We start from the raw sequence: 144,179 nt of genomic DNA on the forward strand, positions 1-144,179 counted from the left end.
AGATCGTAAGGCATTGACAAAATTTCTGCAGTCCACGTACAAAACCTGTCGTTTCTGCTTATTGAACATTTAACCCTCTTATTCCAGATGATTTTTGCACAAGCTATTATTCCTAGTACGTTCTGCGTCGGAAGTCTTACACCGGTACCAAAAAAGGGAAAGCCTCCTGGGGAATGCACATCATTTCGACCTATATCAGTATCTACCACTTTTTGCAAGATATTCGAACTTCCAATTATTGAGGAAATTAATACGAAATGCTACACACCGCCTTTTCAGTTCGGTTTCCAGCCAGGGCTTGGTTGTGGACATGCTTTAAGTGCGGTAGTTTCAGTACTATTGGATGCCGAAAATTCTGGTGAATCTGTCACTCTTGGTTTACATGATAAACGACGAGCTTTTGACTCATTAATAGATTAACAGATTGTACCTGAAATGGCAAAGCGCGGCGTCCAATATGACACACTCCTACCCCTGAGAGATATGTATGAACACCTCGATGCTGAACAAGATCAAGTATGAGAAGCAAACAGATTCTGTCAGAATCCCAGTAAAGAGGGGTGCTCGCCAAGGCGCACCTACTTCTGCTCCAGCTTTTAATAATGGCGTGATTCCTGCACAAGAAAATTATCTAAAATCTTTCATTTCTAAAAATAAAGATCTTTCCCTACTTTGCTTTGCTGATGACTTATTAAACATTGCCCGTGAACTTGGAAGAATTGAAGAAAATTTTAAAATTTTTGAAACAGAGTATGCAGCTATTGGTCTTGAATTCAACGTTTCGAAGTCGAAAGTGTGATTGTTCAACTGGCCTGAAACGCTGAAGCCTGAATCCATCACGCTCGGAAACGCTAACATAGCACCAGCTGACCATACTACATATTTAGGGTTACCCATTGGCCAGACACTAAAGCACATAAGAGTACACTCAAGCTCCTGAAACGCTGAAGCCCGAATCCATCACGCTCAGAAACACTAACATAGCACCAGCTGATTATATTACATATTTAGGGCTACCCATTGGCCAAAAACTAAAGCACACTCCTCATTAAGCATCTCGAGAAACGAACAAGCTTTGCATATAGCAAAATCGTAGCAAAGAAATTCAGCTTTAACCGAATGATCCTAGCACGGCTCTACAACGAACTGGTCCTCCCTCGCTTTTTGTACCTTAGCCCCTTCTGGCGAGCTTTCCCGCAAACTACGAGTCACAAATTACGGTCGATATTCTTTAAATACGTAAAATACCTACTAAGGTTTTCACCCTGGACATGCAACACTTACCAAATCAGAAAATACAAAATAGCTCATCCTACGCTTACAGTAGAAAAACAAATACAACAGTTTAATAGGAAAATTATTAGTCACCAGTGGCATGCGATTCTCCAGTAATAGTTCATGCAACGCACTTTCATTAGTAGAAGTTATTGCTGTTATGCAGTTGGTGCATTTACCTTTATTCAAGTGTATTTTTCTTTCTTTTGTCTTTGCTGTACTCCGTCTTTTTTATTGTCTGTATGATGGGTTATAAATAAATAATATTAATTATAATAATAATAGTAGCAATTTTGAGATAGTCATTCTATTCATAATAGACTAAATATCATATAAGAAGGATTTTGGGGTTGAAACAAATCCCAGAGATTAGGGGTAAGGGTTGTAATTTGTGCCCAGGGGGTATTTGAGGTCTCTATGGAAGAGATGGTCGTTTAACTTGAGAAGATCCTCATTTGGTCGAAAATTGAAAGTTCTAGTTGCTTTTTAAGCGTCAAAAGTGATGACACAAACCACCAGAGCCAGGGGGCTAGGATTTTAAGTTATGTCCCTGGGGTATTTAAGGTTCCTATGGAAGGGATGGTGTATAAGCTTTAGAGGTGGCTTATTTGGTTGAAATTGGAAGTTCTGGTTCCCGTTTAAGAGTCAATAGTGATGTAGGTCAAGTAGCAACCCACCCCCACCCCTGCCCAACTACCCTTCTTTTCAACAAATGCATCCGATTGAAATTGTACGATGGCAATTTTGTTTAAAATAGCCCAAAGAACATATAACAATGCTTTCAGGGTCGGCACAACCCCCAAGATCCCTGGGATAAGGGCTATAAATTATTACCTGGGGGTTTAAAGGTTTTTATGGAATGGCCGGTCATATTAAATTCAGATGGGTCTCATTTAATTTTAAATTGGAAGTTATAGTGCCCTTTTTAAGAGTCAAAGTGATGTGACAGAAACCTCCCCCCCCCCACGCCCATCATTTCCCATTGCAAATATCCAAATAAAGTTTTGAGACAGCAATTTTTTCAGCATTGTTGGAAGATACAGTAATAATTAGCCCTGACAGCGTCACCTTAACACCCTTAGCTTATGTAGTAGCAGTAGCTGTAGTAGCAGTTGTAGTAGCAGTACATCCCTTCTTTCAACATCCCCTTCAACACACGATGACATTTTTAACTCGATACCATCAACCGGTCCCCAAACATTGCAGATACGTCCTCTTGACAACATATATGGGCATAGTGTGTTTCGATTTATTTCAATACAGTTACAATATTGCCCAAAAATTTTTGCCTTAATACCCTTAGGCTTATTAGTTGTAGTAGTACCATCAGTAAATATAGTAGTAGCAGTAGCAGTGCAGTTAATATTAGCAATAGTAATAGTAGCAGTAGTTGTAGGAGTACAAACATTAGTATTATGATGCAAATATTGTCTTTTGGTTAGTTCAACATCCCCCACAACAGGCGTTGTAAGGTTTAATTTTACACACGAAACTGTTTCTAGTATATTGCTGATATGCCCTTTTCACAACCTGCATACAGATGGCAGGTTGTCATCCATACAACGGAAATATTCTCTGAAAATTTCACCTTCATACCTTCATAGGTTGTGGATTTTGAGCTAGTTAGAAGACACTGTGTGCAGTACTGCTACTACAAATTTTCAAAATCTGTGAAAAAAATGTCAAAAAACCTGTGAAATTCGTCAAAAAACCTCTGACCACTTTTAAAGCGTGTGCAGGCATTCTTACATTCTTACTAAAGTTTACATTTGTTACTCTGAAGCAGCAGCACTAGAATGCTACTAACAAAGATACTTAAACCTGGTAAAATCTGCCTCTGGTCCCAAAACACGTCATCGAATCGAGAGGCATGCTACCTAGCGGTCTGTTTCCTGGATGAGTTCTGCAGGTATTTCCAGCTTTGACATTAACGGTACATATAAATTACGTGTAGTGCTTTTCAATTTCAATAGATGACAGAAAGATATCATCATAAGAATGTCAACAGAGCGAAATTTTATATAAATACCGCTACCGATTTTAGTTTGAAAGTAAAGGACCAATCATCAGGACTCTTTTTCACTTCGATAATTGCGTTAGTTATGCGAAAAAGATACGGGTCGTTGATTTTATATACCTATTAAGGATCTTTAGGTGTGACAAGGCCCAAAGGGCTGCATTAACGAAATTTCGATTTTGACCTATTATGACCTACAAGGTCTTAAACTTGAAAATAAAATTATTCAATCTGCATGGAAAAACGTATAATCACCTCTGCACGGTTTTCCACATCGTGTAATTGCACCTTAAGTTCAGACACATAGGATTTTCCTTAAAGACCATGTGCAAACCTGACAGAAATCCCAATTCCCAGACTAAAAATCTATTCGCAATACCAGGCAGGAAGTAACAATTTTTGGGTTTGGGTATTTCTATCAAATTTTGTAAGTTTCGCCCCATAGCGCAACTTATGATGTAAGGAGATAGAATGGCAAATTACGTTACTTTGATAGAAGTTCGCAAGATAATGGAAGAAAAAATAAAAAGATGTAGTTTGTTGCAAAACAACTTTGTTAAGTTCATTCTTCATTAACAGATTCCTCCACCAGATTCCGGAATATAGAACAAAAGACGTCGATCTCATTAGCCACTCAGCCAACTGGTTGGTCATGTAGTTAAAATTGTTTAACAACTCCTTTATCTTGGCGTTTTCTGAACATTTAGAAGTAGCCCTCAGCTACTTAAGGCAATTGTAGGGCTGAATTATCTAGCGAAAAAGTTTTCACTGCATTTTTGTTTAATTTAAGTTAAAATCATGAAGTGTTCCTAAAGTTTGAGCATTTCCAAACTTGACGGACCAGAAATATACTTTAAAGAATTGTATTTAACTAACACAAAGCAAAACGTCCTGCAGAAGTAAAACAAGTTGGTAGATCATACAAAAAGAAAAGGGGTATTCACACTTTAATTTTGCCGAGGTCTAAAGCAATCACTAGACATCAAACTTGGTCACCCACATACAGCTCTATGCAACTTAGGTTATGATATTACAGTTTTCAAAAGGGCAACAGGGGAATGAATTTCACATTCTCACGAATCATATTTTCAAAACAATCCACCTGTTTTCTTAGAAACCACGCTAAATTTTGATGATCCGAGTTCAATTTCTGGCAACTTCTAATCTAAAGCAATAGGTACCGAAAATAAGCCAGCAACGTTCATCTTGCACACAAGGTTTAAACTAGACCGCTTGCTTATGATTCTCAAATAAATGCTGCGACATTTTCGAATGAAGAAAAAAACAATTATCACTACTACGGTTCTTCAGGTCTTGGCAATCAAGATTGGCGTAAAAACACAACAATTTGATTGGTTGATATAATGATATTGATTGATAAGTCACAACTAATCCGACTCATAATTGGTTGATTTGATTGGTTGATATAATGATATTGGTTGATAAGTCACAACTGATCCGAGTCATGATATTATAAATTCTACCTTTAGCTTAAACCCTGCAAAAGAGACAGATACTATCAACAGTTACCTAATGCTAGGTTCAGACGTATAAAATTTCCCTTGATGCTTGAAAGGAAATCTTTAGAGCCTGAAGGGAAATCTGTTCCAATGTAAAGAGATATTTTTCTCTAATTCCTATTACGAATCCTAAAGCAAGAATTTTGAAAAAAAACATGTCCTTAGGCAATGCTGATTCTGGACCAAAACAATTAAATCCACTTGCCTGGCTTTTCATAGTTATTTCCCTAATAATAATAATAATAACGTACTTATAACCCATGTCATACACAAAGTTGTGAGTAAGACAAGAAAAAAAAATAAAAAAATGAAGTAAAATACACTACAATGAAATTAACTAAACAGAAGGACTAAAGAATGATGAGGCGAAAAACGACAAAAAGATGAATCATCGAGAACTTCAAACTTACGAATTATTTTACCACTACTATGCCAAGGGGGGGGGGGGGAGATAAAGTAGAATTTACAATGTCTGAAATAAAAAGACCGGATATGATTAATGTCTTTCTTCTTTAAAAGGGGAAAGACCAGAAAGGTAAAGGACAGAAAAACCAATTTGAATTTCCTTTTTAACATCACGAACAGAGTACTGGCGAAGGCTAGAAATTGATTTAGTAACAGTAATACCCAACCATTGAAAACAGGAACAGTGGGTATAGAAAAACCACGACGAACTAAGGGAACATTAGAGGAAGTTGAACCATTAAAAGCTAGAAACTCACAATTCTCAACATTAAGAAAAAGACCAATTTTAGAAAATAAACGGGAAATTTTCTGAAATCCTAATAATCAGACAATTTTTTAATAACCTGTTTACAACCTTATTCTTCTTTAAGAAACATTAAGTTTTTTCTTTCGTAATATTTAGAAATCTATGAATCTTATAAGATCGAATTTAAAACATGACAACTCGAAATACTCTCGAGCTTTAAAGGAAAATCTTATTGAAATACTTTAACTCCTTAAAGTACATCTTCAAACCTCACTTCTGATCAAAATTATCGTTATTTAATCTGTTCTTGAAGCTCATTCCAACGTTTTGGCCTAGTATCTACTGTAAGATAAGTCATTGGTTTGTTTTTATCAATCAGTAGCAATTCCCTCTCATATCTTTACGATTTAATGAGAAAAGACAATTGTTCTCTTCGAAAGGAAAAAAAAGATGAATTATCGTTGGTACGAGGAAAAATTACGAGCTGAACCTTTGCATTGGAGCTGGAATGCATAGAAGCAACGAAATACTCACCCCATCAAAGTCAGTAATCTATTCAGTGTCGGAGTGTGAGGTGTCAGGTTCAGCACAACAAGAATCTTCTTTATTACAAACTGCCTCTCTCCATTTTATAGCCTTATCCAGTAGATCACTTGGAATAGTCCAGGAAGCGGCTTTACCAACTAACTGTTTGGTCATAATCAATACACTAACTGTTCCGGTGTTCAGCTTGTTACGCAGTCTAGTTTTCATATGCGACAGGAAAGAGAACTGTCGCTTTGCAGCAGTGCTTGCATGGGGAAGACAACAGAGGTGCAACATAAAGGTCGACAGATCAGCAAACTTCTTTTCGCCAATACAATTCTTTAGATACAAAATACTCTTCGAGAAACCAGATGGTTGGTCGACCAGATTTTGACCAAGATCAGCTCGGCTCAACTTGAGCTTTTGCAGCTGACGGTCAATGCTTTCTCTCTTGCGTTCTACAATCATTGCATCGCTTTCCAGAAGCGTAGAAAAGCGCACGAGAATGCAAATAATGAACACCTCTTCAGACCCAAGTGCAACGCAGGGATCCAAAATCTTAAGATTGGACAAAATTGGATCTTCCCAGCTTATTCTTTGTCTCATCTGATTGCAGAACCTTAGACAGTTGACCTTAAAGGCTTTGAGTGAGTCCTCAGCAATCCTTCATCCGCGTTCCCCCTGGTAACATTCGGTATTGGTGCCTTATTTCATGTCATCCAGTTCAAGATAGTTCGCAGGAACCAGATCTATGGAGAAAGGTGATTTCGCTACCAGTATCAGGCATTTTCTTATGAACATTTGGAGTAATATTGCGTACGTCATAATGAAGCTGCTCACCAGCCTACGGATTCTTGTGTCTCTGCTCTGAAAGTCAGTGTTTAGGGAGTTGGTAATCCCACGAACGTGGGCAAGAAAATAGAGAGAGGCCTTCGTGAAAGGATTGTTTAAAGCGTTGTATATTCTGAGTGCCTTCTCTTTGCTCGCCTTGTCTGCAGTGCCCTCGCCTAACGCGTGACCACCGTAAAACAATAACAAGGCATTCCAGGGTTCTAATAGCTGTTTGATGGGTGCTTCAAAGCTGAACCATCTCATAGAAACCACCGATAGCAACTGTATCAGTTCAATTTTAGCAAACTTCTGGTGGTCATGAAATTCTCCAATCCTCTTTGGACTATGGGTAATTTAGTGTATTGTGTCATGCACAATAGACTCTAACCAGTCTGGCAAGGTTTTAGATACTGCTGAAGCAACAGCTTAAAAGACTTATAAAAGAAGCTTAAAAGACACTTTTTACAATCTAATAACAGACAGATAATTTATGTAAATTGGTTTATACAGGAAAAAAAATCAATAATATAAAAGCCTTTTCCCTCCGACCTATCGTCTTTTTCAATTCAATTCAAAATGGTTGTTTCAAAATAGCCATGGCTGTCATTTGTGATTGATGTGATGAAGCTCTAGATTTATGATACATAGATTTCGTCTCAAAATCACTAAAAATAATTTGAAAATGTGAGCTCTACAAATTTCAACTTCTAGCAGAATATTAGGTCATATTAGTAGCCTTTAGCACAAAACCTGTGACTTTCTACCATTCAGCGACAAAAACCTGTGAACCAGTGACCATAAGAAAACCTGTGAAGTTTCACAGGAAACCTGTGACTGTGGCAACACAGACTGTATGTATTCATTTAATGCTGCTTCTACGACTACTGTAACTAACGAAACTAATGACATTAAGTTGAAACTTTTAGGGAATGTTTAGGAAGAGTTTCAATTAAACGAAAACCTATATGCATGAAAGTATTAAAAGGGCATATAAGCACTATTTGGCATGTAAGGACAAAGGCAACGACGGTCTATCATAGCTAGTAATATAATTAATATTTTAAAGGAGCTGATTTTATTGAAAATTGAAAGTTCTAGTCCCATCTTAAAAGTCAAAAGTGATTGGAGGGCAATCAGCCCTGCTCTTTTGCTCATAATTTTCCAGACACTTCCAATCAAAATTTCAAGACAGCCATTTTGTTCAGCATAGCTTAATTATCTAGTAGCTATATCTCTGGGGTTATTGGGTAGGTCAATCCCCCCACAGCTATGTAATTTGCCCATTATGCTTAAAGATTAGATGTTGCTTTAAATTAAATCGAAACACGCTTTTTGTATGCTGGTTGCCAATAAGACATCTCAGCAATATACTAAGAATGACTGCGGCTATTAAGTTTAAATTTTCGTGGCTGCTTCTATTACTGCTGTTGGTCTTGTAGTTTAACTAAATCGAAAGATTGTTATTGTATCCAACCTATTAAAAAGTATAGATATTATTTTTCGATAGTGGCATTATCTTTTATTTATCAGGTCAACTAGAGGATGTATATGACATTAAAAACTACTATTTGTGTCATGATTTTTAAAAGTGTCTATGTTGTTAAAAACTGCTGAAAAAGTTTCTCCAGCATATAAATAGCAGGGCAAGCTATAAATTCTTAAAGAAAACCGGAAAGATTCAAATTATTATTTTCTTTTTTTCTGAAAAAAACTATGTCAATACCAAACGAACAGAAATTAATTAAAAAACTTTTTCCAAAAAATAAGTTTTTCAAAAAAAGGTAAGGAACTTCATTAAACCAAGATCAATTAATCTACCAAGCATACAACTTCTACAAATCAGCATCAATCAATAAATGAAACCCAAAACGAACAAAAATTTATTTTAACGAAAAAAAATATTTTAAATGTTTTCACTTTTATAACTTTAAGAAATCAAAAATTAATTAAGGTTTTAAGGCATAAATATCAAACGTATATTAAACTGACATGTGACATTCATTTGAATTTTTTCAGTGAAGTACAAATTATATTCTGGCTTTTAGAAAGCATAGGGGTTTTGAACCCTACTCATATTAATTTTTGCTCGTTTTGATTTTGACTCTGTTATTTAGCCTTCTCTAATTTCTATTCGTTTTTGGTTTCATTTGTTAATTGATGCTGATTTGTAGAAGTTGTATGCTTGTTAGATTAATTGATTCTACTTTTGTCCATTTTTGGTTTAATGAAGTTTCTTACTTTCTTTTGAAAAACTTATTTTGTGGAAATTTTTTTTAGTTAATTTCTGTTCGCTTTATATTGACATAGTCTTAATGAGTCCAATCCAAATGAGCCCTTTTTGAAGTTTCTACGACAACTCCTTCGATACGAAGTGCCCTGGTCTAAAAAAAATAAATAATACGTTGTGCAAACATCGTTCCTTACTTAGGCAGCCCTATTGCGCTGCCTATGATTCCCAATATTTAAAATTCAGCAAATGTTAAAAAAAAGTCAAGTGATATTATTAAAAATTACACAATCAGATCCAACATATCAGAGAACCGTACTGTAGAAGTTTCAAGCTCCTATCTACAAAAACGTGGGATTTTGTTGTTTTACCAAAAGTAAGATTACGGATGCGTGTTTATTTGTTAGTTCGTTTTTTGTTTTGTTTTTACCAGAGGGTGATTATATTCGACCAATGATCCAAGAAGATCTAGAGGGGGATCTTTTGAACGAAAATTAAAAGTTCTAGTACACTTTTTAAATGACCAAAAAGATTAGAAATCAATTAGAACCCCCTCCCCTCCCAAGACTCTTTTTTCCCAAAGACATCCCATCAAAATTTTGAGAAAGCCATTAGGTTACGAAATGTTGCAACATCTGATAGCTATGCTTCTTGGATGACATGAACCCCCAGTGCCCTTAGGAAAAGGGCTGTGATTTATATAATTTGTCCATTTGTTTACAAATAATACAGTATGTGTTATTGGGAAATATACGATTTTTTGGGGGGAGGGGGATTTTCTGAGGGGAAAATTTTCTAAGGGAAGAAATTTCGGTGGGGATCAGAGTTTCCGAGGAGAATTTTCCACGGAGAGGGGCGGTGTTCCCGGCATGATTCAAAAAAAGATCAGAAATTAAAAACACATTTTTCAACTAAAAGTAAAAAACAACATTTTGAATTTAAAACGAAGAGAAATTATTCCTTATATGTGGGGGGGGGGAGAATGCTGTCCCCTCCTCAATCCCTCGTTCTTTACGCAAAATTTTTTTTTTTTTTTTTTTTTGGGGGGGGGGGGGAGTTAACGTGAGCACTCCAAAAGATGGAGGAGGACCGTTTTCAACACACCGCTCTTTGCGCTATAGTTTCATTTTTTTTGTCCAGTTCTCTAAGAAGAACTCTTGAAAAACAAGGGTTGGTTAATCAGAACAATAAGGAACTTTATAAAAGTACTAAACAAACTAGAGCGTGAAGAGTAAAGTATTGGGGAGGGAAAAATACCCCCTCATATACGAAATCATTTTTGTTTGTTTTACGTTTCAATGTTGCTCTTTACTTTCAGTTCTAAAAACTTTTTTTCTACGTCAAGAACTTTTCAATACCAATCAATAAGCCGTTAAAATTTAGTTTCTTCTTCTTTTTTTACCCTCTGTTTTTATCGAAGAAAAATAGTAATAGACCTGCGTCAATATTAAGAAACTAAATTCCCAAGAAAGCAAAGATAGTCGGTAACAGAGCTTTAAGAATATTATGTGAACATTGAGGTATAGCTTCAACAATGGCTCGTTTCGGATGCGCTCTCGTTATAGCTTGCCTTTCTGCAATTACGTCAGGTACAAAATTTTAACGTCAGGTATTTGCGTCAAAAACTCATAAATAACCTACATGCCTGTCTTACTACAGTTAAGTAGTTAAACTAGATCATTACTCAAGAGTCAAGATCTGACTATGATACATAGCAAAAGGAACAAATCAAATTAGGTCCTTATTAACGAAACCCGAATTCCGTTGATTATGTTTTAGCCATAATTAGCATACGAAATTTGATAACAGAAAAAACCACTTTTAAGGAAGGGGTTTTATCTAATTCAAAACAATGAAAACGATCAGTTCTATTGAAATAATATTTCAATTAATTAATTACCAAAAAAGCTTTTTACGTTTAATTAGTTCCAACATGTCTGTTATAGTATTGTCCAAGTTAAGAATCGGTTAAGAACCGGCAATAATGGTGAACCTTGGATAAATACGTAAGGTACATAATTGTCTGCTACAAAGTTTGCCCGTTCTAAAGGAATTGGGCTATGAAAAGGGCTTCAAAAGAATTTCACATATTTCCAAACTTGAAATGAAGCAAAACTCAAATTTTGTATTGTCGACAAACACAATCATGCTTGGAAAATGAACTTAACCCACGGCTGCCAATAAAGTAATTTTTGGGATAAGCGGAAACCTACAAAAAATTTTCAGAAGGTTTTTTTTTTACCAGAAATGGGCCATTTTTTCCTACTATTACAGAATCCTCTCTCCTGTACCCTCCTCCATTTTCAGGTAGGGTCCTTGACGCAACTTTTTTATAGATAATATAAATTTGTCTCGCTCGTTACATGTGTATAATAAAGGGGGTTTGGACACCTTCCTAACGGGGCACGACTTATTTTTTCTTTTCCATTTGGTTGATCTTTTTAGACTACGTTTTTTTCACAAGCTTAAAATATAAGGCAATTGTAATTGAACATACATTTTTAAGGAAAATAAAATTATATTTAGTAACATATTAACATATTCATGATGCTAGCAGTTTCAAATTCAAGTAAATTCTAACAAATTCTAGAATGTGTATTTTTAAGCAACTGGTTGGGAATTTTTCATTACCTGTTGTTAGGATTTTGATTTTCTGTTTGAAGTTTAAAATATTACACTGAAATAAACACAACAAATTCAGGAAAGTATTTCTTTGAGCAATTGCTGTTTAAATTACGATTTTGCTGTTTGAAGTCTAAACTTGAATTATCAAAATGCAATAAATTCAAAAAATATAAATTATTAAAGTAAGTTCTGTCTGTAACTTAGATAATTTCGGAGACCACACTGCCTTTCCATGGCAATAAAATAAAATTTCAAAATAGGGATACGAATCCTTTTTAATAGACAGTGTACAGAAATTCACAAAAAATACCAGATATTTCGGTCACATAGACAGTGACCGTCATCAGTAGTAAAACAGTAGTTTTACTACTGATGACGGCCACTGTATATGTGACCGAAATATCTGGTATTTTTGTGAATTTTCTATACACTGTCTATTAAAAAGGATTTTATCCCTATTTTGAACTTTTATTTTATTGTCTGTAACTTGATTTTCTGTTTGAAATTTAATTTTCTGTTGGAAGTTTGAAGTTAAAAAAAAAATATTTTGGAAAAGTTGCTAAATAATCTTGTTTTCTGTTAAAATTTTTAGTTTAAGGGATGAAAACAAACAAATTAAACAAAGAAAATTTCAGAGTGATTACTAGCCTACTTGAATTTTATACGGCAGGCAAGCGTCTAGGTATATAATACTACCGAATAGTTTTAGCAAAGTATTAATACTATGCTGGATCACTCTATATGTAATTTTGCGTGCTTCCTACGCACAATCTTTTTTGAAGGTTATTAAAATGTTATACTCAACTGTTTATCATAAAGCAACGCTGTCTTTGTATAATCCATGTATATTATATCGGGCATACACGCGTTTTGTATAAATTAAAAGACTAGCGGCATAACATCAATTACAAGCACTGCCAAAAATTCAGCTAAATAAATTAGCCAAAAATAAAGTTCATAATGTATTTTGATGAACGACATCAGGCCTACTGTAAACATGACACGTAAATATTTTTTTTTTTCAGTGGAAGGCCTTCAGTGTGTACTTTGTCTTTCCGAGCTGGATCCAAAATGTATCAATAATCCACCTCCTCCAATTCAATGTGAAAGAGACGCCACTCACTGCATGCTTGTCAGAGAATTTTCTCAAAATGGTGCGTGAATTAATTCTCTGAGTACATATATAATGATTAATCACTATATGATAAAGGGATATTCTGACATCCTTCTATCCTGTTATGGAGTATTTTAGTGTAGATTTTTTTTTTACAGTTGAATACTAATGCTTTGTCGATATTGTGTTGAAAGATTTACTTTTAACGATGGATGACTAAGCCTTTGTGAAATGAACCATATATTCCATGAATTAAATTTTTTCAGGGAGGAATTAGGAGTGATGGCTAGAGTATAATGTTTTCACTGTCTCCAGATATCTCTGGGATTCCCCCGAATGAAAATCGGGTTGTGGGAAGTCTCCCAGAAAATTAATATTCCTAAATATATGAAAATTTAACACAAAATTTCAATCGTCAACTTTCGTCCATGTTGATTTACCTGACATGAAAATGATAGGCTTTTTTTTAAACTAGGTTAATAAATATGTGAAAAAAGTAAATGGTTCTAAAATATTCAGTGTATGAAATTAAAAAAAGGGAAGCAAAAGAAAATAAAAAAAGAAGTAACTAATATCTTTTGGTGTTGATATTTTACAAAATCCTGGATATGTTTTTAGAGAAGTAAAGTTCCATTATGAACATCATTGCTGCTCTATGCTAAGGATGCCAAGTCATGAAAATATAGAGGGTGGGGGATTTTTTTGACTTTGTTTGTCAATGAAAAGTAATTTAGGGGGAATTTAGTTTTGCTTTTCTTTTTTCATTGAAAATACCGAAAAGGGTTATTTCCAAAACCTAGGGGGCAATGAGATATAGGTGAGTTTGGGGGAGTATTGACTGGTGCCCCTGCTGTGTAAAAACCCCTTAGAGCGGATATTTATCAAAATTTCTTTTTTGCACGCATCCGTTTCAGTTCTTTCTTTCAACTCTTATGGCTAAAAATAAAAACGGGCAATACTTCAATGTTCAACTTCAATTGACAGAACAGCTTAATCTATGGTAAAATGCTTACCAGGCAGATACCCTAAAATGCTAAACCCTAAATGTCGATAAAATCACATTTAGAAATTCAAGACAAGCATTTCCCATGCATAGTAAGCAAAATAGAAAATTAATACTGAATGTTTTGAAGAAAAAAGAGATGCATTGGGATATTCCGTCAAGAATGTCACAACAAAAGTGTTGCACACTAAAAGTTTAGTCTGCACATTAAGTGTATGGATATATTATAAATCAACCAGGCTTCATCAAAAATTTTTCAAAGGCTTTATCAAAACACTTGGTTAGTAGCCTGTACCTTTGACGTGAAATAAAACCAACCAGGGTTTTTCCAAAATGCTTTAAAAAGGCTTTATCAGAACGCTTGTTTATGGAAACGCTTGTTTAGTAGCCTACACCTTTGGCTTGAAATAAAACCAACCAGGCTTTACCAGACTGCTTTAAAATGATTTATCAAAACGCTTGTTTAGTAGCGTGTATATTTAGTGTAAAATAAAATCAACCAGGCTTTATTAAAATGCTTTCGTGGGATTTGTTATTTTATAAGCATTTGCCAATATCTGCAACGTAAACGTATGCTTCTATATTACGCAAGCTAGTAAAAATTTAGGCAAACACAGTGTTCACTAAATTGTTCCAAAATTTCTTTTTACATAGTGTCGTTTCCACTGATCTTTTGTTATTTTTACAAAAAATGGTAATATTTTTATGAAAAACTGACCCTTAAGGGATAGATATCAAATTTTTGCATCACAGGTATATTGATGACTTAAAAGAAGTGACAGTGTGCAGAAATAAGAGAGAAAAAAGATAGATCATATTAGTTTTGGACAAAAATCTATCACTTTCAATACCTGCATTATCCAATTTGTAAAAAAAAAATCAGAATACCCAAGATGTTTACTTTCACATATTTTGCCTCTCGAGGGCTGATAACCATCATACGCAAAACCTTTCCAGGAATGTCATTTCTACCCTCAAGCTATTAAGTTATAAAAAGCAGCAAATTAATTTAAATTCAAAAATTTATATTAATAATTCTCCGAGTATAAAGCGAAGTAGTACGGGGTTAGAGGTTGGTTTGGCTGAAAATATATTACTAAAAATAGTAATATTTTTATGAAAAACTGACCCTTAAGGGATAGATATCAAATTTTTGCATCACAGGTATATTGATGACTTAAAAGAAGTGACAGTGTGCAGAAATAAGAGAGAAAAAAGATAGATCATATTAGTTTTAGACAAAAATCTATCACTTTCAATACCTGCATTATCCAATTTGTAAAAAAAAATCAGAATACCCAATATGTTTACTTTCACATATTTTGCCTCTCGAGGGCTGATAGACATCATACGCAAAACCTTTCCAGGAATGTCATTTCTACCCTCAAGCTATTAAGTTATAAAAAGCAGCAAATTAATTTAAATTCAAAAATTTATATTAATAATTCTCCGAGTATAAAGCGAAGTAGTACGGGGTTAGAGGTTGGTTTGGCTGAAAATACAGGCAAGTCGAAGGTCAATGTTGTCTGGCTGGATCTTTTTGCGGCAACTCTGCTCATCGGCATAGGAATCTATTGTTCAAGTGTTCTACAAATATGGCCAAGATTGTGGATTTATGATTTATAGTCAAACGAAATTCCTAACAAAAACCGATGATTTGAAATAATCTGCGGATGGGCTAGTGTTTCCTTTTTTGGCTAAAATATATATGGCTAAAGTATATTTTATTCAATTATTGGCAAAAGTACATCACATTCCATACTATTGGTTAAAATATTTTTGGCTAATTTATATTATTGTTTCCTAAACAAAATCAAATGATTTCGCATATTTGTGGAAGAGCTGGTGATTTTGTTTGGCAAATTGTTATTTTTTTCGAATATTATCGTACCTCAAATTGAGAGGTGTAAATTATAGAGGTGTAAATTGACTAAAATGTAAATTGGCTGTAATTAGCTATATAAGAGGTGTAAATTGGATAAGTTATATTATTGTTGACTACACAAAATCAAATGATTTCACATATTTGTGGAAGAGCTGGTGATTTTGTTTGGAAAATTGTTTTGTTTAGCAATTTTTTTCTTCAAATATTATCGTACCTCAAATCGAGAGGTGTAAACTATAGAGGCGTAAATTGGCTGTAATTGGCTATATAAGAGGTGTAAACTGGCTAAATTATATTATTGTTGCCTAAATAAAATCAAATGGTTTCACATATTTGTAGAAGAGCTGGTCACTTTGTTTGGAAAATTGTTTTTTTTCGAATATTATCGTACCTTAAATCGACAGATGTATCTGCCATTCCATATTTTGGTCTAACCTTTTCCTATCCAAATAATCATCGCAAATATCAAGTAGTTTCTGAAGATTCCTTTGTGAATCGGCAACCAATACAATGTCATCTGCGAACAACATCATGCAAGTGGATACCATATCTAAACTCACCATCGGCGCCTCCTTCTTTTCCAGAAACGCCACTGCAAAATTTATAAACAGGGCAAATAATTTAGGAGAGAATGTGCAACCCTGTTTAATACCTTTATGTCCTCTAACTACCCGTGAAACTTGTCTACCAACTCTCACAACTACTCTAGTAATCCTATATATTTGAACTAAAACTAACACAAACGGGATCAGGAGACCTATCTCTAACATGCTTCCATTAATAGAATCCTACAAACATTATAAAAATTTCTTTTAATATCTGTAAAGGACGTGTATAACCAACCTTTTTTTCGCACTAGCATATTTATTAACTAAAACCTGCAGACTAAATACAAGATCGGTCGTTCCAAAGCTTTCTCTAAAACCCGCCTGAACCTTATCCAAAACATCCCTATTCTCTATTCATCTCCTTAGTCTAAAGTCTAACACCTTACAAAATAACTTCGGTAAACTATTCCCTAAATGAATTCCTCGATAATTATTATGATGAGACCTATCCCCCTTCTTAAATGATTGTATCATAACTGACTATCTCCACTCCTCAGCCCACTTACACGAACTATCACATATACCAAATATATTTTCCTAATATATTACCATCTATAAATATATTACCATCTCTGATGGTATTACACTGTTGATAACAACCAAAGTATAATCATCTACGTAACAAGTACTGACAAAACTCTCCAAAAGTGACCCCACGTACCTCAGCGCCTCTAGAGGCAAAGTGTTGTACTACTTAATCGCTCCGAGCCAATAAATTAAATTTAATACAGCTTTTACGGAACAAGTATAATCACCTACGGAACTTAGGCTATTATCCCTCAGGTTCGCATAGGTATGGAATCGTCTCCGGAGACGCGAACAAAGGGTCACTTTTTTGTGTGGAGAGGATAGGTTTTGTCAGTACTTGTTGTATGTGTTTATACTTTGGTTGTTATCAAAGGTCACTTTTTTTGTGTGGAGAGGATAGGTTTTGTCAGTACTTGTTGTATGTGTTTATACTTTGATAACAACCAAAGTATAAACACATACAAAAAGTACTGACAAAACCTATCCTCTCCAAAATAAAAAAGTGACCTTTGATAACAACCAAAGTATAAACACATACAACAAGTACTGACAAAACAAATCCTCTCCACACAAAAAAAGTGACCTTTGATAACAACCAAAGTATAAACACATACAACAAGTACTGACAAAACCTATCCTCTCCACGCAAAAAAAGTGACCTTTGATAACAACCAAATTATAAACACATACAACAATTACTGATAAACACTATCCTATCCACCCAAAAAAAGGGACCTTTGATAACAACCAAAGTATACACACATACAACAAGTACTGACAAAACCTATCCTCTCCACACAAAAAAAGTGACCTTTGATAACAACGAAAGTATAAACACATACAACAATAACTGACAAAACCTATCCTCTCCACACAAAAAAAGTGACCTTTGATAACAACCAAAGTATAAACACATACAACAAGTACTGACAAAAACTATCCTGTCCACACAAAAAAAGTGACCTTTGATAACAACCAAAGTATAAACACATACAACAAGTACTGACAAAACCTATCCTCTCCACACAAAAAAAGGGACCTTTGATAACAACCAAAGTATAAACACATACAACAAGTACTGACAAAACCTATCCTCTCCACACAAAAAAAGTGACCCTTTGATAACAACCAAAGTATAAACATATGCAACAAGTACTGACAAAACCTAGCCTCTCCACACAAAAAAGTGACCTTTGATAACAACCAAAGTATAAACACATACAACAAGTACTGACAAAACCTATCCTCTCCACACAAAAAAAGGTGACCTTTGATAACAACGAAATTATAAACACATACAACAATTACTGACAAAACCTATCCTCTCCACACAAAAAAAGTGACCTTTGATAACAACCAAAGTATAAACACATACAACAAGTACTGACAAAACCTATCCTCTCCACACAAAAAAAGTTACCTTTTATAACAACCAAAGTATACACACATACAACAAGTACTGACAAAACCTATCCTCTCCACACAAAAAAAGTGACCTTTGATAACAACCAAAGTATAAACACATGCAACAAGTACTGACAAAACCTATCCTCTCCTCACAAAAAAGTGACCCTTTGATAACAACCAAAGTATAAACACATACAACAAGTACTGACAAAACCTATCCTCTCCACACAAAAAAAAGTGACCTTTGATAACAACCAAAGTATAAACACATACAACAAGTACTGACAAAACCTATCCTCTCCACACAAAAAAGTGACCTTTGATAACAACCAAAGTATTAACACATAAAACAATTACTGAAAAAACCTATCCTCTCCACACGAAAAAGTGACCTTTGATAACAACCAAAGTATAAACACATACAACAATTACTGACAAAACCTATCCTCTCCACACAAAAAAAGTGACCTTTGATAACAACCAAAGTATATACACATAAAACAAGTACTGACAAAACCTATCCTCTTCACACAAAAAAAATTGACCTTTGATAACAAATAAATTATAAACACATACAACAAGTACTGACAAAACCCATCCTTTCCACACAAAAAAAGTGAAATTTGATAAAAACCAAAGTATAAACACATACAACAAGTACAGACAAAACCTATCATCTACACACAAAAAAAGGGACCTTTGATAACAACCAAAGTATACACACATACAACAAGTACTGACAAAACCCATCCTCTCCACACAAAAAAAGTGACCTTTGATAACAACCAAAGTATAAACACATACAGCAAGTACTGACAAAACCTATCCTCTCCACACAAAAAAAGTGACCTTTGATAACAACCAAAGTATAAACACATACAACAAGTACTGACAAAACCCATCCTCTCCACACAAAAAAAGTGACCTTTGATAACAACCAAAGTATAAACACATACAACAAGTACCGACAAAACCTATCCTCTCCACACAAAAAAAGTGACCTTTGATAACAACCAAAGTATAAACACATACAACAAGTACTGACAAAACCTATCCTCTCCACACAAAAAAATTGACATTTGATAACAACCAAAGTATAAACACATACAAAAAGTACTGACAAAACCAATCTTCTTCCACACAGAAAAAGTGACCTTTGATAACAACCAAAGTATAAACACATACAACAAGTACTGACAAAACCTATCCTCTCCACACAAAAAAATTGACCTTTGATAACAACCAAAGTATAAACACATACAACAAGTACTGACAAAACCTATCCTCTCAACAAAAAAAAGTGACCTTTGATAACAACCAAAGTATAAACACATACAACAAGTACTGACAAAACCTATCCTCTCCACACAAAAAAAGTGTCCTTTGATAACAACGAAATTATAAACACATACAACAATAACTGAAAAAACCTATCCTCTCCACACAAAAAAAGTGACCTTTGATAACAACCAAAGTATAAACACATACAACAAGTACTGACAAAACCTATCCTCTCCACACAAAAAAAGTGACCTTTGATAACTACCAAAGTATAAACCCATACAACAAGTACTTACAAAACCTATCCTCTCAACACAAAAAAAGTGACCTTTGATAACAACCAAAGTATAAACACATACAACAAGTACTGACAAAACCTATCCTCTCCACACAAAAAAAGTGACATTTGATAACAAACAAAGTATACACACATACAACAAGTACTGACAAAAACTATCCTCTCCACACAAAAAAAGTGACCTTTGATAACAACCAAAGTATAAACACATACAACAAGTACTGACAAAACCTATCCTCTCCACACAAAAAAAGGGACCTTTGATAACAACCAAAGTATAAACACATACAACAAGTACTGACAAAACCTATCCTCTCCACACAAAAAAAGTGACCCTTTGATAACAACCAAAGTATAAACATATGCAACAAGTACTGACAAAACCTAGCCTCTCCACACAAAAAAGTGACCTTTGATAACAACCAAAGTATAAACACATACAACAAGTACTGACAAAACCTATCCTCTCCACACAAAAAAAGGTGACCTTTGATAACAACGAAATTATAAACACATACAACAATTACTGACAAAACCTATCCTCTCCACACAAAAAAAGTGACCTTTGATAACAACCAAAGTATAAACACATACAACAAGTACTGACAAAACCTATCCTCTCCACACAAAAATAGTGACCTTTGATAACAACCAAAGTATACACACATACAACAAGTACTGACAAAACCTATCCTCTCCACACAAAAAAAGTGACCTTTGATAACAACCAAAGTATAAACACATGCAACAAGTACTGACAAAACCTATCCTCTCCTCACAAAAAAGTGACCCTTTGATAACAACCAAAGTATAAACACATACAACAAGTACTGACAAAACCTATCCTCTCCACACAAAAAAAAGTGACCTTTGATAACAACCAAAGTATAAACACATACAACAAGTACTGACAAAACCTATCCTCTCCACACAAAAAAGTGACCTTTGATAACAACCAAAGTATTAACACATAAAACAATTACTGATAAAACCTATCCTCTCCACACGAAAAATTGACCTTTGATAACAAACAAAGTATAAACACATACAACAAGTACTGACAAAACCTATCCTCTCCACACAAAAAAAGTGACCTTTGATAACAACCAAAGTATATACACATACAACAAGTACTGACAAAACCTATCCTCTACACACAAAAAAAAGTGACCTTTGATAACAAATAAAGTATAAACACATACAACAAGTACTGACAAAACCCATCCTCTCCACACAAAAAAAGTGACCTTTGATAACAACCAAAGTATAAACACATACAACAAGTACTGACAAAACCAATCCTCTCCACACAAAAAAAGTGACCTTTGATAACAACCAAAGTATAAACACATACAACAAGTACTGACAAAACCTATCCTCTCCACACAAAAAAAGTGACCTTTGATATCAACCAAAGTATAAACACATACATCAAGTACTGACAAAACCTATCCTCTCCACACAAAAAAAGTGACCTTTGATAACAACCAAAGTATAAACACATACAACAAGTACTGACAAAACCCATCCTCTCCACACAAAAAAAGTGACCTTTGATAACAACCAAAGTATAAACACATACAACAAGTACAGACAAAACCTATCCTCTTCACACAAAAAAAGTGAACTTTGATAACAACCAAAGTATAAACACATACAACAAGTACTGACAAAACCTATCCTCTCCACACAAAAAAAGTGACCTTTGATAACAACCAAAGTATAAACACATACAATAAGTACTGAAAAAACCCATCTTCTTCCTCACATAAAAAGTGACCTTTGATAACAACCAAAGTATAAACACATACAACAAGTACTGACAAAACCTATCCTCTCCACACAAAAAAAGTGACCTTTGATAACAAACAAAGTATAAACACATACAACAAGTACTGACAAAACCTATCCTCTCCACACAAAAAAGTGACCTTTGATAACAACCAAAGTATAAACACATACAACAATTACTGACAAAACCTATCCTCTCCACACAAAAAAAGTGACCTTTGATAACAACAAAAGTATAAACACATACAACAAGTACTGACAAAACCTATCCTCTCCACACAAAAAAAGTGACCTTCGATAACAACCAAAGTATAAACAACAAGTACTGACAAAACCTATCCTCTCCACACAAAAAAATTAACATTTATAACAACCAAATTATAAACACAAACAACAAGTACAGACAAAACCTATCCTCTCCACACAAAAAAAGTGACCTTTGATAACAACCAAAGTATAAACACATACAACAAGTACTGACAAAACCTATCCTCTCCACACAAAAAAAGTGACTTTTGATAACAACCAAAGTATAAACACATACAACAAGTACTGACAAAACCTATTCTCTCCACGCAAAAGAAGTGACCTTTGATAACAACCAAAGTATAAACACATACAACAAGTACTGACAAAACCTATCCTCTCCACACAAAAAAGTGACCTTTGATAACAACCAAAGTATAAACACATACAACAAGTACTGACAAAACCTATCCTCTCCACGCAAAAAAAGTGACCTTTGATAACAACCAAAGTATAAACACATACAACAAGTACTTACAAAACCTATCCTCTCCACACAAAAAAAGTGACCTTTGATAACAACCAAAGTATAAACACATACAACAAGTACTGACAAAACCTATCCTCTCCACACAAAAAAAGTGACCTTAGATAACAACCAAAGTATAAACAACAAGTACTGAAAAAACATATCCTCTCCACACAAAAAAGTGACCTTTGATAACAACCAAAGTATAAACACATACAACAAGTACTGACAAAAACTATCCTATCCACACAAAAAAAGTGACCTTTGATAACAACGAAAGTATAAACACATACAACAAGTACTTACAAAACCTATCCTCTCCACACAAAAAAAGTGACTTTTGATAACAACCAAAGTATAAACACATACAACAAGTACTGACAAAACCTATTCTCTCCACGCAAAAGAAGTGACCTTTGATAACAACCAAAGTATAAACACATACAACAAGTACTGACAAAACCTATCCTCTCCACACAAAAAAGTGACTTTTGATAACAACCAAAGTATAAACACATACAACAAGTACTGACAAAACCTATCCTCTCCACGCCAAAGAAGTGACCTTTGATAACAACCAAAGTATAAACACATACAACAAGTACTGACAAAACCTATCCTCTCCACACAAAAAAAGTGACCTTTGATAACAACCAAAGTATAAACACATACAACAAGTACTGACAAAACCTATCCTCTCCACGCCAAAAAAGTGACCTTTGATAACAACCAAAGTATAAACACATACAACAAGTACTGATAAAACCTATCCTCTCCACACAAAAAAAGTGACCCTTTGATAACAACCAAAGTATAAACACATACAACAAGTACTGACAAAACCTATCCTCTCCACACAAAAAAAGTGACCTTTGACAACAACCAAAGTATAAACACATACAACAAGTACTGACAAAACCCATCCTCTCCACACAAAAAAGTGACCTTCGATAACAACCAAAGTATAAACACATACAGCAAGTACTGACAACACTTATCCTCTCCGCACAAAAAAGTGACCTTTGATAACAACCAAAGTATAAACACATACAACAAGTACTGACAAAACCTATCCTCTCCACACAAAAAAAGTGACCTTTGATAACAACCAAAGAATAAACACATACAACAAGTACTGACAAAACCTATCCTCTCCACACAAAAAAAGTGACCTTTGATAACAACCAAAGTATAAACACATACAACAAGTACTGACAAAACCTATCCTCTCCACAAAAAAAAGTGACCTTTGATGACAAGCAAAGTATAAACACATACAACAAGTACTTACAAAACCTATCCTCTCCACACAAAAAAAGTGACCTTTGATAACAACCAAAGTATAAACAAATACAACAAGCACTGACAAAACCTATCCTCTCCACACAAAAAAAGTGACCTTTGATAACAACCAAAGTATAAACACATACAACAAGTACTGACAAAACCTATCCTCTCCACACAAAAAAAGTGACCATTGATAACAACCAAAGTATAAAAACATACAACAAGTACTGACAAAACCCATCCTCTCCACTCAAAAAAAGTGACCCTTTGATAACAACCAAAGTATAAACACATACAACAAGTACTGACAAAACATTTCCTTCCACACAAAAAAGTGACCTTCGATAACAACCAAAGTATAAACACATACAGCAAGTACTGACAAAACCTATCCTCTCCACACAAAAAAAGTGACCCTTTGTCCGCGTCTCCGGAGACGATTCCATACCTATGCGAACCTGGGGGATAATAGCCTAAGTTCCGTAGGTGATTATACTTGTTCCGTAAAAGCTGTATTAAATTTAATTTTTTGGCTCGGAACGATTAAGTAGTACAGCACTTTGCGTCTAGAGGTGCTGAGGTACGCGGGGTCACTTTTGGAGAGTTTTGTCAGTACTTGTTACGTAGATGATTATACTTTGATAACAACAGTGTAATACCATCAGAGATTCGACTATTTTTACTTCTCTTTCTTGAAACATGGAAAATTTAAAATCCTATTCTAAATATTAGCACATCCTGCCATGTCTCAGCTACGCTGATAACATCATATATTCGAAAGAAGTATTTTCATTCAGATCTAACGCCGTTTTCAAGGTGCTTCGGGCTGTGTTTCAAAATATCAGCTAATTTGTTTTCACAATGAATTTTTAGATTAATTGAAATATTACTTACCATTTCTGAATCAACTTCAAATTGTGGTTTTTTTTTTATCACTATACAGTTTTTTTTACCATGTTTGAAGCTTTCAATTATTACGTAAAATTAGTATTAGTCAAATTCGAGTCGGTAAAATAATGGCGCGAAGTGCTGCTATTTTACTGGTTCAATTTTATTTTTCATTAGGGTAAATAAGCTTATAGAAATACAGGACGTACAGTGAACCAAATAAGATAAGACTCAGCTGGTTAAATATGAAAAATAAAGTAATTTTAAAAGCAATATTACCGAAATCGGTGGTAAAAAAAAACAGTCGGAAAAACCACTCCCTCCTCAAACATTTTGGCTATTGACATTTCTGGTGGCAAACCATTTTTATTAATGATAGCGCTGGCTAGGTGGCGGTGCGTTGGGTTGAGAATTCTTTGTCCAGGGGGCACTGGTTAGATCCCTGGCGTGGCCAGTTATTTGGTTCGGGACGAGGGTCAGTGGTGTGGCTCTGTAAGCTCAGCCAGAGTCGACCCAGCTCTAAATGGGTACCTGGAGAAATCTGGGGAAGGTAAGCAGGAAGGGTGTGCGAGAGCACAGGATGGCTGGCCCCCAGCCGACCATTACGCTTCCTGGCTGAAGGGCCACGAAACGGAGATCAGCACCCCCGGTTTTGACCTTAAGGGTCTAGTACCGTCATACTAACTTACTTTCTTACTTTATATTAGTGATGAAGAGTATTAAAAGAAGACAAATATAAGCAAAAACTCTAACCGAAAAAAGTTATATAAATGAAAATAAAAGGGGCAAAAATAGCAAAATAGGAGCATCTAACATATACAAAGAAATTATAGAAATTCTCCTTCATTAATTGTTTGTTTCTCCAAAAATTTTCATGCCAAGGAAAAAGTATTCTTATTATGGATTACATTATCCTGAGGAAGTGAAACAAGAGTGAAAGGCTTGGTCAAGCGCTGGTTAGTTTGATCACCTGTCAAATTGCCAAGAATGACCGGAAAATAAAGGAAAAGAAGATGAAAAGAAATCGCCTTATAAATTCAGAATGTTTTCATTCTTCTTCTATTATATCAACTTCACAAATATATGTAACAAAGGCTACTTTTCGTTATAAATATTTCTGCTCTGAACCTTACTCAGGCTGGCTTTCTAAAGGAGAAAAACAAAGAGGTTTTCCCTAGCGTGTTGACTTATATTGGTAATGGTTTCTATTTTTGTTTATTGTATTAAATAAAGTAAAACATTGTAAAAATATTGTGACTCAAAACCTTTTTTCTTTTTACCGGCTTAAAATTTGACAGGTAAATAATTTGTGAATATAACGTGCAGGGCTGTATCAAGAATTTTCTTTCGGGGGGTGTTTTACACAAGGATAATTTTCGGGGAGGAGGTGATTTTACACAAAAAAACTCAAAAACTCATAAGCTATTTGTTTATATCCTTTTTTGTCACGTTTTTACGAGTCAGACAAAATTACGGGCGGAGAGGGGGGGTTCAAACCCCCTATTACTCACCCACCCCCTGTACCCCTGGATATGGCCTTCATAACGTATGTCAATATAAGCTGTAAACAGATTGTATTAAGAAAAAAAGATGGCCTGATGGAAAAATTCACAAAATAAATCGACAGAATTGAAGCACGCACTTGAGCATGGAAGCTTATCACAATCAACTCTCTTTTACCCTTTGCTTTTATCTGGTTTACAAAAATATATTTAAAAAAAAACTTGGGATAAATACATATTTTTTAATGTTTGTGTTTCTTTTTTCGCTCAGATTTGGTGATTTTACATATCCCGGCCATTAAATATCGGTGTGCATACGCTACTCCACTCCAAGTCCAAATCAAAATGGTTATTTTTACTTTAATTACTATATGCACAGATATGTAAGCACAGTTTATAGGCATAGATTTAAAATAAACACATATTATTTAGTCTTTGTGCTCTTTTTTCATTCAATTTTTGTGATTTTGCATCACCGGACAATTATGTATCAGTCTATATACGTTACTCCACCCCGAATCCAAATCAAAATTGTTACACTTGCTTTTATTACAATAAGCACAGATAGGTAAGTACATTTTATAGGCACAGATTTCAAATAAACACATATTATTTAGTCTTTGTGCTCCTTTTTGATTCAATTTTAGTGATTTTGCATCACCGGGAAATTATTTATCAGTTTGTATATGCTACTTTACCCCAAATCCAAATCAAAATTGTTTCAATTGCTTTTAATATTATAAGCACTGATAGGTAAGCACAGTTTATAGGCACAGATTTCAAATAAACACATATTATTTAGTCTTTGTGCTCCTTTTTCATTCAATTTTAGTGATTTCGCATCACCGGGCAATTATTAATCGGTTTGTATATGCTACTCCACCCCAAATCCAAATCAAAATTGTTACACTTTTTTTTATTACAATAAGCACAGATGGGTAAGTGCATTTTATAGGCACAGATTTCAAATAAACAAATATTATTTAGTCTTTGTGCTCCTTTTTGATTCAATTTTAGTGATTTTGCATCACCGGAAAATTATTTATCGGTTTGTATATGCTACTCCACCCCAAATCGAAATCAAAATTGTTGCACTTGCTTTTATTATTATAAGCACAGATAGGTAAGCACAGTTTATAGGCACAGATTTTAAATAAACACATATTATTTAGTCTTTGTACTCCTTTTTCATTCAATTTTAGTGATTTTGCATCACCGGGCAATTATTAATCGGTTTGTATATGCTACTCCACTCCAAATCCAAATTATTACACTTGCTTTTATTACTATAAGCACAGATAGGTCAGCACAGTTTATAGGCACAGATTTCAAATAAACACATATTATTTAGTCTTTGTACTCCTTTTTCATTCAATTTTAGTGATTTTGCATCACCGGGCAATTATTAATCGGTTTGTATATGCTACTCCACCCCAAATCCAAATCAAAATTGTTACACTTTCTTTTATTACAATAAGCACAGATGGGTAAGTACATTTTATAGGCACAGATTTCAAATAAACACATATTATTTAGTCTTTGTGCTCCTTTTTGATTCAATTTTAGTGATTTCGCATCACCGGGCAATTATTAATCGGTTTGTATATGCTACTCCACCCCAAATCCAAATCAAAATTGTTACACTTTCTTTTATTACAATAAGCACAGATGGGTAAGTGCATTTTATAGGCACAGATTTCAAATAAACAAATATTATTTAGTCTTTGTGCTCCTTTTTGATTCAATTTTAGTGATTTTGCATCACCGGAAAATTATTTATCGGTTTGTATATGCTACTCCACCCCAAATCGAAATCAAAATTGTTGCACTTGCTTTTATTATTATAAGCACAGATAGGTAAGCACAGTTTATAGGCACAGATTTTAAATAAACACATATTATTTAGTCTTTGTACTCCTTTTTCATTCAATTTTAGTGATTTTGCATCACCGGGCAATTATTTATCGGTTTGTATATGCTACTCCACCCCAAATCCAAATCAACATTGTTACACTTGCTTTTATTACTATAAGCAGAGATAGGTAAGCACAGTTTATAGGCACAGATTTCAAATACACACATATTATTTAGTCTTTGTGCTCCATTTTCATTCAATTTTAGTGATTTTGCATCATCGGGCAATAATTTATCGGTGTGTATATGCTACTCCACTCCAAATCCAAATTATTACACTTGCTTTTATTACTATAAGCACAGATAGGTCAGCACAGTTTATAGGCACAGATTTCAAATAAACACATATTATTTAGTCTTTGTGCTCCTTTTTCATTCAATTTTAGTGATTTTGCATCACCGGGCAATTATTTATCGGTTTGCATATGCTAATCTACCCCAAATCTAAATCAAAATTGTTACACTTGCTTTTATTACTATAACCACAGATAGGTAAGCACCTTTGATTTCCAGATAGAAACTATGTTTTTGAGGAGAACACTCCGCCACAACCCTCGGGGCAAGGGGTTTAAGTTATGCTCTGAGGGCATATAAGAACAGTGTTGGCACAATGTACTGTGTATTATTTTTTTCCTTTGGACCAAGGCACTTTATATGGAAGGGGTCGTCGTAGAAACTTCAAACGGGGCTCATTCGATTGCAAATTGAGAGTTCTAGTGTCACTTTTGATAGTCGAAAGTGATTGGAGGGCATCTAGCCCCCCCCCCCCCACACCCATCATTCTCCCAAACATATCCAATCAAAATTTTGATTGGATGTGTCTAGCCTCCTAAAAAAATTCTGGACTACCCTCCTTAAAAAATTCTGGATCCGCCACCGTGTTATTTGGCTGAAAATTAGAGAGAAGCGTGACAATATTCATCAGTAATTTCATATGTGCATCGTAATAAATAGTAAACATAGATATACTTACATTTGAGTGTGACATTTTGGCCTTTCTATATATGTTAGCTTTCTGTGAACTATAAGTTGACTGGAGAGATTTCGTTATAGATCAATAATTCAAGTTTTATAACAGAATAAAATGGATTTTTCATTAGTTGTGAAAGAATTGTCTTTCAAACATTTTTTTTATCTTTTTGTTGTTGGCGTAAAAACTCGGATCAAGGAACTAATATAAAATTCTAGGCCAATTCAAATATCGATTTTAATTAATGTACTTTAATTTACAATTTAATTCATTTAAATTTTATTTATTATTTTTTTTCTTTTTTACCAGAATGAATAAAAAACGAACATAAATTAGATAAACATGATATTAGATATGGCCGTACTAGAAAAAATCAGAAATAAATATGTTAATTATGATTTTAAAACTTACTTTTGTTTTACTAACTAAAATTCATGGCTCATTTAAATATGAGCTGATATTCGATATCAGATATCAGCATGTCCTAGGATGAAAGGATTAGAATGGCTTTTCAGTCTTTGAAAGGAAAGTTAATACAAAACACAATGCAAACAGGGGTTAATGCTAAACCCTATGCTTTCTAAAATCCAGAATATAATTATTACTTTATGATAAAAATTCTTTTAAATGTTTTCACCTTTATAACTCAAAGAAATCGAAAATTAGTTAAGATTTTAAAGAATAAATATCGTCATATCTATAGAAAATGCATCTAATAGAAATTTTGAGACAGCCATTCTATTCAAAATAGTCTAAATATCATGTAACCTGGCTTTTGGGGTTGAAACAAACCCCACAGATAAGGGGTAAGGATTGTAAGTTATGCCCAGGGGTTATTTAAGGTTTTTATTGAAGGGATAGTTATTTAAGTTTAGAAGAGTCTTTGTCTTTCTCCCTGAAAAAGACTATGTCAATATAAAACGAACAGAGATTAATTAAAAAAACTTTTTCCATAAAATAAGTTTTTCCAAAAAAAAGTAAAGAACTCTATTAAACCAAAAATGAACAAAAATAGAATCAAATTATGAACCAAGCATACAACTACCACAAATCAGAATCAATAAATAAATATAACCAAAAAAAAACAGAAATTAAAATAAGTCAAACTCAAAACGAGCAGAAATTAATCTGAGTAGTGTTCTAAACCCTATGCTTTCTAAAAGCCAGAATATAGTTTGTACTTTACTGAACGCAACTACCACAAATCAGTATCAATAAATAAATGAAACCCAAAACAAACAGAAATTAAAATACGTCAAACTCAAAACGAGCAAAAAATAATCTGAGTAGGTTTCTAAACCCTATGCTTTCTAAAAGTCAGAATATAATTTTTACTTTATTCAATTTTTTTTTTTAAGGTTTTCACTTTTATAACCTTAAGAAATCAAAAATTAATTAAGATTTTATGTAATATATATCAGCATATGTACATTAAACTGATAATGCATATTTTTTGCAGCAAATTCGTTTGAATTTTTTCAGTTCTTTACTGAAAACGTTTGACACTAAGAGCTCGAAATCCTATTCTATGGCCAAAAAATTTATTCATAATTAATTATATTTCTAAAAATAACCCTGAAAGCAGTTGCGTTGTTTAAGGCGGGCAATGATTTGGAGAAAAAATGATTCTATAGGCCATGCTCTTGACTTTTCGGATGGCAAGGGCGGACCAAGGATTTTTTAGGGGGTGGGGGCGCAAAATAGGTCGATCCTATAAAAATAATTTAGGGGGGGCGCAAAATAGGTTGATCCGATAAACTTGCGTTAAAAGCAAGTTTAATTAACGCAAAGTTGGGTTAAGTAAATTAAACTACTTTAGACTACGCTAGGGGGGCACGTGCCCCCCTAGATCCACCACTGTCGGATGGAAATCCATCTTGCCCCCACCCCTAATAAAGTGTTGTGCTACATCCCTGCTTGAGAGCTTCGATCAACTTTGTAATTCCCATTAATTTTAAAATGACCGATAATAAAGTATTTTTAACATGAGAAGAATTATTATTGTAAGTTAGTAATCTTTCGAGCTTAAATTATTACTAGACGCCCACATATGTATGTATATAAAATAAGTCAAGAAAATGTGTCAAAAACGGTATTATTATTTTTCTTTTTCATTTTAATTTTTCAATTGTGTTTTTATTCCACATTTACAGAATTTTCATTCAAAATTTTCAAGGGAAATGCTACATTTTCGTGTAAATTACTAGGGTGCAAAAAAAAATAAGCAAAGCTAGTTCATTAGATTCGGTGCGTTTTTCGCCTATAAAAGCTTAGACATTAATAATTTGATGAGTCCAAAGACAATCTATCCTTCACAAATACTTTAACTGCTTAGGCTATTATCTATAGGTTTAGGTGTTTTCTCTTGGAAAATTATCCAACTCCATAGAAAATACTCCCTGAGGAAAATTACCCCCTCTCCGAGTCATAGTTGAAAATATTTTTTTTAAAATTTAATTTTGATTTTTTTTTAATTCATGCCAAGGCTTAACCAAGACATAATGTAACCAAGACTTAATCTGAATAGAGTTCTAAACCCTATGCTTTCTAAAAGCCCGAATATAATTTGTAATTTACTGAAAAAAAATTCAAATGAATTTACTGAAAAAAATCTGCATTTTCAGTTTAATATACATATGCTGATATTTAATCCTTAAAATCTTAATTAATTTTTGATTTCTTAAAGTTATAAAAGTGAAAACATTAAAAAGAATTTTTTAAAAGAATTGCTACATAAGAATTTAAAAGATAAAGAATAATTTTTTTTTGTCATAGAATAAGATTTTGAGCTCTTAGTGTCAAACGTTTTCAGTAAAGAGCTGAAAAACATCCAAATGAATTTACTGAAAAATTTATTCATAATTAATTGTATTAATAAAAATACCCTTCAAAGCAGTGGCGTTGTTTCAGGCGGAGAATGATTTGGAGAAAAAAAGAATCTGTAGCCCATGCTCTTGACTTTTCGGATTAAGATCCTCTTGCCCCCCTCCCCCAATAAAATGTTGGAGCTACATACCTTCTTCAGAGCTCCGATTCAACTTTGTAATTCCCAGTAATTTTAACATACCTGCTAATAAGGTAATTTTTAACATGAGAAGAAATATTATTGTAAGTTATCTTTCGAGCTTAAATTATTATTACACGCCCACCAATGTATGTATTTATAATTAGTCAAGAAAATGTGTCGAAAACGGTATTAATTTTTTTCTTTTTCATTTTAATTTTTCAACTGCGTTTTTATTCCACATTCACAGAATTTTCGTTCAAATTTTCAAGGGAAAGGCTACATTTTCGTCTAAATTACTACAGTGCAAAAAAATAATCAAAGTTAGTTTGTATGATTCGGTATTTTTTTCGTCTTTAACAGCTTAGACATTAATAATTTGGTGAGTCCAAAGACAATTTATCCTTCAGAAGTAGTTTAATTGCTTAGGCTTTATCTGTAGGTTTAAATGTTTTCTCTTGGAAAATTCTCAAACCCCATTAAGTATACCCCCTGAAGAAAATTACCCCCTCCCCCAGTCATAGTTGAAAATACCTTTTTTTATTTAGTTTTGATTTTTTTTTTTTTTTTTTAATTCATGCCAAGGCTTAACAAACACATGATGTAACCAAGACTTAATCTGAATAGGGTTCTAAACACTATGCTTTCTAAAAGCTAGAATATAATTTGTACTTTACGGAAAAAAATTCAATTGAATTCACTGAAAAAAATCAATTGTCAGTTTAATATACATATGCTGATATTTATTCCTTAAAATCTTAATTAATTTTTGATTTCTTAAAGTTATAAAAGTGACAACATTAAAAGAGTTTTTTTTAAAGCATTGCTATATAAGAATTAAACAGAAAAAGAATACATTTTTTTGGCCATAGAATAGGATTTTGAGCTATTAGTGTCAAACGTTTTCAGTAAAGAACTGAAAAATTTTCAATGAATTTACTGAAAAAAATATGCATTGTCAGTTTAATGTACATATGCTGATATTTATCCCATAAAATCTTAATTAATTTTTGATTTCTTAAGGTTATAAAAGTGAAAACATTAAAAAAAAAATTGAATAAAGTATAAAATTATATTCTAGCATTTCGAATGTATGGGGTTTAGAACCCTACTCAGATTAATTTTTGCTCGTTTTGAGTTTGACGTATTTTAATTTCTGTTTGTCTTCGTCTTCATTTATTTATTGATACTGATTTGTGATTGTTGTACGCTTGGTATACTATTTGAATCTATTTTTTTCATTAAACTGACTATACACATTATTTCCACACAACTTATTTGAATTTTTGTCATTAAAATACAAATTGTATTCCAGAATTTAGAAATCATGGGGTTTTGAACCCTACTTATATTCGTATATGCTCGTTTTGTGTTTAACATCTTTTAATTTGTTTGTCTAGTGTTATATTTATTTACTGATACTGATTTGTGGTAGTTGTATGCTTGGTACATAATTTGATTCTATTTTTGTTCATTTTTGGTTTAATGGAGTTCTTTACTTTTTTTGAAAAACTTATTTTGTGGAAAAAGTTTTTTTTAATTAATTCTGAAAAAGGGTCACTTCAAAAACTAGGGACAGCATGCTTCTTCAGTTAATATAATTACAAATTATAAATTATTAATTATTAATGAGAAACGGAAAAAAACATGCTGTGCCTAATTTCTGAGTAGCACTGTTGCAAAGTCATTCTATTAGTATGCCTTTTCGGTAAATAATTGTTTAGATGACAATTAATTATAATTCTCGGGGGGATCACATATTACTGATATTAGGCACCTCCCCTTTTCATTTGATGAATAAATTCACAAAATTATATAAACGGAAGAAGCATGCTGTCCCTAGTTTTTGAAGTGACCCTTTTTTAGAATTAATTAAAAAAATTTTTTCCATAAAATAAGTTTTTCAAAAAAAGTTTTTAATGTTTTCAATTTTTTAACCTTAAGAAATCAAAAATTAATTAAGATTTTATGGAATAAATATCAGCATATGTACATTAAACTGACAATGCATTTTTTTTCAGTAAATTCATTTGAATTTTTTCAGTTCTCTACTGAAAACATTTGACGCTAATAACTCAAAATCTTGTTCTATGGCCGAAAAAAATGTATTCGTTTTCTTCTTAATTCTTATATAGTAATTCTTTAAAAAAAAATCTTTTTAATGGTGTTAATTTTATAACTTTAAGAAAAGTTTGCAAAAAAATTAATATCCCGTTGCTAATATTAAAACTATCAGTAGACTGACCAAATTCAGTCGAGGTTCAAGCATTAAAAGCCGGTAAACCCCCATTAATAATTTGATGAGTCCAAAGACAACCTATCCTTCAGAAATACTTTAATTGCTTAGGCTATTATCTATAGGTTTAGGTGTTTTCTCTTGGAAAATTTTCAAACCCCATTAAGTATACTCCCTGAAGAAAGTTACCCCCTCCCCCAGTCATAGTTGAAAATATTTTTTTTTATTTCATTTTGATTTTTTTTTTTTTTTTTTTTTTTAATTCATGCCCAGGCTTAACCAACACATGATGTAACCAAGACTTAATCTGAATAGGGTTCTAAAAACTATGATTTCTAAAAGCTATAATATAATTTATACTTTACTGAAAAAAATTCAATTGAATTTACTGAAAAAAATCTGCATTGTCAGTTTAATATACAGATGCTGATATTTATTACTTAAAATCTTAATTAATTTTTGATTTCTTAAAGTTATAAAAGTAACAACATTAAAAAGATTTTTTTTTAAAGCATTGCTATATAAGAATTAAACAGAAAAAGAATACATTTTTTTGGCCATAGAATAGGATTTTGAGCTTTTAGTGTCAAACGTTTTCAGTAAAGAACTGAAAAATTTCAAATGAATTTACTGAAAAAATATGCATTGTCAGTTTAATGTATATATGCTGATATTTATTCCACAAAATCTTAATTAATTTTTGATTTCTTATGGTTATAAAAGTAAAAACATTAAAAACTTTTTTTGAAAAACTTATTTTATGGAAAAAGTTTTTTTAATTAATTCTAAAAAAGGGTCACTTCAAAAACTAGGGACAGCATGCTTCTTCCGTTTATATAATTTTGTGAATTTATTCATCAAATGAAAAGGGGAGGTGCCTAATATCAGTAATATGTGATCCCCCCGAGAATTATAATTAATTGTCATCTAAACAATTATTTACCGAAAAGGCATACTAATAGAATGACTTTGCAACAGTGCTACTCAGAAATTAGGCACAGCATGTTTTTTCCGTTTCTCAACAACAATTCTTGTAATTATAAACACAAATTTATTTTCAGGTACAATGGTCAGTTTGACCAGAACTTGCAGTCCAATAGGACTCGGAAACACAGAAGAATGTGAAGACGGAACGACATCTGACGGTAAACCCGCTCGAGTATGCCATAAAACCTGTAAAATAGATGGCTGTAATACAAGTGATAATGCTTTCCTAGACATTTGTCTGCTAATGGCCTCAATGTTTACTTTTTATACAATTTCTTACCATTAGTGAACTCAATAAAGCACAGAATTATGGAATAGAACAAAGCTGAAATAGATTATAACGAGATAGTAATGTGGAAATACATCAATGAATATTAGAAACTGTAATAGGCATAATTTACTCGCTCGTAGAACCTTTGTATCCAATATTTTTGTAGAGTTATTTTGCAAATGTTTTCTAGAAGAGGTAAATTTAACAAGCTTGCAATTGGGTGGCTAAAATATAAGGATGACGCGACTCTTCCTCCTCTACGTAACAATGCCATAACGGGGGTGATGTGGTACTACCCTAAATACTTCAGTATTTTGAAGCAGCTCAAAGGCAATTTTAAATAGCTTGGTTAATGTATGGACGGACCTAAAACGGATCTAGAGACCAAAAGAATGTTTTCGTTTGAAGTACTTGGTAATTAAAAATATTTTTTCTCCTAGTGGTTTATTTAACTGCTTTCCAATTACTCTTAAAGTGTGAATTAAAAAGTCTGTCACTAAAGAGAAATAATTAAGCATAACGTTAGAATATACAAGAAAACACAAGAGACGCGGAGAGTAATAATACAAAATATTGATGTAATAATAATATAAAAGAAATGATGCCTACTCATTAATCAATACTGTAACCAAATTTGCCAAGCCCAAATTTGCCAAGCCCAAAACCCAAATTTCCACCCAGTAGATTGGACTTGTACTATTCAACACTAAATATGTCAACAGCCGATATTAACTACAAAAGACTACAATGAAAATAGAATAAAAATTTGAGATATTTTATTCTATTATATTTTATTATTATATTTTATTCTATGAGATATTTTATTATGTTTCTTTATGAAAAACATAGAAACAAAGAAACATGATAAGCTTTTTATGCTTAGCCAGAAATCTAACCGTTCTTAAAAGTTTATTAAATAAAAAAAACAAGTTTTTTAAACTGAAAGTAAGGAGCGACAATAAAACATAAAACGAACAGAAATTATTCCATATTTTACAGGGGCTGTCCCCTCCTCAATTCCTCGCTCTTTACACTAAAGTTTTTTATTGTTTTAAAAATAAAGTTGTGAGACAGGGTCATACTTTAGCGTAAAGAGTGGGACGTTGAGGAGGGGGCCGCCCCTTTTTTATACGGAATAATTTCTGTTCGTTTTAAGTTTTAATGTTGCTCCTTACTTTCAGTTTAAAAAACTTGTTTTTTTTATTTAATTTCTGATCGTTTTTTAGTTAATGCAGCTTTTATTTGTATAAAAATTTTACTTTTCTTTTGCTAAATGGATGTCTTTACAAATTAACTTACGTAACTAACTTCTATATTCGTATATTTTTCTTCTGGCAAAAAATACAAAGTTGCAGATTTTTGCAGATATGAGCTTGAAACCTATGTAATAGGGTTTTCTGATACGCTGAATCTGACGGTGTGATTTTCATTAAAATTGTTTCACTTGTAGGGGATGTTTCCCCCCTCTTTAAAAAATCGAGTAATTTTCTCAGGCTTGTAGCCTTTGATGAGGAATACTAAACTTAATAAAATTTATATATTTAGGATCAGCATTATAAACACATTCTTTTGATACATTTATTGACATCAAAATTTCGTTTTTAAAAGTTTCAATTACTATTGAGCCGTATCGCTTGTTTTTTATTGTTTTTTTTATTACGTATATGTTATTACTTATATGAAGGGGTTCTCCCATTAGTCAATACCACTCTCTTTACGTTAAAAGTTAAAAAAAATTTTGATTCAGAAACCCTTGAGTCACAAAGGCCGTTTAATTAGAATAGATAGCTCTTTTGAAAGCACTAAAAAAAAACTGTAGCGTAAAGAGTGAGGTATTGACTTGGGGGAGAACCCCCTCACATACGTTATAATTTCTGTTCGTCTTAAGTTCTAATATTCCTTCTTACATTTCAGTTGAGAAAACTTGTTTTTTTTTTATTTAATTTCTGATCGTTTCTTAAATAATGCTTGGAAATCCGGCGCCCCCTTCATAGAAATGTCCCTTACCCCAAAGAAACATCCTCCACGGAAATATTCTCCAGAGTAACTCCCTCCTCTAGCCCCCCCCCTCCCGAAAAAATCCTTCCAGAAAATGGTTGTATACTTTCCAATAACCAATAAATAATGCTGGCAAGTCCGGCGCCCCCGTCCTGGCAATTTCCCGTCCCCCATGAAAACTTCCTTCATGAACAGATCCTCCAAAATAACCACCGACCCCACCTTAACAACCCCAAACCGCAAAAAACACAACAGAAAACATCTGTATACTTACCAATAAACCATACTATATGTTAAAATTGGGTAAAGTTCATAACTTTTAGCCCTCCCTCTGGGAACTTCGGGGGATTAAGTCATCCTAAGAGACATATTCATCATATTTTCGACCATGCTGAACAAAATGGTTATCTCAAAATTTTGATCGGGTGACTTTGGGAAAAAAATAAGCGTGGGAGGAGGCCTAGTCGGCCTCCATTGTTTTTGGTCACTTAAAAAGGGCACTAGAACTTTTAATTTCCTTTCCAATGAGCCCTTCAACGGTATTATAGGATCACTGGGACGGTATCATCACCCCTGGGGAAAAAAACAAAAAAAAACAAATAAACACGCATCCATGATCTTTCCTCAGGCAAAAAATGTAAAATTCCACATTTTTGCAGATAGGAGCTTGAAACCTCTACATTAGGGTTCTCTGATACGCTGAATCTGATGGTGTGATTTTCATTAAGGTTCTATAACTTTTAAGGGGTCTTTCTCCCTTTTTTTGAAAATCAACCAAATTTTCTCAGGCGCGTAACTTTTGATGGGTAGCACTAAACTTGATGAAAGTTATATATTTGAAATCAGCATTGAAATCTGATTCTTTTGATATATCTATTGGTATCAATAACCCGTTTTCTAGAGTTTCGGTTACCATTGAGCCGGGTCGCTCCTTACTTACAGTTCGTTACCACGAACTGTTTGATTAATATGTTGTCGGAAATAGAGCTCCAATTGAGCACAATGTAACCCTAGAAATCCCAAAGGTTTCAAAAAATTCTGATTCTAAATAATAACAATCTATGTACCTATTATAGTTTTTAGTGTAATATCTAATATATATGTACACTTTTCCCAAGATCAGGACTGAAACTTCTAGGTCGTGTAAATTGTAGAAATTTTTGTGAGATTCATCGAAAGGGCTACATACAGTGGTTATCAAACAGTTCGTGCTAACGAACTGTAAGTAAGGAGCGACCCGGCTCAATAGTAACCGAAACTCTAGAAAACTAAATTTAGATACCAATAGATATATCAAAAGAATTGGATTCTAAATTCTGATTCTATATAATAACAATCTATGTACCTATTATAGTTTTTAGTGTAATATCTAATATATATGTACACTTTTCCCAAGATCAGGACTGAAACTTCTAGGTCGTGTAATTTGTAGAAATTTTTGTGAGATTCATCGAAAGGGCTACATACAGTGGTTATCAAACAGTTCGTGCTAACGAACTGTAAGTAAGGAGCGACCCGGCTCAATAGTAACCGAAACTCTAGAAAACTAAATTTAGATACCAATAGATATATCAAAAGAATTGGATTTTTATGCTGATTTTAAATATATATTTTTCAGAAATTTAGTCTTACCCATCAAAGGTTACGAGCCTAAGAATATTTACCTGATTTTTGAAAAAGGGGGAACACCCCCTCAATTCACACAATCTTAATGAAAATCACACCATCAAATTCAGCGTACAAGAGAGCCCTAATGTAGAGGTTTCAAGCTTTTCTCTGCAAAAATGTGGAATTTTGTACTTTTTGCCAGAAGAAAGATAGCGGATGAGTGTTTATTTGTTATTTTTTCCTTAGGAGCGATTATATCGACCCAGTGGACCTAAAATGTCGGAGAAGGATCATTCTAACGGAAATAAAAAGTTTTAGTGCCCTTTTTAAGTGACCCAAAAAAATTGGAGAGCAGCTAGGCCCCCTCCCATGCCACATTTTTCATAAAATCGTCCAATAAAAATTCTGAGATTGCTATTTTGCTCAGCATAGTTGAAAAGCTTAACAACTATGTCTTTGGAGATAAAATGACCCCCCACAGCCCCCAAGGAAAGATTTTTAGGTTATAAATTTGTTCATTGTTTACGTATAGGCTAGTATTTGTTATTGAGAAGTATGCATACAATTTTGGGTGGGGAGTGAAGGGCGAATTTTCTTCTCTGGAGGGACTTTGTACGGGGAAAATTTTCAATGGAGAGGGAATTTTTCAGGGATGAAATTTTCAAGCAAAATTGGATACTGGGATAATTTACCAGAATTCCTATACGAAATTTCTTTTTATGTTTTGCTTTCTCTTTACTGACTCAACTTTACATGTTGAGGCGTTAAGGGTAATTGTCCGGGTTAAATTTTCACCGGGATTGGATTGTCCAGAGGATATTTCCGTGGGGAGGGGGAGTTTTCCGTGGAGGTGGAGCTAGATTGTCTGGCGTTATTTAAAAAACGATCAGAAATAAAAAAACAAGTTTTTTCAACTTGAAATAAGAACCAAAATTAAAACTTAAAACGAACAGAAATTATTACGTATACGAGGGGGCTTACCCCTCCTCAACACTTTGCTCTTTACGCTAAAGTACAAATTTTGTCCCAATTCCTTAGAAACGACTCCTGATACACAAGGATCGTATAATTAGAACAACCAGTAACTTTTTACAAAATGCCGGAAAACTTTAACGTGAAGAGCGAGATATTGAGGAGGAAGCAACCCCCCTCGTATACGTAATAATTTCTGTTCCCTTTAAGTTTTAATATTGCTCCTTACTTTCAGCAAGAAAAAAACTTTTTTTTTATTTAATCATATAGAAGACCAGGGTAAATCAAATTGTTTGTGGTAATAAAATGTAAGCAAGGAATCCTTCGTTTTAACAGTAACCGAATTTCCAAAAAACTGTGAGATAGGATAAGAAAATATACACCAAAAAAATTGCCTCTTTATGTTGGTTCCAAATACATATCATTCATTAAATTTAAAGTTACCCATCACAATTCCCACGCCTGAGCAAATCGACTTGATTTTCTAAGAAAAATGGAAAAATCTTTCCGAAATTCCCCTCTGCCGAAAATTCCTCCAGGATAATTACACCCCCCTTCATAGGTAATATCAATGAACACAATGCCTTTCCATGACAATAAATAAAAGTTCTAATAGGGATAAATCTTTTTATTAGACAGTGACAATTCAAAAAAAAAACTGAATATTTCGGTCGCATGTGCAGTGACCGAAATATCCAGTATTTTTGTTAATTATCACTGTCTAATGAAAGGATTTATCCCTATTCCAACTTTTACATTTTCCCATGAAAAATTCACCCACGTGAAAAATTGAGCAGCTATAGAAAAAGCACAAAATAGGTACCTCAAAATGTCTTTACCTTCAAAATAACGGTGCAGATCACAAATATTACCGGAAATCAAGAGGGGTCATATATCAATATCTACTTCCATCCTCCCCCTTCCTTAAAACTAATTCTGTATTTATCTAAAGGATCAATGAGAGTTAGAATACTTTGGCATTAAAAGGACCCTTCGAAGTATGTACCCCCCCCCTCCGGAACTAAAAAAACGTTCAGAGAATACTACTGTGGAGGTTTCAAGCTCTCGTGTACAAAAATTGAAGTTTTGTATTTCTTGCCAAAAAAGATCACGGATGTGTGTATGTCTTTCTTTTTTTTTTTTTTTCCCCAGGGTTGATCTTATGGTACCAAGAATCCTAGATGATCGTGAGAGGGCACGTTTAAAAAAAATATTAAAAATCTTAGTCACCAAACAGATTCGAGGGAAGCTAGATCACTTCCGGCGTCCCCTTTTTTCCCAAAGACATCCAATGGAAATTTTAAAATAGCCATTGGGTTCGGCATAATTGAAAAGTCAGGTCCAATAAATATTTAAAGCGTCGAAACGCTCGTCAGGACTATCTATCCCAACTGTTTAAGAAAAATTGCTCCCCAGGGTTGATCTTATGGTACCAAGAATCCTAGATGATCGTGAGAGGGCACGTTTAAAAAAAATATTAAAAATCTTAGTCACCAAACAGATTCGAGGGAAGCTAGATCACTTCCGGCGTCCCCTTTTTTCCCAAAGACATCCAATGGAAATTTTAAAATAGCCATTGGGTTCGGCATAATTGAAAAGTCAGGTCCAATAAATATTTAAAGCGTCGAAACGCTCGTCAGGACTATCTATCCCAACTGTTTAAGAAAAATTGCTCAAAGGCAAATCCCATGAAAAGAGTTACAAAGCACTCTAAAACCGCACATCGGTCTATGTCACTTGCGTGCTTATGAGGAGCTCGCAAAGAACCTATGTTGTCATACATTTAGTGCGTGATATCATAGGTAGCGCCTGTCTAAGTAAAGAACGATGTTGGCACAATGTATTGTTTATTTGGTTTTTGTTTTTCTAGATCAGGGATGTATCGTATCGAAGGAGATGTCGTAGAGACTGCCAAAAGAGCTCATTCAATTGGAAATTGGAATGGCTAGTGCCCTTTTGAATAGTCGAAAGTGATTTGAAAGCAACTGACACCCCTTCCACGCCCACCATTACCCCAAACACATCCAATCAAAATTTCGAGAATGCCATTTTGTTCAGCGTAGTTGATTTCCACATAGAAATTATGTTTTTGAGGAGGACACTCCCCCCACAGCCCTCAGGGCAAGGGTTGTAATTTATGCCCTTGGGGCATATAAGGTTTTTATAGAAAGCTTTGTCGTAGAAACTTCAAAAAGGGCTCATTCGATTGTAAATTCAAGGGGCTAGTGTCCATTTTAATAGTCAAAATTTATTGGAGGGCAACTACCGCCCCCCCCCCTCTCACGCCCACCTTTTCCCCACACACATCTTATCGAAATTATTAGATAGCCATTTTGTTCAACGTAGTTGAAAGTTCTGGAAATTAGGTTGTTGAGGATGACAATCCCCCCTCCGCCACAACCCTCAGGGCAAGGGTTGTAAGTTATGCCCTGGGGGCATATAAAGTTTTTTTTTATAGAAAGTGTTGTCGTAGAAACTTCAAAAAAGAGCTCACTTGATTGGAAATTGAAAGGGCTAGTGTGCTTTTTAATAGTCAAAAGTAAATGGAGCGCCTACCGATTCCCCATGGGCCATATAAGGTTTCTTATAGATAGCGTTGTCGTAGAAACTACAAACGGGCTCATTTAATTGGAAATTGAGAATGCTAGTGCCCTTTTTAATAGTCGAAAGTGATTGAAGGGTGACTAGCCCCTCTCTCACACCCACCATTTCCCCAAACACATCCAATCAAAATTTTGAGATATTTATTTGTTCAACGTAGTTGAAGGTTCTGGAAATTAGGTTTTTGAGGATGACAAATCTCCTCCCCCCCCCCACAACACTCAGTTCAAGGGTTGTAAGTCATGCCCTGGGGGCGTGTAAGGTTTTTATAGAAATTTTTTTCGTAGAAACTTCAAAAAAGTCTCATTTGGTTGGAAATTGAAAGGGCTATTGCCCTTTTTAATAGTCAATAGTGAATGGAGCCCCTACCATTCCCCAAGGGCCATATAAGGTTTTTCATAGATAGCGTTGTCATAGAAACTTTAAAAGGGGCTCATTTTATTGGAAATTGAGAGGGCTAGTTCCCTTTTTAATAGTCGAAAGTGATTATAACTAGCCCCCCTCTCACGCCCACCATTTCTCCAAACACATCCAATCCAAATTTTCAGATAGCCATTTTGTTCAACGTAATTGAAAGTTTGAAAAATAGATCTTTGAGGATGACACTCCCCCCAGAGTCCTCAGGGCTAAGCTTGTAAGTTATGCCCTGGGGCATATAGGGTTTTTATTGAAAGCTTTGTCGTAGAAACTTGAACAAGCGCTCATTGAATTGGAAATTGAAAGGGCTAGTGCCCTTTCCAATATTCGAAACTGATTGGAGTGCAACTAACCCCCCTCTCACGGTTATTTTGGGCCTATTTATTTTTTAATGTAATTTAAATGAATCACGTTACAGTCAGCATAACTAAAATAAAACATTCCAGTGTTCGAACCTTATAGTAGTTGAAAGTGATCGGAGGGCAACTAATGCCCCTCTCACGCCCAACATTTCCCCAAACACATCCAATCAAAATTTTAGACAGACATTTTGTTCATCGTAGTTGAAAGTTCCGCAAAATAGGTCTTTGCCAGTGTTGTTGTAGAAATGTCGAAAAGGGCTATTTCAATTGGGAACTTAAAGGGCTAGAGTCTTCATTTATAGTAAAAAGTAATCAGATGGTAACTACCCCTCCTACGTCCATGATTTCCCCAAACACTTCCGATCAACATTTTGATATAGCAATTTTGTTGAACGTAGTTGAAGGGTCCAGAAATTATTTTTTTGAGTTTGAAAACCCCCTCACAGCCCTCAGGGCTAAGGTTGTAAGTTATGCCCTGGGGGCAAATGTTTTTATAGAAAGCGTTGTCGTAAAAACTTCAAAAAGGGCTCTTTTGATGGGAAATTGAGAGGGCTATTGCCCTTTTGAATAGTCAAAAGTAATCAGAGGGAGAATCCCCCCCCTGCACGCCCGTCATTTCCCCAAACATATCCGATAAAAATTTTGATATGGCTATTTTGTTCAACGTAGTTGAGACGTCTGGAAATTATGTCTTGGAGGATGACAACCCTCCCCCCCCATAGCCCTCAGGACAAGGGCCGTAACTTATAACCTTGGGGAAAAAAGGTTTTGTCGTAGCAGCTTCAAAAAGGGCTCATTCGATTGGAAATTGAGAGACTAGTGCCTTTTTTTATTAGTCGAGAGTGATCAGAGGGCAAACTTAGATACAGCCGTTTTGTTTAACCCATCAAAAAGTTCTGAAGCTTGTATCATTGAAGATAACAAATCCAGCAAGCCCTAAGGAAAAGGGCTGTAAGTTATGCCTTGGGGACATATAGGGTTTTTATAGAAAGTGTGGTCATGTAAACTTCGGAGGGCCTCATTGGATTGGTAATCAGACGCTTTAGTGCTCTTTTTAAGAGTAAAAGTGATCAGAGGGCAGCCATCCCCTCCACCCTTCACACACGTCGTGCTGTCCCGAAATGCGTCTAGTAGAAATTTTGAAATAGCCAATCTATTCAAAATAGTCTAAATATCATATAACAAGGCTTTTGGGTTAAAAAAAATCTCAGAGATTAGGGACAAGAGCTGTAAGTTATGGCAAGGGGGTATTTAAGGTTTTTATGGAAGGGATGGCTGTTTAACTTCAGGAGAGGCTCAGTCCTTCTCCCTGAAAAAGACTATGTCAATACAAAACGAAAAGAACTTAATTAAAAAAATTTTTCCACAAAATAAGTTTTTTAAACAAAAAAGTAAAGAACTTTATTAAACCAAAAATGAACAAAAATAGAATCGAATAATCTACCAAGCATACAACTACCACAAATCAGTATAAATAAGTAAATAAAACCCAAAACAAACAGAAATTAAAATAAGTCAAACTCAAAGCGAGTAGAAATTAATCTGAGTAGGATTCTAAATGCTTTCTAAAAGCCAGAATATAATTTGTACTTTACTGAACAAAATCTTTTAAATGTTTTAACTTTTATAACTTTAAGAAATAAAAAATTAATTAAGATTTTGACGAATAAATATCAGCATATGTACATTAAACTGACATTGAACATTTTTTCAGAAAGTTCATTTGAATTTTTTCAGTAAAATACAAATTATATTCTGTTTTTTAGAAAGCATAGGGTTTAGAACCCTACTGAGATTAAAGTTTGCTCATCTTGCGTTTGATTTATTTTAATTTCTATTTGTTTTGGGTTTCATTTATTTGTTGATTCTGATTTGTGGTAGTTGTATGCTTGTTACATTATTTCTTTCTATTTTTGTTTATTTTTTGTTTAATGGAGCTCTTTATTTTTTATCGAAAAACTTATTTTGTGCAAAAAATTTTTTGATTAATCTGTTGAAAACACCCATATCCACAGTGGCGAGGGTAATATATGGACTAAAATATGAAATGCAATACAGGTTTGGAGTTCGTGCCATGCCCTATTTATTGCGCTTTAATGAGCTTATTTGCGTTACGATTGTCTACTCAACTACCACCCGATATCTACCCGATTGCCTAGTGAGGACAACACTAATAATAAAAAAGACAATTTAGACGAGTATGAAATTGAAGGAGGGAATTTTAATAAAATTATCAATAACCCGGTAGGTCAAGAGCCTAATAAAAATTAGGCAGAAAACTTTGAAAAAATTATTGGTATTTTTTTGTGGAGGAGCTGGGATTTCTGGACTCCCTTGGGAGCCCTGGATGTCTCTGACAAAGTGAGATTTCTTTTTGTTGTTAGGTGATGTGGAGATTGGTTGTCTTCTTCTGAGCAGCACTCCTTATTTATTTTTGCCTAGCCCTAGTTCAGTAACCTGCAAATGATACATATGTAGTGTTAATTATTTTTCCCAATTAATGGGCCTCTGGGTCCTTTGGAATCTTTCTGGACTGAAGAGTCTTTTATATTTAATGAATAAAAGAACTTGAACTTGAAAAGGTATTAAATTACGACACCCTTTATTGATTGAATAATTTCGTTTCCAGCGTTTTTTTTCAGCGTCCCTCTTACATACGGGATTAATTTCTGTTCGTTTTTGGTTTCAATGCGACTCCTTACTTTCAGTTGAAAACTTGTTTTTGCATTAGTTTCTTAATTTCTGAATGCCCCTCACCCGTGGAGAATTTTTATAGGAGAATTCCACTCACATAAAAATTCCTCCCGTTGAAGATTGTGTGGACAATGAAATGCACTCTTTTAAGTCATTTGACAACAATAGCAGTTATATATCAGGTCGAGTTGAAGCAGACGCATCAGATATAACAATTTATTTTATTCAGGCAAGGATGATGTTCGACCAAGTAAGTATTTATAATTGTGCAGTTTTTAGGCTCTTTAGCTTTAAAACTGTACGTAAGGACTAAGGGGCGAATTGGGCTAAGCAGAAAACTCTAAAAAAAGTTGTTTTTTTTTATAACATATATGTATAAAAAATGTAATTTTCTGATGTTTCTAAATATGTAAAAGTTTAAAGCTACCACTCAAAGGCCACGAGCCTGAGAAAGTTAACCAGGGTCAAAGTTTTCTATGGGCAGGACCCCAGTTTGCCCCCCCCCCCCAGCTGGAATTTATTTTCTCTAAAAATCTTGTCAAAAATAAAATAAGCCTGCACAATTCAAGTATCCACAGAAACGGGTCAGTTTTCTTTAGTATATATTTACCTTTTTTGTTACTATACGGCTAATTTTTCAGCTTTCGCTATTGTTTTTACTTAATTCGGATAAATTGGCTCCAACTTTGCCCCACTCCCAGGATTTCCATGAAATTACGCCACTGCAGTTAACCAGACTTTAGGAAAAGGGGAGCTATCCTCATTGAGCCTAACATCCCCAAGGGGAATATATTTTGCGATAAAGGGTTCCTTGGAAAAGATTCAATATACAAATGCAAACACAAATACTGGTTAGTTTGGTAAACCGATTCTGGAGGATTTACTTGAATGCCACTATAAAGAAAAAAATTTGAGGAAATCAAAAAAATGTTTGATATTGATTCTGAAAATGGAGAACAAGATGTTGATGCAGGCTCTAGCATTACAAACACCACGATTTGTAATTGTCATTATATTTGAAACCAAAAACATACTTATGTACATGAACAACACAAAATAAAACGCTCTCCCAACACTAGCTATTCGATTGATAGACATTATCCCTGTTTTTTAAACAGATATGCATGTGTTCAGGAAAATGTTTTCCAGGCAGATCGTTGAACAATATGGTCTTGGAGCTCAAAAGCTTTTTAATTTTGATCAAAAAATATATCAGCTTGCCCAGCAAGAGTGTTATTTAGGTAACCAACAAATATCTGATTTGTGCTATCTCTTGATTTATTCCATTGGCAGTGGACTATTTTAAAAACAATTATGTCGGCTTTTAGTGATGCCGGTCTATGAGAACTTTTTGTTGCTTTGGGATATTTCGACGAAACAGAGTACAAATTCCTTCAGGAAGTCAAAGATGTGTATAGAACACACTATTGTCTAGAAGAACTCTGATTTGCATTAAATATCGAGCTTCTTCATTTTTTTTCGACCAAAACTGGCAGAAAAGGGATTTGATATGCATCTGAGAAACTCGGAGGTTTGTCACCACAACCTTGAAAGATGGCGACGAAGCTATGGTTCTAAGGAGGCACAATTTAACTTATGGGGAGTATTATTCTATGAACCAGTGCTAGCTGCTAAGGCTGCTTGGGACGCAATGTGGACTGAAAATTGGCATTTAAATATGGCTTCAATGAAGTATCTAAGAGTCAGCTTAGACTCAGTTATTGAGCAGCTTAGAGACATAGCAAGCTATTCCAATTACATTCAAGAACAGTGCAGAAGAAGTATCCACTTTGGAAGTAGATCCGGCGAAGATATAAATAGCATCTCGTTGGTTATTTGCTAGAGCTATTAAACAAGGATCTGAAGCAAAATACCAAACGCCTTACAGAACATCAAGACTGGGAACGCACGCTAAACAAACTACCCTTCGTTCCTCTAACAAAAGAAGCACAATTAAGATGCCTAGGATTTACCTCAACAGTATATCGGACTACTCATATTCCTGACTACAAGAATATAAACAATTTTATGTGTGCTATGAAGAAACATAATATACTTCTAAACAAAATATGGACATCCATCCCTACAATTCGTTTACTTCTGAAGTTCCCAATCCGCTTCTTGTTAAGGTGAAAGAAATAGGACAATTTTGTACAAACTATATGCTCCAAGTTTATTCATCAAAATGCACATGGAAGGATTTCCTTGTTGAAAAAAAGGTTACTTCCGAAAAATCATTTGGTTAATCGTGTTTTGCCAGTCAAACTTCGAGACAATTTATAAAATTCTAGAAAGTCACATACAAAATGTCTAACTGCCGTTACTAACAAGGAAAATCGAGAGTACAATAGAATGGCGGTGGAAAAAGGACTCGGTAGTAATTTATGTTACCCAGGCAATATCCCCCTTGCCTTTATAGTTAAAAAGAATGAACCACTAATAAGAAAAAATTATGTCTGTCAGGAAATTTTGACTTCCAAATGGAAGTGTGATATCTATGGAATACAACCGAAAGTTGCAGTTTTTTATGCGTCTCAGATAATGTATCAAGCAACCTCACAAAATGTTCAAACAATTCCAGAATACACAGAGTTTGTTGGAAGGTATATTACACTTTTGTTGCGGAGGGCATCAAAGAAATTTATTTCGTATACGATAAACCAAATTTCGCCCCTTGAGCAAAAAAATGTGCAATGCGTGTGACAGCTATCTTCAAACTACTCGTTACTGCTTAAAATTGTTGACAGCTGTCTCAATAAGTTTTATACTAGAGGACTCCCAGCTTGGAAAACAATAATTAATTGTCGTGACCTTCGTTGTGCTTTTTTTTATGCCTTCTGCGATGACCTACAGCGTCAGTGCAAACAGATCTTTGGGAAAAAAGAGTTACTTTGGATGAGACTTATTATAACTGACGGCTTTCATAGACATTCTCTTTCTGCTTCTTATACACTCCAAATCGAAGTAAAAGAAGACTTGAATGTGTGTTCTAGTCATGGCCTTACCCAATCGTTATTGTGAAGCAGATAAGGCAATGTTCTATTTTGTCCACTCTGTCACCAATACACATGGCTACAAGAACTTCTGGATTATTTCTAGTAACACTGATGTTCTTTCTCGTCGCTACTACTTTTGAAGACCCTATCAGAATGTAGAGCCTCTTTTAGTCTTTCCATTTATAGTTTCAACAGCAAATGGAAACCAACAGTAAAGAAACAGATACTCTCAGTGAATGAAGTTGTTAACCTGATTCATGAAGACGAGCGTCAAACAATTTAAAATTTCCAGTTGAGTCTTTCATAGTTTCTAGTGCGTCAGATTACACAAATGGTTTTTGAGAAATCACAATTAATGATTTTTTTAATATGTCTGTAGATGATTTTCAAAGTGATTTAGTGTATTAGGATGAGATAAATCTGAGACCTACTGAGCTTTCTCAGTAGGGGCCTCCCCCAGGCCACTTAGCGCGTCCCCAGGTGGCGGATAGGGGAACGCCTTACATATATGTAGGGTACCTCCATTGAGTAGGAGGCGCGGACCAAGGGGGGACCCAGTCCCTGGAGGTCCATAATAGAGACTGGGGCAGCCTCGCCTGGGGGCCGTAAATACAGGCGGATGAGGAAGAAGGCCCCTCAAATGTGCACTCAGCAGGACTCACCAGCGTGTGGACACGTTCTGTGAGCTACAAACCTTCTCCTAGCAATGGGTTAAATTGCATGGTGAAGCAGAACACCATCGTGGGAGGATCCCCTATAGGAGGACAACTGCGAAGGGTGAAGGATCCAGATTTACGGACAACGGCCTCTGCAAGGTGGTGGAGAGGAGTGGCTTGCCGCCACCACCCATTTAGCCAAGAAACCGCCTCTCTTGAAAACATGAAAAAAGGGTCCAGTATTATACGAACATCTGCTACCGCGCCCGGGGTAACCGACGAACAACCAATTTTTATGGATGACAATGTGATTTTACATGCTACCGCGTCCGGGGTAACCGACGAACAACCAATCTTGAATGATAATAATGCGATTTTACATGCTACCGCGTCCGGGGCAGCCGACGATCCTAGGCCTAGGACGACCCCCACCCGGGGTGAAAAACCACACGGTTGTTCCGTTCCGACAAAAACCTCCCTACACTTTGGCACACTAAACATCCGAACACTTGCCAAACCGGGAAAACTAGATCTTGCCCTTAGAGAACTACAGAGGTACAATTGGGATGTTATTGGGCTTTCTGAGACTCACCTCCCCGAATGAGTGAGGAAAACCTCTCTGGAGCCTCCCTCTTGTTGTCCGGCCGCAAAGACGGAGTTCATCGACAAGGTGTAGGATTCTTCGTATCATCAACTGCCAAAAAATCTCTAATCTCCTTCACCCCAGTCTCAGAAAGAATAGCCGTCTTACGACTAAAGGGAGCTGCCAAGAATATCTCTGTCGTCCAAGTCTATGCCCCAAACTCCGCCAGAAGTGAGGAAGAATGCAATGAATTCTATTTCACACTACAAAGCAGCATTGACCAAATCCATAAAAAAGACGTACTGATTGTCTTGGGGGACTTTAACACTATAGTAGGTATGGATAATACCGGTCGATCCGTTGTAATGGGGACTTTTGGCCAAGGAAAACTCAATGCGAGAGGGGAACGATTGCTCGACTTTTGCCGAGAAAACGAGTTATTCTTAACGAACACAATTTTCAAACACCGCCATTGACGTAAAGTGACCTGGAGATCCCCGGACGGTAAAACCGAGAACATGATTGATTATATCCTGATATCGAAGCGCTGGAAGTCTTCTGTACTAGACACAGTAGCATTACCTGGAGCAGACTTCGACTCTGACCACACTCTCTTGATGTCAAGGTTCAAGCTAAGAATGAGAAAATTGCAAAAAGCAACAAAAATCCCAAGATTCCGGCTGGATCTGCTGCGGGATCCCGCAAAAAGGCAGACCTACACTTCCACTCTATCTGAAAAATTCCGAGAGATCCTGAAAAATCATTCTTCCTTGACCACTGCTAATGAGATAGACTCCCTGACCGAGCAGGCTACATCAGCTATCATGGAGACAGTGAATGACGTCCTTGGAAGAAAAACTCCAAATGAAAAACCATGGATCACAGATGAGATCATTGCGCTATGCGAGGATAAGCGACTTTTTTGCAATAAATCCGACCGTCACAGTTGGGATACTTACAAGCTCCTTAAGAGAAGAGTAGAGCGAGAGATCAGAAAGGCACTACGTAACCACCTGCGAAAGAAATGCGAAGACTGCGAAGTACTGTCCAAGAAGGGGAATAGCGGAACAGTTTTCAGAATGGTACGTGAGTTAAGCCGGAAAAAAGAGCCGCAGACATCAGTGATCCTGGACAAAGACGGAAATGAGATCTACGATTCAAAGATGAAACTTGAAAAGATGGAAAGAATACTTTAACAATAAACTGGATCCCCCAGTAGCTGCGGATCCTAAAATACTAACCCAAGTCCCCATACCCGACCAAGAAATCAGACCACCACCCCCATTCAAGTCAGAAACCGAGTCAGAAATCAAGTCGCTAAAACAAGGAAAAGCCCCTGGCCCGGACGGAGTCACCGTTGAACTCATTAACGTTAGATCAGATGATGTAACTGATCTGTACCATGCCATTGTGTCTGTAGTGTGGGAAACCAGCCACGTACCCAGTCAGTGGTGCACGGCTGCCATTGTAACCATTCATAAAAAGGGGTCAAAGAAAGAGTGCGGAAACTACCGTCCGATCAGCCTCACGAGCCATCAGTCACGTGTCCTGACAAAAATCCTACTCCGTCACATTCAAGCAACAACTGCCTTTGCCATTGGAGAATATCAGGCCGGCCTAGATTGTATAAGCCTAGATTGTATAGCATCAGGATTTACTGATCCTTGCACCATTGAAAGAGATCAAATCAGGTTGAAATTATAGCTCAAATATAATGAGGATAAATGGATGCCATTAGAGCATGGAGCATGGAGTTGAAGTTTCTAAGATATGACTTTACGTTATAAACCGGGTACTAAGTTCGCAGCCTATTTCCCAAAAATGGACAAATTAAGGAGTACGGTTACAGCAAGTAAGGCGGGTTTTCTCTTGGCTCTAACTCACTAGGAGATCTTGCAAGAGCTTCGTCGGTGATTCAGACAATTTTCGATTCGTCATAATACTAACAACAAAACAACAGGAACTAATATTTTGAGGGTAATCAAAATTTACTAATAAAAGTGGACTGGTTGTTGGGTATATAATAACATTAGTTTCTGGAAGTTTTAGAAATTTCAGTGTTATAATTATAAAACAGAGGCCTTGGAAATATATTTTGTTTTCAGTAAAGTTCAGGTGACACTTTGGCATTTGGAGGTCTCGGGGGTTGACAGCCCTACCCCTGTTTATGTGAATCTTATGTTCGTTTTAAGTTTCATCCTATCATTCATTTTAATATTTTCTGTTTGCGGATCCATTTATTCATCAATGGCAGTATCTTTTATCTTTATGCTTGATTAAATAAAATAAACACAAGTTTTCAAACAGTTCGTGGTGACGAACTGTAAGTAAGGAGCAACCCGGCTCAATAGTAAACGAAACTAAAAAAAAAAACGGAATTTTGATACCAATATTTACATCAAAAGAATCAGATAGTAATGCTCATTTCAAATATATAAGTTTCATCAAGTTTAATCCTACTCATCAAAAGTAACGCGGCTGAGAAAATTTGCCTGATTTTCGAAAAAAGGTGGAAACACCTTCTAAAAGATATAGAACCTTAATGAAAATCATACCATCAGATTCAGCGTATCAGAGAACCCCACTGTAGAGGTTTCAAGCTTCTATCTGAAAAAATGTGGAATTTTGTATTTTTTGCAAGAAGAAAGGTCATGAATGCGTGTTTATTTATTTATTTTTTTCCCCCGGGGTGATGGTATCGATCCAGTAGTCCTAGAATATCGTAAGAGGGCTCATTCGAACAGAAATTAAAGGTTTTAGTGCCCTTTTTAAGTAGCCGAAAAAATTGGAGGGCAACAAGGCCCCCTCTTATGCTCATTTTTTTCCCAAAGTCACCCGATAAAAATTTTGAGATAGCCATTTTGTTCAGCATTGTCGAAAAAATAATAAATATGTCTTTTAGGATGAGTTAATCCCCCAAAGTCCCCGGGGAGAGGACTGAAAGCTAATAAATTTACCCAATGTTTACATATAGTGTTGGTACTTGGGAAGTACACAGACCTTTTCAGGAGGATTTTTTCTGTCAGTGGGGGGGGTTGTTTTGGATGGGTCGGGGGGGGGGGGTCGGTCGGGAGAGCTATGTGGGAGGATCTTTCCATGGAGGAAGCTTTCATGGGGCAAGGGAAATCGCTATGAAGGGGGCGACGGGTTTTCCAGTATTATTAAAAAAAAAAACGATTAGAAATTATATTAAAAAAAAACAAAATTTCAACTGACATTAAGGAGCAATATCAAAACTTAAAACGAACAGATATTATTACGTATATGATTGGGTTCGCCCCCTAGTCAATACCTCGCTCTTTAAGCCAAATATTTTTTAGTACTTTCATAAGAGCTATTTATTCTAATTAATGGCCTTTGTGATTAAGGGGTCATTTTTAAAGAATTAGAACAACATTTGAACTTTAGCGTAAAGAGCGTGGCATTGACTATTGTTCGAACCTCCTAATATACGTATTAAAAATATATTAACATATAAGGCCGTTAAGTAAATTAATTCGTAATTTACGTATATTTATCACTAATAAAAACGTTCGTAAATAAAATTAAACAACTTTCGAGAAAGCTATTTAACCAAATAAAAGTAGAATTAATATGCAAATTGTGTTTAATTATTCATGTACGGTGAGCCAAAATCAAAACCTGTATTAATTCTAAAACGTTCAAAAATTAAATAAAAAAACAAGTTTTTTTCAGTTGAAAGTAAGGAGCGACATTAAGACTTAAAACGAACAGAAATTAGTCCGTATATAAAAGGGACTGTTTCCTCTTAAACGCCTTGCTCTTTAAGCTGAAGTTTGAATCTTTCTCACAACTCTATTTTTAAAAAAAATAAAAAAACTTTAGAGTAAATAGCGAGGCGTTGAGGAGGGGACAGCCCATTTCATATCCGGAATAATTTCTGTTCGTTTTAAGTTTGAATGTCGCTCCTTACTTTCAGTTAAAAAAACCTTGTTTTTTTAATTTAATTTTCAACTGAATTAAGGAGTAACAGAAAGATTAAAAAAAAACAGAAATTATTAGGTATATGAGGGTGTTTGCCCCCTCGTCAATACCTTAATTTTTACGCTAAATTTTAGTTTTTGTTCCAGTTCTTAAAGAATGACCGCTGAATCACAAAAGGCTTTAATTAGAATAAATAACTCTTATGAAAGTACTAAAAAAACTTTAGCATAAAGAGCGAGGCATTGACAAGGGGGTGAACCCCCTCATATTATTAATAATTAATGTTCCTTTTAAGCTTTAATGTTGCTCCTTACTTTAGTTGAAAATACTTGTATTTTTTATTCAGTATCTGATTGTTTTATAAATAATACTGGGAAATCCGGCACCCTCTTCATGGCAAATTCCTTTTCACCATGAAAAATTCCTCCATGGAAAGATCCTCCCACAAAACCTTCCCTTCTGCCGACCACCCCACCATAAAATTTCCCCCCCTGAAAATGTTTGTATGCTTCCCAATAACCAATAATATATGTAAACAATAGGCAAAGTTCAAAACTTGCATTCCCTCCTCCCGGGGACTGTGGGGGATTAAGTCATCCTTAAAGACATATTTATATTTTCCAACTATGCTGAACAAAATGGCTATCTCAACATTTTGATCGGACGAATTTGTGGAAAAAATGAGCATGGGAGGGGGTCTAGTTGTCCTTTAATTTTTTGGTCACTTAAAAAGAGCATTAGAAATATTAATTTCTGTTCAAATGAGCCCTCTAGCGATATTCTAGGACCACTGGGTTGATACGATCACCCCTGGAAAAAAAAAATCAACACGAATCTGTGATCTCTCTTCTGGCAAAAACGACGAAATTTTATATTTTCAAACAGTTCGTGGTAACGAACTGTAAGTAAGGAGCGACCCGGCTCATTACTAACCAAAATTCTTAAAAACGGAATTTCGATACCAGTAGATACATCAAAAGAGTCGGATTTTCATGCTGATTCAAAATAAAAAATTCATCATTTTTGTCTTACCCATTAAAAGTTAGGAGCCTGAGAATATTTGCCTTATTTTCGAAAAAAGGGGGAAAGAACTCCCTAGAAGTCATATATTCTTAAAGAAAATTACACCATCATATTCAGCATTTCAGAGAACCTTACTGTAGATGTTTCAAGCTCCAATCTGCAAAAATGTTGAAATATCACGGATGCTTATTTATTACGAACACGATTATACGAATTTTATTTTTTTTTTCCTCCCAGGGGTGATCGCATCGACCCAGTGTTCCTAGAATATCGCGAGAGGGCTGATTCGAACGGAAACTAAAAGTCCTAGAGCCCTTTCTAAGGGACAAAAAAAATTTGGGGGCAACGAGGCCTCCTCCATGGCTCATTTTTGCCCAAAGTCACCCGATCAAAATTTTGAGATAACCACTTCAGCATAGTCGCAGTCTAAAGGAGGCCCTAGACTGTCAATCATTTTGATCAAATGTTTCTGTCTATCGATTGACGTGTGATTTAATCAATCTTCAATCAACCCTTCAATCTTGACCAAAGCTAATCTAACACACTGTTTTTAATCAAAATGACTTAGTCATACAAACTTTCTATCACTCACCGTCAACGCTTAACTCAAGATTCAAAACGGTTCCGTGAAGGCGAATCATACTTAAGTCAATTGATGGACGGAAGCTTTTCATCGAAACGATTGACCGTCTGGGGTGTCCTTAAAAAAAGCTTAATAACTATGTAACTATGTTCCTCCTTAATAACTATATTTTTGAGGATGATTTAATCCCCCACAATCCCCAGGCGAAGGGATAGAACTTTTGAACGCTGGTTATTGTTTACATATAGAATTGGTTATTGGGAAATATACAATAATTTTCAGAGGGATTTGTTCTGGTAGGGGGAGGGGGTGGGTCGGGGGGGAAAGGTTACGTGGGAGGATCTTTCCATGGAGAAATTATTCATGAGGAAAGGGGATTTTCCTTGAAGGGGGTGCCGGATTTCCCAGCATTATTTAAAAAACGATCAGATATTAAATAGAATTTTTTTTTTCAGCTGAAGTAAGGAGCAACATTAAAACTTATAACGAGCAGAAATTATTAGGTTTATGCGGGGGTTTGCCCCCTCGTCAATACCTCGCTCCTTCCTATAAAGTTTTTTTTAGTACTTTCCTGAGAGCTATTTATTCAAGTTAAACCCTTTGTGATTCAGGGGTCATTCTTAAATAATTAGAACGAAATTCAATATTAAGCATAAAGAGCGAGGTAATGACGAGGGGGCGAAATCCCTCACATACATAATAAAAATATACGAATATGAATGTTTGTTACGTTAGTTTATTCGTAAGTTACGTATATTTATTACTAATAAAAACGAATTATACAGTTATTGTTTGACTTCTTATAACATAGCTAAAGTATTGGTTAGTATTAGGAGTACACGTAGAGTAGATTTAAATGTAGAGTTACATGTACATGTAGAGTACATGTAGTATTAGGAGTACATGTAGAGTAGATTTACATGTAGAGTTACATGTACATGTAGAGTACATGTAGAGTAGATTTACATGTGGAGTTACATGTACATGTAGAGTACATGTAGTATTAGGAATACATGTAGAGTAGATTTACATGTAGAGTTACATGTACATGTAGAGTATATGTAGAGTACATGTAGAGTACATTTAGTATTAGGAGTACATGTAGAGTAAATTGCAGTTTTTCTACTTAAGAATTAAGCTTTTGGATTAAAATTGAAATTTTTGACAAAATTTGAATATTAAAATTTTTCGAACAGCAATAGTTGTTTCTTTACAATAAATATTTAACAAAAATTTTACTATATAATATTAAGTGAATGGGTAAATGAATTGTTATTAATGAAGATAACATGAGTAGTAAGGGTGTATAAGATTGAAAATATACATGTACTTACACAAGCCTGAGGCATGGATATGCGTGCAGTTTAACCGGTAAATTGGCTTGCCAGGGTCAGTCACCTATTATTACGAACGGTACTTGCCCTACCAAATGGGTTTTCTAATGTGACACTCATTTTTTGTGTGTCAGTCGGTTAGAGAGAGCTGGCGGTTACTTCATACGGTAACTTGATTAGTCGGTTTTTTTAAAAACTTGGCAAGCTATAATGTACTCAAGCAAAAACCCTATATAATGTTCATACACTGCATTCCAATTTTCATTATGTTTTAACACATTTATTATAGTACACTATATATTATTAACTTTGAAAACAATGGTTTCGTCAATTTTCAATGTGTGTACACTTTTCATTCTTTTATTTCCAAAAAAAAAACAAAAAAAAAACGTTTTACTAGTAAATTCAATTTTCAGGGGGGGGGGGACTTAGCCCCCTCCCCTCCAACAATACAAAATCTTAAGAATATAATGAGTATATTCGATAGAAACGGCAAAGCACGCTTTTTTCTATTATGTAAATAAAATCTCTCCTCCACCGCTATGTTTACAAGTTTTAATTGTTTTGAAAAACAGTTCTTTATCATTCAGAAACAAGTTTTTTCCAAACATGCTGTATTTTTCCGGTTTGAATAAAAAGCTTGCATGTTACAAAGAGAGTGACAGTTTTGGGAGTAAAATTTCACAGGCTCTTGCTATTAAGGGCTTTGTCTAATTCCGATGTCGCGGCTATACTTACAAGCAGTTTCTCAACATTTATGGTAACAATCCACATCTGAACGACTTTCTAGTGCTAAATGATGAATGTGGCGCTGATTCCCCTATCCCTCCCCCTAATGATTTTAATTATAATTCTTTTGGGGTTTCCTTGAAAAATATTATTTTTTTTAATTTATTGTGAAAAAATAATGCCTTCATGATTCTGAGTAACTCATTCTATCCCCCTATTTTTTGAGGGGATGGTAACGCACGGTTGACATTGTGAGACTTTGATGGTGGTTAATCGAAGCTCTCGTTGAGGGTGTTCGCTTGATTTGCCCTTATTTTCGTTAATGTCACTTATTTACTAAGGAAATTAAATCTCGTACATGCTTTTACTGAGGACATTAAATCTCGTATATGTGTTTACTAAGGACAAATTTTTTTTTATCAATATTAAGGTTCTCTTTAGCCCTGTTTAAAGTTTTATGTTGTTTTTAAAAGGGAATTTCGCCTGTTTTTATCATATTTGCATATTTCTGTTGGGAAACACACTGAAAAGCCATATTAAGAGTTATATTTGTGAGTTTTTCACTGACAATTCCAACTTCTTAGCCAACCCTTGACCTTCCTAAGTGTAATTATACTTTGAAATGTCTCAAAGCTAACACAGCAAATGATAGAACCCCTACTATATTTGTGTTCCGATGTTGCGGCTATACTTACAAGCAGTTTCTCAACATTTATGGTGACAATCCACGTCTGAACGACTTTCTAGTGCTAAATGATGAATGAGGCACTGATTCCCCTATCCCTCCCCCTAATGATTTTAATAATAATTCTTTTGGGATTTCCTTGATAATTTCGGAGACCACACTGCCTTTCCATGACAATAAATAAAAGTTCAAATAGGGATAAAATCCTTTTAATAGACAGTGATGATAGAAATTCAGCAAAAATACTAGATATTTCGGTCGCATATGCATTGACCGTCATCAGTAGTAACGCTACTACTGATGACGGTCACTGTATATTTGACCGAAATATCTGGTATTTTTGTGAATTTCTATCATCACTGTCTATTAAAAGGATTTTATCCCTATTTGAACTTTTATTTATTGGGATATCCTTGAAAAATATAATTTTTTTTTATTTTCAGTGAAAAAATAATGCCTTCATGATCTACAAAAATAAACCGATGAAGAAAATAAAATTTTCGGTAATATTTAGCAGTAAGAAGAAGGAAGGTAAAGAAATTAATAATAGGATCACCTTTAAGCCATTCTATACATCACGCTTTAATGAGCAATAAACTTTTTACCTTTAAACAAGAGGAGGAGGTAAAAATTTGACCTCTTAAGTATTTATCCAACACAATGGAAAAAAGGGGATTTTTTTTTCATGTTAAATTTTGCATTCTTTTTAAGGAAGAGAATTCGTACAATTACCCCCCTTTGGGAAAGAAACCAAGATGGAATGAAGCTTCATTGATGCAAGCCGCAAGGCCCTCCATCATCAAATATGGAGGTAGAATTACACATGGTCTGGACCAGCCAACGACCACACAACTTTTAATGCCAGGGCCCTCTCACGCCAGTGTTAGCTCTACGCAAGCTGGGAGGAAATTGAAGAGAGAGTGGGTTAGTTCTCATAATGCCTCAGCCCAGCCTACTCAACATCATGAGGTTGACCCCCTTCATGTTTTGCCATGGACTTCAGGTGTAGCGGGCCAATCAGAATTTGTAAGTATATATATAATTTTTTTTCTTTCCCTATTTTCAAAAATAATGCAAATTTTCTCAGGTGCTTTACTTTTGATTAGTAAAACTAAAATTGGTTTCTAAACTATTCTATAATAATCCTATTTTATTTTCTTTCGTTAACCAAATTAGTAATATATAAATGAATGGTTACAGCACTGAAATAGCTTATCATACATTTCTAAAGAACCTCACCTGTAATTTCTCTTTTAAGAAATATATTTTATTATGCAAAAATACAATATTCTCTTAAAAAAACTAAATATATAAAAAAAACAATGCACTACTTCAAAGTTGGCGTTTATTCTTAAATTGGCATATGTTTTTAAATTGATCTTTCGAACATATCAGGTGACTATCAAAATTTCCCAACGGGAAGCCTTAATTTTTAATCCGCCCGACAGGTATAATTCGAATTTTAAGTGCGCCTTGTAAAGTGGGGTTTCTTATAACAGGATGTCTATCTTCGATAAGATATATTAACACAGGAAAAAAGGTTTTTTAATAATTTCCAATTAAGTCATCATAGTGATGTCAAGAAACATTATTTGGGCGAACCCATTTTTGGCCATTTCAAGCAATTATTTCGAGGAAACAGTTAGGGACATTTTAAAAGATGTTTTCGAGAAAGAATTTGAGGCTGTTCTATTTGAACAGTGTTGTGAAGTCCGATATCCCAACTCGAAAGGGCTTCGATCCTCCTACCCCGAAGGAAGCTCCCGGGTCCCAAGGGATTCTCCCCGGGGGGGGGGGGTTCAGAACAAGTTCTTTTCTTAATATGCTTCTTAAACAAATTTTACAAATTCAAAATTTTTCCATAGTAGATAGAAAAAGCTATATCATAGCTGTGAATATTTTCTCAAAAGATAAGCAGTTCTATTTCAATTTTGAATTTTTTCAATGAAGTGAAGAAAAGTTCAAGTTCTCTTCGGAATTTTCTCAAAGAAAAAGAAATTAGTTTTTATTCAATTCTATTTTTCCAAATAATATAAAAATTTTCCACTTTAGTTCAGATTTTTCTCAAAGGGATGAAAAATTTAAAATACTGTTCCAAATTTTCTCAACGATGTGAAGAAAAGTTCAAGTTCCCTTCTGAACTTTACCAAAGAACACACTTTAATTCTAATTTCTCCAGAGAAAACAAAAATCTTCCACTTCAGTTCTTTATTTCACAAGGACAGAAAGACATATAAAGTGCAATTCTAATTTTTCGGTGGAAGATAGAAAAAGTAGTACCATACTTGTGAATATTTTCACGGAAGATAAAAAGTTCTAGTTCATTTTAAAATTTTCTCAACGAAGTCAAGGAAAGTTCAAGTTCTCTTCTGAATTTTCTCAATGAGTAAGAAATTAGTCATGGATCATTTCTATTTTTCCAAATAATAAAAAAATTTTCCACTTTAGTTCAGGTCTGTCTCGAAGAGATGAAAAATTTAAAATACTGTTCCAAATTTTTCACAGAAGATAAAAAAGTTCAAGTTCTCTTCGGAATTTTACCAAAGAACACAATTGAATTCTAATTTCTCCAGAGAAAACAAAAATCTTCCACTTTAGTCCTTTATTTCACAAAGACATAAAGAAATTGAAAGTTCAATTCTAAATTTTTCGGTGGAAGATAGAAAAAGTAATACCATACTTGTGAATATTTTCACGAACGATAAAAAGTTCTAGTTCAATTTAAAATTTTCTCAACGAAGTCAACAAAAGTTCAAGTTCTCTTCTGAACTTTACCAGTGAACACACTTCAATTCTAATTTCTCCAGAGAAAACAAAAATCTTCCACTTCAGTTCTTTATTTCACAAAGACATAAAGAAATTTTAAGTTCAATTCTAATTTTTCGGTGGAAGATAGAAAAAGTAATACCAGACTTGTGAATATTTTCACGGAATATAAAAAGTTCTAGTTCAATTTTAAATTTTCTCAACGAAGTGAAGAATAGTTCAAGTTCTCTTCTGAACTTTACCAAAGAACACACTTCAATTCTAATTTCTCCAGAGAAAACAAAAATCTTCCACTTCAGTTCTTTATTTCACAAAGACATAAAGAAATTTAAAGTTCAATTCTAAATTTTTCGATGGAAGATAGAAAAAGTAATACCATACTTGTGAATATTTTCACGGAAGATTAAAAGTTCTAGTTCAATTTAAAATTTTCTCAACGAAGTCAAGGAAAGTTCAAGTTCTCTTCTGAATTTTCTCAATGAAAAAGAAATTAGTCATTGATCATTTCTATTTTTCCAAATAATATAAAAATTTTCCACTTTTGTTCAAATCTTTCTCGAACAGATGAAAAATCTAAAATACTGGTCCAAATTTTCTCAATGAACCGAAGAAAGGTTCATGTTCTCTTCTGAACCTCACCAAAGAACACACTTCAATTCTATTTTCTCCAAAGAAAACAAAAATCTTCCACTTCAGTTCATTATTTTACAAAGACATAAAGAAATTTAAAGTTAAATTCTAATTTTTCGGTGGAAGATGGAAAAAGTAATATCATACTTGTGAATATTTTCACGGAAGATAAAACGTTCTAGTTCAATTTAAAATTTTCTCAACGAAGTCAAGGAAAGTTCAAGTTCTCTTCTGAATTTTCTCAATGAAAAAGAAATTAGTCATTGATCATTTCTCTTTTTCCAAATAATATAAAAATTTTCCACTTTAGTTCAGATCTGTCTCGAAGAGATGAAAAATTTAAAATACTGTTCCAAATTTTTCACAGAAGATAAAAAAGTTCAAGTTCTCGTCGGAATTTTAACAAAGAATACAATTCAATTGTAATTTCTCCAGAGAAAATAAAAATCTTCCACTTCAGTTCTTCATTTCACAAGGACTTAAAGAAATTTAAAGTTCAATTGTAAATTTTTTAATGAATGATAGAAAAAGTAATACCAGACTTGTGAATATTTTCCTGGAAGATAAAAATTTCAAGTTCAATTTAAAATTTTCTCAACGAAGTGAAGAAAAGTTCAAGTTCTCTTCTGAACTTTAGAAAACAAAAATCTCTGAACAGAGAAAACAAAAATCTTCCACTTCAGTTCTTTATTTCACAAAGACATAAAGAAATTTAAAGTTCAATTCTAATTTTTCGGTGGAAGATATAAAAAGTAATACCATACTTGTGAATATTTTCACGGAAGATAAAAAGTTTTAGTTCAATTTAAAATTTTCTCAACGAAGTCAAGGAAAGTTTAAGTTCTCTTCTGAACTTTACCAAATAACACAATTCAATTCTAATTTATCCAGAGAAAGAAAAAATCTTCCACTTCATTTATTTATTTCACAAATACATAAATAAATTTAAATTTAAATTATAAATTTTTCGGTGGGAGATAGAAAAATTAATACCATACTTGTGATTATTTTCACGGAAGATAAAAATTTCTAGTTCAATTTAAAATTTTCTCAATGAAGTGAAGAAAAGTTCATGTTCTTTACTGAATTTTACCAAAGAACACAATTCAATTCTAATTTCTACAGAGAAAATAAAAAATCTTCCACTTAAGTTCTTTATTTCACAAAGACATAATGAAATTTAAAGTTCAATTCTAAATTTTTCGGTGGAAGATAGAAAAAGTAATACCATACTTGTGAATATTTTCCCGGACGATAAAAAGTTCTAGTTCAATTTAAAATTTTCATAACGAAGTGAAGAAAAGTTCAAGTTCTCTTCTGAATTTTACTAAAGAACACAATTCATTTCTAATTCCACCAGAAAAAATAAAAATCTTCCACTTCAGTTCTTTATTTCACAAAAGACATAAAGAAATTTAAAGTTCAATTCTAAATTTTTCGGTGGAAGATAGAAAAAGTAATACCATACTTGTGAATATTTTCCCGGAAGATAAAAATTTCTAGTTCAATTTAAAATCTTCAAAACGAAGTGAAGAAAAGTTCAAGTTCTCTTCTGAACTTTACCAAAGAACACACTTCAATTCTAATTTCTCCAGAGAAAATGAAAATCTTCCACTTCAGTTTTAAGTTCCCCAAAGAAATAAAGAAATTTAAAGTTCTATTCTAAATTTTTAGATGGAAGATAGAAAAAGTAACTATGACTGTGATTGTTTTCCATGAAGACCAAAAGTTTCACTTTATTTATAATTTTTCTTAAATTCAGTTCTGATTTTTCTCAAAGAGATGAAAAATTTAAAGTTCTGTTCCAAATTTTTTATCGAAGATAGAAAAAGTTATATATTGACTGTGAATATCCAACATAATGATAAGGAACTCCACTTTAATTCCGAGTTTTCTCAAAGAAGTGCAAATTGTTCAAGTTCTCTTCTGAATTTTCTTAAAGAAGAGAAATAAGTTAACTCAATTCTGAATTTTACCAAAGAAAATGAAAAAACCTTCCACTTCAGTTCTTAATTTCTCAAAGACATAAAAAATTTAAAGTTCAGTTCTAAATTTTTCTGTAGAAGATAGGAAAAGTTATACTATGATTGTGATTATTTTCCAGTGAAGATAAAAAATTTCACTTTAATTCTAATTTTCTTAAGTTCACTTCCGATTTTTTGCAAAGAGATGAAAAATTTAAAGTTCTGTTCCAAATTTTTCATAGAAGATAGAAAAAGTTATACATTGATTTGAATATTCGACATGAAGATAAGGAGCATCACTTTAATTCTGAGTTTTCTCGAAGAAGTGCAAAATGTTCAAGTTCACTTCTGAATTTTCTTAAAGAAGTAAAAAAAAGTTAGCTCAATTCTGAATTTTATCAATGAAAATGAAAAAAGCTTCCACTTCAGTTCTTAATTCCTCAAAGACATAAAAAATTCAAAGTTCTCTTCTAATTTTTCCCAGAAAATAAAAAGGCTCCACTTCAGTTCTGGTTTTTTTCTCAAAGAGATGAAAAATTAAAAGTTCTATTCTAATTTTAAATTAAATTTTGGCTCCTTTGTCTTATGGATTTACCCATCAAATTTTTAAATTAGAAAATGAGTGACTCGTTCTATTACTAAAGACAATCGTTCAAACTCCTTCATCTAACCTCCAAAACAATAGATTCGGTTAGGTATAAATAAATATTAATAAATAAATAGAAACATTTCTACATGTTTAAGTTAGGTTAGGTTATGTTAACTTATCATGAGTGCTCAGTATAAGTTAACCTAACCTTTTCCGGCGAGTATGGTTAGGTTAGGTTAGGCTAGATTAAGTTAGGTTAGATCAGGTTAGGTTAAGTTAGGTTAGCCTACGGACGCTTCACTTAGGTTAGCTTAGGTTAGGTGAGAGACAGGCAAAAAGTTAGGTGTATGATTAGGTTAGGTTAGATTAAGTTTAGTTAGGTTAAGTTAGGTTAGGCTAGGTTAGCCTACGTACTCGCGCGTACGTAGGCTAACCTAGCCTGTCGAATCTTCATGTCGAATATTCAAATCAATGTATAACTTTTTCTATCTTCTATGAAAAATTTGGAACAGAACTTTAAATTTTTCATCTCTTTGCAAAAAATCGGAAGTGAACTTAAGAAAATTAGAATTAAAGTGAAATTTTTTATCTTCACTGGAAAATAATCACAATCATAGTATAACTTTTCCCATCTTCAACAGAAAAATATTTAACTTGACTTTAAATTTTTTATGTCTTTGAGAAATTAATAACTTAATTGGAGGGTTTTTTTCATTTTCATTTTTAAAATTAATAATTGAGCTAACTTTTTTATCTTCTTTAAGAAAATTCAGAAGAGAACTTGAACAATTTGCACTTCTTCGAGAAAACTCAGAATTAAAGTGGAGTTCCTTATCTTCATGTTGAATATTCATAACCAATGTATAACTTTTTCTATCTTCTATGAAAAATTTGGAACAGAACTTTAAATTTTTCATCTCTTTGAGAAAAATCAGAACTGAATTTAAGAAAATTTATAAATAAAGTGAAACTTTTGATCTTCATGGAAAACAATCACAGTCATAGTAGTACTTTTTCTATCTTCCATCTAAAAATTTAGAATAGAACTTTAAATTTCTTTATTTCTTTGGGGAACTTAAAACTGAAGTGGAAGATTTTTATTTTCTCTGGAGAAATTAGAATTGAAGTGTGTTCTTTGGTAAAGTTCAGAAGAGAACTTGAACTTTTCTTTACTTCGTTGAGAAAATTTTAAATTGAACTAGAACTTTTTATCTTCCGGGAAAATATTCACAAGTATGGTATTACTTTTTCCATCTTCCACCGAAAAATTTAGAATTGAACTTTAAATTTCCTTATGTCTTTTGTGAAATAAAGAACTGAAGTGGAAGATTTTTATTTTCTCTGGTGAAATTAGAAATGAATTGTGTTCTTTAGTAAAATTCAGAAGAAAACTTGAACTTTTCTTCATTTCGTTGAGAAAATTTTAAATTGAACTAGAACTTTTTATCTTCCGGGAAAATATTCACAAGTATGGTATTACTTTTTCTATCTTCCACCGAAAAATTTAGAATTGAACTTTAAACTTCATTATGTCTTTGTGAAATAAAGAACTTAAGTGGAAGATTTTTATTTTCTCTGTAGAAATTAGAATTGAATTGTGTACTTTGTTAAAATTCAGTAAATAAAATGAGCTTTTCTTCACTTCTTTGAGAAAAATTTTTAATTGAACTAGAAATTTTTTTCTTCCGTGAAAATAATCACAAGTATGGTATTAATTTTTCTATCTCCCACCGAAAAATTTAGAATTGAACTTTAAATTTCTTTATGTCTTTGTGAAATAAAGAACTGAAGTGGAAGATTTTTGTTTTCTCTGGGGAAATTAGAATTGAAATTTGTTCTTTGGTAAAGTTCAGAAGAGAACTTGAACTATCCTTGACTTCGTTGAGAAAATTTTAAATTGAACTAGAACTTTTAATCTTCCGTGAAAATATTCACATGTATGCTATTACTTTTTTTATCTTCCACCGAAAAATTAGAATTGAACTTTAAATTTCTTTATGTCTTTGTGAAATAAAGAACTGAAGTGGAAGATTTTTGTTTTCTCTGGAGAAATTAGAATTGAAGTGTGTTCTTTGGTAAACTTCAGAAGAGAACTTGAACTTTTCTTCACATCGTTGAGATAATTTTAAATTGAACTAGAACTTTTTATCTTCCAGGAAAATATTCACAAATACAGTATTACTTTTTCTATCTTCCACCGAAAAATTTAGAATTGAACTTTAAATTTCTTTTAGTCTTTGTGAAATAAAGAACTGAAGTGGAAGATTTTTATTTTCTCTGGAGAAATTAGAATTGAATTTTGTTGTTTGGTAAAATTCAGAAGAGAACTTGAACTTTTTTATCGTCTGTGAAAAATTTGGAATAGTATTTTAAATTTTTCATCTCTTCGAGAAAGATCTGAAATAAAGTGGAAAATTTTTATATTATTTGGAAAAATAGAAATGATCAATTACTAATTTTTTTTTCATTGAGAAAATTCAGAAGAGAACTTGAACTTTCCTTGACTTCGTTGAGAAAATTTTAAATTGAACTAGAACTTTTTGTCTTCCGTGAAAATATTCACAAGTATGATATTAATTTTTCAATCTTCAACCGAAAAATTAGAATTGAAATTTAAATTTCTTTATGTCTTTGTGAAATAATGAAATGAAGTGGAAGATTTTTGTTTTCTCTGGAGAAACTAGAATTGAAGTGTGTTCTTTGGTAATGTTCAGAAGAGAACTTGAACTTTTCTTCGCTTCGTTGAGAAAATTTGGAACAGTATTTTCGATTTTTCATCTCTTCGAGACAGATCTGAACTAAAGTGGAAAATTTTTATATTATTTGGAAAAATAGAAATGATCAATGACTAATTTCTTTTTCATTGAGAAAATTCAGAAGAGAACTTGAACTTTCCTTGACTTCGTTGAGAAAATTTTAAATTGAACTAGAACTTTTTATCTTCCGTGAAAATATTCACAAGTATGGTATTAATTTTTCTATCTTACATCGAAAAATTAGAATTGAAATTTAAATTTCTTTATGTCTTTGTGAAATAAAGAACTGAAGTGGAAGATTTTTGTTTTCTCTGGAGAAATTAGAATTGAAGTGTGTTCTTTGGTAAGGTTCAGAAGAGAACTTGAACTTTTCTTCACTTCGTTGAGAAAATTTTAAATTGAACTAGAACTTTTTATCTTCCGTGAAAATATTCACAAGTATGGTATTACTTTTTCTATCTTCCACCGAAAAATTTAGATTTGAACTTTAAATTTCTTTATATATTTGTGAAATAAAGAACTGAAGTGGAAGATTTTTGTTTTCTCTGGAGAAATTAGAATTCAATTGTGTTCTTTGGTAAAATTCCGAAGAAACTTGAACTTTTTTGTCTTCTGTGAAAAATTTGGAATAGTATTTTAAATTTTTCATCTCTTCGAGACAGATCTGAACTAAAGTGGAAAATTTTATATTATTTGGAAAAATAGAAATGATCAATGACTAATTTTTTTTTCATTGAGAAAATTCAGAAGAGAACTTGAACTTTCCTTGACTTCGTTGAGAAAATTTTAAATTGAACTAGAACTTTTTATCTTCCGTGAAAATATTCACAAGTATGGTATTACTTTTTCTATCTTCCACCGAAAAATTATAATTGAACTTTAAATTTCTTTATGTCTTTGTGAAATAAATAACTGAAGTGGAAGATTTTTTTTTTCTCTGGAGATATTAGAATTGAAGTGTGTTCTTTGGTAAAGTTGAGAAGAGAACTTGAACTTTTCTTCACTTCGTTGAGAAAATTTGGAACAGTATTTTAAATTTTTCATCTCTTTGAGAAAAATCTGAACTAAAGTGGAAAATTTTTATATTATTTGGAAAAATAGAATTGAATGAAAACTAATTTCTTTTTCATTGAAAAAATTCAGAAGAGAAATTGAACTTTTCTTCACTTCATTGAAAAAATTTAAAATTGAAATAGAACTGCTTATCTTTCGAGAAAATATTCACAGCTATGATATAGCTTTTTCTATCTACTATGGAAAAATTTAGAATTTGTAAAATTTGTTTAAGAAGCATATTAAGAAAAGAACTTGTTCTGAACCCCCCCCCCCGGGGAGAATCCCTTGGGAACCGGGAGCTTCCTTCGGGGTAGGAGGATCGAAGCCCTTTCGAGTTGGGATATCGGACTTCAGAACACTGTTCAAAAATAACAGCGTCAAATTCTTTCTCGAAAACACCTTTTAAAATGTCACTAACTGTTTCCTCGAAATAATTGCTTGAAATGGCCATAAATGGGTTCGCCCAAATAATGTTTCTTGACATCACTGTGATGACATAATTGGAAATTATTAAAAAACCTATTTTCCTGTGTTAATATATCTTATCGGAGATTGACATCCTGTTATAAGAAAGCCCAATTTGCAAGGAGCTCTTAAAATTCAAATTATACCTGTTGAGCGGATTAAAAATTCAGGTGTACTGTTGGGACATTTTGATAAGATCAGGATATGTGCAAAAGCTTAGTGCAAAAATATATACCAGTTTAAGAATGATCGTCAACTGTGAAATAGTGAATTGTTTTTTTATATATAGTTAGTTTGTTTAAAGAAATAATTGGATTATTGCATTAGAAAACATCTTTCTTAGAAGAGAAGTTGGAGGTGAGGTTCTATAGAAATACATGATAAGCTATTTCAGTGCTATAACCACTATTATACATATTGCTAACATGTTTAATGAAAGAAAATAAAACTGGACTATTATAGAATAGTTTAGAAACAAATTTAAGTTTTACTCATCAATAGTTATGTACCTGAGGAAATTTACCTTATTTTTGAAAATAGGGAAAGAAAAAATTATATATATACTTACAAATTCTGATTAGGCCGCTACACCTGAAGTCCCTGGCAAAACATGAAGGGGGTCAACCTCACGATCTTGAGTAGGCTGGGCTGACGCATTATGTGAAGCAGCCCATTCTCTTTTCAATTTCCTTCCAGCTTGCGTAGAGCTAACACTGGTGTGAGAGGGCCCTGGCATTAAAAGTTGTGTGGTCGTTGGCTGGTCCAGACCATGTGTAATTCTACAAGCATATTTGATAATAGAGGGCTTTGCGGCTTGCATTAATGTAGCTTCATTCCATCTTACTTTCTTTCCCAAAGGGGGGTAATTGCACGTATTCTCTTCCTTAAAAAGAATGCAAAATTTAACATGAAAAAAAAATCCCCTTTTTCCATTTTGTTGGATAAATGCTTAAGAGGTCAAATTTTGCCCTCCTCCTCTTGTTTAAAGGCAAAAAGTTTATTGATCATTAATGCGTGATGTATATAATGGCTTAAAGGTGATCCTATTATTAATTTCTTTACCTTCCTTCTTCTTACTGCTAAATATTACCGAAAATTTTATTTTCTTCATCGGTTTATTTTTGTAGATCATGAAGGCATTATTTTTTCACTGAAAATTAAAAAAAAATGATATTTTTCAAGGAAATCCCAAAAGAATTATTATTAAAATCATTAGGGGGAGGGATAGGGGAATCAGCGCCTCATTCATCATTTAGCACTAGAAAGTCGTTCAGACGTGGATTGTCACCATAAATGTTGAAAAACTGCTTGTAAGTATAGCCGCGACATCGGAACACAAATATAGTAGGGGTTCTATCATTGGCTGTGTTAGCTTAGAGACATTTCGAACTATAATTACACTTAGGAAGGTCAAGGGTTGGCTAAAAAAATGGAATTGTCAATGAAAAAAACACAAATATAACTCTTAATATGGCTTTTCAGTGTTTTTCCCAACAGAAATATGCAAATATGATAAAAACAGGCGAAATTCCCTTTTAAAAACAACATAAAACTTTAAACAGGGCTAAAGAGGACCTTAATATTGATAAAAAAATTTTGTCCTTAGTAAACACATATACGAGATTTAATGTCCTCAATAAAAGCCTGTACGAGATTTATTTTCCTTAGTAAATAAGTGACATTAACAAAAATGAGGGCACATCAAGCAAACACCGTCAACGAGAGCTTCGATTAACCACCATCAAAGTGTCACAATGTCATCCGTGCGTTACCACCCCCTCAAAAAATAGGGGGATAGAATGAGTTACTCAGAATCATGAAGGCACTATTTTTTCACTGAAAATAAAAAAAAATAATATTTTTCAAGGAAACCCCAAAAGAATTATTATCTAAATCATTAGGGGGAGGGATAGGGGAATCAGCGCCTCATTCATCATTTAGCACTAGAAAGTCGTTCAGACGTGGATTGTCACCATAAATGTTGAGAAACTGCTTGTAAGTATAGCCGCGACATCGGAATTAGACAAAGCCCTTTATAGCAAGAGCCTGTGAAATTTGACTCCCAAAACTGTCACTCTCTTTGTAACACGCAAGCTTTTTATTCAAACCAGAAAAATACAGCATGTTTGGAAAAAGCTTGTTTCTGAATGATAAAGAACTATTTTTCAAAACAATTAAAACTTGTAACCATAGCGGTGGAGGAGAGATTTTATTTACATAATAGAAAAAAGCGTGCTTTGCCGTTTCTATCGAATATACTCATCATATTCTTAAGATTTTGTATTGTTGGAGGGGAGGGGGCTAGGTCCCCCTGCAATTTGAATTTACTAGTAACACGTTTTTTTTTGGGGAAATAAAAGAATGAAAAGTGTACTCACATTGAAAATTGACGAATCCATTGTTTTCAAAGTTAATAATAGGTAGTGTACTATAAACAATGTGTTAAAACATAATGAAAATTGGAATGCAGTGTATGAACATTATATAGGGTTTTTGCTTGAGTACATTATAGCTTGCCAAGTTTTTTAAAAAACCGACTAATCAAGTTACCATATGGAGTAACCGCCAGCTCCCTCTAACCGACTGACACACAAAAAAATGAGTGTCACATTAGAAAACCCATTTGGTAGGGCAAGTACCGTTCGTAGTAATAAGTGACTGGCCCTGGTAAGCCAATGTACCGGTTAAACTACACGCATATCCATGCCTCAGGCTTGTGTAAGTACATGTATATTTTCAATCTTATACACCCTTACTACTAACATGACCTCTCACATCCCTTGGAGAGAGGTCTGTAAATCATGAAGTTTGTCCATTGTTTGTGTATAGCATTTGTTATTGAGAAGTATACAGACACTTTTCTGATGGCTGGGGGGGGGTGTCTTCCTCTATGGGGATTTCCCACGGGGAGTGTTTTCAGTGGGTAGAGAAGTTTCCGGGGGCTGAACTTTCTAGGAGAAATTTTACATCGGAGGAATTTGCTAGAAATCCTTTACGAAAATATTTTGTTTGTCTTACCGACTCAATTTTATATGTGGAGATGTTGCGGGGAATCATCCAGGGGAAGTTTTTAGTGGGTTAGAATTGTATAGTTTCTTTCTGTAGGTGGAGGAGGGATTTCTATGGGATATACTTTCCAGGGGGAATTTTCTGTGGGAGCAGATTTCAACCAGGGGATGGGTGGGGGCGGTAGATTTTTCTGGAAAACTTCCACGGAGGAGGGAATAACCGGCATTATTTTAAAAACAATCAGAAATTGAACTCTCTTTCAAATCAAAGTGCGCTAAGAAAAATTTCTCACCGAGATCATCCACAAGAAATTTTCTGGGTGGAATTTTGAGCTAGAATGGAATTGTATGGGGGGGGGGTGGAATGGAATCTCTTTGATTAAAAAAAAAAAAAAACATTTCCACAAACCAAGTTTATAAAAAACGAGTTCCATTGAGCAAAAAATGAGTAAAAATATATTCAAATAATTTTCTAAGCGTAAAAATACCACGAATCCCCTATAAAATCCCCAAAAACAAACAAAAATTACAATAAACAACCGATCCAAACTCAAAACAAGCAGAAATTAGCATGAGTAGGGCTGACAACCCCCCACGACTTCTGAAAACCAGAACATAATTTGCACTTTACTGAAAACAATATACATTTTAAAGGTTTTCACTTGTTTGACTTGCAATAAACAAAGAATTATTAAGACTTCAAGGAATAATTATAGAATATCTATATTATACTGACAATCCACGTTTATTTATTATTTTATTTTCAATCAAGTGTAAATTATGTTCTGGTGTTAAGAAGACATGGTGGTTGTCAGCCCAATCCTTTTAATTTTTGCACGTTATGAGTTTGACCAGGTTATCTATTATAATTTCTGTTCGTTTTGGGTTTCATTCATTTACGAATGGTGATTTGTGGTAGTTTTACATTTGGAAGATAAGATAAACTAACTCGTAGAATTTGACAACGCTTTCGTCCGTAAAAGCTTAAACAATAATAATGTGTTGGTTCCCAATCCTTTTATCCTTTCAAAGGAAAACTAAACCTTCTTAAACTTTTTGATGCCATATGTTTTTAGCTTAATTTTGATGAGTTTTCGCCTACGTTTTTTCGTCTTAATTTTTCTTTATTTTCGCACCCTTTACTGGCAAAAATCGCACACGTTCATATGGAAGTCCTTTCCACAAAAATGGGTTTGCGAATTGTTTTCTAGGTTTTTCAGATACTTACGGTGTGTAAATTCCACTTTTTCACTTTCATTAGATTTTCTCAACGAAACTAAAAAAAAAACAAACCAAACAAAACAACTCAAATAAAATTCTCAAACTCGGAAAATCCCATTTTCCGCGCGGGAGGGGGGGGAGGTATTTTCCAAGGCGGGGGGGGGGGTTAACGCCTAGAATCCAGCTGTTCTCCATGTCAATTTTCATTCATCCTATAGACACCCTTTAATATACACCTTTTAATATACACATTAAAGGATGTATATTTTAATATACACCCTTTAATATACTCGTTCCTTAGTCCACCGTTTTATTAAAAGAATCTTTTCGTGTTACATTTCAATAAAATCAAAATAGTAAAATGTTCATAACTACAAAACAGGACGTTATGAACCAATACTACCACATTTGTTTCTCAGCTTGTTACCGCATTAAATCAATGAATAATGTTGAAACTCTCCAGGTCTCTTCAGCCTTAACGGACAAGGTGTTTTGCTTAAGAAAGCTTCTACCCGATTTTGACAGCATACTCCGATCGTCTTCGATTCAAAATACCCCTTCAATCACTCCAGATCAGGGCTTCCACTATCCCCGAATTTTCGGGGATTTCCCCGAAAATCTATATGTCTCCCCGAAAAAGAATTGGTTCCCCGAATCACCGAAAATTCCCCGAAAATCAACCAACCACGGTGTCACCCCTAGCGAGTACCCCTAGCAAACGTTACTTTACATACCATAATTCTTCACTACTCTCTTGTTCGTTAATTTTCGTCTCCTGTGTTACTTTGCATAAGAACCAGACCGATACAATTTAAGTATTGACAGTTCTTCATATTTTCACAAAACTACGAGTATAATTTTCCTGCATTTAGATTAAACCATTTCGAATGTAGTATTCCGAATGCTATTAAGATTCTTACATTTATCTCATTAGTGGTCAAGACAATCTTGACAAAATTATACAAGAATTTTACTTAAAGTTGTTTAACGCTTGGTTGGATTTTGGGTTTTGAAATTGAATTTCTAAAGAGGGAGAATTGTTTTGAAAGTCGAATCATAAGTTTAATTTTTGTTTTCTTTTGTTTTTTTTTGGTTTTGGACATATTGTATTACCGTTTAATACTTAATGATTGAAGGCATAATATATTAAAGGAATTGATCTTTTTGCCAGGAATTCTTACCATTTAAATTTTGTCTTTCATTCGGTGTGTAAAATGTAAGTTGTTTTCTTTTTCATCTGAGAATTGTATTTGCCAGTACTCCCCTCACAATTATTATTCTGGTCTCTTCAGGAGTGTAATATTTTCAGTGGGCGTAATATTTCAAACTGTAGTTTTAGATCTTTTACAGTCTTGCAAAGCTGTTAGCTCGGCGAAGGAAATTTTGCTGAAAATATGTTCTACTCAAATTCGGGATAGCCAAGTAAACTTGTTTAAATAGCTAGGTCTACCTTTACAACTTCTAAGGCTTGAACAATTTTAGTAATCCTGTATCAAGGCTAATTCCGAGATAAAAACAAAACAATTTAAAGAATTTGTGGTATAATTTATTCTATTGAGAGAACTGTCCCTAAATACCATATTTTTACCATAGAAAATGCACCACCCCTCCCCCTCCTAATGAGGCAAAATTTAGCTATAGAATATATATAAGGTCAGGGAATAGGGATTTAAACGAAATCGACCCCAAAAATATTATTCATAAGAAAATTTCCATTAGGCTACAGCTTAAAGTACAAATTTGATTATTTGACTCATATTGTTTTCTTGTCAAGTTTTATATTATTTTCGGACTTATTTACCACGAACTGTTGGTTAATAATGCCAAATAATGTTAGTGTGAAAAAAAAAGAATAAGTAACTTTTATATGATTTGTAGCCTATATCTATCATGTCCTTAAATGGGCTGATATAAAAATGAGACTGCAATAAGTACTATATTTGAAACATGGCTGGCCGCAGGGTTGGTAGGAGGAGTCGGGGGGTTAATCGGTGACTATATAGTAATTATGAGGTAACCGAAAGAAAGGAAAGCACAGTAGAAACAAACAATGAAAAAAAATGGATGTGTCGAGGTGGTATTTCCCGCTGGGGGGGGGGGGGGTATTTTCCTATGGTATTTTTCGCGGGGGTATTTTCAGCGGGAGAGTATTTTCTGCGGGGGTATTTTTTGTGACAGGGAGGGGTACTTTCCGGGTTTTTTCCGTGGGGAGATTTTCCGGGGGTTAAACACCTAAAACCTGAGAATCAGCATGAAAAACCAATAAAATTGTAGTTGAAATTACCTTTTAATTTAAGTTTAAATTTATTTCTTTAATTTTTTCTTGTTTGTTTTAAGTTCTAATGTTGCCCCATACTTATATGTTGATTTTTGTCTATTTAATTTACTTATCTGCAAACCGCAAACGATATTTGTTCTTAAATATTATTAATGAATTGCTGAGATTAATGACTTAATGAAAAACTGCTACTGGTATTTACAGTTCACATGTGTTCACTATTTTTTTTTTACAATTTTGAAGTTTTGCCGCAATTTCTGCAATAAGTGTTTTCAACTATGGTTTCCAATCCCGTGCTCTAGCTCTCCTACCCTGTAAAAGGCTTGATTTACTACGCAGATCCAAGCCCTACTTGAGCCTGAAACCGAAGCTAAAACCAATTTTGGCTCCCGAATTTTGGCAACGAAATTCCATTTTGTTTTTTCCCCGAAAATTCCCCGAATCTTGAAGACTTGTCAGTATATACCATCTTTTGAATTTGCGCAGGCCCCCGTACCAAACAGATTCTTCTAGTAGGTAAACAGGTCATCACACTCTTTCAAGGAATATACATGTTTTTTTTTATTATGACATTGATTTTTTGTGTGTCAGTTGATTAGAGAAAGTTCGCGGTTTGTCCAATATAATAACTTGATTAGTCAGTTTTCTAAAAAACTTGTCATACTACAATGTACTTAATTTAAAAAAAAAAACCGATATAATTGTGATGCTATAAGACAGGTTTCGCTTCATGGGTTCATTAATAGAAGGACTAATGTTTATGAAAAGGGTAATTACTTCTTTAGTTTACGAGATTTGCGAATTTTTTTGCGAAAAGATATTTGAGTAGACGCTTACAAGTGACATTGCTAGAAAGTATTCAATAGCTTAATTGAAAAGTAACGATAGAATGACATTGTGACTTGACCTAGCTTTACCTCGCCGATGTGGTCTTTATAATACGTAAGTAACGTTTTAAAAATATTTTCAATTTAAACAGAATGGGCTGAAAAGGGTTAGGCGGGGGGTGGGGTGCAGAGCGGGGTGAGGTGAACGAGGGTTAAGTTAAAGAGGAGACAGTGGCACGGGGGGTTTCGGTGAGAAACGGGTTCAGGTACACGGGGGGGTCAGGGGCCCGAGGCGTATCCCTTTTTTTTTTAGTAAATCTAGCTCCCTGGTTTCAAAATACCTTTTTATTCTGAGGCTTGGAGCATGTGATGACTAGATATACGGGGTTTAAGTTATACAGGGGTTCAGTGACATGGGATTGGTGGTTGTTATAATACACAAGTTCTATTTGAACAGTGTTGTGAGATCCCCTACCACACCCCCAAAGGACTCCGATTCACCCATCCCATGTATTAGCGAAGTTACTCTGTGGTCGTGATAATACACAAGCTTGAGTTTACGAGATTTGGGGACTTGAGTTGCACGAGAGTTCAGTTACATATGGATTCACTTACACGGGGGTTTAGTTAAATCTTCGTCTGAAAAATAGGAGTTCACACTTAAAAAAGTTCTATTAAGAGCTATTTTTATGGAAATGGTTCATTTTTGAACCAAAACTATGCTTTTCTGACTGAAGATACACATTTGAATCAGAAAAGGTGAAAATGTACACATCTAAAACAGAAAAGTGTGTTTTGACTATATTTTCTATAATTTAGTCTGAAAAATAGGACTTCACACTTAAAAAGTTCTATTATGAGCTTTTTTATGGAAATGGTTCATTTTTGAACCGAAACTATGCTTTTGTGACTGAAGATATACATTATAATCAGAGAAATTGTTTAAAAATATGCTAAAAGATGATTCCCGTGAAGCTATTGTAGTTTTCTATAAAAAATAAATGATTTTCAAAATCAAAGAAAAATGGCCCCCATCTTTAGCAAATATAGCCTTAGCTAGTTAAAAATGCGCATAAATTCTTGATTTTCAATCTAACTTAACTTGTAGGAATAGGACTTCATTCAAATAAGTAAATCGGCTTTATTTAAAATATATTAATTGCACAAAAAAGACTATTATTTTTCATTGTTTTTCCTTCCAGGTGCTAAGGTCTCCATCTCGCTTTCAGTTAGTTTTTTTCTAAGTATACGATAGTAACGATTATGCCATCTCCATACTTCATAGTAGCCATCATGTGTTATATAATGATCATCATCCAATTTAGGCACCCGATCTAAAAAAAAAAACAAAAACAATTCAAAATAGAACTAGATCTTAACTAACAATTGTGAGTGGTAGTGTTACAATTGTTACCATGTAGAACTACAGAATGATTTAAAACTGTATTAAAAGTTCAGAAACACATCTATACTATTTGCTAACAAACAGGGGTTCAGTTACATGGGGTCGGTGGTCGTTATAATACAAAATTTCTATTTGAATAGTGTTGTGAGATCCCCTACCACACCCCCAAAGGACTCCGAGCCCCCCCCCATCTCAGCCCATGTATTAGCGAAGTTACTCTGTGGTCGTGATAATAAACAAGCGTCATTTTAAGAGATTTGGAGGTTTGAGTTTCACGATAGTTAAGTTACATTAAGATTCAGTTACACGGGAGGGTTAGTTAAATTTTCGTCTGTAAAATATGAGTTAACACTTAAAAAAGTTCTATTAATAGCTATTTTTATGGAAATGGTTCATTTTTGAACCAAAACTATACTTTTCTGACTGAACATACACATTTGAATCAGAAAAGGTGAAAATGTACACATCTAAAACAGAAAAGTGTGTTTTGACTATATTTTCTATAATTTAGTCTGAAAAATAGGACTTCACACTTAAAAAGTCCTATTAAGAGCTTTTTTTTTTTTTTTTTTTTTTTTTTTTTTTTTATGGAAATGGTTCATTTTTGAACCGAAACTATGCTTTTGTGACTGAAGATATACATTATAATCAGAGAAATTGTTTAAAAATACGCTAAAAGATGATTCCCGTGAAGCTATTGTAGTTTTTTCTATAAAAAATAAATGATTTTTCAAAATCAAAGACACGAGGGTTTAGTTAAATTTTCGTCGGAAAAAATAGGAGTTCACGCTTAAAAAAGTTCTATCAAGAGCTATTTTTATGGAAATGATTCATTTTTGAACTAAAACTATGCTTTTCTGACTGAACATACACATTTGAATCAGAAAAGGTGAAAATGTACACATCTAAAACAGAAAAGTGTGTTTTGACTATATTTTCTATAATTTAGTCTGAAAAATAGGACTTCACACTTAAAAAAGTTCTATTAAGAGCTTTTTTTCCGCTTTTATTTCAGCCAATTGTGTTTAACAAAAAAAAATAATGGAATTATTTACTTATCTTCAGTTGTTGTGATTTTAAAAGTTCTGCTTTTGTTTCAGTCAATCGTGTATATTCCCCAAAAAATACTTTTCAGACAATCAACTTCAGACTAACAAGAATTTTTTTTTTAACTGAAGTGGAAAATTTTGATATTATTTTGGGAAAATAGAATTGATCAATAACTTATTTCATTTTCATTAAGAAAATTCAGAATCAAAGTTGAACTTTTCTTCTTCCAGGAAAATATTTGGAACAGAACTGTAAATTTTTTCATCTCTTTGAGAAAAATCTGAATTGAAGTGTAAATTTTTATATTATTTTAGGAAAATAGAATTGATCAATAACTTATTTCATTTTCATTGAAAACATTCAGTATCGAAGTTGGAATTTTTTAGAGGTCGCAAGTTGTGTATTAACAAGGAGTTTTGTAACATCAAGCGAACAAGCTCTTCCTTAGGGTTTAGAGTTTTTAGGTTAATATTGATTAATGTCAATCCTTACGGACAGGTTGTTACAACAAACAAAATAAAGTTATTCAGACAATAGTTTATCTCCCCCGAAAAAATAATTTTCAGGCCATCAACTTCATACTAACTTTTTTTTTTTAAATGCTTTGGAAAATTTTGATATTATTTTGGGAAAATATAATTTATCAATAACTTATTTCATTTTCATTAAGAAAATTCAGAATCAAAGTTGAACTTTTCTTCTTCCAGGAAAATATTTGGAACAGAACTTTAAATTTTTTCATCTCTTTGAGAAAAATCTGAATTGAAGTGGAAAATTTTATATTATTTTTGGAAAATAGAATTGATCAATAACTTATTTCATTTTCATTGAGAAAATTCAGAATCGAAGTTGAACTTTTTTAGTCTTCACGATTTTTGTATTAACCAGGAGTTTTGTAACAGCAAGCGAGCAAGCTATTAATTGGTTTTTAGAATTTTTCGGTTACTATTGAGCCGTGTCGATCCTTACTTACAGTTCGTTACCACGAACACAATAAATTGTTTCAGTCAATCGTGTATCTCCCCCAAAAAAATACTTTTCAGACAATCAACTTCAGACTAACCAGAATTTTTTTTTTAACTGAAGTGGAAAATTTTGATATTATTTTGGGAAAATAGAATTGATCAATAACTTATTTAATTTTCATTAAGAAAATTCAGAATCGAAGTTGAACTTTTCTTCTTCCGGGAAAATATTTGGAACAGAACTTTAAATTTTTTAATCTCCTTGAGAAAAATTTGAGTTTAATCTATTGAATTTTCTATAAATTTAAGTTAAAAAAAGCTGCTCACCAAGTTTAGCGAAATAAAATCGTCTATTTGCAGCATTCCCCTTCATCTTCCAAATTGTAAGAAGGAACTGAATGTATATCATCCCATTCTTAAGGTATTTTATACCTTATATCTTGGAAATTAAGTCTCTCTTCTTATCAGATTCAAACGCTTAATACCCACAAGCATATGCGGATCAAATTTCATCTTAAAGTGCCAACGTATCTGATAGAATAATTTAAGTCTTATGATCAATTTCATAAAACCTATAATTTTCACCTTTTTCTCCATTAAGCATCAATTACTTCAAGAAATTAATTCCACATTTTTGCAGATAGGAGCTTGAAACTTCCGAAGTAGGGTTATTGGTTTTTAGAGTTTCGGTAACTATTGAGTCTTGTCGCTCCTTACTTACAGTTCGTTAGCACAAACACAAAAAATGTTATCACTCTTAACATTTAAATCTTGGCAAATCCAAAACACCTGTGCAGTGATTTTTTCAAGTGCGGTTAGGTGTTAAATTCCAATTAATAGGCACGTAACGTATCTAAAACAGAAAAGTGTGTTTTGACTATATTTTCTATAATTTAGTCTGAAAAATAGGACTTCACACTTAAAAAGTTCTATTAAGAGCTTTTTTTCCGCTTTTATTTCAGCCAATTGTGTTTTTGATATTATTGTGGGAAAATAGAATTGATCAATAACTTATTTCATTTTCATTAAGAAAATTCAGAATCAAAGTTGAACTTTTCTTCTTCCAGGAAAATATTTGGAACAGAACTTTAAATTTTTTTCATCTCTTTGAGAAAAAATCTGAATTGAAGTTGAAAATTTTATATTATTTTAGTAAAATATACTTGATCAATAACTTATTTCATTTTCATTGAAAAAATTAATACTCTATTTTTATATTTTATATACTCCTATATGTGATTATTAAAAAGTATTGTTGTAGGATAAAGAGTTCCCTAGCTTACGAGTTGTTTATTGTTTTTATTTTACTATTGACACGTGTCACTCCTTACTTACAGTTTGTTAACACGAACACAATAAATTGTTTCAGCAAATCTTGTATCTCCCCCGAAAAAATACTTTTCAGACAATCAACTTCAGACTAACTTTTTTTTAACTGAAGTGGAAAATTTTTATATTATTTTGGGAAAATAGAATTGATCAATAACTTATTTCATTTTCATTAAGAAAATTCAGAATCAAAGTTGAACTTTTCTTCTTCCAGGAAAATATTTGGAACAGAACTTTAAATTTTTTCATCTCTTTGAGAAAAATCTGAATTGAAGTGGAAAATTTTATATTATTTTTGGAAAATAGAATTGATCAATAACTTATTTCATTTTCATTGAGAAAATTCAGAATCGAAGTTGAACTTTTTAGTCTTCGCGATTTTTGTATTAACCAGGAGTTTTCTAACAGCAAGCGAGCAAGCTATTAAAGCTGATAGAACATTACCAATTCTAAAATTCGCGCTCGACTTATGTTAATTTCTGCTCGTTTTGAGTCTGACTCGGTTAAACCACTGTTTGCAATCCATTTCTCCGTTGAGAGGACCTGTTTGACTAGTTGCTTTACAAGTTTTTTGATAACTTGATAGGTGATTAGGATTTGAATAATGACTTCAGGAAAGAGTTTGTTACTTGCTTACAATAGAACTATTCTAAAGAACGCGCGCGTCTAAGTGAACCTAGATTAACCCCAATCCCGGGGTTGGGGGGGGGGAGGGTCCCACTCGTGGTAGGCTTTCGGTCCCTGGGGTCCCTGGCGGGGGGGGGGGGGATCCCCTTCGTATACGTAATAATTATCTTCGTTATAATTTTTAATTTTGCTCCTTAATTTCAGTTGAAAAAACTTTTTTTAATTTATTTTATTATCTTTTTATAAATAATGCAAGTAAATCTGTCCCCCATCTCCATGGACAAGTCCCTCCCTCCCCCTTCAAAAAAAAAAAAATGTTGGTTCTTTTTGGGGTTCTTTTTTTTATAGTTGCGGATTTGTGACAGTTTCACGATTGGTAGATTATTTGATGTTATTTTTGCTATCTGTTAATAAATTTAAGCAATAAATATCTTTAAGCTTAACCCATCCTTGTTCTTTAGAATAGTTCTATTGTAAGCAAGTAACAAACTCTTTCCTGAAGTCATTATTCAAATCCTAATCACCTATCAAGTTATCAAAAAACTTGTAAAGCAACTAGTCAAACAGGTCCTCTCAACGGAGAAATGGATTGCAAACAGTGGTTTAACCGAGTCAGACTCAAAAAGAGCAGAAATTAACATAAGTCGAGCGCGAATTTTAGAATTGGTAATGTTCTATCAGCTTTAATAGCTTGCTCGCTTGCTGTTAGAAAACTCCTGTTTAATACAAAAATCGCGAATAATAAAAAGATCAACTTCGATTCTTAATGTTCGCAATGAAAATTAAATAATTTATTGAACCATCTCCACGTAAAAATCCCACCTTCACCATTCAAAAAAAAAAAATGTCGGGTCAGTTTGTGTTTCAGTTATTTATAGATACAGCTTTTTTAGAGTTTAAAGAGTTGTAGTTTATTTTTTTTTATTTTTTATATATGTTAATACATTTAAGCACTAAATATATTTAAGCTTAACCCGTCCTTGTTCTTTAGAATAGTTCTATTGTAAGCAAGTAACAAACTCTTTCCTGAAGTAATTATTCAAATCCTAATCACCTATCAAGTTATCAAAAAAAACTTGTAAAGCAACTAGTCAAACAGGTCCTCTCAACGGAGAAATGGATTGCAAACAGTGGTTTAACCGAGTCAGACTCAAAACGAGCAGAAATTAACATAAGTCGAGCGCGAATTTTAGAATTGGTAATGTTCTATCAGCTTTAATAGCTTGCTCGCTTGCTGTTAGAAAACTCCTGGTTAATACAAAAATCGCGAAGACTAAAAAGTTCAACTTCGATTCTGAATTTTCTCAATGAAAATGAAATAAGTTATTGATCAATTCTATTTTCCTAAAATAATATAAAATTTTCCACTTCAATTCAGATTTTTCTCAAAGAGATGAAAAAATTTAAAGTTCTGTTCAAAATATTTTCCTGTAATAAGAAAAGTTAAACTTTTATTCTGAATTTTCTTAATGAAAATGAAATAATTTATTGATAAATTCTATTTTCCCAAAATAATATCAAAATTTTCCACTTCAGTTAAAAAAAAAGTTAGTCTGAAGTTGATTGTCTGAAAAGTATTTTTTGGGGGGAGATAAACGATTGGCTGAAACAATTTATTGTGTTCGTGGTAACGAACTGTAAGTAAGGATTGACACGGCTCAATAGTAACCGAAAAACTCTAAAAACCAATTAATAGCTTGCTCGCATGCTGTTACAAAACTCATGGTTAGTACAAAAATCGCAAAGACTAAAAAAGTTCAACTTCGATTCTGAATTTTCTCAATGAAAATGAAATAAGTTATTGATCAATTCTATTTTACTAAAATAATATAAAATTTTCCACTTCAATTCAGATTTTTTCTCAAAGAGATGAAAAAATTTAAAGTTCTGTTCCAAATATTTTCCAGTAAGAAGAAAAGTTCAACTTTGATTCTGAATTTTCTTAATTAAAATGAAATAAGTTATTGATCAATTCTATTTTACCAAAATAATATCAAAAACACAATTGGCTGAAATAAAAGCGGAAAAAAAAGCTCTTAATAGAACTTTTTAAGTGTGAAGTCCTATTTTTCAGACTAAATTATAGAAAATATAGTCAAAAAAAACTTTTCTGTTTTAGATACGTTACGTGCCTATTAATTGGAATTTAACACCTAAACGCACTTGCAAAAATCACTGCACAGGTGTTTTGGATTTGCCAAGATTTAAATGTTAAGAGTGATAACATTTTTTGTGTTTGTGCTAACGAACTGTAAGTAAGGAGCGACACTACTCAATAGTTACCGAAACTCTAAAAACCAATAACCCTACTTCGGAAGTTTCAAGCTCCTATCTGCAAAAATGTGGAATTAATTTCTTGAAGTAATTGATGCTTAATGGAGAAAAAGGTGAAAATTATAGGTTTTATGAAATTGATCATAAGACTTAAATTATTCTATCAGATACGTTGGCACTTTAAGATGAAATTTGACCCGCATATGCTTGTGGGTATTAAGCGTTTGAGTCTGATAAGAAGAGAGACTTAATTTCCAAGATATAAGGTATAAAATACCTTAAGAATGGGATGATATACATTCAGTTCCTTCTTACAATTTGGAAGATGAAGGGGAATGCTGCAAATAGACGCTTTTATTTCGCTAAACTTGGTGAGCAGCTTTTTTAACTTAAATTTATAGAAACTTCAATAGTTTAAACTCAAATTTTTCTCAAAGAGATGAAAAAATTTAAAGTTCTGTTCCAAATATTTTCCCGGAAGAAGAAAAGTTCAACTTCGATTCTGAATTTTCTGAATGAAAAATGAAATAAGTTATTGATCAAGTCTATTTTCCAAAAATAATATCAAAATTTTACACTTCAGTTAAAAAAAAATTCTGGTTAGTCTGAAGTTGATTGTCTGAAAAGTGTTTTTTCGGGGGGAGATACACGATTGGCTGAAACAATATATTGTGTTCGTGGTAACGAACTGTAAGTAAGGATCGACACGGCTCAATAGTAACCGAAAAACTCTAAAAACCCATTAATAGCTTGCTCGCTTGCTGTTACAAAACTCCTGGTTAATACAAAAATCGTGAAGACTAAAAAAGTTCAACTTCGATTCTGAATTTTCTCAATGAAAATGAAATAAGTTATTGATCAATTCTATTTTCCTAAAATAATATAAAATTTTCCACTTCAATTCAGATTTTTTCTCAAAGAGATGAAAAAATTTAAAGTTCTGTTCCAAATATTTTCCTTGAAGAAGAAAGTTTCAAATTTTAGTCATAATTTTATTAATTAAAATTAAATAATTTATTTATAATTTATATTTTCAAAAAATGATTTAAACATTGTACGAGTCAGATAAAAATAAACATTTAGTCTTAGGTTTTTTTTATGAAAATTATTATTTATGGGGAGATACACGATTGGATGAAAAAATTTATTTTGTTCGTGGTCACGAACTGTAAGTAAAGATTGATACGGCTCAATAGTAACCGAAAAAATCTAAAAACCAATTAATAGCTTGCTCGCTTGCTGTTACAAAACTCATGGTTAATACAAAAATCACGAAGACTAAAAAAGTTCAACTTCGATTCTGAATTTTCTCAATGAAAATGAAATAAGTTATTGATCAATTCTATTTTCCTAAAATAATATAAAATTTTCCACTTCAATTCAGATTTTTCTCAAAGAGATGAAAAAATTTACAGTTCTGTTCCAAATATTTTCCTGGAAGAAGAAAAGTTCAACTTTGATTCTGAATTTTCTTAATGAAAATGAAATAAGTTATTGATCAATTCTATTTTCCCAAAATAATATCAAAATTTTCCACTTCAGTTAAAAAAAAAAAATTCTTGTTAGTCTGAAGTTGATTGTCTGAAAAGTATTTTTTGGGGAAGATACACGATTGACTGAAACAAAAGCTGAACTTTTAAAATCACAACAACTTAAGATCAGTAAATAATTCCATTATTTTTTTTTTGTTAAACACAATTGGCTGAAATAAAAGCGGAAAAAAAAAGCTCTTAATAGAACTTTTTAAGTTTGAAGTCCTATTTTTCAGACTAAATTATAGAAAATATATTCAAAACACACTTTTCTGTTTTAGATGTGTACATTTTCACCTTTTCTGATTCAAATGTGTATGTTCAGTCAGAAAAGCATAGTTTTAGTTCAAAAATGAATCATTTCCATAAAAATAGCTCTTAATAGTACTTTTTTAAGCGTGAACTCCTATTTTTTCAGACGAAAATTTAACTAAACCCTCGTGTCTTTGATTTTGAAAAATCATTTATTTTTTATAGAAAAAACTACAATAGCTTCACGGGAATCATCTTTTAGCGTATTTTTAAACAATTTCTCTGATTATAATGTATATCTTCAGTCACAAAAGCATAGTTTCGGTTCAAAAATGAGCCATTTCCATAAAAAAAAAAAAAAAAAAAAAAAAAAAAAAAAAGCTCTTAATAGGACTTTTTAAGTGTGAAGTCCTATTTTTCAGACTAAATTATAGAAAATATAGTCAAAACACACTTTTCTGTTTTAGATGTGTACATTTTCACCTTTTCTGATTCAAATGTGTATGTTAAGTCAGAAAAGTATAGTTTTGGTTCAAAAATGAACCATTTCCATAAAAATAGCTCTTAATAGAACTTTTTTATGTGTTAACTCCTATTTTTCATACTAAAATTTAACTAACCCCCCCGTTTAACTTAATCTTTTTGTAACTTAACTCTCGTGCAACTAACGCCCCCAAATCTCTTAAACTAAAGCTTGTTTTTTTTCACGACCACAGAGTAACTTCGCTAATACATGGGCTGGGATGGGGGGGGGGGGAGTCGGAGGACGTTGGGGGGGTGGTTGGGGATCTCAAAAAAAAATTAAAATATAAATTTTGTATTATAACGAACACCGACCCTATGTAACTGAACCACGGTTTGTTAGCAAATAGTATAGATGTGTTTCTGAAATTTTAATACAGTTTTAAATTATTCTGTAGTTCTACATGGTAACAATTGTAACAGTACCACTAACAATTGTTAGTTAAGATCTAGTTCTATTTTGAATTGTTTTTGTTTTTTTTTTAGATCGGGAGCCTAGATTTGATGATGATCATTATATAACTCATGATGGCTACTATGAAGTATGGAGATGGCATAATCGTTACTATCGTATACTTAGAAAAAAACTAACTGAAAGCGAGATGGAGACCTTAGCACCTGGAAGGAAAAACAATGAAAAATAATAGTCTTTTTTGTGCAATTAATATATTTTAAATAAAGCCGATTTACTTATTTGAATGAAGTCCTATTCCTACAAGTTAAGTTAGATTGAAAATCAAGAATTTATGCGCATTTTTAACTAGCTAAGGCTATATTTGCTAAAGATGGGGGCCATTTTTCTTTGATTTTGAAAATCATTTATTTTTTATAGAAAACTACAATAGCTTCACGGGAATCATCTTTTAGCATATTTTTAAACAATTTCTCTGATTATAATGTATATCTTCAATCACAAAAGTATAGTTTCGGTTCAAAAATGAACCATTTCCATAAAAAAGCTCTTAATAGAACTTTTTAAGTGTGAAGTCCTATTTTTCAGACTAAATTATAGAAAATATAGTCAAAACACACTTTTATGTTTTAGATGTGTACATTTTCACCTTTTCTGATTCAAATGTGTATCTTCAGTCAGAAAAGCATAGTTTTGGTTCAAAAATGAACCATTTCCATAAAAATAGCTCTTAATAGAACTTTTTTAAGTGTGAACTCCTATTTTTCAGACGAAGATTTAACTAAACCCCCGTGTAAGTGAATCCTTATGTAACTGAACTCTCGTGCAACTCAAGTCCCCAAATCTCTTAAACTAAAGCTTGTGTATTATAACGACCACAGAGTAACTTCGCTAATACATGGGATGGGTGAATCGGAGTCCTTTGGGGGTGTGGTAGGGGATCTCACAACACTGTTCAAATAGAACTTGTGTATTATAACAACCACCAATCCCATGTAACTGAACCCCTGTATAACTGAAACCCCGTATATCTAGTCACCAAATGCTCCAAGCCTCAGAAGAAAAAGGGATTTTGAAAACAGGGAGCCCGATTTACGAAAAAAAAAGGGATACCCCCCGTGCAACTGAACCCCCTTGTAACTGAACCCGTGTATAACCGAAACCCTCCGTGCAACTGTATCCTCTTTAACTGAACCCTCGTGCACCTCACCCCTCTATGCCCCCCCCCCCCCGCATAACACTTTTCAGCCATTTCTTTTTAAATTGACAATATTTTTCAAACGTTACTTACGTATTATACAGAACACAGCGGCGAGGTAAAGCTAGGTCAAGTCACAATGTCATTCTATCGTTACTTTTCAATTAAGCTATTTAATACTTTCTAGCAATGTCCCTTGTAAGCGTCTACGCAAATATCTTTTCGCAAAAAATTCGCAAATCTCGTAAACTAAAGAAGTAATTACCCTTTTCATAAACATTAGTCCTTATATTAATGAACCCATGAAGCGAAACCAGTCTTATATCATCACAATTATTTCGGGTTTTTTTTTTTAAATTAATTAAATTGTAACATGACAAGTTTTTTTTATAAAAATTAATAATAAAGTTATTAAATTGGACAAACCGCGAACTTTCTCTAATAACCTGAAACACAAAAAATCAATGTCATAATAAAAAAAAAACATGTATATTCATTTAAAGAGTGTAATGGCATGTTTACCTACTAGAAGAACCTGTTTGGTACGGGGGCCTGCGCAAATTCAAAAGATGGTATATACTCTTGTCCCAGAAAATTCGCCGAGTTTTTAAGGCTTGTCCCCGAATTTTAAGATTTGAGAGTGGAAGCCCTGCTCCAGATAATGTGTTGATTTACGCAACAAATCTTTCTTTCCCTTAAAAAATAGGAGTTTGTATTTGGGGCCCAAGTGACCCCAATTACAAAAAGCATTGCAAAAAGTACTGAAATTACAAAAAGTTCTTAGGTTTGATTCAAAAGTGTCAAATTTTATTTATAATTCGGTAAATATATCCTGCTTTGTCTCAAGTCTAGGGGAATTGAATGGAAGATTTCAAGCAATTTTGGGAGTGGAAGGGACTTAAAGTTCTGCATATTGGGGAAGGAGTAATTTTTACTATCAAGATTAACAGAAATAATGGCTACCACTTCTGAATCAGCTTCAAACAGCCATTTCTCCTCACTAGACAGTTTTTTTTTCTCAAAATACGTTTTTACACTCAATGATTCTTGGTTTGGGTTTTACTAGGTTGCAGCTGTTGTTACAACAATGATTGCAACCAGTCTGTAGGACTCATTAACAATTAATTTATTAATTGTGACTAATTAATTGTGAATAATTAGTGACTAATTTATTGATAGTTTGTAAAGCATATCCTACTTTATCTCAAGACTGGGGAATGTTTCTTGCGGGGGTATGAAAACAATTATTTTGCGCTTATGAGAATATATTTGCGTCGTTTATTTTCCATAAAGATTTCGCACTTATGTTCAAACGATTTTTTCCTTGGTTCTTACGAATGAGTACATACCACAGGTATTTCTCTAATTTAAGCCTGTCATACAAACCATGAGAAGATAATGTTTAAATTTGCGAAGACAATGAGTATCAGAGTGTATACTACGTAAGCGGATCTTTCGAATATTTATTCAGCAGCCTTCATAGGTGAAGCATGATATAAGACAAATAAAAAGAAAAAACTTATTCAAAAAATTCCATCGATAAAAGGAATTTTCAAACTAAAATCGCAAAATAAATTTTAAGAGTTTCAGCGTCCTCACCTCAAATTGGTTCCAGGACTGCCCACTTTTTGTTCCATTAATTTTTCCCTTGAGCATCCAAAAATGTGTCATTTTTAGCTTAAATGTTTCCATTTTGAAATTTCAAAACTAGAGGTTATTCGTTTTACCAGTTGTATTATTGACCAAAACACTTTGTAAACCTCATTCAAACGGCTAAGTTATATCAGACATATTGACAACGAAATAATTCATTTCATACATTCATACAAAATAATTTAGTGTGAAAGCACGAAACTGATTTAAATATGTAAATTCCTTACTTTGGAGAAAATCCTTTACGTACGACATCCCTGGCAAAACCTGGATGCACAAAAAATATACCAAGAAAAAGCACTACTTTGGCGAAAAGTGATATTTTTTTCTTTTTAAATATTTCTTTTTATGTCATAAATTTACAAAATGTGTCCCTTTTCGCCCTATTCCCGAATTTCTAAAACTTTTTTGTCCTTTTATGCCATTGTGTCCCAGTACATGGAGATATGTCCTTTTGACATAAAATGTGTCCAGTTGGCAAACTTGATGGGTTCAGCCTCTTTGGTCAGTCTTGATCTTTTAAAAGTTTTTACCTTCAGCATTCCGCTTTAATTCAAGCATGCTAAAAACGCAACCCTTTGGGCCACTCGGGGCATTTTTTATTTTTTCGTGTAAGATACTGTTTTATCTATAGGACCATAACATCGCTGAAAATCAACGTACGATTTCAATGAGTAGTTCAAACTTCTAATAGAAAGAAGAAGTTGAATAAATTTCTTGGTCACTGATGCATTTGACAAGAGGAATTTGTTCTTTGGAAGATAGAGCTTGACACCCCTTCTCTAAGCCAACAATAACTTATAGGGATTGCACATTCATTTCAAAGCTGACATCTCTTAGTTGTTATTCCTAAGTGGAACATTTTATGGAGAAAAGGAAATGCTTTGGCATTCTTCTCCCTAGCCTCTCTCAAAAGAATGGATGAATAGCGTTAATTAATCAAACGAGTTTATTTGCTTCCAAGTTTATACTCATTCAGAACATTTGTTCTACCGAGACAAAAATACTATTGCTTTATTTTTTATAGAAAGTTATTTTGGTATATTTTTTGAGCATCCAGGTTTTGCCAGGGATGTCGTACGTAAAGGATTTTCTCCAAAGTAAGGAATTTACATGTTTAAATCAGTTTCGTGCTTTCACACTAAATGATTTTGTATGAATGTTTGAAATGAATTATTTCGTTGTCAATATGTCTGATATAACTTAGCCGTTTGAATGAGGTTTTCAAAGTGTTTTGGTCAATAATACAACTGGTAAAACTAATAACTTCTAGTTTTGAAATTCCAAAATGGAAACATTTCAGCTAAAAATGACACATTTTTGGATGCTCAAGGAAAAAATTCATGGAACAAAAAGTGGGCAGTCCTTGAACCAATTTGAGTTGAGGACAATGAAACTCTTAAAATTTATTTTGCGATTTTAGTTTGAAAATTCCTTTTATCGATGGAATTTTTTGAATAAGTTTTTTCTTTTTATTTGTCTTATATCATGCTTCACCTATGAAGGCTGCTGAATAAATATTCGAAAGATCCGCTTACGTAGTATACACTCTGATACTCATTGTCTTCGCAAATTTAAACATTATCTTCTCATGGTTTGTATGACAGGCATAAATTAGAGAAATACCTGTGGTATGTATTCATTCGTAAGAACCAAGGAAAAAATCGTTTGCACACAAGTGCGAAATCTTTATGGAAAATAGACGACGCAAATATATTCTCATAAGCGCAAAATAATTGTTTTCATACCCCCGCAAGAAATATTCCCCAGTCTTGAGATAAAGAAGGATATACTTTACAAACTATCAATAAATTAGTCATGAGTCCATGAATCATGAGTCATGAGTAAATCATTCATGAGTCATGAGTATTGTTAATGAGTCCTACTGACTGGTTGCAATCATTGTTGTAACAACAGCTGCAGCCTAGTAAAACCCGAACCAAGGCTCATTGAGTTTAAAAACGTACTTTGAGAAAAAAAACTGTCTAGTGAGGAGAAATGGCTGTTTGAAGCTGATTCAGAAGTGGTAGCTATTATTTCTGTTAATCTTGATAGTAAAAATTACTCCTTCCCCAATATGCAGAACTTTAAGTCCCTTCCACTCCCAAAATTGCCTGAAATCTTCCATTCGATTTCTCTAGACTTGAGACAAAGCAGGATATATTTACCGAATTATAAATAAAATTTGACACTTTTGAAACAAACCTAAGGAATTTTATGCAATTTCAGTACTTTTTGCAATGCTTTTTGTAATTGGGGTCACTTGGGCCCCAAATACAAACTCCTATTTTTTAAGGGAAAGAAAGATTTGTTGCGTAAATCAACACATTATCTGGAGCAGGGCTTCCACTCTCGAATCTTGAAATTCGGGTACAAACCTTAAAAACTTGGCGAGTTTTCGGGGACAAGTCTTCAAGATTCAGGCAAATTTCGGGGGAAAAACAAAATAGAATTTTGTCGCCAGAATTCGGGAACCAAAATAGGTTTTAGCTTCGGTTTTAGGCTCAATTAGGGCTTGGGTCCGCATAGTAAATCAAGCATTTTACAGAGTAGGAGAGCTAGAGCACGGGATTGGAAACCATAGTTGAAAACACTTATTGCAGAAATTGCGGCAAAACTTCAAAATTGTAAAAAAAAAATAGTGAACACATGTGAACTGTAAATACCAGTAGCAGTTTTTCATTAAGTCATTAATCTCAGCAATTCATTAATAATATTTAAGAACAAATATCGTTTGCGGTTTCTAGATAAGTAAATTAAATAGACAAAAATCAACATATAAGTATGGGGCAACATTAGAACTTAAAACAAACAAGAAAAAATTAAAGAAATAAACTTAAACTTAAATTAAAAGGGAATTTCGACTACAATTGACACATTATTGGTTTTTCGTTCTGATTCTAAGGTTTTAGGTGTTTAACCCCCGGAAAATCCCCCCGCGGAAAAAACGGGAAAGTACCCGTCTCCTCACAAGAAATACTCTCCCGCTAAAAATACCCCGGCGAAAAATACCATAGGAAAATACCCCCCCCCCCCGGCGGGAAATACCACCTCGACACATCCATTTTTTTTTCATTGTTCGTTTTTACTATGCTTTCCTTTCTTTTGGTTACCTTTGGTTTCTTTTGGTTAGGATGAATGAAAATTGACATGGAGAACAGCTGGATTCTAGGCGTTAACCCCCCCCCCCGCCTTGGAAAATACCTCCCCCCTCCCGCGCGGAAAATGGGATTTTCCGAGTTTGAGAATTTTATTTGAGTTGTTTTGTTTGGTTTGGTTTTTTTTTAGTTTCTTTGAGAAGATCTAATGAAAGTGAAAAAGTGGAATTTACACACCGTAAGTATCTGAAAAACCTAGAAAACAATTCGCAAACCAATTTTTGTGGAAAGGACTTCCATATGAACGTCTGCGATTTTTGCCAGTAAAGGGTGCGAAAATAAAGAAAAATTAAGACGAAAAAATGTAGGCGAATAATCATCAAAATTAAGCTAAAAACATATGGCATCAAAAAGTTTAAGAAGGTTTAGTTTTCCTTTGAAAGCATAAAAGGATTGGGAACCAACACATTCTTATTGTTTAAGTTTTTACGGACGAAAGCTTTGTCAAATTCTACGAGTTAGTTTTTCTTATCTTCCAAATGTAAAACTACCACAAATCACCATTCATAAATAAATGAAATCCAAAACGAACAGAAATTATAATAGATAACCTGGTCAAACTCATAACGTGCAAAAATTAAAAGGATTGGGCTGACAACCACCATGTCTTCTTAACACCAGAACATAATTTACACTAGATTGAAAATAAAATAATAAATAAACGTGGATTGTCAGTATAATATAGATATTCTATAATTATTCCTTGAAGTCTTAATAATTTTTTGTTTATTGCAAGTCAGTAGAAAGGGGGGTGCCAGTCCGGAACGAACCACGTGGTTTATGGTTTTATCAGTGAGAATGAAAAAACAGGAATTTTCTCACTTAAAAAAACAGGAATTTTCTCACTTTGATGGATATTTTCTTGGATGGTTATGTGTGTTGGTCAATTTATTTGATGTTTTTCATTGATGTCAACTGTAATTCATGTCTGTTTTATGGTTTTTGTCAGTGAGAATGAAAAAACAGGAACTTTGTCACATTTATGTATGTCAACAGCAATTTATGTTCCTGTTTTATGGTTCGTTGTCAGTGAGAATGAAAAAACAGAAACTTTCTCACATTTATGGATGTCAACAGAAATTTATGTTCCTGTTTTATGGTTCGTTGTCAGTGAGAATGAAAAAACAGGAACTTTCTCACATTTATGGATGTCAACAGCAATTCATGTTCCTGTTTTATGGTTTTTGTCAGTGAGAATGAAAAAACAGAAACTTTCTCACATTTATGGATGTCAACAGCAATTTATGTTTGTTTTATGGTTCGTTGTCAGTGAGAATGAAAAACCAGGAACTTTCTCACATTTATGGATGTCAACAGCAATTCATGTCTGTTTTATGATTCATTGTCAGTGAGAATAAAAAAACAGGAACTTTCTCACATTTATGGATGTCAACAGCAATTTATGTTCCTGTTTTATGGTTTTTGTCAGTGAGAATGGAAAAACAGGAACTTTGTCACATTTATGGATGTCAACAGCAATTTATGTTCCTGTTTTATGGTTCGTTGTCAGTGAGAATGAAAAAACAGGAACTTTCTCACTTTTATGGATGTCAACAGCAATTTATGTTCCTGTTTTATGGTTCATTGTCAGTGAGAATGAAAAAACAGGAATTTTCTCACATTTATGGATGTCAACAGCAATTTATGTTCCTGTTTTATGGTTTTTGTCAGTGAGAATGGAAAAACAGGAACTTTCTCACATTTATGGATGTCAACAGCGATTTATGTTCCTTTTTTATGGTTCGTTGTCAGTGAGAATAAAAAAACAGGAACTTTCTCACATTTATGGATGTCAACAGCAATTCATGTTCCTGTTTTATGATTTTGTCAGTGAGAATAAAAAAACAGGAACTTTATAACTTTTATGGATGTCAACAGCAATTTATGTTCCTATTTTATGGTTTTTGTCAGTGAGAATTAAAAAACAGGAACTTTATCACATTTATGGATGTCAACAGCGATTTATGTTCATTTTTTTTGGTTCGTTGTCAGTGAGAATAAAAAAACAGGAACTTTCTCACATTTATGGATGTCAACAGCAATTTATGTTCCTGTTTTATGGTTTTTGTCAGTGAGAATGTAAAAACAGGAACTTTCTCACATTTATGGATGTCAACAGCGAGTTATGTTCCTATTTTATGGTTCGTTGTCAGTGAGAATAAAAAAAACAGTGACTTTCTCACATTTATGGATGTCAACAGCAATTTATGTTCCTGTTTTATGGTTTTTGTCAGTGAGAATGAAAAAACAGGAACTTTCTCACATTTATGGATGTCAACAGCAATTTATGTTCCTATTTTATGGTTTTTGTCAGTGAGAATGGAAAAACAGGAACTTTCTCACATTTATGGATGTCAACAGCGATTTATGTTCCTGTTTTATGGTTCGTTGTCAGTGAGAATAAAAAAACAGGAACTTTCTCACATTTATGGATGTCAACATCAATTTATGTATGTTTTATGGTTTTTGTCAGTGAGAATGAAAAAACAGGAACTTTCTCACATTTATGGATGTCAACAGCAATTTATGTCTGTTTTATGTCTGTTCGTTGTCAGTGAGAAACAAACATGGCTTCTTTGATCTTTAGGCTAACCTAACCTGAGAACTTGATTTACATAATCGGTGGGGGAATTATTGGTTCACAAATGGGGAATTAAGAAACAAACATGGCTTCATTGTTGTTTGGCTAACCTAACCTGAGAAATTGATTTACATAATCGGTGGGGGAGAATGTATTGATTTACGACAGGGGAATTAAGAAAGAAACATGGCTTCTTTAATCTTTAGGCTAACCTAACCTGAGAACTTGATTTACATAATCGGCGGGGAAATTATTGATTCACGAAGGGGGAATTAAGAAACATTATGGTTTCTTTGATCTTTAGGCTAACCTAACCTGAGAAATTTATTTACATAATCGCTAGGGGAATGTATTGATTCACGAAGGGGGAATTGAGAAACATTATGGCTTCCTTTAATCTTAGGTCTGAGGGATAAACGTTCTTTAGGTCAGAGAGAAAAATTAATATTCTATTTTTAAATAGGGGTTCATTGATCTTTACTGTCAGGAATTAGAAATGACATCACTTGTTATCTTGGAATTATGCGGGAGTCTAAAGAGATAGAAATTCTATTTTTAAATACGGCTTCACTGAGGTGACAGGACCACGTGGTTTATGGTTTTCTCAGTGAGAATGAAAAAACAGAATTTCCAGGTGTAATGACATTGGGGTGATTTACATAATCGGTGGGGGAATTATTGGTTCACGAATGGGGAATTAAGAAACAAACATTGCTTCTTTGATCTTTAGGCTAACCTAACCTGAGAAATTGATTTACATAATCGGTGGGGGAGAATGTAATTATTTACGAAAGGGGAATTAAGAAACAAACATGGCTTCTTTGATCTTTAGGCTAACCTAACCTGAGAAATTGATTTACATAATCGCTAGGGGAATGTATTGATTCACGAAGGGGGAATTAAGAAACATTATGATTTCTTTAATCTTAGGTCTGAGGGATAAACGTTCTTTAGGTCAGAGAGAAAAATTAATATTCTATTTTTAAATAGGGCTTCATTGATCTTTACTGTCAGGAATTAGAATTATGCGGGAGTCTAAAGAGATAGAAATTCTATTTTTAAATACGGCTTCACTGAGCTTTAAGTCGGAGAGATAAATTGATATTCTAAGGAAACCTTAATAGTGTAGCTAGGAAATTTATGAGATGAAGAGATTAACGTAGGAAAGGGTTTCCTAGAAATTTGAAATGCGTCAGCGCAGAGATGCCAAAAACAAAAGGAATACGCTGAAGTTACAATTAGGGATTATTTGGGCGAAAACGTTTTAGGGAATTATTTCGGCGAAACAGTTAGAGACATTTTAAAAGATGATTTAAAAGATGATTTTAGAAGAGGATTTGAGGGTGAAACTCTCTGGTCGTCTTAATACACAAATTCCATTTGCACAGTGTTGTGAGGTCCCCTACCACAACCCCAAAGAGTCCTCATACCCCACCCCAACCCCGAAGGGTCCTCATACCCCACCCCAACCCCGAGGGAAGCTCCCCCCGGTCCTCAAAGGTCCACCGGACTCCCAAAGGGCCACCCGGACCTCAAGGGTCCCCCAGACCCCCAAAGGACCCCCCAGGCCCCAAAGGCCCCCTCCCCCCTTGCCCCCCAAAGGGTCCCCCTCCCTCTCCCTCCCTCTCCTCCCCCTCCTCACCTTCCCCTCCCCCACCCCTCCTCCCCCTCCCCTCCCCTTCCCTCCCCCATTTTTTAATATTTTTGAAACCTATAGTTTGGGATGAGTAGTTTGCTATTTTTGACTTTTCTGAGCTAGGTTTCTTAGCCTTTCATAGGTGTGTGTTGTCAGAAGCTTATGATTTGGGATATGTAAATTACTATTTTTGACTTTTCTGAGCTAGATTTCTTAGCCTTTCATAGGTGTTTGTTGTCTGAAACCTATAGTTTGGGATGAGTAGTTTGCTTTTGAACTTTTCAGAGCTGGATTTCTTAGACTTTCGTAGGTGTGTGTTGACTGAAACTTATGATTTGGGATATGTAAATTACTATTTAGGGCTTTTCTAAGCTAGATTTCTTAGTCTTTCGTTGGTGTGTGTTGTCTGAAACCTATGATTTGGGATTTGTTGTTTTGCTTTTTGGACTTTTCAGAGCTAGAATTCTTAGTCCCTCATAGGTGTTTGTTGTCTGAAACCTATAGTTCGGGATGAGTAGTTTGCTATTTCAGGCTTTTCTGAGCTAAGGTTTCATAGTATTTCATAGGTGTGTGTTGTCTGAAACTTATGACTTGAGGTGTATAATTTGCTATTTCAGGCCTTTCTGAGCTAAGGTTTCATAGTATTTCGTAGGTGAATGTTGTCTGAAACTTATGATTTGGGATATGTAAATTACTATTTCGGACTTTTCTAAGTTAGATTTTGTAGTCTTTCGTTGGTGTATGTTGACTGAAACCTATGATTTGGGATATAAGGTTCTTAGTCTATCGTTGGTGTGTGTTGTCAGAAACCTATGATTTGGGATTTGTAGTTTGCTTTTTGGACTTTTCAGAGCTAGGATTCATAGTCCCTCATAGGTGTTTGTTGTATGAAACCTATAGTTTGGGATGAGTAGTTTGCTATTTCAGGCTTTTCTGATCTAAGGTTTCTTAGTATTTCGTAGGTGTGTGTTGTCTGAAACTTATGATTTGAGGTGTGTAATTTGCTATTTCAGGCTTTTCTGAGCTAAGGTTTAATAGTATTTCGTAGGTGAATGTTGTCTGAAACTAATGATTTGGGATATGTAAATTACTATTTCGGGCTTTTCTAAGCTAGATTTCTTAGTCTTTAGTTGATGTGTGTTGTCTGAAACCAATGATTTGGGATGGGTGGGTTGCTATTTTTGACTTGTTTTAGCTGGATTTCTTAACCTTTCCTAGGTGTGTGTTGTCTGAAACCCATGATTTGGGTAATGGTTAATTTGATATTTTTGACTTTTCTGAGCTAGGTTTCTTAGCCTTTCATAGGTGTGTGCTGTCAGAAAATTATGATTTGGGATTTATAGTTTTCTTTTTAGACTTTTCAGAGCTAGGATTCTTAGTCCCTCATAGGTGTTTGTTGTCTGAAACCTATAGTTTGGGATTAATAGTTTGCTATTTCATGCTTTTCTGAGCTAAGATATCTTAGTATTTCATAGGTGTGTGTTGTCTGAAACTTATGATTTGCGGTGTGTAATTTCCTATTTCCCACTTTTCATAACCAGATTTCTTAGTCATTGGTAGGTATGTGGTGTCTGAAACCTATGATTTGGGATGAGTGGTTTGCTATTTTTTGACTTTTCAGAGCTGGATTTCTTAGCCTTTTGTAGGTGTGTGTTGAATGAAACCTATGATTTGGGGCTCAATTTTTCGTAAAAGATAGAAAAGTTCATGATGTCTTCTGAATTTTAACAAAGAACACAATTCAGTTCTAATTTCTACAGAGAAAACAAAAATCTTCCTCTTCAGTTCTTTATTTCACAAAGACATAAAGAAATTTAAAGTTCAATACCTAAATTTTTTGGTGGAAGATAGAAAAAGTAATGCCATACTTATGAATGTTTTCACAGAAGATAAAAAGTTCTAGTCCAATTTAAAATTTTCTCAACGAAGTGAAGAAAAGTTCAAGTTCTCTACTGAATTTTACCAAAGAACACAATTCAATTCTAATTTCTCCAGAGAAAATAAAAATCTTCTACTTAAGTTCTTTATTTCACAAAGACATACAGAAATTTAAAGTTCAATTCTAAATTTTTCGGTGGAAGAGAGAAAAAGTAATACCATACTTGTGAATATTTTCACGGAAGATAAAAAGTTCTAGTTCAATTTAAAATTTTCTCAACGAAGTCAAGGAAAGTTCAAGTTCTCTTCTGAATTTTCTCAATGAAAAAGAAATTAGTCATTTATCATTTCTATTTTTTCAAATAATATAAAAATTTTCCACTTTAGTTCAGATCTGTCTCGAAGAGATGAAAAATTTAAAATACTATTCCAAATTTTTCACAGAAGATACAAAAGTTCAAGTTCTCTTCGGAATTTTACCAAAGAACACAATTCAATTCTAATTTCTCCAGAGAAAACAAAAATCTTCCACTTCAGTTCTTTATTTCACAAAGACAAAAAGAAATTTAGAGTTCAATTCTAAATTTTTCGATTGAAGATAGAAAAAGTAATACCATACTTGTGAATATTTTCACGGAAGATAAAAAGTTCTAGTTCAATTTAAAATTTTCTCAACGAAGTGAAGAAAAGTTCAGGTTCTCTACTAAATTTTACCAAAGAACACAATTAAATTCTAATTTATCCAGAGAAAATAAAAGTCTTCCACCTAAGTTATTTATTTCACAAAGACATAAAGAAATTTAAAGTTCAATTCTAAATTTTTCAGTGGAAGATAGAAAAAGTAATACCATGCTTGTGAATATTTTCCCGGAAGATAAAAATTTCTAGTTCAATTTAAAATTATCTCAACAAAGTGAATAAGAATTCAAGTTCTCTTCTGAATTTTACCAAAGAACACAATTCAATTCTAATTTCACCAGAGAAAATAAAAATCTTCTACTTCATTTCTTTATTTCACAATGATATAAAGAAATTTAAAGTTCAATTCTAAATTTTTCGGTGGAAGATAGAAAAAGTAATACCATACGTGTGAATATTTTCACGGAAGATAAAAAGTTCTAGTTCAATTTAAAATTTTCTCAACGAAGTGAAGAAAAGTTCAAGTTCTCTACTGAATTTTACCAAAGAACACAATTCAATTCTAATTTCTCCAGAGAAAACAAAAATCTTCCACTTAAGTTCTTTATTCTACAAAGACATAAAGAAATTCAGAGTTCAATTCTAAATTTTTCGGTGGAAGATAGAAAAAGTAATACCATACTCGTGAATATTTTCCCGGAAGATAAAAAGTTCTTGTTCAATTCAGAATTTTCTCAACGAAGTGAAGAAGAATTCAAGTTCTCTTCTGAATTTTACCAAAGAACACAACTCAATTCTAATTTCACCAGAGAAAATAAAAATCTTCCACTTAAGTTCTTTATTTCACAAAGACACAAAGAAATTTAAAGTTCAATTCTAAATTTTTCGGTGGAAGATAGAAAAAGTAATACCATACCTGTGAATATTTTCTCGAAGAGATGAAAAATTTAAAATAATGTTCCAAATTTTTCACAGAAGATAAAAAAGTTCAAGTTCTCTTCAGAATTTAACCAAAGAACATAATTCAATTCTAATTTCTCCAGAGAAAACTTAAATCTTACACTTCAGTTCTTTATTTCACAAAGACATAAAGAAATTTAGAGTTCAATTCTAAATTTTTCGGTGGAAGATAGAAAAAGTAATACCATACTTGTGATTATTTTCCCGGAATATAAAAAGTTCTAGTTCAATTTAAAATTTTCTCAACGAAGTGAAGAAAAATTCAAGTTCTCTTCTGAATTTTACCAAAGAACACAATTCAATTCTAATTTCACCAGAGAAAATCAAAATCTTCCACCTCAGCTCTTAATTTCAAAAAGAAATAAAGAAATTTCAAGGTCAAGTCTAAATTTTTCGAAAGAAACAAGAAAAAGTAATACCATACTTGTGAATATTTTCCCGGAAGATAAAAAGTTCTTAATCAATTTAAAATTTTATCAATGAAGTGAAGGAAAATTCAAGTTCTCTTCTGAATTTTACCAAAAAACACAATTAAATTCTAATTTCACCAGAGAAAATAAAAATCTTCCACTTCAGTTCTATATTTCACAAAGACATAAAGAAATTTAAAGTTCAATTCTAAATTTTTCGGTGGAAAATAGAAAAAGTAATACCATACCTGTGAATATTTTCTCGAAAAGATGAAAAATTTAAAATACTGTTCCAGATTTTTCACAGAAGATAAACAAGTTCATGTTCTCTTCGGAATTTTACCAACGAGCACACTTCAATTCTATTTACTCCAGAGAAAATAAAAATCTTCCACTTAAGTTCTTTATTTCACAAGTGCATAAAGAAATTTAAAGTTTAATTCTAAATTTTTCGGTGGAAGATAGAAAAAGTAATACCATACTTGTGAATATTTTCTCGGACGATAAAAAGTTCTAGTTCAATTTACAATTTTCTCAACGAAGTGAAGAAAAGTTCAAGTTCTCTTTTGAATTTTACTAAAGAACACGATTAAATTTTAATTTCACCAGAGAAAATAAAAATCTTCCACTTCAGTTCTTTATTTCACAAAGACATATAAAAATTTAAAGTTCAATTCTAAATTTTTCGGTGGAAGATAGAAAAAGTAATATCACACTTGTGAATATTTTCACGGAAAATTAAAAGTTCTAGTTCAATTTAAAATTTTCTCAACGAAGTGAAGAAAAGTTCAAGTTCTCTTCTGAACTTTACCAAAGAACACACTTCATTCTAATTTCTCCAGATAAAATTAAAATCTTCCACTTCAGTTTTAAGTTCCACAATGAAATAAAGAAATTTAAAGTTCTATTCTAAATTTTTAGATGAAAGATAGAAAAAGTAATACTATGATTGTGATTATTTTCCATGAAGATCGAAAAGTTTCACTTTATTTATAATTTTTCTTAAATTCAGTTCTGATTTTTCTCAAAGAAATGAAAAATGTAAAGTTCTGTTCCAAATTTTTCATATAAGATAGAAAAAGTTATATATTGAGTGTGAATATCCAACATGAAGATAAGGAAGATAAGGAACTCCACTTTTATTCAGAGTTTTCTCAAAGAAAGTGCAAAATTTTCAAGTTCTGTTTTGAATTTTCTTAAAGAAGAGGAAAAAGTTAGGTCAATTCTGAATTTTACGAATGAAAATGAAAAAACCTTCCACTTCAGTTCATAATTTCTCAAAGACATAAGAAATTTAAATTTCAGTTCTAAATTTTTCTGTAGAAGATAGGAAAAGTTATACTATGATTGTGATTATTTTCCAGTGAAGATAAAAAGTATCACTTTAATTCTAATTTTCTTAAATTCAGTTACGATTTTTTGCAAAGAGATGAAAAATTTAAAGTTCAGTTCCAAATTTTTCATAGAAGATAGAAAAAGTTATACATTTATTTTGAATCTTCGACATGAAGATAAGGTGCATCACTTTAATTCTGAGTTTTCTCGAAGAAGTGCAAAATGTTCAATTTCTCTTCTGAATTTTCTTAAAGAAGTGAAAAAAGTTAGCTCAATTCTGAATTTTACCAATGAAAATGAAAAAACCTTCCACTTCAGTTCATAATTTCTCAAAGACATAAAAAATTTAAAGTTCAGTTCTAAATTTTTCTGTAGAAGATAGGATAAGTTATACTATGATTGTGATTATTTTCCAGTGAAGATAAAAATTTTCACTTTAATTCTAATTTTCTTAAGTTCAGTTCCGATTTTTTGCAAAGAGATGAAAAATTTAAAGTTCTGTTCCAAATTTTTCATAGAAGATAGAAAAAGTTATACATTGATTTTGAATCTTCGACATGAAGATAAGGTGCATCACTTTAATTCTGAGTTTTCTCGAAGAAGTGCAAAATGTTCAAGTTCTCTTCTGAATTTTCTTAAAGAAGATAAAAAAGTTAGCTCAATTCTGAATTTTACCAATGAAAATGAAAAAAGCTACCACTTCAGTTTTTAATTTCTCAAAGAAATAAAAAATTCAAAGTTCTCTTCTAATTTTTACAAGAAAATGAAAAGGTTCCACTTCAGTTCTGGTTTTTTCTCAAAGAGATGAAAAATTTTAAGTTCTATTCTAATTTTAAATTAAATTTTAGCTCCTTTGTCTTATGGATTTACCCCTAAAATTTTTAAATTAAAAAATGAGTGACTCCTTCTATTATTAAAGACAATCGTTCAAACTTGTTCATCAAACCTCAAAAACAATAGGTTCGGTTAGGTATAAATAAATATTAATAAATAAAGAGAAAAATTTCTACATGTTTAAGATAGGTTAGGTTAGCTTAGATTATGATGAGGGCTCATGATAAGTTAACCTAACCTAACCTAACTTAAACATGTAGAAATGTTTCTATTTATTTATTAAAATCTTCTATGAAAAATTTGGAACAGAACTTTAAATTTTTCATCTCTTTGAGAAAAATTAGAACTGAATTTAAGAAAAATTATAAATAAAGTGAAACTTTTGATCTTCATGGAACTTAAAGTGGACTTAAGTGGATAATAAAGAATACTTAAGTTCTCTATAAAGAACTTAAGTGGAAGATTTTTATTTTCTCTGGAGAAATTAGAATTGAATTGTGTTCTTTGGTAAAATTCCGAAGAGAACTTGAACCTTTTTATCTTCTGTGAAAAATTTGGAACAGTATTTTTAATTTTTCATCTCTTCGAGAAAATATTCACAGGTATGGTATTACTTTTTCTATCTTCCACTGAAAAATTTAGAATTGAACTTTAAATTTCTATATGTCTTTGTGAAATATAGAACTGAAGTGGAAGATTTTTATTTTCTCTGGTGAAATTAGAATTGAATTGTGTTCTTTGGTAAAATTCAGAAGAGAACTTGAACTTTTCTTCAATTCGTTGAGAAAATTTTAAATTAAACTAGAACTTTTTATCTTCCGGGAAAATATTCACAAGTATGGTATTACTTTTTCTTGTTTCCACTGAAAAATTTAGAATTGAACTTTAAATTTCTTTATGTCTTTGTGAAATATAGAACTTAAGTGGAAGATTTTGATGTTCTCTGGTGAAATTAGAATTGAATTGTGTTCTTTGGTAAAATTCAGAAGAGAACTTGAATTTTTCTTCACTTTGTAGAGAAAATTTTAAATTGAACTAGAACTTTTTATCTTCCGGGAAAATAATCACAAGTATGGTATTACTTTTTCTATCTTCCACCGAAAAATTTAGAATTGAGCTCTAAACTTCTTTATGTCTTTGTGAAATAAAGAACTGAAGTGGAATATTTTTGTTTTCTCTGGAGAAATTAGAATTGAATTATGTTCTTTGGTAAAATTCCGAAGAGAACTTGAACTTTTTTATCTTCTGTGAAAAATTTGGAACAGTATTTTAAATTTTTCATCTCTTTGAGAAAATATTCACAAGTATGGTATTACTTTTTCTATCTTCCACCGAAAAATTTAGAATTGAACTTTAAATGTCTTTATATCTTTGTGAAATAAAGAACTTAAGTGGAAGATTTTTGTTTTCTCTGGTGAAATTAGAATTGAATTGTGTTCTTTAGTAAAATTCAAAAGAGAACTTGAATTTTTCTTCACTTCGTTGAGAAAATTTTGAATTGAACTAGAACTTTTTATCTTCCGGGAAAATATTCACAAGTATGGTATTACTTTTTCTATCTTCCACCGAAAAATTTAGAATTGAACTCTGAATTTCTTTATGTCTATGAGAATAAAGAACTTAAGTGGAAGATTTTTGTTTTCTCTGGAGAAATTAGAATTGAATTGTGTTCTTTGGTAAAATTCAGTAGGGAACTAGAACTTTTCTTCACTTCGTTGAGAAAATTTAAAATTGAACTAGAACCTTTTATCTTCCGTGAAAATATTCACACGTATGGTATTACTTTTTCTATCTTCCGCCGAAAAATTTAGAATTAAACTTTAAATTTCTTTATGTCTTTGTGAAATATAGAACTGAAGTGGAAGATTTTTATTTTCTCTGGTGAAATTAGAATTGAATAGTGTTCTTTGGTAGAATTCAGAAGAGAACTTAAATTCTTCTTCACTTCGTTGAGAAAATTTTAAATTGAACCAGAACTTTTTATCTTCCGGGAAAATATTCACACGTATGGTATTACTTTTTCTATCTTCCACTGAAAAATTTAGAAATGAACTTTAAATTTCTTTATGTCTTTGTGAAATAAAGAACTTAGGTGGAAGATTTTTATTTTCTCTGGATAAATTAGATTTGAATTGTGTTCTTTGGTAAAATTCAGTAGAGAACTTGAACTTTTCTTCACTTCGTTGAGAAAATTTAAAATTGAACTAGAACTTTTTATCTTCCGTGAAAATATTCACAAGTATGGTATTACTTTTTCTATCTTCCATCGAAAAATTTAGAATTGAACTCTAAATTTCCTTATGTCCTTGTTGAATAAAGAACTTAAGTGGAAGATTTTTGTTTTCTCTGGAGAAACTAGAATTGAATTGTGTTCTTTGGTAAAATTCTGAAGAGAACTTGAACTTTTTTATCTTTTGTGAAAAATTTGGAATGGTATTTTAAATTTTTCATCTCTTCGAGACAGATCTGAACTAAAGTGGAAAATTTTTATATTATTTGGAAAAATAGAAATGATCAATGACTAATTTATTTTTCATTGAGAAAATTCAGAAGAGAACTTGAACTTTCCTTGACTTCGTTGAGAAAATTTTAAATTGAACTAGAACTTTTTATCTTCCGTGAAAATATTCACATGTATGGTATTACTTTTTTTATCTTACACTTAAAAATTTATAATTCAACTTTAAATTTCTTTATGTCTTTGCGAAATAAAGAACTTAAGTAGAAGATTTTTATTTTCTCTGGAGAAATTAGAATTGAATTGTGTTCTTTGGTAAAATTCAGTAGAGAACTTGAACTTTTCTTCACTTCATTGAGAAAATTTTAAATTGGACTAGAACTTTTTATCTTCCGTGAAATTATTCATAAGTATGGTATTACTTTTTCTATCTTCCACCGAAAAATTTAGAATTGAACTTTAAATTTCTTTATGTCTTTGTGAAATAAAGAACTGAAGTGGAAGATTTTTGTTTTCTCTGGAGAAATTAGAACTGAATTATTTTCTTTGGTAAAATTCAGAAGAGACCATGAACTGTTCTATCTTCTATGAAAAATTGAACCCCAAATCATAGGTTTCAGTCAACACACACCTACGAAAGGCTAAGAAATCCAGCACACAAATGTCAAAAAATAGCAACCCACACATCCCAAATCATAGGTTTCAGACACCACACACCTACGAAAGACTAAGAAATCTGGTTATGAATAGTCGGAAATAGCGAATTACATACCCCAAATCATAAGTTTCAGACAACATACACCTATGAAATACTAAGAAACCATAGCTCAGAAAAGCTTGAAATAGCATACTATTCACCCCAAACTATAGGTTTCAGACAATAAACACCTATGAGGGACTAAGAACCCTAGCTATGAAAAGTCCAAAAAGCAAACTACAAATCCCAAATCATAATTTTCTGACAGCACACACCTATGAAAGGCTAAGAAACCTAGCTCAGAAAAGTCAAAAATAGCAAATTAACCATTACCCAAATCATAGGTTTCAGACAACACATACCTAGGAAAGGCTAAGAAATCCAGCTCAGAAAAGTCAAAAATAGCAACCCACCCATCCCAAATCATTCGTTTCAGAAAACACACATCAACGAAAGACTAAGAAATCTAGCTTAGAAAAGCCCGAAATAGTAATTTACATATCCCAAATCATTAGTTTCAGACAACATTCACCTACGAAATACTATGAAACCTTAGCTCAGAAAAGCCTGAAATAGCAAATTACACACCTCAAATCATAAGTTTCAGACAACACACACCTACGAAATACTAAGAAACCTTAGCTCAGAAAAGCCTGAAATAGCAAACTACTCATCCCAAACTATAGGTTTCAGACAACAAACACCTATGAGGGACTATGAATCCTAGCTCTGAAAAGTCCAAAATACAAACTACAAATCCCAAATCATAGGTTTCAGACAACACACACCAACGAAAGACTAAGAACCTTATATCCCAAATCATAGGTTTCAGTCAACATACACCAACGAAAGACTAAAAAATCTAACTTAGAAAAGCCCGAAATAGTAATTTACATATCCCAAATTATAAGTTTCAGACAACATTCACCTACGAAATACTATGAAACCTTAGCTCAGAAAGGCCTGAAATAGCAAATTAGACACCTCAAGTGATAAGTTTCAGACAACACACACCTACGAAATACTAAGAAACCTTAGCTCAGAAAAGCCTGAAATAGCAAACTACTCATCCCAAACTATAGGTTTCAGACAACAAACACCTATGAGGGACTAGGAATCCTAGCTCTGAAAAGTCCAAAAAGCAAAACAACAAATCCCAAATCATAGGTTTCAGACAACACACACCAACGAAAGACTAAGAAATCTAGCTTAGAAAAGACATAAAAAGTAATTTACATATCCCAAATCATAGGTTTCAGTCAACACACACCTACGAAAGTCTAAGAAATCCAGCTCTGAAAAGTTCAAAAGCAAACTACTCATCCCAAACTATAGGTTTCAGACAACAAACACCTATGAAAGGCTAAGAAATCTAGCTCAGAAAAGTCAAAAATAGTAATTTACATATCCCAAATCATAAGTTTCTGACAACACACACCTATGAAAGGCTAAGAAACCTAGCTCAGAAAAGTCAAAAATAGCAAACTACTCATCCCAAACTATAGGTTTCAAAAAATATAAAAAAATGGAGGAGGGAAGGGGAGGGGAGGGGGAGGAGGGGAGGGGGAGGAGGGGAGGGGGAGGAGGGGTGGGTGAGGGGAAGGTGAGGAGGGGGAGGAGAGGGAGGGAGAGGGAGGGGGGACCCTTTGGGGCCAAGGGGGGAGGGGGCCTTTGGGGCCTGGGGGGTCCTTTGGGGGTCTGGGGGACCCTTGAGTTCCGGGTGGCCCTTTGGGAGTCCGGTGGACCTTTTAGGACCGGGGGGCTTCCCTCGGGGTTGGGGTGGGGTATGAGGACCCTTCGGGGTTGGGGTGGGGTATGAGGACTCTTTGGGGTTGTGGTAGGGGACCTCACAACACTGTGCAAATGGAACTTGTGTGTTATGACGACCAGAGAGTTTCACCCTCAAATCCTCTTCTAAAATCATCTTTTAAATCATCTTTTAAAATGTCTCTAACTGTTTCGCCGAAATAATTCCCTAAAACGGTTTCGCCCAAATAACCCCTAATCGTAACTTCAGCGTATTCCTTTTGTTTTTGGCATCTCTGCGTTGACACATTTCAAATTTCTAGGAAACCCTTTCCTACGTTAATCTCTTCATCTCTTAAATTTTCTAGCTACACTATTAGGGTTTTGTTAGAATATCAATTTATCTCTCTGACTTAAAGCTTAGTGAAGCCGTATTTAAAAATAGAATTTCTATCTCTTTAGACTCCCGCATAATTCTAATTCCTGACAGTAAAGATCAATAAAGCCCTATTTAAAAATAGAATATTAATTTTTCTCTCTGACCTAAAGAACGTTTATCCTTCAGACCTAAGATTAAAGAAACCATAATGTTTCTTAATTCCCCCTTCGTGAATCAATACATTCCCCTAGCGATTATGTAAATCAATTTCTCAGGTTAGGTTAGCCTAAAGATCAAAGAAGCCATGTTTGTTTCTTAATTCCCCTTTCGTAAATAATTACATTCTCCCCCACCGATTATGTAAATCAATTTCTCAGGTTAGGTTAGCCTAAAGATCAAAGAAGCCATGTTTGTTTCTTAATTCCCCATTCGTGAACCAATAATTCCCCCACCGATTATGTAAATCACCCCAATGTTATTACACCTGGAAATTCTGTTTTTTCATTCTCACTGAGAAAACCATAAATCACGTGGTCCTGTCACCTCAGTGAAGCCGTATTTAAAAATAGAATTTCTATCTCTTTAGACTCCCGCATAATTCCAAGATAACAAGTGATGTCATTTCTAATTCCTGACAGTAAAGATCAATGAAGCCCTATTTAAAAATAAAATATTAATTTTTCTCTCTGACCTAAAGAACGTTTATCCCTCAGACCTAAGATTAAAGAAAGCCATAATGTTTCTTAATTCCCCCTTCGTGAATCAATACATTCCCCTAGCGATTATGTAAATCAATTTCTCAGGTTAGGTTAGCCTAAAGATCAAAGAAACCATAATGTTTCTTAATTCCCCTTCGTGAATCAATAATTCCCCCGCCGATTATGTAAATCAAGTTCTCAGGTTAGGTTAGCCTAAAGATCAAAGAAGCCATGTTTGTTTCTTAATTCCCCTTTCGTAAATCATTACATTCTCCCCCACCGATTATGTAAATCAATTTCTCAGGTTAGGTTAGCCAAACAACAATGAAGCCTTGTTTGTTTCTTAATTCCCCATTCATGAATCAATAAGTCCCCCGCCGATTATGTAAATCAAGTTATCAGGTTAGGTTAGCCTAAAGATCAAAGAAGCCATGTTTGTTTCTCACTGACAACGAACAGACATAAAACAGACATAAATTGCTGTTGACATCCATAAATGTGAGAAAGTTCCTGTTTTTTCATTCTCACTGACAAAAACCATAAAACAGACATGAATTGCTGTTGACATCCATAAATGTGAGAAAGTTCCTGTTTTTTCCTTCTCACTGACAACGAACCATAAAACAGGAACATAAATCGCTGTTGACATCCATAAATGTGAGAAAGTTCCTGTTTTTCCATTTTCACTGACAGAAACCATAAAACAGGAACATAAATTGCTGTTGACATCCATAAATGTGAGAAAGTTCCTGTTTTTTCATTCTCACTGACAAAAACCATAAAACAGGAACATAAATTGCTGTTGACATCCATAAATGTGAGAAAGTTCCTGTTTTTTCATTCTCACTGACAAAAACCATAAAACAGGAACATAAATTGCTGTTGACATCCATAAAAGTGAGAAAGTTCCTGTTTTTTCATTCTCACTGACAACGAACCATAAAACAGGAACATAAATTGCTGTTGACATCCATAAATGTGAGAAAGTTCCTGTTTTTTTCATTCTCAGTGACAAAAACCATAAAAACAGACATGAATTGCTGTTGACATTCATGAAAAACATCAAATAAATTGACCAACACACATAACCATCCAAGAAAACAACCATAAATGTGAGAACATTCATGTTTTTTTAAGTGAGAAAATTCCTGTTTTTTCATTCTCACTGAGAAAACCATAAACCACGTGGTTCGTTCCGGACTGGCGCCCCCCTTTCTACTCAAGTCAAACAAGTGAAAACCTTTAAAATGTATATTGTTTTCAGTAAAGTGCAAATTATGTTCTAGTCTTGAGAAGGCGTGGGGGTTATTAGCCCTACTCATGTTAATTTCTGCTTGTTTTGAGTTTGGATCGGTTGTTTATTGTAATTTTTGTTTGTTTTTGGGGATTTTATAGGGGATTCGTGGTATTTTTACGCTTAGAAAATTATTTGAATATATTTTTACTCATTTTTGGCTCAATGGAACTCTTTACTTTTCTTTGACAAACTTGTTTTGTTGAAATATTTTTTTAATTAAAAAGATTCCAATTCCCCTTCCCCCCAGACAATTTCATTCTAGCTGAGAATTCCACCCAGAAAATTTATTGTGGACGATCTCGGTGAGAAATTTTTCTTAGCACACTTTCATTTGAAACAGACTTCAATTTCTGATTGTTTTTAAAATGCCAGTTATTCCCTCCTCCGTGGAAGTTTTCCAGCAAAATGCACCACCCCCACCCATCCCCTGTTTGAAAGTTGCTCCCACAGAAAGTTCCCTCTGGAAAGTATATCCCATAAAAATCCCCCTCCACCTACAGAAAGAAACTATACAATTCCAACCCAGTAACAACTTCCCCTGGATGATTCCCCTTAACATCTCCACATATAAAATTGAGTCGGTAAGACAAACAAAATATTTTCGTCAAGGATTTCTAGCAAATTCCTCCGATGTAAAATTTCTCCTAGAAAGTTCAGCCCCCGGAAACTTCTCTACCCACTGAAAACACTCCCCATGGAAATCCCCATAGAGGAAGACCCCCCCCCCCCCCCCACCACCATCAGAAAAATGTCTGTATGATTCTCAATAACAAATGCTATACACAAACAATGGACAAACTTCATGATTTACAGACCTCTCTCCAAGGGATGTGAGGGGTCATTTTATCTTGATTAATAGCAATTCATTTACCCATTCACTTAAAATATATAGCAAAATTTTTGTTAAACATTTATTGTAAAGAAACAACTATTGCTGTTCGAAAAATTTGAATATCCAAATTTTGTCCAAAATTTCAATTTTAACCCAAAAGCTTAATTCTTAAGTACAAAAACTGCAATCTACTCTGCATGTACTCCTAATACTAACCAATACTTCAGCTATGTTATACGAAGTCGAACAATAACTATTTAAAAAAAAAAATGCTTTCTAAAAAGGAAGTTTCCAAAGAAAAATAAAGTAATATTAAAGCCTAATACTAGCAGAAGTAAAGTCACATAATAATTCAAAATTGAGACAAATAAAATTACAACCAATTAAAAGGAAACTAAAAAGAGATCGAAATAAAAATGAATAATTATATCAAACAGTTTGTGGTAACGAACTGTAAGTAAGGAGCGACCCAACTCAAGAATAATCGAAACTAAAAAAACGGAATTTTGATACAAATAGATACATTAAAAGAATTGGATTTTAGTACTGATTTCAAATATATAAGTTTCATCAAATTCAATTACACCCATCAAAAGTTCCAGGCCTGAGAGTATTTGCCTCATTTTTGAAAAAAAGGAGAAATACCCCTTAAAGTCATAGAATCTTAATGATCACCATCATTAAGAATCATAATCACACCATCAGATTCAGCGTATCAGAAGACCCTATTGTAGAGGTTTCAATCTCCTATCTGTAATTAAATAAAAAAATAAAATAAGAAGTTCTATTAACTGAAAGTAAGGAGTGACACTAAAACATGTAACGAACAGAAATTATTCCGTGTAAGAAAGGAGTTGTCCCCTCCTCAACGCCCCGGTCTTTACACTGAAGTTTTTCTTTGTTTTAAAAAATAGAGTGGAGAGAAAGAGTCAAACTTTAGCGTAAAGAGCGGTGCGTTGAGGAGAAGACAGCCCCTTTCATATACAGAATAATTTCTGTTAACTTTTTACTGGCTAAATGGCTTTCTCAAAATTTTGAACGGACGATTTTGAGAAAAGGGGCGGGGGAGGGGACCTAGTTGTCCTTCATTTTTTGGTTACTTAAAAAGGGCACTAAAACTTATAATTTTATTTACGAACGTTTTTATTAGTAATAAATATACGTAACTTACGAATTAACTAACGTAACGAACTTCCATATTCGTATATTTTTATTACGTATGTGAGGGATTTCGCCCCCTCGTCATTACCTCGCTCTTTATGCTTAAGTTTGAATTTCGTTCTAATTCTTTAAGAATGACCCCTGAATCACAAAGGGTTTAACTTGAATAAATAGCTCTCATGAAAGTACTAAAAATAACTTTAGAGCAAGGAGCGAGGCATTGACGAGGGGGCAAACCCCCTCATAAACCCAACAATTTCTGCTCGTTATAAGTTTTAATGTTGCTCCTTACTTCAGTTGAAAACAAAATTTCTATTTAATTTCTGATCTTTTTTTTTAAATAATGCTGGGAAATCCGGCGCCCCCTTCAAGGAAAATCCCCTTTCCCCATGAAAAATTTCTCCATGGAAAGATCCTCCCACGTAACCTTTCCCCCCTGACCCCTTTCCACCAGAAAAAATCCCTCTGAAAATGATTGTATATTTCCCAATAACCAATTCTATATGTAAACAATAACCAGCGTTCACAAGCTCTATCCCTTCCCCTGGGGATTGTGGGGGATTAAATCATCCTCAAAAATATAGTTATTAAGGAGGAACATAGTTACATAGTTATTAAGCTTTTTTTAAGGACACCCTAGACGGTCAATCATTTTGATGAAAAGCTTCCGTCCATAGATTGATTCGAGCATGATTGACTTTCTAGGAACCGGTTGGATGCTTGAGTCAAGTGTCGACGGTGATTGATAGAAAGTTTGAATGACTCAATCATTTTGATTAAAAACAGTGTGTTAGATTAGCTTTGGTCAAGATTGAAGGGTTGATTGAAGATTGATTAAATCACACGTCAATCGATAGACAGAAATATTTATTCAAAATGATTGACCGTCTAGGGCCTCCTTTAGACTGTGCGACTATGCTGAACAAAGTGGCTATCTCAAAATTTTGATCGGGTGACTTGCTATCTCAAAATTTTGATCGGGTGACTTTGGGCAAAAATGAGCCATGGAGGGGGCCTCGTTGCGCCCAAATTTTTTTTGTTCCTTAGAAAGGGCTCTAGGACTTTTAGTTTCTGTTTGAATCAGCCCTCTCGCGATATTCTAATAACACTGGGTCGATGCGATCACCCCTGGGAGGAAAAAAATAAAATAAAATTCGTATGATCGTGTTCGGAATAAATACGCATCCGTGATATTTCAACATTTTATACTACAATAATACTGGGAAATACAACAATAATACTGGGAAATGATAAATACACTTATAGAATATACAGATTAGAGTCCACAGGACAATATAAAAAAAATCTTTAAATAAACACTAAAGTTAAAAGAAGACCCTTTCCATATAACGATGAAACGTTCACTGAATAAAAATTTGATAGTGAATGACAATCCAAGCTTTCGTTTTATGTAAAGCTTTTTTAATGGTTAATCGCTTATCAGGCCTGGTATTATCAGAGATTCTAATATATTGTGAAATATGATTTTTTGGATATATATAAAACCATCGGAATTAATAAGTTCACTATAGGTCTCAGGTATAGGATGGTATAGGAAGTATAGGTTGAGCAGAGGTCTCGACCCAAATATTTACAGAGTTTTCTTCAATTTTTCACCGGCTATTACTATCCTCGTTTTCTCTTCTTTATGATTTTTTTTGTCGTTTTGTCATTTTGATATTGTTGAGATTTACGTTTAAATAATTTATAATTTCCAGCAGTTTCTTTTTCTTAATTTAATATCTTTACATAAATCAGTGTTAGAATTTTATTTCAGGTTCTTTATTCTTGGATGATTCGACTAAGCAGGGATACAAAAAATAGTTTAAATTTGAATATGAATGCCGTAAAAGTTGAACAATCATGGATGTAAATGTAACATGTATCTTTAAGAAGTAGACTTGGAAAGACCGCAAAATCAAAGTAAAATGGCAGAGCAAACACATCTGAGTTAGAGAACAAGGTTCAATTAAGAAAAGTATCTGACTAAGTCCAATGTATGCAATGGTTTGTTATTGCAATGATCATCTTTTAACGTAAAAAATATTTTTACGTTACACATCTGAGTTAGAGAACAAGGTTCAATTAAGAAAAGAAATGGCTTTGAAGTATTCTCCTGATTGTTCCTATTCAATCCAATAAGAAAGGCAATCTCATGCCAGTACTTTAATCCCCCTTTTATGTCGAATTTATTCCTCTTTATATTGCTTTCGGAGAAGATTCATTGCTGTAACCCTTAAGTCAAAGCTACTTTTTGACCTAAAACTGTTTATCTTCAAGGACGATTAAAAAAGACATTGCTTCTCATCCATATCAATTTTTTCAATAAATACAGATCTCTTGGCCTCGATTCAGCAGGAAATGTAAAAACAAGTAATATTTTCTTAGGGGGTTGAATTTGCGGTGAAATTATTTGTTTTCGATAACAGGATTTCCTAAAATATGGTCATATTATCTTGATTTAGTAAAACACTCATCAATAACATAAATAAGTTTTTCATATATAAAATAATTATCTGTTTGTCTTTGCTGGCCAAATGCGTCCCTAAGACACGTCCTGATCAGAATTAAACTATTGGTGGTACCATAATAACAATAGATCATGCAACGTATAGCACACATGATAATTTGCAACAAAATAGAATAATTAACTTACACAAAATACTATTACTACTTTCAGTCTTGTTTACTAGAATTCTTAAAATAAAAGGTCGTTTTAAAGAACGCTCAATATGCGTCTTAATATTGAAAACACAAAATGTAACCTCAATTTTTAGTAAAACATTCGAAAATTCCGGTCAGTTTGCCTCAAAAGCTCAGTCTATCTGATTAATGTTTCATTCTACAGAAAACTCGGTGGCTAAATCCACGACCGTATCCAGGAGGGGGGAGGCAACTATTGTGAGCCATCTGAAATTTTTGTCCGACTCGTACAAAAGTAAAAAAAAATGCATTTAAACAAAATTTTGTTACGTTATGTGAATTTTTTCATAAATAACCCACCACCTCAACAACCCCTCCCCCCGAACAAAATCTTGGATTCAGCCCTGGCTAAACCACATTACCTAAATTGAATGTCTATTGCCTGGCTAAGAGAAACTAGTTGAATTCACACTCTAGAAATGTTGTTGACGATAGTAGATCAAGTTACCTGAAGCATCAATCCAAAGCACCGTTTCTAAGGAATATTAAATAAAAAAAAACAAGTTTTTTTAACTGAAAATAAGAAACGACGTTAAAACTTAAAACGAACAGAAATTATTCCGTATATGAAAGGGGATGTCCTCTCCTCAACGCCTCGCTCTTTACGCTAAAGTTTTTATCGTTTAAAAAAATAAGAGTTGCGAGAAAGTCAAACTTTAGCGTAAAGCGCGAGGCGTTGAGGTGGGGACAGCTCCTTTCATATACGGAATAATTTCTGTTCGTTTTAAGTTTTAACATCGTTTCTTACTTTCAGTTAAAAAAACTTGTTTTTTTTATTTAATTTTTCAACGTTTTTTAATTGATGCAGGTTTTGATTTTGGCTCACCGTACATGAACTATTAAAACAAAATTTGTATACTAATTTTGCTTCTTCTTGTTAAATTGCTTTCTCGAAACTTGTTTAATTTTATTTACGAGCGTTTTAATTAGTAATAAGTATACATTACTTGAGAATTAATTCATGCAACTAACTTCTATATTCATATATTTTAATAACGTATATTAGGGGATTCGCCTACTAATCAATACCTCGCTCTTTAAGCTAAAGTTCAAATTTTGTTCCAATTCTTAAAAAATGACCCCTTAATCACAAAGGCCGATATTTAGAATAAATAGCTCTTATGAAAGTACTAAAAAATCTTTGGCTTAAAGAGCGTGGTACTGACTAGGGGGTGAACCCATTTATACACGCAGTATTCTCTGTTCGTTTTAAGTTTTGATGTTACTCCTTATTTTCAGTTGGAAAACTTGTTTTTTTTATATTTAATTTCTGATCTTTTTTTAAAATAATGCTGGCAAATCCGGCACCCCCTTCATAGAAATGTCCCTTCCCCCATGAAAACTTCCTTCATGGAAAAATCCTCCCACATAACCCCCAACCCACCCACCCCCCTACTACCAGAAACCCCCCCCCCTAAAAACGTCTGTATACTTCCTATTAACCAATACTATATGTTAACATTGGGCAAAGTTCATAACTTTCAGCCCTCCCCCCGAGTACTTCGGTGGATTAAGTCATCCTAAAGGATATATTTATCATATTTTCAACCATGCTGAACAAAAAGTCTATCTCAAAATTTTGATCAGGTGACGTTGGGAAAAAAATGAGCGTGGGAGGGGGCCTAGTTGCCCTCCATTTTTTTTTCACTTAAAAAAGACACTAGAGCTTTTAATTTCCGATCCAATGAGTCATCCTACGATATTTTAGGACCACTGGGTCAATACGACCACCCCTGGGGAAAAAAACAACAAAAAAAAAAAACAAATAAACACGCATCCGTGATCTTTCTTCTGGCAAAAAATGCAAAGTTCCACATTTTTGTAGATAGGAGCTTGAAACCCCTACATTAGGGTTCTCTGATACGCTGAATATGACGGTGTGATTTTCATCAAGGTTCTATAGCTTTTAGGGGGTCTTTCCCTCTTTTTTTAGAAAATCAGCCAAATTTTCTCAGGCGCTGTAACTTTCGATGGGTAGGACTAAACTCGATGAAATTTATATATTTGAATTCAGCATTGAAATCTAATTCTTTTGATGTATCAATTGGTATCAGAAACCCGTTTTCTAGAGTTTCGGTTACAATTGAGCTGGGTCGCTCCTTACTTACAGTTCGTTACCACGAACTGTTTGATACCATCTCATTTATTGAATTAAAACATTGATTGAGGTGTTATCTGGCCAACCAATCAGAATGCTTGAATTTTTGACACCTACTTGCTTTGTATTTGTGGCGAGAATCAGGCATTTCCACCTTGCCGGGCATCAAGGAACTTTGAGACCTGTTTAGACCATGTAGTGTGATCTGCTGCGAGCTGCTTTGCAAGTGGTAGTCATTGGGTTGTCCGTCTGTGACCGAACTTTCTAAACCCTCTAGATGGTTTAAGGCCTGATTTAACCAGGATCCACCTGTTTTTCTGCTGTCGTCCTTAGCGCCTCTTTCATGAGCTGAGGTATTTTTGACACTTCTCTTGTAAAGGTCATCATGACAGTCATCTGCTAACATATACACTCATATCTTTGTGAAGATCCGTTTTTATAGCCATCATAATAGACCGTGAAGATATAACAATGCTAATTATTTTTTCAGCCTAGCACAAATATATAGAAGGGCTTTCCTATTATGCTAATTTAGAATTATTAGCGTATATATGTCCCAAGTAAGCTATATTTTTTTTTTCACATTCTATTCTCTTCCTGCGATTCATATTATCGCTGATACCTAAATACAAGGAGCTGCTGACCGACAAATTCTTAACTGGCAAATTTTGCTAAGTAAGCTTTTGCCAGACACACATTTTTCCCATTTTATAAACGATAACCTTGATTTTTCCATTGACACTAACCCATGGTTCTTCAAAATTTAAGTTTGGTATCTAGAATTTATGAATTAAGAATTTACAACGCAACAATTAGAATTTGCACTCGGAAAGTGCCAGAATCCTATCCTATGTCGCTTTTTGACAATTTTGATACGATCCGAAAGCCAGATTAACCAGAGCTGGCAAAAGCTACGAAGCCACTTTTAGAAAGTGATGCAACTAGGGAAAAGCTTAGTCTGACTTGCACCTACGTCTTAGACGGGCTTTGCTTCATAGGATTCCCTGGGCCAATAAAGAAACATATTTGAAGATCCTAGACCGATACTGGAACTACATTTCGGCAAAATATCCAGACACAATTACTGTCTCTGATGCCTACGATGTTACTGCTTTGACAAAATATAAGACTCATCTTAAGCGAAACCGTATCACTGGACGGGAAGTAACGTTTAGCCCTTAAATAAGACTGACCTCTAAAAAAAGAGGAATTTCTTTCGTGAAAAAAAAAAGTTTTGTCAATGAACTTTCTAATTATTTACGAGGCAAAGGTCTGAGAACCATCCAAGCTATGGCTGACGCTGACTTGCTTATTGTGCTTACAGCGGTTAAGTTCAAGGTTTTAATCTTCGAAATAATGCACAACTAAATATATAAACTTGCCGGGCAGCGAGGACACTCAACAAAATGCTCGGGCATACTAAATTAAAAGACAATGAAAAAAAAATATAAAAAAAAAAAAAATAAAAAAAAAACCTAACGCGATTTACCATGTTGGATACAAGACTAAAATAACACACAAATAAAAGTGAAATTCTACTGTTTTCGAGCCCATCTTCAGGTACAAGATTGGATCGGGCTTTAAAGTACTGGCCTTGATCCTGAGAATTGGGGATTCTCAGATCAAAGATCGAAGAAGACTCGTGCTTAATTTAATAAATGTGATGAATCTCTAATCCTTTTGCAATTTCAAACTACCTATGATTTGTTGTTAAAATCAAAATCAATATTTTACCTAGTTGTGAGAAGTTGTTTATTGGATTCTAGGAATATGGGGTTGTCAAGTTTAGGGTTGAGGGTGGGCGGAATTGATGTGGACACGATTTTTTCTCTGCATTAGCAGTTCAGCTTTTCTGCTTGGATTGAACTTCGCGTATTGTTGTTCTCAGACCTATATTGACGCGTGTTTCATGGGTGGGAGGGGGCTGAACATGAGTGTTGAAAATAAGACTTAAGATCATATTCGTAATGTACAAGATTTACCTATTACCAACTTTCTATACGTGCAAATTAAGTTGTTTTCAAAAAGTCGTCATTTTAGAACAAAAGACAAAAGACTGTCAGCTCCACCATGATTGATTCAGGCCCAATTTTTATATTTTGTAAAAATTTTTTTGGGTTCGAATGATCTCAAAATAAAACCGTTGGGAATTTGTTTTAGGCAGCCTCTAACATTAATTTAGATTTACAGTAACCTATTATTGACAGCTTGCATAGCATAGGCTTGGTGATTTGCTCTGCTTTACCTAAATGGAACAATGGGAAAGTTGCTATGACACATAAGAATTTATACCACAAAATTACTGCTCATCTAAAATTTTGACCGAATGATCAGATTTTTTCCAAATCGTTAATTACAATCCAATGTTTTAATTCTCAAGCATAAAAACACAAAAATTACAAATTTTACTAATATTAACTAATATAATAACAATGTAAATTAAAACGAACAGAAATTAAATTTAACAAATCCTTTCTAAAAAGAAGCTTTGAAAAATTGAATATCCATCAAACAGTTCGTGGTAATAGATTGTAAATAAAGAATGATGCGGCTCAATAGTAACCGAAACTATAAGAGACAGAGTTTTGATCACCCCATAGATATATCAAAAGAAACGAATTTTGATGCTTATGCAAAATATGTAAAATTTTTCAAATTTAATAGTACCAATCGAAAGTGCCCGTCAAAAGCCTGAGAAAATTTGCAAAATTTTTGAAAAAGGGGAAAACACCCCCAAAACATCAAGCGATCTTAATGAAAATCACTCCATCAGATTCAGCATGCAAGAGAACCGTTTTGTAGAGGTTTCAAGCTCCTATGTACATAATTGTGGAGTTTTACATTTTTTGTCAGAAGGAATATCACGGATGCGTGTTTATTTGTCCTTTTTTGTGTTTTTTCCCCAGGTATGAACATATTAAACCAGTGATTGGAGAAGATCAGGAGTGGACTCATTTGATCAGAAATCAAAAGTTCTAGTGCTCTTTTTAAGTGACCAAAAATATTGGAGGACATTTAGCCCCCTCCCACGCTCATGTTTCCCCAAAGCCACCTGATCAGAATTTCAAAATGTCCATTTTGTTCAGCATACTCAAAAAATCTAATAACTATGTCTTTGAGGATGACTTAACCCCCTGCAATCCCCGGGGGAAGGGCTGCAAATTATGAACTTAGCCCATTGTGTGCATATAGTATTGGTTATTTGAAAGTATACAGACTTTTTCAAGGTTTTTTTTTCTGTTGGGAGTGGGGGAGACACGTGGGAGGCTCTTTTCATGGAGGAATTTTTCATGGGGAAAGGGAATTTTCCATTAAGGGGTAGCCGGATTTTCCAGCATTATTTAAGAAATATCAGAAATTAAATAGAAAAAAATTCAATTGAAAGTAAGGAGCAAGATTAAAACTTAAAACAAACAGACATAATTACATATATGAAAGGGATCACCCCTTCGTCAATTCCTCGCTCTTTACGCGAAAGTTTGAAAAACTTCTTTTTTTTATTTAATCTTAAAACTGAGGCAAGCCAATATAAGCCCAAATTATATATCAAACTTAAAAATAACAGAAATTACCACAGACAGAAGTAGAGTTAACACCCCACAAAACTTCCAAGGACCAGTGCTTCACTGCGCCATAATGTAACAAAACATGTCTGGCTCTTCAACCAACTGTTCTGTACGTTAAAGTCTTATAGTGCTTCAAAGTACTTCTCCTTCAAATCCAACGGCTCGTGTGTTTGAGCAGTCATTCTCAATGGTTTGGGACAAAAAGTCAAACTTGAGCGTAAAGAGCAAGGGACTGTGGGTTGGGCAGCCCTCTAATATACATAATAATTCCTGTTAGTTATAGGTTTTAATGCTACTCTTTAGTTTCAGTTGAAAAAAAAAACTTGTTTTAAAAACTTAATTTGTGATCTTTTTTATTTTATATTTTAAGTCATTTTTTTTTTATATTGTTCTATATACTATCTTTATATTTGAGTAATAATTGTGTATGTTTGTATGTATGTATGTATGTATATATGTTCTCGAAAACGACTCCATATGTTTTCGAAAAAATTGGTATCTTGAGATATTCCCGCATAAAAAATGATTTAGATAGGTCAGAAGTCTGAGAAAAATCCTTAAGAGCCTTAATTTTGGTTTTAGCAAATGACGTCATGTACTATGTTGTTCGTCGTGTGAGTATTACTCATGAAACTGTGTCTGACATCATGCAAATATTTTTCATATGATACTAAGTATAGCATAAAAAAGATTTTGAGTTTCCAACGCAATAGTTATTTAAATAACATAAAGTCTGTTGAAAGGCCCAAAAAACGAAAATTTGCATTTTCAGTTATTATAAATGATGATTCTTTGGAACCAACACCTGAACTATCAAACGTGATAAGATGTGAAATTTGTCCACCTGCACCATCAATTGCGACAACATCAATACGGACAGCTAAAGCAAAAGCCATTGCTAGATTGTCTGGTTAATCAAAATCCAAAAATGTATCAAAAATGAAAATGAAAAGCAAAGACACGGGCGGTTAGAAGATTTGTGACACCGACAAACAGAGAATGTTAAAAATGAAAATGAAGGGCAAAGACATACGCGGTTAGAAGATATACGACACCGAATAAGTGATGGAGTTAAAAATGAAAATGAAGGGCAGTATGTCAATAAAAACAAACCTGGATAGCGAGATTGAAAACGTGTCAAAGTTCAAAATGATAGCGATGATGATTGGGATTGGAAATTTAACATGGATAAGGTCATCAATGCCTATCATACCTTTATTTAAAAAAAAGGTTCGGCCATATGTATTTCATAAAGACGAAAGATAAGCCGAGGTATAATGAAGCAAACAAGTTGAGAATAATAGCGATGATGATTGGGTTTCAGATTTTGACATGGATAAGGTCATCAATACCTACCATACCTGTGAAAATCAAAAATATGGACTCGGTAAATCGTTAGAAGAAAAAGAAGTTTTTATCCCACCACCTGAATAATTAAAAAAAAAAAGTTCCGCGATATATCTTTTATAATGATAAAAGACAAGCCGAGGCAGAAGTTAAAGGTCCAGTAAAAAAAAAAAAAAAAAAAAAAAAAAAAAAAAAATGTAGTTTCACAAAGGCACCACTTCTAATTTGAAAACCATTTGGACGTCATGACATCAAGAAAAGGCTCAAAGTTTTTGCGTTTAGAAGACAAGCGGCAGTGAGAATCCATATATAGAAGCTTACCGTGTGTCTATTGCTGGGGCTCGGCGGCTAAGCCGCTACGCTCCCGTTACTATATATATATTAGCGTAATAATGCATGTTTTAATAAAAGTGATTAATATTTTAATCCTACAAACTCTTCCTACCAGTAACCGATGTTTACAACTTTACTGTTTAAGCTTTTCTTTTTAGTGGTCTCTTCAAGGCGACTTTGCGACATCCTGGGGTGTCGTATAGTAGGTTCAAGGATATTGTGAAAATAGATCCATTTGTTTTCTCTTGCATCCATCTTGGACCTATTAATACCTGGCAGCCACGGTATTCTAAGATTTTTCTTAGGTTTTCAAAATCCTAAGGTTTTTAGGGTAGTATCACGTTTTCGTCAGTGTCGCAACATTGAACCGCGAAAATAAAGAAGAACACTCAAATAGTTACAATCTATTGACTCCAAGGAAACTACACCGTCAAAAGAAAGCTTCATCTTCTCAAGTTGTTTAATAGCATGTTTTTAATTGTTTTTTTTTTTTTTTGGTGAGTTTCGACCCGACCTTCTTTTCTTCTCTTTTAATTTGGTGCTCGCTACCGGCAAAAACTGTATACAATTTGGTATCAAAAACCAAACATAAGGCCTTCTTATTGAAACAGAAGTAGAAGGGGAGGTGCTACTCGTGACAGTACATAATTTATGCATGTTTTTATGGTTTTTGTCAGTGAGAATTTGAAAAACAGGAATTTTGTCAAATTTATGGATGGTTTTATGGATTTTGTCAGTGAGAATGAAAAAACAGGAATTTTGTCACATTTATTTGATGTTTTTCATGGATGGTTATGTGTGTTGGTCAATTTATTTGATGGTTTTAGGGATTTTGTCAGTGAAAATTGAAAAACAGGAACTTTCTCACTTTCATGGATTATTGAGTCTAATGGGGTCAAGGTCAATCGATGTGTTGTTCGAGCCAACTTTCTTTTCTGGTCAGTCTAGACTCAACAGTCAGAGTGAAAGGATTGAAAAATGAATAAATTTGAGAAAGAGCGAATTAGATCAAATCTAGTGTTTATGGAAAAACATTTGATTTTGGATGATGATTTTCTCGAGTTATCTCTCCAACACTGGATATTCTCTCAAGGAACACTTGACAATATAATGAAAACTGATTCTCCCCCCATTGGACTATTGTATGAAACTTTTAAAATGTGATTCAAATGCTTATACTCAATTTATTGATATATTGATCACGACACGGCAAAATCATATTGTGGATATACTTTCATTGCCAATGTAGATGGCTCCTCCTTCGAAAGAGGCAGAGTCACGGAGTTACTCCTCTTCCTCTTTCCTACACTTTGAATTTATCGAATGAGGACGATCAGTTTTGCTTTAGCTGTGAGAGAGTTTACATCGGAAACCAAAAAAATTTTCTATACATGCCGGTTATGTCTTTACACCCTTGGCGGTTGGACTCAATTCGAGACTTTTACAACTATTTATTACTATAGTGAAAAGTGTAAATTATGTAATCCTTGCAAATTACATAGAGGCTATGCAGTACAAATTAAATGATGTAATTCATGTCTTGAGGAGGTGTGTGACTCTCACCCTAGCGGGCACCTCTGCTCCAATTGTCACCATGATAAATGTGATCAGTGGGAGAATACTTACCCCGCTATGATTGGAAAGAATCCTAAACGTGATTTAAGTTTATTTCTACGAGATTGGTATCGTTGCGGATTTAAATTATTCTGGGAAGAGGAATCTGGTCTACGATTCAACTGCTTGGGTAACAAGACAATATTGTTTCTACGTCATCGTTGTGAAGACACTGCCTACTATGACTATAAAACAAGTGATTTTTATTTGGCAGTTACCGAATGTGATTCACCACTTGAAAACACTGTATGTGATATTGCTTCAAATAGACAGATTGAAACTCGTGAATTTCGTAATATGAATGCAAATAGTATCATTTACTATACAAAGAGGTATGACAAGAGTGAAGATGTATTGTACTGCAGAAAATGTGACCCCGACTTTGCAATCAATCAGGGTCAATGTACAGTGAATCCAAATGATTTACCAGCATTAGTGGTTCATGATAGTTACCTATACACCGATGAAGAAATCTAAAAGTGAAGATTTATAGAAATTTTTGTATATATATACATTTTATTTATAAGAAAATCCACATACATTTTCAAAGCACTTTACTCTTAGGGCACTGAAATAAATATAAAATACAAATGTAAGAATATTTTCCACTAGAGAGTCGTTCAGACGCGGATTGTCACCATAAATATGGAGAAACTGCTTGTAAGTATGGCCACAACATCGGAACACAAAATATAGTAGCGCATGGAAGCCACAGCTTTTAGTCGTTAGATCCTGCACCCTCTTTCGATTTTGAATAATAGTTTTCCCACTGCTCTCAATATAGTTGCTGATGTGAGGAGTGTAGAATGTATAGGGTAGGCCAAGAGGATCAAAAAATTCGATATTCTTCACTGTTTGAAAGATACACAGCCAATGACCCGTCAGCACAGTCGACGAAATGCTATTAACAATAATCAAGGTAGTGTTTGAGCTTTGAATTGTTCCAAGACAGTCTGAGAGTCTACAATAGGATTTGTACTGGGACATTTAGGGGTCCATATTAAATAAACTGATTATTTGACTGGTGTTCATGGCGCCAAGTCTAGTAGAACACTACCTTCAAGGGTGATTTCCCAATAGGCTTCATATTGATTTAGTGAGATTAGTGCAATACTCTCAGACAATGGGTTGGCAAATGTACACTCTAAACGCACAGTCCCCGTACGTACTATACTCATATCCTGTGTGCCAGACAAGACTAATAAAATGAAAACATGTGTTTTAGGTAACATATCTTCAGTTATTTCATTTTCAAATAGTTGCGAATCATGATCTAGGGTTTGCATAGTCAACTCATACAATGTTCTATAGGATTTATCAAAAGATAGATTGTAGAGTGGGATACCATTTACTTTGAACGCAAGAGATGAAAGCCCAAACATATCGAATTTATGTGGGCATTCAGTCCTCGATCCTATTGCACTGGCGCTTTTTACAAATGTTAATGCAAGTTTCGTGAGGATTTTACAATTGATAAAAGATGAATCGGTGAATGCGCGTAATCCCATAGCAATATGACGTTGATTGGTGATTGTATGAGGAACAAGTAGTTTAATATTATGTACATTGGCTCTCAGTTTATTCACGGCCAAAGCAGCTGAAATCATGACCTGCTGTTTGACCTCATGAAGTATTACTCAGGTGAGGGACAGACTTACATCGGAATTGCCAGCAACGTCTCTTCTCAATATGAAATTGGATGGAGCAAGCGTCAATTTTATATCCTCTTTAAAATTGGGCGGCAGCCATTGGGGTATATTAAATATTTCAAGATATATTTTTCCAACTAGATGTAATTCACTAGTTGTAGCATTTTTAAGTGCATCTGTACTATCAGTATTAGTAATATATTCATATCCATTGGAGGCTCCTCTCAATTCCTTGTATGACTTGGGCGTCATCAACATGAATTGCATATAGCTTGCATAGTTTGAGAGATTTTTGCTTGTACTCACCAGCGTGCCATTGATGTAGACGCTAATTTGACGAAATAAATTATGTAGTATACAATTTTCATAGGATATCCCATCGGCCCGAACTGGTATTGTATTATCGGATTTCCGGACTTTCATTTGTAAATCTATAAATGTTGAAGACATGTCCATAAAGTAGTCTTCATTGGAATAAATTTGAAAGTGGATGAGGGGCTGTAGTGGATAAAATTGTTCATAGTATCCATGTTTGAAACTCACAACAACATTTTCATAATTGAATAGATTCAATGAGGCGGTTATTGAAGGTTGAGAATCCTTGTGCGGCAGGTAGGACATCTTAGGAGAAGAAATCTAGTGTCGATCTAACAATTTTCTTCTTGGGGCTTCTGTTTACACTACGTGTCGGCTTTTTCCTTCTTTTCTTCGACAAAAGGGATGTCTTTCGTTTCCGTGTTGAGTAGAGACTGATGAGTGATGCGTTGTTTCTTGACCTTTTTAAAACTTTACTATTTTATTTTAATTTCTCGCCAAGAGTACGCGCACTGGACGTAAGATTTTACGTAGCACTTTTTTTAAAATCCTTGTCAGAGCCCCAATCGTATAGCGTAGAGGATGCAAAATCTTTCGCAGCCGGTCCAAGATATTTTCCAGCCAGTGGTAATGAAGAGCATAACAGCTTAGCAAACCAGCTGCCAAAACCGTAGCGAGACATTGACGAGTGACCCTTGTAATAGTCCATTCCATTGCCCTGTTGTCTTGGGCCAAGAGTATTAACATAGCAGTCAATATTAGGACAAGTGAATACCCCTTTTCTATTAGACATCTTACTGTTGAACGATGGGTCGAAAATGACATGTAATCACAGCCAAACCTTTTGAAATTGCCATGGGATCACCTAATTCAGTTCTTAGTTTTAACTGACAGAGTTCCAAATAGGAAGTGTTTACGGGAATATACTGAAGATGCTTAATATTGTAGTGGTGAATATGTTCTTGATTGGTTTTTCATTCAAGAACTCGTAGGAGGGGGACATTTGAATTACCAACACGAGATGTTTCCACAAATGATGCGTAGAGAAATATACCAGCGTCTCTGGAGAAAGCAAGTCAATAGTCAGAAAAAATTGAATTAGTATGTCCGGCACTTTTACTGTTGATTATATTGAGCTTAAAGCCAAGAACATTCCTTAGATTATCATTGAAAATAACCTTTTCGCTAGCAATAGGTGAACTAATGTAGTTCTTGCCCTCCTCCTTTGAATAGTTGAAATGAAAAGCCTCCTTTTTACGAGCAGAAACTTTTTTATTGATAGAACGACATAAATCATTCATACAATTGAGTTCCTCGTAGGGTAATTCAATATGTGGATAATCCAACCAATTGATTTTTTGAATTTGTTCTTCATCACCTGGTGGAGGTGGCCAATCATAGGGTCTAATTTTTACTTCATATTTACGATCCTTTCTCAGAATGTCATAAGTATTTTTGAGAATAGAATAGACAAGAGCCACTTCATACTTTCCGTCAAATTTGGTGATGGGGGAGAGTTTTGTCCAAAAATCACTTGTTTTATTCAAATCATTGTAGAGAGGATCAAAAAAAATTGGACGCGAAGGTCACATAGTAATTATTTGGTATCGTTTATATCTGCAGCACTGAGCCAAGATTCAAAATCCGAGTTGTATCCCAGCCAGCGAACAAGTAACTGTTTCTTGCCCCTTTTAGTACGACTCTTTATCATCTTTTTAATTTGGTACCTATCACTAGTGTTTCGAACTTTTTGCAGTTCATAGTCGTAAGAACTACCGAGAATCTCAGCATCCTTGGTATCTCGCGGTCGGTACGTTGTGGGTGCAGTATCCAGGATTTTGTATGCTTTAACAATTTAAGTGCTTCATAAATAATCCCCCTTTTCAAAAATACTGGCGGTTCTATTAATTCGAACAGTATCACCAACATTGAATTTCTTCTTCTTTTTCTTCTCATTGCCATTGGAGTATTGCTTTAGAAAAGCATCAAATGTATTCTCACTGTAGTGAACATCCCGAGGGCTAGAGTTGGATACAGATCGATGTGGTCGATGGTTGTATATCTGCATGATTTTGTCTAAATCGTAAATAAAAGTCGGTGTATTTTCAATGTACAATATCTTGAAATTAATAGACGAATCGTTCTTATTAATCGTTCAGCCAATGCAGCCTTTATCGGACTATGACTATGATAAAGTGTTGTATTATATTTCAAAAGAACCTTTTGCACATGAGGGTTAACAAATTCACTACCACGATCTGATTGAATTTTTCTATACGAATGCTGTTCAAGAATACTTTCAATGGCCCGATTAACTTGAACACCTCTCTTTGATCGCAGCGGAATGGCATAGGCATAGCGACTAAAAATACTGATTGCCACTAGAATATATTTGTAGGGTGTATTGTGATGTTGTTGAACAGTGTCTAGAGTTACAAGGTCCATTTACATTATATGCAGAGGGTAAAAGGCTTTAGTTTGTCTATATTGTTTACTGTGAAGTCTATGATTCCGATGTAGTGTGTAACTCGGTTCATTTTCTAGATACTCTTTTGCATTTTTCAATGTGGTGCCGGAGACAGCTCTAGAAAGCGTTTTGGGAGAACTTAAACTTCCCGCTTCACCAACATTTTCATAAATACCTTTCAAAACTTCATCCATTTTGAACGTAAACACGTAGTGTAATGTCCACTCCCCTTTTGCACACTGGTGGGTGAATCAATTCGTCTTCGCTCTTGACTAGCAGCCACAGGTGTTGTGAAATCAGTGGTGCTAGTATCTTAAAATATTGAATCTTCTTCTTTTTTAAATGGTGTTGTTGGAGGACTATATTCTCTTAGTTTCTTTAGAATTTGCCTATTGCCCATAAGACTTTTGGGAAATTTTGATACAATTAAAAAGATGTATAGACTATATTCAAAGGATAAAAGTCCTTTACGATTCATTACCATATAACAAATTAAATCAACTAGATTATAACTTTTTCCCCGAATTATAATTCGTTTCCCTGTGCTGTCGACTTGAACTTGATCACCAGATTCCAACACGAGATAAGATAACACTCTTTTACTCTATTCCCGATAGGTCAGTGGCAATAGATTTCCAATTTTCGATGCAATCCAATTCAACTCCTTCTCCTCCGATTGTACAGAATCTGGAGATGCTTCTTGGTGAGAAGGATCAGCGACGGTGGGTATCTTGTGATTTGCTTTATGTTTGTCCATATGTCGCAAAGTATCTTGGAGCAAAAGCAGTTTTTTATCGTCGTCAATATTCTCATCATTAATGAAATTTCTTAGATTGTCCTCAAAATGTTTCGTGGGGAAGAGGACAAGTTCTTTTGGAGTCAAGTTATAGGGTTTAGTCATCTAGAGAAAACTGTTTACAAGTCCTGCAATTATCGGTAATAAAAGAGTGAAAAAGCTACCGCCTGCTTGAAGGAGCCGCTTTGTTTTAAATTTGTTTCCCTTATTTTTACAATCCAATGCGCCTACAGTGGGACGATGTTGCTTTGTCTGTTTTCTAACACCTTCTGACAGTTAAACATTGCCCTAAGTTAAATTTAAACAAAGTTCATATATTAGATTAATGAAATCATTGTCGACACCATGTTTAAGTATGGCCTTCCTAAGCAAGGGTTTTGAAGTGCTTAAAACGGAAAATAAATGCCGTTGTTCATGTAGTTTCTTCAGTGTCATGATAGCGACTAATAGCCTTTTCTACTGTTCACCGGAAGATATACTGTAATTTCATTGTCGAAAATGTCGGTGACTACACGAAGATCCTCGGGCGTGCTCTTATTAAGATCCAATTAAATGTAACCGTAGGGCATGCTTGTCGCTTGAGTGTATGCTGACAACATAATTTTTGGAGTGCCGGGGTATATCTGTTTATTGAGAGTTATGAGCGAGCTATAATCACGAACGACTCGATAGATAATATAGATAGTGCAATTAAAGCAAGGGTTCGCATACATTTGCTCTGATGAAACAGATTGTGTAGAACCAGGGTTATGGAAATGTGCTCATGATGAGATCGGACAGTGAACAATTGTAGCATTTCCTGTGAGAACTGTTCAATGGATTCAGCCAAATCATCAATAATGAGCCACGAGTTCGGTTCAATACTATTGAAAACATCAAGTCCCCTTATGTATGGTATTGGTATGTTTGTGACAATAGCTTTTATTTTATCAAAGGACTCTTGCCAGAAACTATAGCAATAGTAGATTTTTTTCAATTTTTTCAAAAACATTTTATCGCAATTTTGAATTAATCTAGCTAAAAGTGTTGTTTTCCCCGACATTAAGGGTCCACACAGAAATGATCTGAAGGGTGTTTTAAATTGATACATGCTGTTGACAACAGTCGGACTATGACTAACTGTAAATCATATGTGCCCAATGAATAAGTATTAATTTTCCCATAGATCTATCTATTCAAGAACAACAAAAACAATATTTCATGGCAACATTTATTACAGCAATATGATAACACTTGTTCAACGTGACACTTGGTCAACATGAAAACTCTATTTGTTCAACATGAACAACGATAACACTTTTTGTCTTTAAACACTTTTCTTTACAACACTTTTGTCCAACACTTTTCTGTACAACACTTTTTGTCTTTAAACACTTTTGTCCATCTACAGCACTTTTGTACAACAGCAAAATACACTTGGAACTAGCACAGTTGAACATTACAGTGATTGATAGGGCCCCCCACCCCCGGAAGCCGGCCTCGGGCAGGGTCCCCATCCCCCTGGGGCCATGAAGGAAAAACACTAGTTGTCGTCACTGCTCCAGGGTAGTGGCTGGGTTAGTGGTGGTGGTTAGTGCTTGGGTTAGATTAGCTGGTTAGGTTAATTTATGAAAGGTTGAGTGGTGGTGGTTAGTTGATTAGTTAGATTAGTTTATCCAGACCAAGTTGATTACGATAGTCTACGCATTCAACTCGATCTGAAATACGGTAGTGGCCATGAGGTAGGACAGTCACACCATTCTCGAGCACATAGACCTTGTCAGATATACATGACATTGCTTTTTTTTTCTACTCTCACAGTATAATTTCTATACTGTAGAGAGCGAATTGCAAGCACTTGTGCTCTTGGCACTAGGCTACTTTCTACACAGTCTCTGTACACACTCATGTTAAAATTGCTCTTTACAAAGTGTGTAGGCACCCCTTTACATGTCTTCTTTTCACCCTCACTATTTGTCTCAGCACAATCAACTTTGGGATCCGGGAACAGTCCCCGCGATATCAAATCCCTCCCTGTCTCTGATTTTAATTTTAATAATCAGTTGTGGGCTGGAAATTTCACCAACTCGGGGCAGAAGGATGAATTCCAGTTGGTGAAATCCATCCGCGAGCTGATGTGCACCCCATTTTGCAAATCACCCAATAAATCTTCAGTCCCATTTACCTTTAACAGCAGAGAATCTGTATCCCCATAGTAGACTTGAACCTCCCCCTCCCGTGGCCATTGCACCTTGCAGACATTGTAAAAGAAGGACAACATGAGCTTTTTTGAAATTTCTAGTACTGAACTACCTCCTGCTATATTCTTGTTCAGTACTAAGTGTCGTTTTTTCCTATGTAGAAGAACCACGCTGGTCTCTATGCTCATAAATGATGTGAAATTGAGATCGGTAATAATTCGTGTATAGTCAAAATGGTCAGTCACTATGTCATAGCGAGATCTGTTACGCACGCTTTCACACATTTTGCCAAACGATGAATTTAGAATGAGCTTGTACAATTCCTTCTCTACCTTGGAGTTTGCCCTAGAACGTTTATCGACAAAAGTATCGATAAACGTTTTCAAATAAGGTTTCTGATTGAACTGCAGGACCCTATGTATGTTGGTGATTTTGAAACCATTGTTCACCATCCAGTGCAAAAGCCCATGGTGAACAACGATATTCTCTTTAGGGTCCAAATCAGCAATCAGTTTCTGTTTAGAGTCCAATGCATCCCCATATCCTCAAGCAATGATCGGTTGTAGGGGCTCATTGAGTCCCTGGTCACTGGTCGACTCATACAGGGAAAAACAAAATCGTTGACTGAATCGTGAAGGGCCAGTGGAATGTGACCGTCAATTTCAAAGAAACATCCTTGTGGCCCGTTGTCCTCGATGGTGTTAATGTCGGGGAACTCACAAGGATTTTCAAGCCATTGATAGTTCCCACACGGCAAAGAGTAGTGGGACATTCCCAAGGGGTACAACAAGTTCATGTCCAAGAACACTGCATTTGACTTTACACCGGTGCTTTGTCCGCTCGGATCGGTTGATAAGATGCGGTCCCCGTGAAAAACATACCCTCCCCTCATTGAACGCTCTACAAAAAGGTGCTGGTCTACAACGGTGATTAGGCCTATTTCCTCCCTACTAATTTTTAAAACTAAATCCAGCACTAAATTTTGTGTATAAAAATAAAATCCCAAGTCTTTACCGAACTCTGAATAAATCTGGTCCTTGTCCCTAAAAACTATATCCAATAGAGTTAGAATGACACTGGCCAAGCACAGTCTACAATAATCCCACCCATTTTTACAATCCCCCTTAGCCCACACCTTCTTGGCAAACTCATAATCCTCGGCTGTGCATTCACTATTAGTCAGTGAATTGTGAAAAGCTTCAATTGGAGGTACTTTCTTCTCGCTTAAGTGTGCGCCAGAGCAGTAATTGTCGTATGCATATATACCTTTGCTGGTTAATAAGTCATACATGTCACTGTCTGGAAAGTGCTGTTTAAGCAAGACAAAGCTATCAAAATTGTCACTTTTCTGCACTTGAATTAGTTGACTTAAGGACTTGGGGAAAAAACTAAAATAATCTAAAAACCTGATTTTATTACAGCACGTACGCTCATTATACACTACCTGCCATTTCAGTTTAAGAAGCAATAACTTCTCGGCCGATTTGGGAATAATGTTGTAGATAAATGAATTATTCACCCATGGACTATCTACTCCCCCTCCCTCCCGGTGCATACGTGCCAGTGCCGGTAAAATAAATTTTAAGTCATAATTAGAGTTGTGAATAAAAACTGGGATAAAAAACTGTTGGCTAACATTTAAATTACACGATTGATGCGCTACCCCCCCTAAAATTACTACCCCCAGATGATATTTCCTGCCACAAATGATCATGGTCTCTGACTTTCCCTCTCCCCCCTCTTTTCCCTTTAGTCCCCTTATCCTCCTCTACAAACTCCCCCTTACAAACCCAGCATATTTTTTGATTTTTAATCGTGAGACGATCCTTTGCAGACAGCACCATTGGATAATGTGTATTTCTCAAACGAGAAATAGCGCCATTAGCCGTGCCAATCAGTTTAGTCAAGCCTTGACCATGCACTCGTTCTCATCCAATGTCTCAACTATTTCTAACAACCGCATGGTGTTAGAATTGTCTCTTTGCGCAGGTGCATAGGACACTGCAATGGCCTGGTGTTCTTTGATACGGTTTGGATATTGTGGGTCATTCACCTCCACTAGCTTAGCCTCAAAGTCTAAAGATATTTTGTTGCATTGGAGGAGGGTATTCTGAAAATTTTTAAAACGTAGAATGGCCCTATCCCCTGAAACCGTTTCCACTGTCTGATATCCATGCTGTCTACAATGCTTCATGTGACCCCGTAGTTTCATATCACTACGGAATTGTGACAAGCATGTTGGACAGTAGAAACGGGTCCCCCTAGGCTTACCACCCCCCAGAACTCTACTAATGTCAGTGATCGGGTTAAAATGGCCAATTGCACTCGGTTCACTTGGTGGCGTATATAACAACCAAACCCAGTGTTTAACCAATTCAACTGACGGGCCCCTTACGGGGAAGACCAACCCCTTCTTTTTAGAACGAGTCCCATCTTTAAATTCTGTTTCGTATTGTACCACAGTAACGCCGATATTTAAATGTGCATTAGCCCTTTCAAACATGTCAATGGATTTTAGCGTTACTGGGTATTTTCCTTCTAAGCAAGAAAAATCTACAACTGGGAAATCGGACCCTTCCTTCCCATGTACAGCCCAGTGATCTAAATTCATCTTGGTAGCGTCACTTGCTAGAGGCTCGTATGCTGATATGAGGAAAGCATACTTGAAACACTTTTGATCTGTTTCAAAACAGATCTTCTGGACACCTTTACAACCCTCTAGATCTGGATTATATTTTAATTCAGTTGCTCTTGGTCAACTCCCCCCTCTTAAAATAAAAGCTTTCTTAAATTTACATATTTTAACACTTAAATTTTCAATAAGTAAAACTACTGACCCGCTCCCGTGTTTACTATAGTTCTCTAGATACGCTATAATTTGTCCTACCCACTCACTAAAAACACTCTAAAAATTTTTTAAATTCTTATAAATTACACGCATCTCGGAATGTATCTAATGATAATAAACCTCGCTTTTCCCCTCATTCAAATAAAAAACCTTTAAAACAATAGACACCTTAATTGAATCCCTACCCCCCCCCCCAGTTGAATTTGGTTCTCCAGTAGTGCACGAATTTTATCTACATAGGCATGCACAATCTCTACAGGATCAAAAACAAAATTTCCCCCCATAAGTGTATTAAAAGGATCCCCAAACGTGGCAGTGAAAACAACTATATTATTTAAAATTGTATTCGACAATTGAAAATCGGGGAAAGATGTACCCCCTCCCCCAAGTTGTTCAACAATACTTTGGGTGTGCTCCACTTCAGTTGTTTGAAGTAGGTAATCAGTGGGAGGAGGGTTCTCTGTGAAATCCTCTAAAATTTGTAAAGTGTTCGGGCTCAAGTCTACCAGCTCAACTGTGCTAGGTTCTACATTAAAAAAATCATTTAAATACTCATCAATATTAAAAGGTACTTCAATAAAGTTGTCCCATGTTTCATTGTCCTGAAAGTCCACTGCCCCTTCTTCCCCTTCTTTACTGGACGGTGAATATGGGACCAATGCACCAACATATGAATGAAAATGGCTTATTTTCAAATCATCCCTCCTGTTAATTCTTAAAAGCATTTGGTTAATTCAACTTAAGATAATCTAAGATATGACATAGAAGGCGGCAATTTTTTTTTTGGGGGGGGCACATCCCTGCGGCGCATCACTGCGGCGCATCCTGCGGCGCTTTCCTGGCCCGCGGCGCATCCTGGCGGCACTTTTCGGGCCCGCGGCGCTTCATGCAGCGCCTCCCACAGCTCTTCCCAGCCCCCCTTCTCATAATGCCCTTCAAAAGTTGAAATATTTCTAATTCCATACGGATTCAGTAAACACGTGAGTTTAATTATGGAGCTTAGTTGAACAAGTTTGAACTTCAAAATGTCGAGAACCGTTAACTTACTTTCCCCTCACTAAAATCTTCGGCACGATAGAAATATTTAATGTAAATTAGAACGCCAATATGTGACAGATGGGATAATCTCTCCCTCAAAATTACGTGAAAAGAAGCATTCAGTTTCACAGGTACCTAAAAATATATGTGATAGTGAAGAGAAAATAGTAAAGATTAGAAAAAAGAGGAGCGGTTTCTTTGCAAAAAAATTACATTTAGATATGTAATAGGGGTTAATATCCCACTGAGATAAGTTTATATTGGGATTAAAAAGGACTAAAACATTGGAAGAAATATATAGGTGGGAAAAAAATGCTTACACTTGAATAATCCGCCTGGGCTTGGGTGCCTGAAGGGCCAGGTAGTGCATGCTTGATGGTAAACTCCTGTCCTAGTATTGGTGAAGCAGCGATTAGAGGTCCAATGTGCTCGGGTGTGCACGCGATGTCATTAATTTCTTGTACAGGAGCTGTGACCTGTGCAGTCGGGACAGCTTCTGAGACCCTTGAAAAAGCTTGCGTATGTGGGGCTTCGGCATTGTAGCTATTCGCCCACTCTCTCTTTGGTTTTCTGAGAGGTTGCATTGGGTCAAGTAGCGTGGAGCTAGAGGGTTTTGTCCAGCGACCATATTGCATGACAGTAGCCTTCGCAGGGGGCGCATTATTAGCCCTCGCTTTCTTAGTGGGTGGCGGTGACAAGCATTCTCCGCTATTTGCGCCAGCCATAGCTCCCTTCGATGTAGGGTCCGCGAATTCCTCATAATTTGCCTTAAAGAAGAGAAAAAATCAAATCAAAATAATTTCCCCCTTTTTAAAGAAAGAAAGTTATTAGCTACAATTTTGTCTAGAAAAGTATTTATCGCAATGAAGTAAAGCAAAAAACCCATATTCTCTCCCCCCTAAATTTAGGAAAATTAACCCACCCTATGTCTACCCTCTCATTGAGTTAATCATGAGTTTTATTCAAGCGAAAGGCATATCTTACTACCTTTTATTCAAATGTTATAGCTAAAATCACTAAATGACGAAGAAGCAATTAAGGTAAGAAACAATTATCTTTTCTATTTTTTCACTATTAAAAGTGCTAACCCCCTCCCCCAACAAAAATCCCGGATTCACGCCCGGGAATATAAAAGAAACTTTATTGAAAGCTTGAAAAAAATTAAAAAAATGCCTAGAGACGCAACGCATATATTTACACATTAGTTTTCTTGTCAATGGGTGTATATGTCTACACACCAAATCCCTTCTTACTTTTAATGCGAAGAAATAGTTTGTTTTCATTTTACACTGATGGCGGTAGAATTGAAGGCATTGCCCTCCTCCGTTTACATAATTTACTTACAACGAAGCTGTTAGAAGCGTTGTATTGTCCCCTCCCCTCTTTCACAGAATGTTCTAAATATACTGTTAGTAATTATTTTGTTTTGACTGCATTTCTCTACTTCTATACAGGTTGCATAGGCGTAGCTTAATTAGTGCCTAAAATCGTTTTAATTTGACAACCAAAACAAACCCTTTGGCTAGACCGATACCGTGAACACACCGGAAAAGGGTGACAAAGTAATTATAACCTTGCGTACATGTATAGTCAAGTTAGCGGCTTAATAACAATAGCGACGGATGTCACAGAAAAAATAAATTTATCGAAAAGGTATTTCTTTTGCGGTGGTTAGGTTTCGAGGGTAAAAGAATATATTTTACGTTTTCCATCGAGTATAAAGATTGCAAAGTGATGTTTGTATTAGAGTGGGGGGGGATTTAGCTGGAAATATAGAGGGAAGGAATTGAGCGAAAGGGTATTTCTTTTTGCGAGAATTTGGGATTGAAAGCCAATGGGGGGGGGATATTGTTAGACCCTAATTCGAAAATAACTTGTTTCTCTACTTCCATACAGGTTGTGTAGGCCTAGCTTAATTATTGCATCATTGTGTTTTAATTTTGACGGAAGAATAGTCCCGTTGACCGCGTTTGTAAACCGGAAAGGGTGTCAGCTAATAATAGGCCTCGTGCTGGAGATTGTGTCAAAACAGAACGGGATTTTCATTAAAAATTGACAGAAGTCAGCAGACACTTTAGCTGAATATACTGGAGGGTGACCAAGGAAAATAAAAAGTGGAATTTAACGAAAAGGTATTTCTATTGGCAAGAATTTGGGATTGTAAGACAGTGTGGGAGGGGGTTAGGGTAAAAAGAATATATTTTACGTTTTCTAGTGGCTATAAAGATTGTATGGTTTGGGGGGGGGGTTGAGGGTAAAGGAATATATTTACGTTTTAGCTGAATATAATGGAGGGTGTCCAATGAAAATTCGTTTGAAAATAAAAAATGTACTTACATTGCTAATTGCGGCTGCCAAGGCCTCAAGATCATCAATTATGCCAATTGTTCTATCCGTTGTGTCACAATACTTTCCGATAATTGAATCACATTGCATGACCGTTATATATGAAATATCGAGGTCAAATTGTTATGTAAACAAAGTCCTCTGATTGGCTGAGAAGGAAACACGGGATGTAACTGTTACCTTGGAAACTCATAACATTTGGTTTGAATAACAATAACAAATACTGTTTCCCGGGAACTCATAACATCTGCATCGAACAACAACAAGAAGGGAGTGACAAAATTCCTGTTTTTCAAATTATCACTGACAGAAACCATAAAACCATCGAATAAAACGATCATAACATATAATCGCCCATAAAACCATCAAATAAATTAATCAACACAAATAACAATCCGTGAAAACATACACAACTTTGACAAAATTCCTGTTTTTCAAATTTTCACTGATAAAAACCCTAAAACCATCAAATAAATGTGACAAAGTTCCTGTTTTTCAAATTCTCACTGACAAAAACCATAAAAACATGCATAAATTATGTACTGTCACGAGTAGCACCTCCCCTTCTACTAACAGAATTACTAGTATTTCCTAACTTTGAATATATACAAAGTTTGCTTTCAACCAATCCAATCTCAACTAATCAGAGTTATTTACAGTGCCCTTGGTACTGAAAAAAGAAATTGTAAGGGAGTTTTGATCGCTAGAACTTACGACCAAAGACCTGGCGATAGCCTATGTCTTTCTATTGTAGAGTTTGTAAAATTAGTTCTTACTTCAGGGTTTGAACCGACTGTCCTCAGTGTCGTTTATGTGACAGCATCCTGTTCATGGGAAATTCCCTTCCCTCATGCAAAATTCCTCCATGGAAAGATCCTCCCACGTACCTTAATAATATAAGTTGTTCATCAGATATTGCCTTGTCACCTTTTTGAAAGTCCACACGCTCATAGTTTGTTTTAATTTAGTTCAAAATCTTTTTTAAATATTCCTTGAAAGCTTCATCTTAATACCCCTAGCTTGCGAAGTAATAATAGTTGTAGCACCATTAGTAGCAGTATGCACATAGCACCTTTGGTTTCTTCAACATTAGCTTCAACACATGCTGAAAGTTTCAGCTTGATACTATCAACCGTTCCTGAAGCATTTCTGATGCGTCCACTTGACAACCTGTGTGGGCATAGTGTGTTTTGAATTAGTTCCATAGAGTTTCTATATATCCCAAATGTTTCACCTTAATATCCTTAGGTTTAATAGCAGTAGTAGAAGTAACAACAGTAAAATTGATTGTAGTAGCTTAAGCTTTACTGGCAGTAGTAATAATAGAAGTAGTAGTAAGAGTAGCAGTAGGAGTAGTATGAGTAGAAGCAGTAGAATTAGGATGCAAATATTGTCATTTGGTTAGTTCAACATCCCTCAAAACAAGCCCTGTTAGTTACAACTTCACACACGAAATTGTTCTTAAGATATTGGTGTTACACCCTTTTGACATCCAGCATACATATGACGCATTCTGATTCAGTTCACCTTCCCCCTTGAAAATTTCTTGAAAATTTCACCTTCATACCCTTAGGCATAGTTGTTATAGTAGTCACAGTAGTAGCATTGATATTACTAGTAATAGTATTGAATAGCAGTAGTAGCCTACTACTAGCAGTAGCAGTATTAACATATTGCATTTTAGTCAGTAGAACATCCCTCTCATCCACTCCTGGAAGATAAAACTTAATACAATTAGCCAACGACTTAACTTAATACAATTAGCAGAAACTTTTTATAACCTGTCTGCTCATACACTTCTTGAAAATTTCATCTCAATGCTCTTAAACTTACAAGTAGTTGCAAAAGAAGTAGTAGTAGTAGTAGTAATAGTAGTAAATGTAGCAGTAACAGAAGTTTTAGCGATAGTGTGCACATATAGCCTTTGAGTGAAATGATTTTCCTTTTTAAGCATTCTCTGAAAGTTCCAACTTAATACCCAAATCAATTCTTGAGATACACTATTTTGACAATTTGCATGCACATAACGTCTTTTGATTTAGTTGGATTTTTCCCTCAATACTCTAAATGGAGTAATGTGGTAGTAGTAGTTCTGGTAGTTGTAGTAGTATCGATATATTACAAATAATGCCTTTTTGATTATCCCCCTTATCACTTCGGGAATTTTCTGAATTAAAATACTGGCTTATTCCTGTGTTACAACCTTTTGACAATCCTTATACACATTACGTGTTTCTATTTAATTAAACACTCTCCTCAGCTTTCTCTGAAAGGCTCACCCAAATGATCTTCGTCTTCTTTGAAAGTAAAGTTCAAATATGCATACCTTTCTCAAGAACAAATACTATGTTTAAACAATGAACGAATTGCCTAACTTACAGCCCTTCTCCTGAGGACTCCAGGAAGTTTGACATCCCCAAAGACATAATTACTGGACAAAATAACTCTCACAAATTTTCGATCGGATGGGTTTTAGGGAATGATAGGCTTCAGGGGGGGGCCTGATTGTCCTCTATTTATTTTTGACTCTTAAAAGGGCACAAAAACTTCTGGCTTCCAATGAAACGAGCTTCATTCGATCCAAAGCTTATGCAACCACTTGTTCCATTAAAACCTTATATGCCCCGGGGCATAAATTACGACCCTTGACCACGGGCTCTGGGGGATCGTGTCCACCCTAAAGAAATTTTATATGATTTTTGTACTATTGGTAATAAAATGGCCGTCTCACAATTTCAATTGAATGCGTTTCGGGAAAAGGGATGTCAGGGAGGAGGGTTAATTGTTCTTAATGTTGTGTAACTCTTAAAAGGGACCTAGAACTATATATTGGTGATTAAATGAGCCTCTTCTAAAGTTCACATGACCACCCCTTCCATAAAAGCCTTATATGCCCCTCGGGCATAAATTACAACTCTTACCCCCTAGACTCTGGGTGATTCTGTCAGCCTCAAAGGCCTTATTAAATGATCTTTAGACTATTTCTGAACAAAATGGCTATCTCAAACTTTCTATCAGGTGCATTTGTGTAAAATATGACGTGGGGTGGGTGGCTCCCCTCCAATCACTTTGACTCATAAAAAGGGCACTAGAACATCTTTTTCATGTTAAAAGATGATCATTGCAATAACAAACCATTGCATACATTGGACTTAGTCAGATACTTGATTGTTTGAGGTTCGTCTTTTGCTATTTAAAAGAAGAAAAAGCCATAGGCTTTTTCCTGTTTGTAATCATATTGCATAGAACGAATCCCAGTTGCAACTGACGTCATTATAAAGTTTTCCAATAACGTACAGAAATTAACGTACAGAAAACGAACAGAAATGATTACGTATATGAAAGGAATTGTTACTTCCTCAAGACCTTGCTCTTAACGCTAGAATTTAGATTTTTTTCCTAATTCTTTAAGAACAATTCTTGAAACAGAATGGCCGTTTAATTTGAATAATAGGCTTTGTTTTCAAACTCTAAAATTTAAATTCTAAATCCATTGATCAAACTAACAATATCAAAGAGAAAAAATGGGTTTGTGTCAACCTCGGAGTTTTTATTTTCTGATGTTTGAACTATTTTTAACAAAATGGCTATCTAAAAATTTTTATCGGATGGGATTGGGGAAAAAGGGCGCGGATGGGGGGCTAAGTGCCCTCGGTCTCTTTTGACTCTGTGAAAGGGGACTAGAAATTTCTTTTTTCAACCAAATGAGCCCTTTCTGAAGTTTATACGAGCATCCCTTCTATAAGAACAATATATACCCCCAGAGTATAACTTACAACGCCTGTCCCTGGGCCCTGGGGGCCTGTGTCGACCCCTAGTTTCAATATCAGATGTTTGAGCTATTTTTCACAGAACGTGAACTCAAATTTTTATTGAATGGGTTTATCCATCCGATAAACCCAAAGGCGTGAAAGGTGGGAGGGGCTAGTTGCCCTCCGATCTTTTTTCACTCTGAAAAAAATCCAATAGAACTTTCAATTTCCATTCAATTGAGCCCTTTCTGAAGTTTATAAGAGCATCCTATGATATCTTTTGACGCTTAAAAAGTTAACTAGAACTTTCAATTTCCAATCAAATGAGCCCTCTCTGAAGTTTATACGAGCATTCCTTCCATAAGAACCATATATGCCCCCAGGGTATAACTTACAACCCTTGCCCTGAAGATTCTCGGGGAGTGCCTTGCTCAAAGATAAAACTTCCAGAACTTTCAACTACGTTGAACAAAATGGCTATCTAAAATTTTGATTGGATTTGTTTGGGTAAATGGGGAGCGTGGAAGGGGTGTTAGTTGTCTTCCAATCACTTTTGACTATTAAAAAGGGCACTAGCCATTAAAATTTCCAATCGAAGGAGCCCTTTTTGAAGTTTCTATGACAACGCTTTCTACAAAAACCTTGTTTGCCCCTAGGACATAATTTACAACCCTTTCCCTTAGGGCTGTGAGGGGGGGGGGGATTGTCATCCTCAAAGACTTAATTTCCAGAATTTTCAACTACGTTGAAAAAAATAGTTTTTTCAAAATTTTCATTGAATGTATCTGGGGAAAAGATGGGCGTGAGAAAAAGGGTTAGTTGCCCTCCAATTACTTTTGACCCTTAAAAAGGGCACTAGCCCTTTGAATTTCCAATCAAATGAGTCCTTTTTGAAGTTTCTACGACAAAGCTTTCTTTCAAAACCTTATATGCTCCAGGGCAAAACTTACAACCCTTGCCCTGAGGGCTGTGGGGGAGTGTTCTCCTCCAAAACGCTTTGGGGGAAGGCAGCTTGAATCCTGGTTAGCGCAGGTTCGAATCCAGCAGCTGACAAAAGTTTTTTCAGCTGCTGCAACAATCAAGTATCTGACTAAGTCCAATGTATGCAATGGTTTGTTATTGCAATGATCATCTTTTAACGTAAAAAATATTGAATAGCAGCTGACAAGCTTTGTTTTCAAATTCTACAATTTAAATTCTAAATCCATTGATCACATTTGCTTCAGAGCCATATTTGACCTCTCTCATTACTGTAGCTTCTAACATTTTAATCTTGGTTTGCAGACTTATCTTCCTATTCTTCCTAACTTATTTAACTGTAAAAAAAACACCCTGAGCATTGGCTATTCTACTTTTAACATCTTCACTACTCCCACCATCTTTACTAATGTACTAACAAGGTAAGTGATCAACCACCTGATCAATCTTTTCATTACCCTAACGCCACCTTGTTATCTTCACTTATTCCTAGGCTTAGTGAATTAGTCTTCTTAACATTAATTTTCAAACCTATTCTGGCACCCTGAACTCGCAAAACCTCTAAAACTTCATTCATTTTGCTCACACTTTCTTCTAGGATGCTTAAATCATCAGCATAATCTATGTCCAGGAGACTTTTTCCTCCCCATGTGATTCCGTGGTCTCCCATTGCCTTTCCGGTGTTCCTTAAGACAAAATCCATCAAAATAATCCATATAAGGGGGGATAGAACACAACCCTGCTTAACTCCTGTTTTAATACAAAATCATCTGCTAAAGTCATTTCCTACCTTAACCGTAGTAGTGTTATTCTCGTATATAGCACTAATCACTTTAATTTATTTGTCTGGTATACCATACAAGGATAAAACCTTTACTAAAGCTCTTCTATCAACAGAATAGAACGCTTGCTCATAATCTATAAAACTGAGGATCAAAAATGTTTGAAAACTCAGACACTTCTCAATTAATAGCCTAAGAGTGAAAATTTGGTCAACACATCCTCTACCTTTTCTAAAACCGCACTGTTCTTCTCTTGTAACATTGTCTACAGCATTTCTCAGTCTAAAAAGTATCATATTACTAAGTAATTTGCTACTTACAGAGACCAGGCTAATGCCTCAATAATTACCACACTCACTCTTATTACTTTTTTTATAAAGTGGCTTAATTAAGGTTTTCCTAAAGTCATTAGGTACTTCCTTCGTTTTCTAAAATCATATTGATAATCTTCAGTAACTTATTTTTAACCTCAGAGCCACCATATTTAAGAAACTCATTTACCACCCTATCAGCACCTGGAGCCTTATTAATTTTTAATCCTTTTAGTACTTTCGCTAATTCCTCCTCAAAAAACAAATCTTCCTTCACATCCAAGGTATCACCAACTTTTTCATTTTCCTCTATATCTTTTCCTGCAGCTCTATCTTCGTTAAGCAAATTCTCAAAATGCTTAACTGATTCAGCCCATCTCTCTTTAGTTTTTCCTTATTGCTAATTGCGGCCCCGTTCCTATCTTTAACTGGGCCAAGTCCGGATTGACTACTCCCTCTCGATTTGTTAACACGCCAATACAATATTTTACTATTATGCCGCCTAGCTGCATCTTCCAGATCTTCGGTAATTTTATCCATGGCCTCCACTTCACACCTCCTTAGTTCATATTTTAATGCTTTCTCCATTTTCTTTACATTCCTTTTGTTTTCATATTATTTATAACTCAGATAATTCCTTTACAAGTCCTTTCTCCTTTCTATTAAACATAGAATTTTTCACTAATGCTCTTAGCTGCAAGTATAGTCCTTCTTTTGAATTTGCTGGGGCCCCCGTACCAAACAGGTTGTGTGTGTGTACTTTCAAGTAATTGGGTTACCAGGGTCATTTGCCTGTTACAATGAGCTCTACATGGCTTGGCAGACATGTTTTTTTTATTATGACATCGATTTTTTGTGTGTCAGTCGATTAGAGAAAGTTGGTGGCTATTCCAATATAATAACTTGATTGG

General features: G+C 34.1%; 3 protein-coding genes across 3 annotated transcripts; all 3 read left to right on the forward strand.

The window, feature by feature from the left end:
- Positions 1-10,605: 10,605 nt before the first annotated feature.
- LOC148951715 (uncharacterized) lies at positions 10,606-35,524 on the forward strand. Its single transcript, XM_089088680.1, has 3 exons — positions 10,606-10,696; positions 12,758-12,886; positions 35,285-35,524. The coding sequence occupies exons 1-3, from the start codon at positions 10,642-10,644 to the stop codon at positions 35,494-35,496; spliced, it is 396 nt and encodes a 131-aa protein (XP_088944806.1). The 5' UTR covers positions 10,606-10,641; the 3' UTR covers positions 35,497-35,524.
- A 14,861-nt stretch (positions 35,525-50,385) lies between these two features.
- Positions 50,386-50,844, forward strand: LOC148951716 (protein CFDP2-like). Its single transcript, XM_089088654.1, has one exon. The coding sequence runs from the start codon at positions 50,386-50,388 to the stop codon at positions 50,842-50,844; it is 459 nt and encodes a 152-aa protein (XP_088944780.1).
- A 42-nt stretch (positions 50,845-50,886) lies between these two features.
- Positions 50,887-51,564, forward strand: LOC148951717 (uncharacterized). Its single transcript, XM_089088655.1, has one exon. The coding sequence runs from the start codon at positions 50,887-50,889 to the stop codon at positions 51,562-51,564; it is 678 nt and encodes a 225-aa protein (XP_088944781.1).
- The last annotated feature ends 92,615 nt before the right edge of the window (positions 51,565-144,179 follow it).

Source organism: Artemia sp. Qi Xiang Cuo, chromosome 5, assembly GCF_049724085.1.
Source record: "Artemia sp. Qi Xiang Cuo chromosome 5, ASM4972408v1, whole genome shotgun sequence".
In the NCBI taxonomy this organism is placed as follows: Eukaryota; Metazoa; Arthropoda; class Branchiopoda; order Anostraca; family Artemiidae; genus Artemia; species Artemia sp. Qi Xiang Cuo.

Excerpts from the sequence above, each read along its gene's own strand:
- LOC148951717 (XM_089088655.1), top strand. The coding sequence starts at position 50,887 with ATGATTGATTATATCCTGATATCGAAGCGCTGGAAGTCTTCTGTACTA.
- LOC148951716 (XM_089088654.1), top strand. The coding sequence starts at position 50,386 with ATGAGTGAGGAAAACCTCTCTGGAGCCTCCCTCTTGTTGTCCGGCCGC.
- LOC148951715 (XM_089088680.1), top strand. The coding sequence starts at position 10,642 with ATGGCTCGTTTCGGATGCGCTCTCGTTATAGCTTGCCTTTCTGCAATT. Across the intron at positions 10,697-12,757 it reads CCTTTCTGCAATTACGTCAG|TGGAAGGCCTTCAGTGTGTA; the intron begins GTACAAAATTTT and ends TTTTTTTTTCAG. Across the intron at positions 12,887-35,284 it reads CAGAGAATTTTCTCAAAATG|GTACAATGGTCAGTTTGACC; the intron begins GTGCGTGAATTA and ends ATTTATTTTCAG.